Source organism: Callorhinus ursinus, unplaced genomic scaffold, assembly GCF_003265705.2.
Source record: "Callorhinus ursinus isolate GAN/ISIS: 27379988/994484 unplaced genomic scaffold, GSC_fseal_2.0 scaffold9, whole genome shotgun sequence".
Classification (NCBI taxonomy): domain Eukaryota; kingdom Metazoa; phylum Chordata; class Mammalia; order Carnivora; family Otariidae; genus Callorhinus; species Callorhinus ursinus.
The window spans coordinates 3,879,725-4,023,903 of record NW_027397071.1 but is presented as its reverse complement, the minus strand read 5'-3'; the positions used below and the strand labels follow the sequence as shown (position 1 = coordinate 4,023,903).

Below are 144,179 nucleotides of genomic sequence, written 5' to 3'. Positions count from 1 at the left end.
ACTCTGTTGTGTTAACCTTGCCCATCGAGGCGCCCTGTTTAAGTCAACAGCCAGCCAAGTGGGAAAAGTGAACAGAGGCCCGGTCTGTGAACTGGTTGATGGTGAAAGCCAAAATAATTTTTATAAGGATATATTTCTTTTGAATTCCCAAATACCTGAAAAATGCCAGAGGCATGTGTATGACTCTCCCCCCCAACCCCCACTTAAATGCTTTTGTGGAGAACCTGCTGTGCGACAGCACTTTCCTTTGCATCTCAAGGGAACACTTTGTAAAAATGTTTTTAGAACACTCATTTTTATAACACCCCAGGGGAAGAAGGAAAGGTGGGTCATTTACATAAAATTAAAGATTCCTGTAGAGCCCATTTCTGTCCCACCACCAAAGAAGAGAGCTGGAGAACAGCCTATGTCCTTGAAATGTCAGCAGCCATGTGAGGTTTGACTCAAGAAAGAAAATGCCTCTGAAGGCAGAAGATAGAGAAGCAGAGAATCTGACCGAGCCCCTCCATGGCTCAAGATACGCCAAAGTGCAGGTGAAACCAAACCACCTCATTAGGTACACCTCTGGGCGGAATCAAGGAAGCTTGGGTGTGTGTGGTAAGTCTACCCAGTAAAATCTCTCCAGGCTCTCCTTGGAAACTCTGGCAGTTAAAGCCTGTGGACTATTTTCAAAAAACTAAAATTCAACTCCTTTGACTAAAAATGAAATGTTTATTTTAGTCATGTATGTACTACACCCCACCTCATTCTCTTCAACAAAAGATACTGAACATAATGAACTTTTTCTACAGTCATCACCTGGCATGTCCAAGCCTGATCTTACTAACTGGAAACTGGAGGAGTAAGACCAGAAATTAACAAAATCTCACCAAGGCCACGAGCATGACATCCAAAATGGCAGGGCGGTGTTACCCTTTGCCCACAACTGTTCCTGTTCCTCCTTGCTGCTCGGAACTCTGGCGCTGTCTGGCATTTCCCTCTTTGCCAACGAGCCCCTGGGCCTCCAGGGAAGTGGATCCAAACCCAGTTCCTCACCTCCACTTGCTCCAGGGGAGGGTCTGATCTGGTCAAGGGCAATCTCAACCCACTGGCTGTGGTTGGTTCAGAAATGAGTGTGTAATCATTTGGGCCAATGAGGAAAAGAAGAGATTTTCTGAGAACCTCTAGGGAAAATATCCTTGTTCTTCAGAGACTGCCTTGGCGAGAGTTTCTCTGAACACGGTCATTCATTGGATGGGAGGTCTCTCTGCTGCAGCTGTCCTGTGGCCAGGCTGAGGATGAAGGGGCAAGTACAAGAGGGCAGAGTTATGAGAACGGCAAGAGAAGGGGCAGGAGCCACAAGACCCTGTCAACCCCAAAGCCTCAAGTACCTCTAGACTTTGGTTTTGTGAGCTGTACTTTATTTGAGCTTATAAGCCAGTCTGAGTTTCCTGTTGCTTGCAATAAAGGAATTGTAACTACTATGAGTTGTCAAAAACTAAAAACTTCTAAGTAGTACTAATGAGAAAGACAAAACATGTTGCTTGTGTAAAGAAAAAATGTAATATTGACTAATGGATAAAAAGAAGAGAAAATGTAATAGAACTGAGATAAGATGGCTGCCTCCTCCACACAAAGGGTTTAAACTATCATATAATTTAGCACTGAACCTAAAGCACTGTCATCACTCAGGATGGTTTGAATATGACCAGGTAAAGGGAAAAATCTTAGCTACCTACCAGGGTTGTACTCAGCCTCAGCATTAAGACCTGTTGTAGAGCATGAAGTAGATACAACCTAACGTACAATTTAAAATGGCCCTCAAACACCCTGGTCAAGAGACCAGAGACTGTTCTGGAGGCTCTGACAATAACCATACAGTTCCCAGTGGAAGGGCACAGGCTGGAGGAAAGTCATTTAACTATGTGGAAGCCAAAGTCCGTTTTGTGCATAAAAAAAAAAATGGAAGGCTTTAAGGAAGTGGAAAAAAAAATGGAAGGCTTCATGGACTTGGAAAAGTGTTCCCTCCCCATCTGAAATACACCCCCCAAATCCCTGCTGTTTGCAATTGTTACCTCGGGAGTAAAGACAGAGATAAAGGACCTCAAATGCAACCTTCCTGAGAGCATGAATATAGTACTAAAAACTTGGCCACCCGAAAGTCTGTCTCTCTAGCTCTAGAAAGGAAGCTTTTCGAGGCCAGAGATATTTTTGTCTTGTTCATTATTTTATCCCTTCTATCCCTTATAAAAGGGTGTCTAATCCACAACACATGCAAAATAAACAGTTGCGACTAAATGAATGACCGATATCTGAGTCTTACCAAGAGCAAACTTTTCTAGGAGAGGAGAAAATCTCCAAGAGGTGGATTTTTCACGCAACTGGTGTAAGGTAAGCATTGGTGACCCTCAGTTTGCTAGGAGGAACCCTACCAGTGCATTCACTTGTCACATGTTTTTGCAAAATTTGTAAAAGTTAGATATTTTAGTCTCAACAGGTCAGACTTCTGTATCTTTCTAATCCAACCTGATCTCCTAGCAGGTTGCATCCGTCACTGTGGGCATGGATTGGGGGAGGGGGGGCAGCTAAGGCAAGTGGATTTGGAAATACATTAGCTTTGGTGTAGCAGGATATATTTATGTGATTCCCAATCACTCGTACATATGATATTTCTAGCCTTCCTCTTGTGGGAGTGGATTTCAGGAATATTCCTACAGCCTACTGTGGAAACACAGCTGATGTCTTCACATAAAGTAGCAGATCTAAATGTTGTATCACAGTATGAATGTGTTCTATGACCTTCGTGGAGGAAAAGAAATGTTTGAAATGGAGTCAGAAGCAAGTCTGTGGAAAATTCTTTCCAATCAATTGTAAACAAAGCATTTGGTTTTCACTGACACCTAGTCAACATGAAGTTTTCTCTTATTGGGAATACACATGAAGATGCAGTGTATACTTTTGTGGTTTTGTCCATAGAATAAAATCATTTTTCATATATTTGCAAATGATGTTAATAGAAATTATTCTGACATTTAGACATGAATTGTAACAAACAACAACAAAAAAAGATGATTCCAAAAGTAGTAAATCATTAAGAGGAAGAGTTAAATTGCTGATAGAAATAATAAATAGGCTCTTAGATTATTTAATGATCCAATTAATGAAGAAGAGTGAGTTATGTGAACGTATTTGAAAAATATTTAAGTTTCTTTACGATTTGACAAGAATTTCATATTGACAAAGATAACGTAACTCATGATATATCACTACAGTGAAGACATTGAAAACAAATTTCTTCACAGTGAGCACCATTGACTCAAAACATTTAAGAATAAGCACCAAACAACAAAACCTGGAAATACCCTGAAATCTTATAACTTATATATGACAAAATGTTTCCCCAAATTGACTATAAGCCTGAACATTTCTGTGATGGTACCAATAATGAGATAAGGAGCTCACAAACTTTTCTAAATCATGAATGAAAGACAAATTTGATCGAACATGTACAGGAAAGATTGATTCACACTCTTTAGGTAATATCACAAAATCTTTGCCATATGAAGAGGTAATCCAGTGTACAGAGTTAAAAAAAAGAATGAAAAATCATACAGAGGTTTTAGATAGTCAAGTAACAAATATATCGTGGTAGAATAGTATATGTGTGTTGAGGTTGGAATTCAGGAACCCTCTTAGAGTTTCTAAAGTGGAAAAATAAAAATGAGGGTCACTGCCCTGAGCAATGGTATCTAGTGGAAAGAAAACTGACTTTGGACTTCAAGTGTCTTGGGCTTAAATCCCAATGCCTCCACTTAAATAGTTGTGTGACTGTGAGCCTTGATTTCTACATTTGTAAAAATAGGCAGAATATTAAGTGCCTTTTAGAGCTTTTGTGAAAATTAAATGCTACTACTGAAATTAAATGAAGCTATAAAAATTAAATGAATAGGGCTGTCCTAAAGTCAATGTGCTCAGTAAGAGGTGTTCTGTAAATGTTAGCTTCCTTCTGAAATATATAGAGGAGGATGTCAACTTATGCAAAGAATGTAAATTTGTTCTGGTCATAAATGTCAACGCATTTTCTGACAATGCCGGTGAATTTGTACAGACTTTATGGATTATGTTTCACCTTTTTGCCCTATCCTGAAGCTAATACCAAATAGGGCAATGACATGTATGGGCAATTTACGAAAGAAGAAATAAGAATGTCTGGTAACATAGCAAGAATTGTTTAACATTCCCAGTCATCAAACATGATGTAAACAATCAAATACCATTTAATCACTCAGATTGGCAAAGAGTAAGAAGAATGGAAAAGCCTACCCGCAGTTGGCAAAGGAGTGGCGCTCTCCATAACATTAAGTGGCTGGAGGTCAATTTAAAAGTACAGTTGACCCTAGAACAATGTGGGGGTTAGGGGCTCCAAGCCCCCACTTCCTGCACAGTTGAAAATCGTGTATAACTTTGGACTCCCCAAAAACCTAACTACTGGTAGCCTTCTATTGACCAGAAGCCTTACCCATCACCCAAGGAGTCGATTAACTCATCTTTTGTACGTTATTATGTATCATCTACTGTGTTCTTACAATAAAGTAAGCTAGAGAAAGAAAATTTTATTAAGAAAATTATAAGGAAGAGAAAGTACATTTACAGCGGACTCTACTGCAAAAAATCTGTACATATGTGCGTCCATGCAGTTCAAACCTGTGTTGTTCAAGTATCAACTGTAGAGCCAAACAACAACAAACAAAACTCCTTAAAAAATATTTACCCTGCATTTAAAGCTAAACAAGCCTACCCAATGATCTACTCATTCCACTTCTAGTTTGCTTTGAAATAATATGTACATATGTCCTCCAAAAGGCATGTACAGAAATATTCATGGCAACTTTATTCATAATGGTCAAAATGTCCATCAACAACAAAATAAATCAATTGTAGTATATCCAAAATATAAAATACTGCACAACAATATAAAGGGTGAATTACTGCTATACACTACAGCATGGATGACTGTCACAGACATTATGTTGAGTGAAAGAAGCCAGAAACAACAGAAGTACGCACCCTGTCATTCCATTTCAATGAAGCTCAAGGACACGGAGTAGGTACCGATTAGGAAGGGGAATGAAGGAGCAGTCTGGGGAGCCACAAATGTTTAATACATTGATCCTAGGTAGTGCTTACAGTTGTACACACATATGTAAAATTCAACCAGCTATATACCCAAGATTTATTCATTTGATGTATATATGTTATGCTTCCACTAAAAAGTTTTATGAAAACATACGCTTTGATTTAGCAATTATGTTTTTATCCTAAAGGAAAAATCAGAGGAATATTTTAAAAGGTTTACATGGAAGAACGATCACCACAGCATTTTTTATAGTACCAAAAACCTAGAAAGCAGTTAATAAGGAAGGAGTTAAATAAATTATGGTACCTTCCAACAGTAGAATGCTGTGTAGTCATTAAATAAGATGAAATAGAATAGTTAAAAATATGGAAAGATGTTCATAATATATTGTTGGGAAAGGGCAGGTTAACCAAACGTTATTTAAGGTTTAATACTATATTCGGTTAAAATATGTGAAGATAGACATATATCTATATCTCTCTATATAGAGATCTCTATATGTATATATACATGTATATATATAGAGAGAGATTCCTGTGGAGATGTATATACCCATAGAAAATGCTGTGTAGTATGCAAACCACATGCTTATCTCTAACGGGATTTTTTTCTTTCCCTTCCTTTAAACCATTTCCTACATTGAATATGTCTTATGTTTTGTAATCTGCAAAAAAGTTTAAAATTTAGAAAGGGAAAGGAAAAAGCAAGAGAAAGCAAACTGTTAACCTCTCCCTATACAAGTAAACTGTTGCACACATTCTGCCTTCTAGGTGTGCCCTTAATGAAGGTGAGTTAACCTCTCCAAACCCAGTTCCTATCTGTAAAATGTGGATAATAACAGCACCTGTCTTATAGCATTGTTATCTGATTACATTAAATAACCTACATAAAATAATCTCTCTACAGTGTGTGAGGGCCACAACGTCATAAACACGTTCTCAGTACTAGCCATTGCATTACTCTGGGCCGTTGGCCAAGATGCCCAAGTTACTGACACTGACTTAACTGTTCTGTTGATCTTGGGTATCTGCTGTCCTGATCATCACTTGCTCCTTTAAAGGGTAAGCAGAACACTGCTGGCGCTGGGGTGGCACGTCCCGTAGCATCCGACCATCTGACAGGCCCCAGGGAGACCCCATCTGATCAGGGGCGTGCATTCTGACAGCCAGGCCTCAGCATTCTTGGGCAGATGCATCAAATCCCAACTGATAGGAGAGCCTAGGGCCGGGAGCCCGAGCTTGTGAGTGCCCCTCAAAGAGGTGTGGGGGCCCAGGTGCCACAGCGTTCTGAGCCCTACAAACACAAGCAGAAAGTTAGGGAAGTGCTCATTGCTTTCTGTCTGGTTTTTCTCCCCCTGCCCCTGCCCCCGATCCCCTCCCCTTACCCCATCCCTAGGGACGGGGATTGCACGGTCAGGTTTAATTTCATTTTTTTCATCGTGTGTCCTCTTTCCCTTACTCCTGCTTTCCTTGTTTTCTGTTTCTGTTTCTACTTTTTTTTCTAAAACGCTCATTTCCTGGAGCTGTCCCTGTGTTTTCTTCTCCCCCCACCAATCCGCCCCCACCTTGTCTCCTTTCTCCCCTCCTTCCTTCCCTTTCTCTCTCTTCCTTTGCGTCTCTCTTGAGACAGGTCTAGTGGCCTGGTTGCCATCTGCTGTCTTTTTTTTATGAGGTTGAGATCAGATGGCATCTAATCGATCGTCATGGTCTCCATGGTTACCAGGGTGACAGAGCACTTGGGAGAGACACATTCTCCAGCCTAGGGCTGTCAGACCATTCCTGTGAGGGGGAAAGAAAATAAAACCTCTTCCATCATATTCACACATTTACATCTTTCTCAAAGGCACCGAAACACAGACCCCTCAGTATGTTTTACATGGCTACCTAGCGGCTTGAGGCCAGGGAATGCAGAGTGACTTTTTTCTATCAAAAAAACAAAAAACAATACACACAAGCACAGGACTTCACTTCCGGTAGATTTTTTTTTTTTTTTAAGCCTCAGAGTACCCCCTTACTTCCATATACACAGAGCTTCACCTTTTTTTCTTCCCTCTTTTAATGTTTGGACATTAACTTGCTAATTCTAATGAGTTGTTATTCTTACAATAAATCACAGAGTAGTTCTGCAACTAACCATTGACACCTATTTGCTTTAGAGAAAAGGAACAGCAGCTACTCCTTAGAAGGATCCACACGTACTTGAACCTTTGATTAGGATCAGTGGTAACGTTTCTCGAGACTTGTTCTTTGGCCAAGAACTATTTGTAGTACAGGAAGCCATTTTTCCCACGAAGAACAGTCACATATGATGAAATGTAAACAAAAATAACCCTTCCTAATGCAAAACAGTGCGGGGGCATGACGGTGGTCTGTAACGCTTTACTACTCTAGGGCGGTGGAGAGGCAGAGATGCTCCCGGGCCTTATTAGAATAGAATACGGTGGCGTCGACAGCCCAGGTCTGGTTGAAAAAGACAGGAGACATATCTTGGTCGTCAGGATATATATAACTAATGGAACACGTGCTAGATTTTTGAAAAAACTCAGAGAAAAGAAAACAAGCATGATCTGCATATCATTAAGTAATGGTAAAACCGCAAATAGAATCCTTTGATTTATTCACATACCTTGAATGTCAGGCACGGATGACTGGAGGCTATAGACTGTTTTACTTCCTCTCTTGGTAATATTTCATGCTTCATAATGATTCTTAGGAATTCTGTTCTTTTTCTGTCTTTGTCAGAAAAAAAAAACAAACTTAAAATTATGGCACAGGGAGAGGGCCTCTAATTCTTTGTCATTTAAGGAAATGTGTCACCCCAAAGATGGGCAGGGCCTCCCTTCTGCTTTCTTTCCTTTGTCTCTGACGTCCCCTCAGACCTCCTCCACCTCCTTCTGTACAGTATCTTAGTAAGATTCAGATATATTCATCCTCAGTGCCTTTGGCTGTTAAGCAAATATCACACTGATATTTGAAATAGAAATGATGCCATCAATTGGAGGAGAGACTTTAATATAAAGGGAAAATAATTTCTCATGAACATGAACCCTCTTACTCACTTTGCACCTCTGCATCTTCTCTGATGCTTGTCTCTCCCCTCCCTCCCTGCAGCTTTTCCACCCTCCCCTCTTTCCTGGCGGTCCACGGGTCTCAGGTCTCCGTAGCAGGGCCTCTGGGAATTGTTTTGACTGCAAGCCCCACCTCCTCAGAAAGGCTCCTGCCCACCCCCTACTCCCCATCGCACAGAGGCTTGAACTCCTCATATTCTTAAGGTCTACACCCCTTCAGAACTTAGTTCGGCTACCTGTACCCTTGCTGATATATTTGTTATGTGTATCTCTTGCCTCTCATTTCACTTGTAAGCTCCAGAGGAGGAGAGACTGCGTCCCCTACTTCTGGGGTCTTCCCTGACTTTCCACCTAGTCAGCCCTCACACCAAATGTTTGAGAGAGGCGGTAGCAGCCTGTGGTGCCTACAGTTTGCGGGCTTTCTTTCTTAAGGAGTTGGTTCTTAGCATGTCTTGACCCGCAGTGGTGTTGCTTTGTGTCAGCCAGGAAGCTTTCTCGACCTCCTTGCCTCGTCTCCCCTACTCTTGCATACAAACCTGCTTTTCAGAGAAGGTGGGTTCCACCTTGGAATGAAATGAGTCATTTGCTCCCATCAGGACAACTGCCACAGCATGGTGTCAACTCAGTCTTGCCTTTGGTAAATTGAGTTTGTCAGTGCTCAGCCACACAGCTGAGTGAAGTGTTGTGTGATGCGGGCTGTCTCCTGGGAGAGAGAAACTGGCATAAACCACATCCTAATGGGATCCAGAAACAAAGAAGCGTGAATGAAGTGTTAATTGCATTCATAAAGACATTAACAAAGGAATTAAAATGGCAGAAGCTTCCGTCCCCCTCTCAAGATTCACAGGAAAACATGTTATCCAAAGAATGTTTTAACAATAATCGTCGAAGTTTATTGCTTGCCCACAGCCAGAGCTAACTCTCAATAAATATTAACTTTTCAAAGGACAAACATTTTTTGTTCATTATCTCGAGGATATTACTAGCAGACAGTTTATTTTATCCCACCTCCAGTTCTTTTCTTGCTCCTTGCAGCCTTTGTATGATTTAAGTTTCCAGAGAATCAAGAGGCATTTTCAATGCTGCTTCATTAACCATAAGGATGTCTGTTAACAGTTTGAACCTAATCAATCCTACAGTTCGTATTAGGGCAAAATGCTCATTATCTGGAAGCTTTTTTGCTTTTTGAAGTAAAATTACAGGACTGGGGGTTTATTTTACAGTCCTTCTTAAATATTCCCGAGATAATCTGCAACGTGGGCAACCTGGGGCTCCCTCCCCCTGCCCTTTGGCAGGGCCCTCAGCTGCAGACAGGAGAGCTAAGCTGGTAAAAGGTCAGAAGGCTGCATTTGACTGAAGATGGGTCACAGTGATGAATATCGCGCCTGCCTAATGAAGTCAAGGCCACGGATTTGGGGCGTTTATGCTTCTTCTCATTTCACTCAATTTCACCTTCACAGACCGCACCACTAATCCCGGGCACTCATTTTGCATCTATGTGCAACCGGTGACAGAGGGACAAGAAAAAAAAAAGTCAATGAATCTCATCTGGAAAACGGTGACCAGAAATCTCTGTCCCTGAAGAATGGGAACTACAAAGTGCCTCATGTAATTCACACAGCAACTCCATGAGATAAACGGAGCAGACACTCATACCCTCATTCTGCAGATAAGAAAAGGAAAATTCCAATTTGGTCAAATGCCGGGATTAGAATTCGGGTATTTTTGATCATCCGACGGCTCTTTCTATGCAGCAGGAGTCTAACTCTCTCGGGATGTCATTTGATTCTCACACGAATCTTGTGAAGTTAGGCAGGCTGTATAAACAAGTGGGTTGATTTGCCAGGAGCCAAATTCACACACCCAGAGGAGTAGGTGCTCTCGAGCTTATGCCTGGAATTTGGCGGAAGCCCCTGGTGACCTAAAAAACTACATTTTTCAGTCTAGTCTAAACCATATTCATGGATAGTGGCAGATTTAAAAGTGACAAAATGCTGGCATGTTGTGTCTGGAGGGCTGACCAACATGGGTCAGTCAGAGGAAGGGGGCTCAGGAGTGCTTACTTCCTGTCTTCAGAATCAGACCCAGGGACTCGCCAGTGACATCTACTTCTGTTGCAGATATTGGGGGCACTTTGTCCCAGACGTGAGCTGTGTGTTAAATTTTGGGATATCATAAAACCTAAAATAAAAATGTTTGGATTCAATGCTGCTTTCTATTAGCTGTGCTTAGTGTCCTATCTATCACCATATACTCAAGAGCTGGTCATCTTTATTTCTTCTCATTAGAACACATCGTCAACAGTACTTGACTTCCATAATGTTCAAATAATGGCAGATTTAGCTCCAGTGTAGACGTGTCACCAAGTTGTTCAAGAGTGCAATCCAAACAAATATCTAGAAGTTATTAATATTACTTGTTTCTACTATATTTCTATTTTCATAATTTTTTTGTCCTGGTTAGAGGACCTTAATGTTGCTTCTAAGATGGGAGACTAGTAAATTGCAATCTTACTTGTCTGTGCCTAGGCATGGGAGGCCAAGATGCATGATGGGGGGGAAAAAAGCAAGTAGTTGGTCAGCTACATATTCAATATAGACAGCTGAGGTTAAAGCTTTACTTTTTCTTTTTAACAATAGCAGAAAGGCAGAATATCTTTCCTCTGAATTCCCTTGATCAGAATGCATAACTTTCAATTTTCTATAAATGCTGACTGAAGACATGAAGAAGCCTGATGTCGTAATTATCTACTGATATTCCAAGCACCTAGGTAATCATGGGATAAGAAATCTAGTCTTCTAAATTATTTTCTTTTTATCTTGATATTTGGGTATTGAAGAGACACAGCCTGAGATGCCACCTGAATACTGGGGACATAAACTCTTTCAGACACTTACTCATTCTGCTTATGTCAAAAATAAAAGAGTTAGTTCATGTTCCTAAGTCAAAACTGTGTCATTGTCATAGGGCGATCATTAATTCACTTCTATTCGTGGAAATCCAAGTGGATGAAGTCATTTCATAAGGGCCGTACTGGCCATTATGGTCACTACTAGCCATAGGTGGCTATTTCCATTAAAATTAATTAAAAATAAATAAAATTAAGAATTCAGTTCCACATTCCTGGTGCTCCATAGCCACAAGTGGTTAGCGGCTACTATATCAGAGGCTGAGATGTATAGACCATTTTTGTCCTGTAGAAAGTTCTGTTGAACAGAGCTGTTCTAGAGCGAGAGATCAGAATTCACACCGACCACAGAGATACATCCCATATCCAATCATATAGTTGTCTGTAAAACAATAAAGTTTCAGTGACAGTGACTTGTGGGACCAGGCTGCTGGAGCCTGGGCATCGGGGAGGGGGTGGCCTGCAGCTTTCTTTCCGAGTGTGCCCTGGCCTTCTGTGTCATGGGAGAAGATGAGCCAGATCTCTGGAGAAAGGGCAGGTGCGGATGAGCCATTTCCATTTTCCACTCCTGCACTCCCAGAACCTCGAGTCCAGACCTGCCGCCAAATCACACTTGCACAGAAGCCCAAACCAAAGCGCGTTTTGGATTAATTTTCTGGCGGTTATTTCCTTGCAAAATCTATCTCATGCCTTTGATTAAGGACTTTCTTTCTTTTTGCCATGAATTTCAATGAATCTGAACCTAGCAGTGTTTTCCACCAGCCATGACATTTAGCATAGGCATTGACCAAAAGAAATAAGGTTTCGGACAAGCCAGAATTATAACAGAGACTGAACTATACAATCCAGAACTCCTGGACTGACCATCTTTAGGTGGATGACATTCACTGGCTCATCATCATTGCTAGTCAGGGAGTAAACATATCCATAGACTGAAGAAAGGTCTCTTAGTAAGATGGAGAAAATGGGAACCATCTCTAGTGTTCACTGCATTAGCCACTGTAAATTTAGAAGTACTAAATCACCAATCGTATCATTGTCTCCCATGTATCTCATTATCTCTGCTGTATATATTCAGAGATCCAGTCATGGTGTTTCTATAAGATTGTTCGGTCATTTGCAGCAAGCACATGAGAAATACAACATTATTTTATCACATAATTCATCTGATTTGGCCTTATTAGGAACATGTTTTATTTTCTTAGTAGACTGTAAGCCCCTTGAGGCTGCTGATCATACATATTTGCATCCCACAAGCACCTGATACGGTGGGAGGTGCTCAGCACCTAGATTCAACCCCATCAATAAGTAAGTGTTGAACAAATTAATGAATGAAAGATTACTGGTAACAAATGTGCCCAGCCTGTGTTAGGGTAACTTTCAGCTGACAGCTATAGAAAAGGGGGCAGGGGTGCCTGGGTGGCTCAGTCAGTTAGGTGTCTGACTCTTGATATCAGCTCAGGGTGGTGAGTTCAAGCCCCACGTTGGGCTCCACCCTGGGTATGGAGCCTACTTAAAAAGGGGGGTGGGGCAGGAAGCAGAGATGCAAAATTTAAGAAACACAGAGTGTGAGCGGATTGAAAGTGTATCACTTCAAAGTTTTGAATCTCCATAGGGATGCTGTGGGACAGAAAACATCTTTTTATGGGCAACTGTGTGTTTCAGTTGTGCATTTGGTCTATCGTCTCCTTTACAGAACCTCTTTGCTGACATTCTGCCTGAAAGAAGGGAACTTAAAGGTATCCTATTAACTTGTATTGGATTGTTTTGTATTAATGGCTGAATGGCACAATAATGGAACTGGCAGACACTGAAAACATTGACAGAGTTGAGCCCAAACCCATGCACTTCCAGATAAACCAAAGGAAAATGAATCCTAAAATGGAAGTGACCACAGGAACATCTTGTAATCCACCCCCATATTTCAAATCATCCCTGAAAATCGAGGTCCAACTGAATCTTCAACATTTCCAAGAACAGAGAACCAGAGTAGTATGTGTCAGGCCATAAAGAGGAGTTTTTTAAAAAATGTGTGTTCAAACCTCTTTTGGGTTTTAACAATGCCGGTCCCTAGCAAATTTTGCGATGTAGCTTTTTAAGTCATGCATCTTTAAATCACGACGACTCCTATTTGTCTCTTGTTCCAACTGTTTTCTGGTGTCTCTCTTGCCGAAATGGTTTCAATTAGAGCCTGGAAAGGCTTGATATCAAACTCTTGCACAGTGCTTGCCAACATGGGAATTGGTTTTAAACATTGCTGTTTTTCATCCAAAAAAAAAAATCCCCCCTTCATGCTTTTGAGTTAGAAGAGATTATTCTCAGACAGGCATTTAGCTGATTTTTAATGTCAAAGAAACTTAATTTGCAAACTCGTTAGAAACTCTTTAGGAAAAGCTGCCTAGTAAAACAGATGATTAATATTGGTAAATCTTCATTTGCATATTAATTAGTCTCCATACTCAACTAATTAAAACTGCACTGCCTGTTGGAGGACTTTTCTCTAGACTGGTGGTCTTGTTTCCATGTACAAGCATGTCTTTTAACTAAAATAAGGGCACAAATTATGTCTGTTCTTTTCTAATGTACTCATTTCCCCCTCTGACATTTAGGTCTCCTTGAGAAGTCAGAACCTTCCAAAGCAGCCATTTCATTGGCCCAAAGATCACTTTTGTCCCAGAATTTGTGTGTTCCTTCAGGTTTTGTTGGGAAGAAAACAGTTGGATTATCCACGACTGGTAATAATTGAAGATAAGTAAGAAAGGCACTAAATTGTGTCTCAGTATTTCTTTCTTAAATCCTGTTCTATAAAGGTAGCTTTCCAGTTTTTGGCGTTTAATCTTAGCTACTCTAATAATTTATTCTACTTTTTAATTTTTAATAAACAATTATTGGGTGGGGCGGGGGGGCGGCGCCTGGGTGGCTCGGTAGGTTAAGTGTCTGACTTTCAGCTCAGGTCATGATCTCAGGGTCCTGAGATGGAGCCCAGCACTGGTTGGGTTCTCAGTTCAGAGGAGAGTTTGCTTGCTTTCTCCTTCTGCCCCTCCCCCCACTAGTGCTCTCTGTCTCTCTCTCTCTCTCTCTCTCTCTCTCAGATAAATAAATAACCTAAAAAAAAAAAAGAATTATTGGGTGGGAAAGTAGCCTAATCTGTTTTAGAAAATTATGCCTGCAGAAAGCTCAGTGATTGGAACCACAAGACTCTAGTTCTTATTGGGGAGAACATACTTCCATTGTAGGCAAAACAAAACCAACTAAACAAACAAAATACCTATGTAAATAAACAACCTTTGAGTAGAGTGCCCTCAAATGAGAGTCAGCAGAAATTGCATTAGTCCCAATAATCAAGTGACATCAGTCAAATAGCTGAACTTCTCTCTCATCTACTACAACCAAAAAATAAATATGCATTCAGTGTCTACATCAGGCATTTTCCTATGATGCTCTGTCCCCAAACTGAGTTATGTGTCACTGCTAGGATCTTAAATAGCACCCAGAGTTTACCCTTCAGATAGCCCATATCTTGTAGTACTATAATCATACCTTTATTTTTTTCATACCCTTTACTGGATGCTTCTCTATGGCAAGGCCTTTGTCTTGTTCATTTACATCTCCCAGTGTTTATCACAGAGTCTGTGATATATAGTATGTGCTAATTAAATCATTGCTGAATGAATGAGTAAACAAGTAGTACCTAGATACAATAATAAGTAAGTTATGGTTCAATATCTGTCACTACATAACAAGCAGCCCCAAGCCTTAGAGACCAAAAACAATAATTTATTATTTCTTACGATTCTGTGAGTTGACTGGACAGTTCTGCTTTTATGTGGGCCCATTCATGGTGCTGCCTTCAGTTGGGGGTCTCTAAGGGTTAGGCTCAGTTGGGATGGCAGAGGGTCTGGAATTCTCTCTCTTGCCCTCAAGTTGGCTCCTTGGATTTCCTAACATGGTGGTAGCAGTGTTCCCATGCACAAATTCTTACTGAGCTTGCATCAAGTGTGCTGACGTCTCGCTGGCCAAAGAAAATCATGTGGCCAAGCGCAACGTGGGTGTGGGAGGGGATTGCACAAGGGCATGACTATTTGGGAGGCCCTGAATGTAATGATCAACTACAACATGTCCCTACCTTAAGGGAGCTCCTAGTCAAGGGAAAGGAGTGAGTATATAACTTACCCAATGTGGTAAATGATGTACCAGAGATGCCAACATCCTGCTAAGGACATAAGCATTAGGGCTAGAAGATGTTAATTTGAATCTCTTCCCTTTTATGAACTGATATGCAACCTTCCGCAGGTAAGCTCATTAACCTCTCAAAATGCTGGCTTTACAAAAATGGGTATCGGCCTGCTTCACATTTGTTTCAACCTCCTTCCAGTATGGCTTCCTGATCTGCAAAGCCTTAAAAAGCTAAAAACTATATTCATTAGACACCTTGAAGCTAAAGATCTTGATGTGACTTGGCTGCATCCAATCAGGATGCAAGCCAACTTTGGGAATCGTGGGCAAACAGGCTTAAAGGGCATCAGCCGTCACTTCTGTGATCTAGCAGCTACAGCACAGCCCTGGGGCCAACAGTCCTTGTTGGAGTCACGTCCCAGATGCCCGGGTTTGATGGAAGGCTCTTAGAGTCTGCAGTAGGGGGGTAGCTTCCAGGTTCCTACTGCAGTCAAAAGAGCAGTTCCCATGGCAGGTTAGTTCGATGGTGGTGTTTGGGGAGCCATTATTCCTGGAGGTCTTGTCTGAAGCTTCCTCACTGAGGCCTTCCAGTACTTTTGTAGGTACTAAATTTCCTCTCTGTTTAAAATAGCCAGAGTAGTTTCTGTTTTCTGCACTGAATCCTGATGGGTATATCTCCTTCCAGGATTATTATGGAGTTCATGTGAGATTTTTTTTTTTTTATGTAAAAATGACTGGCACTTAGTGAGTACTTAGTAAATACTAATTTTCCTTCTCTTATAATCTGTATATAAAAAAACACAGATGAAACATCCGGATGCTTGAAAGATTCTGATAACTCTTTCTCTCTCTCTTAGTTTTCAGTTGTTGGGTCAATGCAATCTTTAATCAAAAGCCTAAAGTCGGGGCACCTGTGTGGCTCAGTTGGTTGGGCAACTGACTCTTGATTTCTGCTCAGGTGGTGATCTCGGGTTCGTGGGCTGGAGCCCCATGCATCAGGGCTCTGCCCTCAGCACAGAGTCTTCTTGAGAGTCTCTCTCCCTCTCCCCTTCTCCCTCCCCCCCCCCCCCCCCCCCCCCCCCAAAAAAAATCCCCCCCCCCCAAAAAAAACACCTAGAGTTGTGCCAATACACAAACATAGAAATAGGGCTGCAAACTACATCCGTCTTTTATACATTCTTCTAACCAAGTCTGATTGACTATGTATTAAAATTAAGTACCTGATCTTAACCTTGAGCAAATCATTTTATCTCCTTGGGCCTCGGTTTCCTCACTTAAAAAAATGAAAGATTTGGACTACATAATTTCTAATGTTTCTTTCTTCCTTTTTTCAATATTGTGTGTTCTTTGTATCATTAAGCAATCAACTCCCAGTTCTGAGCTATACACAGGGAGCCCCAGTTTGTCTCGGGACACAAGGTTTCTCTGAAGGTTTGGAATTGTGTGAGAAGAGTTGATATGTCTTTATATACTCATTATGTCTCAAATCGGTTAGGACAGCCACTCCCTTATCAATAATAATACATTTTCTTAACCAAATGGATTGTGGATCTGACCTTCCTAAACACAATTCCTCTTTCCCTCCCCCTTTTAAGAATGCACTACCATCATTATCATCACTGATAACATTTATTGAACAAGTATTATTTATCAGGCATTTTATATTTTCTTATACACATGATTTATTGCCCATGTAACATCCACAGTGCTCTATGTACTTCTTTGATATCATGAAACTGAGGCTAACAGCAGTGAAGCAAGTTGCCTCGAGTTGCAGAACTAGTAAGTGGCAGAGTTAGATCTTGACCAGGTTTATTTGAACTGAAATGTTCTTTCTTAACCACTGCATTAGATGGTGTCTCAGTAATAATAATAATAATAATAATAATAGCAGTAGTTTTGAAAGCAGTGTTATTTTAGCTCACTTTATTGAATATTTACTATATGCCAAGCACTCTACTCTTTTATTCATGTTCTGAATTAATTCTTATAATTTACAGCTGACATTTTTTATAATCTAAATAATTTACAATCCTATTATAACCCCCATTTTATAGATGAAGAATGGAGGCTTATTAATTTCAACAGTCTTGACTAAATTTGTTCAGCTTGTCCTTGGTGTAGCTCGGCTGAGAGCTTAGGGAGTATGGAACCAGAGTGTTCTCACATGTCATGCCTTATTGCCTAGCGATGGTATTGAGGAAAAACACCTCAATCTACCTTAATTTATGGAAAAAGAAAATTATCTACAAACTTAAAAGCCATAAGTAACAAGTAAACGTGTTGCTCCCCACAACCAACTCTGCCCAAAAGTGCGCCATGACTGACGCACCAACAGGGAGACTTGTGAGCACAGATGGAAGGAATGAATCAGTGATCTGTGTAAGTGAGAAGAGCTGTGGTCTGGACACATTCTCCTTTTCCTCACATTGGTATGGAAGAACCATAACAACCCTTTTCATTATCTTCCCAGAGCTGGAGTTTCTAACCCTGTTTCTATCAGGGTGGTGGTGACTGTAGGACACCACTTTATATTTCTGTTTTAAACATAATTTCTAATGTTATATAGATTGTGTGTTTAAAATTTATGTCGTTTGGGGAAAGAGTATGGTCATTTTAAAATCCAAATCAATCTTATAAGTGCCTATTAGATTTAATAAGGAGAAAAATTATAAATCCAAGTAGTTAATTATTAAACATCTAACAGCCAAATATAGTACCTGTGGGCAGAGAGGCCCTCTCTTTTGAGGAGGTAAAAACTAATTGCAAAAACAGAGTTGCTGAGAAGTCACACAGGGAAGCATGGGGTGCCCATAGTGTTTGTCACTTTCTGTGTGTTGAGCCACATTAGAAGAAAGGTGGAGGTCTAAGAAAAAAATATTTAAAACCCCTCTGGGAATTTATTCAGTGACTACACATGAAAAAGAATAGGTGATAATGAGAGCCAATGAGGAAGGCAGTAAAGGGATGTCTACTCTGGGTTGCAGGGAACTCTGTGAGTCCTGAGGCTTTCAATCCCTGAAAGATCAAAGGTCTGGCACTTAGTTGGTGCTCAAAAATAAAATTAAAATAACCAGGTAATCAATGAATGGATGGATGACTTTTTTCCCCCAAGTTTGAGAAAAAAAGAACAATGTGTATATTCTTAGACCCCCTACCCCCAGATTCTGTGTGGAAGCCCTAACCCCTATTGTGATGGTATTTGAAGATGTGGCCTTTGGGAGGTCATCAGGGTTAGAGATCATGAGCATGGGCCCCTGGTCTGACGGGATTAGTGCCCTTGTAAGAAGAGACACCGGAGTGTTTGGGCTCTCTCCCTTCAAGGACACAGCCCGAAATGGGTCATCTGCAAGCCAGGACAAGCGCTCTCACCAGGGGCCAGAAAGGCTATCACCTTGATTTTGGACTTCTCAGCCTCCAGAACTGTTGGAAGACATTGTTTAAACATTCAGTCTATGGTATTTTGTTATGGCAACCTTAACACCCAAGTCCTTATATATCTTTAAATCTTGCTCTACTTGGGAACACATACATAGACATACCTAGATAGATATACAGAGATATATACACATATAATATATATACACTATATATTGTATATTATGTTTTATTTTTCATTGTATTAATGTTTTATTTTTTAAATAAGTTGTAAACTTGGAATGTAAAATAACTTCCTAATTGAATGAAAACCACACTATTTTCTGACTTGGAGGTCCACGTCTGAGGAGAAGCTGGTATTTAAGTCATGGGGCCCAACATGTAGGCAGTATGTCAAGTAAGAAATTCAGATTTCTATAGTATGGGTGAGGCACAAATCCACGTTGCAACTCACTTTCTCTTGTTTTCTCTCTTTTTCTTTTCTCTTTGTATTGGGCCTTTGGGATACATAATAGATAGAAAAAAACAAAAAAACACAGACCAGGTAGTCCCAAGATGGAGTGTGCTGGATGCACTATGGGGCTGCCGTAACAAGAGCTTTCAGAGGAGGTTCAAAGCCCTTGGGGCCTGCTTCCTGAGGTCAGGTTTCTGGAGCTAGAGAACAGCAGGAGATATATTTCTCTCTCTCTCTCTCTCTCTCTCTCTCTCTCTCTCTCTCAGTCCTCCTCACAGCGAATACAAACCACTCCTGAACGTGACATAGACAGAGTACTAGCAAACCCCCAGTTAGGAGAGCTCTCCCTTCACCTGTGGGAGCAGCTCCTCCCTTGGGTGTGCATCACCAAGAGCTGATAGCTTTTTCCAAATTTTGTTGTAAAGGTGAATATCCACCTGGGAGCATGGGGAAAAAAAGAGGACCAGATTCTGGAGACTAGGGTCGGATCTTATCTGTAGTTCTTACTAACTGTGATCCATAGTACATTCCTCGGTCCTTCTGAGACTCCCCTTCTCCGTAAAATAGGGCAAATAATTTCTTCTCTACCTGCCTCAGTGGGTTGATCTCAGAAACAAGTGAGATACGTTTGGGTATATGAAATCCTTTTGTGAATTCCAATATCCCACACCAGTGGGTGGCAACCTCTGGCCCACAAGCCAAATCCCTCCTACGGTATGTTTTTGTATGACCTGCAAACTAAGAGTGATTTTTACATTTTCAAATGGCTGAGAAAGAGAATACTATTTATGATGTGAAAATTATATATGACTGAATTTTCAGTGTCCATTCAAATGAGCGTAAATGCATATTTAACACTATCATGTCAAAGTGGAGTATGGTCCACAAAGCCCCAAATATTTACTCTCTGGCCCTTAACAGGAAAAGATTGCCAACTCCTGCTGTATACAATTCAAGGGATTATTCTCTTTTTATGAAATGGATGCACCTTTCTTTACGAGGTTTTCCCAAGGAAACTGGCCTGCCCACCGTTGAAGGGTGAGAGCTGACCCTCTCCTAGCCATAAAGCTGGGCATACCCAGCAGCTCCATATCATCAGGAGAAGTGGTATCATGTAGAGGGCAGGCTGAAAGACCCTAAAGATACCATACTCACAGGAGCAGAACCTTCTCCATGGCAGGTCTTTTTCAATCCACTCCTATGGTCTTGGAAGAGTGGGGAAGAGAGAAAGTCTTGTTGAGAGATGGCTCTGCATGATACGATGAGCTCAGTGGAAGTAGATGGCACAGCATGATGGCCCTACTCTGGGTGGTCCTGAAGGACAACCAGAAAAGAAAATCACTCCAGAAGGCAGAACTGCAAGAGGGACACCGGTGCCCTTTTCTTAGACGGAGACATGGCCTGAGGTCAGGATCTGTTCTGTTTCATAGACAGTAGCCAGTGACATGGTTGGATGGTCAGGGACTAAGAAAGCACAAGATTGGAGGATTGATTGCAAGAAGGTTTAGAAGAACGGATGGTAGATCCCTGAGAATGGTCCGGAAATGTGAGGCTATCAGTGTCCCATGTAAATATTTACCCAGAAGTCCCTTCTGAAGAGGAAAATTTCAGGTGGCTGAAATTACTTGCTCTGTGACTTAGTCAGCCTACTCCCCCAGGTACCCTAGGACTTGTTCAACAGGCTCCTGAACAACCATCACCGGCTATGATAGTAGAATCAGAAATATTCCTAGGTTTAATATCATGAACTGCCCTTCTCTCCTGCTGTTGGCTTTTGCCATTTCTGAGTGCCCAACTTGCTCTCAGTGTTCACCAACATGGAGTCCTAATATGGTACCATATCCTCAGGAGCCCAACTGACACATCCCTGTTCTGCCCTGGTAACATTGGACTCCAGCCCCCAAGTGTCCTCTCTGGAGTAGATTTATGCTCTGAGTTCAGAAGTATGTTCCCTGCCCACCACGATTCTAACTCCCTTGTTAGACACAAATATGCCTGACATACTTCCATGGCATCCCAGAGAGCATTGGTTCTGACCAAAGATTTGCTGTTCTCTGAAAGATGTAAAGCAATGAGACTCATAGGATTTATTTCCCATTACCCAGAAGCAGCTGGCTTTATGGAATAGTAATGACAACTAACATTTACAGATCTTCCTTGACTTACAATGGGGTTATGTCCCAATAAACCCGTCGTAAGTCGAAACTATCGTAAATCAAAAGTGCATTTAGTACACATAACATTCAAAACATCACAGCTTAGCCTAGCCTACCTTAAGCATGCTCAGAACACTTATATTAGTCCTCACTTGGGCAAAATCAGCTAACGTACAGCTTATTTTATAGCAAAGTGCTGTGTATCTCATGTAATTTATTGGCTACCCTATTGAAAATGAGAAACAGAAGTGCTGTGTGGGACAGAATGGTTGTCAGTGTATCGGTGGTTCACCCTCAGGATCACGTGGATGACTGAGGGCTGTGGTTGCTCAGCATCACGAGAGGATCGTAGCGCACGTCCCCAGCCCAGAAAAAGATCAAAATTCAAATTTCAAAGTATGGTCTCTCCTGAATGCGTATCGCTTTTGCACCATTGTAAAGTCGAAAAATTGTTAAGGTGAATCATCATAAATCAGGGACCATCTGTGTATTCCGGGCACTGTTCTTAGAACCTCACATGTGCCAGCTCATTTAACCCTTACAACAGCCCTCCAAAGTAATTACATCATTACACCAGTTTCTAAAGATGGTTAATAAATTGCTTCTGGTCACCTGGTTAGTAAAGGGGGACTGAGATTTGAATCCATACAGTGTAGCTGCAGAGCCTGTGCTCATAACCACTACTATATACAGCCTACAACAGAGGAGTGGAACGGGGTTATGGAGCCTCACTAGAAACTAAAGCAGGTTAGGTTAGCGTGTGGCCTTGCGAGACCAAGTTTATTCTCTAAACCAGCAGCCAATATATGGTGCCATTTCAGCCATGGCGAGGATAAGCCTATCTGGGAATCAGGAAGGTAGGAGCAGGAGTTATACCTCACTACCACTTGTAAAATTCTGCTTATGTTCCCCATAACTTAGGGCCCCACTGATGTAGAGAACTGAGAATCCAAAGAAGGAACAGTCCTGGGGGAGAGAGCAATATCCCACTTGAATTAGAAGCTGAGACTGTCACCTGGCCATTTTGAGGTCCTCATGCCAATGGTGAACAGGCAAAAAAGGGAGCTCTGCTGTAGGTCAGGGTGCTTGAGCCCAACTATTTAAAGGGAATATATCAGGGTTCATTTGGCTCTAAATAGCAATGACAGCAAAGCACTTAAAAGTGATTTAAATCGTAACAACCTAAATCATGGGAAGGCTGGTGGGAGGCATCCAAGGGTGGATTCAGCCGCTCTACAGTGTCATCTGAGAACCAGGCTCTCCCCAGCTTGCCACTCCTCCATCCTCAGCTGCTTGGCAACGTCTCTCCGTATGGCGCCAAGATGGCTGCCACCCAGTCTGAGGGAGGAAATGAGGAAAGCAAAGCACCAGACACCAGTAGGCAGAGCACAGGGGATTTTTAGGGCAGTGAAAATACTCTGTACGATTCTGTAATGGGGGATACACATCATTATACATTTGTCCAAACCGGTAGAATGCACAACCCCAAGAGTGAGCCGTAGGGTAAACTAGGGACTCTGGGTGATAATGGTGTGTCACTGTAGGTCATCAAGGGCAACAAATGCACCACTCTGGTGTTGGGGGGGTGTTGATAACGGGGGAGGCTGTGGAGGTGTGTAGGTACAGGGTTGATGGGGAATCTTTGTACCTTCCTCTCAATTTTTCTGTAAACCTAAAACTTCTCTAAAAAAAAAAAAGTCTTAAAAAAAAAACAAACAAACAAACCAAGGGATAGCAGAGAATGTATTTTGCTGGCCCTCACAGTTTCCAGGCCAGCAGAGATTTGTGGCAGCATCAAGGTCCAGTGCTGGCGGGGTGCTGGCCCAGGCACCCCCATTCAGCTATGCAGGCGGTCCCGTGGGCCTCCATTCGTTCCCGGTCATGACCCTGACTCTCCAGCTTTCCCAGTGAGTCAGTGAGCTACCAGTACCTCTGTAGTGTACCTTCTTTCTGCTTCTACCTGCAAGAACCAACTTTTGTTGTTTGTAGCTAAGAAGTCTGATAATGTGGCTATTTAATCAGTTCATTGAAAATGAAGAGAGGTTTTCTCTTTTTGTTGTCGTTCTTTTTGGTGTTCTCAAGGGTTTTAAAAGATGGCCAGAGAATAAATATACTTTACTGAAGTGTAGACCACATAGACTTTACCAAATCTCTATTGTCATGGCCCCTCCTCAGTCCAATTCAGGCCAAATAGATGTCCTCGGGAAAGGGGTATAGCTGCTGACAAACAACATTTACTGAGCACTGAATATGAGCCAGGTACTATGAAAAGTACTTTAGTACATAAAAGTACTTTACTTGTTGGGCACCTGGGTGGCTCAGTCGGTTAAGTGTCTGCCTTTGACTCAGGTCATGATCCCAGAGTCCTGGGAACAAGTCCCAGGTCAAGCTCCCTGCTCAGCGAGGGAGTCTGCTTCTCTGCCCCTCCCCTGGCTGATGTGCATTCTCTCTCTCTCTCTCTCTCTCTTTCTCACCCTCTTTCTCTCTCAAATAAATAAAATCATTTTTTAAAAAAGTACTTGTAAAAAAGTACTTCTTAAGAAAAGTACTCCTAATAGCCCCATGAAGTTTACAAAATAGTACTGTGCTATCTATGCTTGCAGATAAGAAAGCTGGTTTGGAGACTGGTCTCACTTGGTGCACGAGACAAATGACCTGGTGTGCCTGACCGAAAAGGCCCCGGGCTCTCTCCAGTGTACCAGACCATTAATTTCATCTCTTTATGCTATCAGAGGGTAAGACTGCTCAGCCATAATACCAAAAGCATCTATCTTGGAGTCCATCCAAAGGATTTTGTTCTGGAAGGACCATAAAGACACTGATCACCGTTTAATGCGGAGGGAGGTCAGCGACATGGATACCGAGGTTACCGTGAAAGTGTGGCTGCAGGCAGTGTGCTCCTTTTAACTCACTTCACCTGCCTTGTCCTGCCTTGGCTCATGAAGCATGTCCGCCCACACACCCTGTAAGAGAAACTTCCCACCCCCATCCGTCCCTGCAGCCCAGGCAGACGCATTTAATAGTAATCGCCACCGCTGATGGACGATGGCCAACTGGCCCAAAGGCCACCAATTCTGAGACAGACTAGCCTGTGGCTTATGCAGCCTGTCTTGAAAAGATGGGTCTCTCAGAGAGCTCTCCTAGGAATTAAGAACTGGGAAAAGGGAAGAGTGAGTGAGTTAGCAGCGGAGATGAAGTGAAGGGGGCTTGATGCCAAACAGATGAGAAAAGTCACACAAAAGCTGATGTTATGAGGAGACAGAGTCTATGCTCTGGGAAATAAAGGGCAGAGGAGTTGGTTGGCGGAGAGAAGAGGACCAAGCAGATGGGCAGAGGACGCTCCAAGAGAGGACAAGGAAGGGGCAGAGAGGGGGGAAAGCAGATGATGTCAAAAGAGAGACCTGGCCCTGGGCTTCTGGGATTTTCGGCATCTCCCAGGAAACTTTGGAGGAGATCTGTTGCTTACAATCACATGATCCTGTTCAAAACTCTCATTCTATCTACTTTTAAAAAGGAAGCTCGCAAACGAATTTGTCTTTCTTCATTGTGGTTTTACCCCATCCTTCCCCCTGTGACCCGACTAATGGTTCCAAAGGCCGGAACCCCGAGAGATGCAAAATTGAAGCAAGTTGTGGGGATCCTCAGCAGATCTTAGAAGCAGACTCTGAGAGGAAGAACCTGATTATGTGGCTGAGACCGGGGCTTTGATAACCCTCTGCTCCCCTCGGGGGATAAAGGCAGAGCTAAGAGCATTTTTCATTCTAAATATTCTAAAAGCAGAAGCAAAATGGAATTCTCTCTTTCTCTTTCCATTTCAAGATGATGAACTCAACACATAGGTCCATTTCCTTATAAAAGGTATCTTTTTTCTGCTTCAACAACCTGCTGTACTCATACGAAGGTGGTCCAGACACGCACGTCTGGGTCGTACCTCTGCAATGCCAGGCAGGTGGTGGGTGAGAAAAGGTGCAGCAAGCATTTGCTATATTTGTTCCCTGAAAGACTAACATGTTCCTCTTTCACATGAATTTGCTTCAGCCCGGAGGTGTCAGCTAACAAAGACTGGGGGCCTCTCTCACTCTCGGCGCCCGCGATAGTGATCCTGGACCAGCTCAGGAGTTCACAGAGACACAGAAGGTAGTTCCATCTCAGGCTGTGTGTGGCTTCCAAAGTTTCTTCAACCAGTCCACAGAGCCAGGTCTCCTGGCTCCTCCCTGTTTCTATCCCCTTTTATATGCTGTTGTCTTACTTTGCCCACCATAGCACAGAACATGAGTTAGCAAAGAAGGAAATTGGTGCAGCGCTTAAGCCCCTGGACCCTGGACACAGACTTCTCGTGTTAAAATCTTGCCTGTGCCACTTACAAATAGATCTCTCTGAACCTCAGTCTCTTCATCTGGAAGATGTTGATGATATTATTAGTTTCCACTGTAAGAGAGAGTTCATATTTGTAAGGGGTCTGGATAGTGCCTAGTACATAGTACACCATAAGAAGCGCTTGCTAAATCAATCAACAAACCTGCTCAAAGGAAAGGAGACTCCTCCCCAACAGAAGAGCCAGGCTGGTAGAAACAGAACTTGGCTTCAAAAGAACTGAACTGTGTTTCTTATTATTGAGTGATTTTTTTTTTTCCCTTGCAGGAAATTTCCATTTGCTAATTAATCTTCACTAGGTCAGTGAATATTCTAAAGTAAGAGAGTGTTTCAAATTATTGGTGGTGACCTGTTTTTAGAAAAAAGGAAATTAAATACAGAAACGTACCATTTAGGTCGAGGTTAATTAATTGGCAATTTAGAGCATGGCAAGTCAGTGCCGATGCAAAAGAATGGAGGACTTGAGGGAGTTGTGCCAGAAGACCTGGGCTGAATCCCAGCTCTTCAACCTTTCAGGGGACTTTTGGCAAGGCCCTCTCCCTCCCCGAGCTTCAGCATCTGCAGAATGGGGACACTTTGACCCAACTCACAGCGTGGTCCTGAGGATGAAGTAAGAAACACAGCACAGGGCAGGCCACAGTGTATGGCGCTTACTGACTCAACCGTTTCAGGAATTAAATTTGAAAATGGCTTCCACCGAGCTCAGACACACAGCCCTTTGGTGTTTGGCTCAGGACCTGTCACTTCTTTAGGCTCTCTCCTAGCAAACCGGGCCATCTCATTCCCCAGCCACAACCGACTCATGAGGTGGACAGCTCAAGAAGACTGCCGGGGAGGAAAACACCCTGACAAGTGATAAAGGAGACAAGACTCAAAGATATGGTCAATACACAAAGAAGGAGAAGACAGAACATTTTATAAAAATAAGACAAAACAATTCCAAAGTAGAGTGATCTGGTTTCTAGTGTAGGCAAAAATAGCTTTCCAGACCCAAGTCACCTCTGAGGGCCTCACTGCCACACAGCCTGTTGGGATGATTGATGGTCACATTGTCTCAAGCCTGTCGGGGTACACAAAGATACATAAAGGATCTCTCTGGAAGATCCCATGAGGGCTGAATGTGCCCACACCCCAGGGCAGAGGGACCTAGAGGAGGCAATCGCCATATTGTCTCGGGTTATTTGAAAACGAACCTTGAGAAGACTAGGAAAGAGGCTGCTTGAGGTCCCAGCACCTCACCACAGGATCTTACAAATTTGAAAGGCCTAAGAGGATATGCTTTCCCTAATTAGGTAGAAGAATCACTCAGAAGCTAAAGTGTACTCCTATCTGCTAGACAGGAAACTGTTTCCCCTTGAAGAGGAAAAGAAGTCCCATAACAGAAAGGATGAGCTGGGAAGGGGGGGACGGTCAGCCTCACAGGTCAGGCAGCCCCTTATCACAAGTGGTTCAGTGCTCGGCTGCTGGAGCCAGATTCCTGGGTTGAAACCCAGCCCTGACTCTTATTGTTAGCATGACCTCTGGCTTGGTCCAACTCAACCTCTTCTGTGTAAAATAAACACTTTATAACATTGTTGTGAAGATCATTGTGTTAATACACTTGAGGCACTTAAAAGACGGCCCGGGACACTGCCACCATTTGGCCAGTGTTAGTTGTTGTCAAACACATTCCTCCCATACCCTTTACTTTCCTGTGCTTCTAGAAATGAATGATTGGGTTGCCTCGACTCCACTTACCAAAAACCATGTTGTGATGAACACCTTCAAACTTTCACTCAACATGCATTTATTGCTGAGCAATATTTCATCTTGGTCATGGGCAAGAGTTTCCCAGAGGCATATACCCAGGAATGGGTTGCTTACCTGAATGTTGACCCCCTGCGCACATGAGGGCGTTTGTTTCCTCACACTTTTGTCAACACTCAGTGCCAGCAGACTGAATTTTTGCCAGTCTAATAGGTGAAAAGTCATATCTTAATTTTCATCTCTGCGTAAAGTGAGCTTGAACGTGTCTTCATATACTTGTTAGCTATTCCAATGTCCTCTTCTGAGAATTGTCTAGACATATGTTTTGCCCATTTTTCTGTTGGGCTTCCTGTCTTTTGTTGGTGGTGGTGTTGATTCAAAGTTGTCTCTGGTCTATTTTAGATGTGGTGGACATTGGAAATACCTTCTCCCAATTTATTACCTTTTAATTACCTTTGCTTAGATTTTCTTTATTGAACAGAAATCCTGTGCTGTACTGAAGGTACCAAACTCAGCTCAACTCCTGGCTATATTGACTTAACCCTCCATCTCTAGGGACAGTCAGAAAAAAAGCATCTGTTTATCTCAGTTTTGACTGTGTTTTTAAATACAATGACCAGCATTCAACCAAAAATTATAAGACATACAAACATCAAAGGGTAATAATGTTATCAAGACAAAGCAATCAAAGATCCTGACTCAGAGATGACCCAGATGGTCCAATTATCAGGCAAGGATCCTAAAGAACTACAGTTAATACACAAGTTGGAAAGGAGAACAAGAAGCAGGAGGGAATTTCAGCAGAGGTAGACACCATAATAAAGAGTCAAAAGTCACAAACATTCTATCTTTATTCTTCTGGTTATTTTCTTAAATTATTAAGACTTTTTCTTACGTTTATTTTTTTTTCTCCTTTCTCAATATTTTTGTTTTGTTTCTCTCTTAATTTGTTTTGACAGTGTGGCCAGTTTGTCAACCTCTCTCTCACTTCTTTGGCTTCCCTAGGACTGAGACTGAGAGATGAAACAAAGTTTACCTTCTTGTCAGGAATCGGAAACCTCCCATGCCTCAGCTGTGGTCTTCAAGCTCTGAGAGAAGTGGTTTCAGTGAAAATATCAAGAAATTGCCCCAGAGCTTAAATGGAGGACCTGTATGATTTTATGAAAAGGGTTAATTTTTTTTTTATTCCAGTAGATTATCTCATTCTCCAATAGGGCCACAAAATGGAATATTGCCTACATTTAGAACGATATTACTAATAGGCAGATTATAAAACAAAACAATTAAAGCAGCTCATCAGCCAATGATTATTTGTCCTATATATAATTAGGTCCATTTTTTTTCTCTCAGTAATATCAAAGTCACTATTATGTCCACAGCCATGTACCCTGAAATATTCAGATTTGGATCAGATATTTTAATGTTTACTGAGCTTTGGTTCTATTGCAATTTTTACATAGCTCATATTTTCCTTCATTCATTCTCTGATGGTTTATATCCTAGATTAACTCTTTTTATATTCTAACTGCAAGGCAGGAATTCTTTGAGGCTAAAGAAAGATTGCCAGAGTAAATGGAGGGTTGGGCACATTGGCTAGTTCTGCTCCATCTTGTTTCATCGCCGGAAATCAAGAAAATTGGACCCTTGGGGACGGGACACTGAGACACCTTCCACTAGGTTATTTATCCATCAGGTACTGAAGGCATGGTGCCATTAGCCTCTGAGTTTTTAAGGACTTTCAGAAATGTTTGAGATCTGAAAAAAGACCAAGAGAAACTTGTATGTTTTATATGCTTTAGGATGGGGTACTTCCAAAGGAAAAGTGCTTAGACCCTTTGCAGGTCCCAAGGCAGCCTTGAACCTTCATCGGAATGAGCTCCCACCTACTTTGTTGTTTGTTTGCTTTGTTCTTTTTCTTGTTGGTTGAGAGCATTGGCTGATAGAGTACAATGGAGAATAACAGAGAATTCGAATGTTTAATGCTGAAAGCTATAGTGGAGACCCTCTAGCCAGAGTTTCAAACTGTGCCACAGATGCAAAGGGATGGTGGAGGCGGGGGGCTCTGGTCCGTGCTGCTCCTGTTTGCACCCCGTCTCCTTCTGCTCTCTGTTCTTCCTGCCATCAGACTAGCTCCCCTTGGATTGATTGATTGATTGATTGATTTTTAAGATTTTATTTATTTGACAGAGAGAGACACAGCGAGAGAGGAAACACAAGCAGGGGGAGTGGGAGAGGGAGAAGCAGGCTTCCCGCTGAGCAGGGAGCCTGATGTGGGGCTCGATCCCAGGACCCTGGGATCAGGACCTGAGCCGAAGGCAGACACTTAATGAGTGAGCCACCCAGGTGCCCCTACATTCAAAGTTATTATTGATAAAAGTGTATTTATTGCCATTTTATTGCTTGTTTTTTGGTTGTTTCTGAAGATTTTCTCTGATCCTTTCTTGTGTTTCTCCCTTTCACAGTTTGCTGGTTTTCTTTAGTGATATAGTGGGATTTCTTTCTATTTACTTTGCATGTTTATTAGTGGGTTTTTTTTTTAAGATTTTATTTATTTATTTAATTGGCAGAGAGAGACAGAGCGAGAGAGGGAACACAAGCAGGGGGAGTGGGAGAGGGAGAAGCAGACTCCCCGCTGAGCAGGGAGCCCGACGCAGGACTTGATCCCAGGACCCTGGGATCATGACCTGAGCCGAAGGCAGACACTTAACGACTGAGCCACCCAGGCGCCCTCCGCTTGGATATATTTAATGTATTGAGATTTTCCGTAAAGTTTTGTTTGGAAACAGAGTTCAGGGGCGCCTGGGTGGCTCAGTTGGTTAAGCGTCCGACTGTTGATTTCAGCTCAGGTCTTGACCTCAGGGTTGTGAGTTCAATCCCAACGTTGGGCCCCACCTGGGATGTAGAGCCTACTAAAAAAAAAAAAAAAAAAAAAAAATAGACTTCTGGAAACAGGGTTCACTGCTTAGCATGAAAAAACCACTGACCTATCTGACTTCATCATTTTACTGATGAGTGCTCTGAGGCTCAGAGAATTTAAGTAACTTACTCAAGGTCTCCCAACCAGCTATTAAAGCCAGGTTTCCTGAATCCCAGTTCAGGACTATTTCTTTAGGCAGAGCAAGTTTGTTCCAGAATCTGATCTGTTTTGAGAAGGTATGACTGCTGCCTTGGGAGGCATGTGGGTTTTGCTAGAGTCCTCGAGAGGTGGTTCTATCACACTCCCAGCACCCATGTGCTGTCTTTTGGGCCTAGATCACATTCTGGACATTTTATCTCTTTTTTAGTACATGGGTTATTCTCCAACTTTTGCCCCTTAGGGGAAAATTCCCACTTCCCCCCTGAAGAAAATAAAAACCAAGACTTACATCTAACAAGAAATCCAATAAGCAAATATACAACCAAACCAGAAAGCATAAAAGAGTAAAGGAGTGCATCTATAATGGTGAGGTGCAACTATTGACCAAGTAAAGTTTTATTAGTCACCCCAAAAGGCCAACACTGTAGCCACTAGCCACATGTGGCTTACCAAGCCCTCGAAACGTGGCTGGACCAAACTGAGATGCACTGGAGGCATAAAATAACACACCAGAATCACGACTTACTATGAAAACATTTAAAAAGAATGTACAAATCCCTCAATAATTATTTTATGGATTCATGTTGAAATGTTTTGGGTATATTCCATTAAACTACCATTAAATTTAATTTCACTTGTTCTTTTTACCCTTTTATTAAAGATTTTATTTATTTATTTATTTGTTTGTTAGAGAGCGAGCGAGAGAGAGCACAAGCATGAGTGGGAGGGCAGAGGAGAGGGAGAAGCAGGCTCCCCCCTGAGCAGGGAGCTCCATGCCGGACTCTATCCCAAGACCCTGGGATCATCACCTGAGTTTAACCAACTGAGCCACCCAGGAGTCCCTCTTTTTGCTTTTTTAATGTCGTTACAGGAAAAATTTAAATTCTGTATTTAAATATACCGCTTACGTCATACTCCTATTGCAAGGCACTGCACGTCCAGAACACCTGTCCATTGCAACTCAGCTGAGAAGCCTGGGGTTCTTTCTAGGAGCAGCTTCCTCTCTGTGGGCCTGAGACTAAGGTCTCCTTCGAAGATCAGCTCCAGGCTTCCCAACTCATGCTCTCTCGAATTATGTGCCCTCAGGGAGTGATCATTAAAGCTAGGAAAAGGGGCGCCTGGGTGGCTCAGTTGTTAAGTGTCTGCCTTCGGCTCAGGTCATGATCCCGGGGTCCTAGGATCAAGCCCCCGCATCGGGCTCCCCGCTCAGCGGGAAGCCTGCTTCTCCCTCTCCCACTCCCCCTGCTCGTGTTCCCTCTCTTGCTCTGCCTCTCTCTGTCAAATAAATAAATAAAATATTAAAAAAAAAATAAAGTTAAGAATAATTTGACTTTCACCTGGGGATGTGTAGTTTAGCAGGTTTCCAGGGTTTGGAGATAATGGCCTCAAGGGCCAACTCATTTCAGTTGATTTTCAAGCACCAGTTCCGTCAACTCAACAGTCAATGTAGAAAAGCACAAGACCCACAGCAGTGAATTTCTCCTTCACCTAGGAGGGACAGGCGGCACTGGGTCTGCTAAGATCAGAAACACGAAAATGTGTCACTCGGCACTTCGTTGAGTGACCAGAAATCTCTGGGTGTTTTATTTTCTGGGCGTTTTATTTTCTGACATCTCTAAAACAAATCTTTAATTAGATAAATATTTACTTAAGTTTAGTTTCACTTGAGGTGCTTTTCCAAAGAGATGCCTGATGTAAAACAAGACTCTTGTGTTGTTGGCTTATGATACATTTGCTCTTCCTTATAAGTATAAAGTTTTGGTCAATGAGAAATGAGAGGCACCACCACTTAGAACCAAATTTGATTAGCATTGAAAATTGCTGGAGCTCTGAAGAATAAAACAAGTAAAAAGCATGTGTTGAGTTCTAAAAATAAACCCCACGCCAAGCAAATAGAGCACCTGCTTTTTTAAAGAGGCAGTAGGCTAGAGATTCAAATTTGAGATGGACCTGCAGTAGCCTGAGTGATGGCCCTCAAAGATAAATATCCACACCCTAATCTCTGGAACCTGTGAATGCTTCCTTATATCAAAAAAGGCACTTCAGGGTGTCTGGGTGGCTCAGTCGGTTAAGCGTCTGCCTTCAGCTCAGGTCACGATCCCAGGGTCCTGGGATCGAGCCCCGCATCGGATTCCCGGCCCCGCGTTAAGCCTGCTTCTCCCTCTCCCACTCCCCCTGCTTGTGTTCCCTCTCTCGCTGTGTCTCTGTCAAATAAATAAAATCTTTAAAAAAAAAAAAAAAGGCGCTTTGCAGATGCGATTAAATTAAGGATCCTGAGAGAGAAAGATTATCTGTGGTATAGGAAGAGGATCCCGGTTTGTAGGCCCTAAATGTGACCACACATGTCCTGGCAAAAAGGAGGCCGAGGGAGACTTGACCACAGAAGAGAAGGCAAAGTGAACAGGAAGCAGAGATTGGAGTGATGTATCACAAGCCAAGTATTGTGGCAGCCACTGCGAGCCGGAAGGGCCAGGAACAGATTCTCCCCTGGAGCCTCCAAGGAGGTTGCTGACCCTTGAGTTTAGCCCCATAAGACTCTTCCAGGCTTCTGGCCTCTAAGACTGTAAGGGAGTAAATTGCTGTTGTTTTCAGCCACTACACTGGTAATTTGTATAGCAGCGATAGGAAACTAAAATAGGATCCCAGTGACTTCACAAAATTAACCCAGAGGCTGAATATTTTTTCCCTTCAATCACATTAGTTTTTGCAGGCCTAAAGCATGAAAAATAGAAATCTCTAAGGGAAAGGTCTTGGGACAACACAAATCAAAGGCTAAATGCTCCAAATGGCATTTGCTCCCTCAGTTTTCCTATCATCCCCATTCTCCAGCCCTGGGCTCTCCAGCCCTTGCCCTCCCCTTCCCAGTACCCTCCACCCCTACTTCCAGCAAACCATCCAGATGCAACCTCCGGGTTACTTTTATGTCTGACTTGCCAAACCTCCACAGTTTAACAAAAACATCCCGATTTTCCTCATGAAGCTATGTATGGCATGACAGTTAATAACTCTCTGTCAGCTCATGGTTTATTATCCATATCAGTTCTTTTATTCAACAAATACTTACCGAGTGCCCACTATGCCCGGGGCGCTATCCTAGATCCTGGCAGAACAACACCGAGCAAGGTCCACGTGCTCCCTGCCTTCACTCACAGATTATGGGTGGAAACAAGTAAATACACAAATGCGTAAAATTACCACCTGCGGTCAAATGCTATGGCAGAGACAGAGAACGCGGCGACAGGGACAGCAGAGCTGGGCTCTCTTTGGAAGCCACACTGGTGTATTCAAGGAGCTCCCCTCCTAAAGAGCGAGGTGGGGAAGAGCTTAGTGTGTTTCAGGAACAGAAATGAAACCCCTCTGGGCAGAGCACGGTTGGGGGGGCGGTTAGGGAGGCAGGTGGACGAGGACCTAGGGGTTCAGGGGTAATGGCAGTGTTCCGGTTGCCTTTTCTCCTAGTGAACAGCCGCCTGGAAGCGTCAGGAGCTGAGAAGTGGCTACCTAAGCAATATGCCAAGAGTCGAAGCTTTTCCAAGAGAGACAGGCTCCTTTAAATTCATCAGAATATCCTCTAGACCGGCTCTTGAACACATTATCCGTTAATGCTTTGGTGTGAATTAGCTTTCTGGACTCCTTTCCTTCATCCAGCATTTCTTGCAATCCTTCTTGTGCCAGACTGCCCCGCTTGGGGTGCAGTGTGTGCCCTGGGAATGGAGGGTCAGAGACCCCGGCCCTGCCCTCGTGGAGCAGAGTGGTGGTCAAGCACAATGAGGGAAAGTGGCAGGGAGCAAATGCGAGGGGCTCGAGGAGCCCCCAGCCTGAGCAGGGCAAAGGAAGAAGGCTTCCAGGAGGAGTGGCCCTGGAGCCAGGAACTGAAGGATGCGGTATGTGTGCAGGGGACCCAGGACACACGTTCCAGGCAGAGGGAGGCCTACGGAATTAGCGCCCTAGAGGAGCTGGGAGAAGTCCAGTGCTTGAGAAGGAAGGAGGGGCCCCCGAGGGGTAACTGGCAAGACAGTGCGAGGCCTCAAAGACCCCAGTAAATGGATACGGACTCCACTCTAAGAACAAAGAGAAGCTGTTAGGGTTCCAAGCAGAGGAGTGGTAGGATTGAGTTTGCATACCAAAAAGATCACTCCTATTTTGGGGAAAATGAGATCGGAGGAAAGCAAGAATTTAGGTGAGAGACTATTGAGAAGGTGATTATTGGCGTTCAGGCAAGAGATGACAACGGCTTAGGTGAGGATGGTGGCCATGAAGATTGCCTGATTGCAGAGCCTACTTCGTCTTTGCATTTATACCTATTCACAGTTTAAGGCAAACAGCAAGTCTTTATCCGTGTCATTGTTCATATACTGGGTATGATTTTTATTCCTTTGCAAAGAAGGAGAATATTCGTTGGCATATATGTGAAGTTAATTGCGGTGTCAAGCTGTCATTCTTCTGGAAGTTGGGAATCTGATTTCAGTCAGTTTGGGTGCTCTCAATACCACCTCCTTGGTATTGATCTGAATTTGGGGAGGAAGGTATGCTGAGATCTTGTACAAGGTGGGTATAGGGCATAGGGTGAACAATCTGGTCTCCTTGATCATGTCTTACTGGGAAGCCCTTGGTCCCATTTGACCTATGGTCAGAGGTTCACCCGGCCTTCCGCTGCTCCCTCTTTGTCCCATCTTGAAATCTCCTCTGGTCCCCTCTCCCTATACCATGCCTAATCTGTTCTCCACAGGTATTGAAGATGTTCTGCTTCTTCCAAAACAATCTGGCTGTGGACAACACTCTGAGGCCGTTTCAACCCTGCCATATTAACACTCCATGTGTCTCCCTCCTGCTCTAGAATCACACTTGGTGTGCAGGCCAACAGATTCTTGTTGGGTCTTGGAGACAGATTCAACAGATATCTAGAAGGAGAAAAAATGATTGTATTTCATAGTCATATACATCAAGGGCAAAGCTACAGGAATGACTCAGTTTTTTTTTTGTTTTTTTTTTTTTGCATGAGAAACTGGGTAGTGCCTTTTCATGAGAGAGAATGTTGGAAGAGAAGCAGGTGTAGGGCAGTGGGCTGGAATTATGAGGTCACTTTAGTACATGATGTGTTTGAAATGTTCAAGAAGAGAAGTACTGAAGATGGGGCTGGTAATGGGCAGTATGAAGGGTGGAAAAAGTCCAGGATTGAGAGCATACACCTACACACACACACACACACACACACACACACACACACACACACGCGCGCGGAGTTTTTTCCCTGTAAGTTAGATGGGTGTGGAGGCCATGGTGCAGCATGAGATTCCCCCAGAGAAAGAGTGAGTGTAGAATGAAATGGAAAAGGGGCTTCAGGGAAACACTGAGGAACATTGAAAGATTATATAGAAAGAGCACCAGCAAAATTGCCACAGAGGTAAGAGCAGAACAAGGAGAATGGCATGGAACCAAAGTCTCAAGAATAGAGTGTTTCAAGAAGGTGGGAGTGGTTAACAGCCTTCAGTGCCACTACTAAGAGATCGAGTAAGATGAAAACAGAAAAGTCTCCTTTGGACGTCAGAGTTATTGGTGTTCCCATAAAGAGCAATTCCAGGATAGAGAAAAGGCCAAAGCCAAATTGGTGTGAAGCGACTACAATGAACACCTGGGGTAGGACTAGACACTTCAGAGGAGTCATGCTTTTGTTGGAGGACTAAATTAGCCCTGCAGTAAAGGCTACTCCAAACCCACTCCAAGAAAGCTTAAGAAAAAGCTTCAAAAGGTCAAGCTGATGCACAAATAGATTAACTGCCGGCTAGAATAAAATCTAATACGCTTTAACTCAGACAAACTCCAGTGCTCAATGACCAAAATTCACAATTTTCAGCATTCAATAGAAAAAAAAAATTTATATATGAGAAGCAGGAAATTGGGACCTATAATCTGGAGAAAAATCAGTCGGTACAAACACACCCGCAAAGGAAGAGGTAACAGAATTGGCAGATTAGCAGACAAGGACTTCAAAAGTTATTATAAATATGCCCTTGTATTTAAAGGAAAACATACATATAATGAGAAGTGGAAGCTATAAAAAATGAGAATATAAGCAATCATATCAAGATTTGTTTTTCAGTGAACTTCCGTCTCCTGTACCCGCCGCCCCCCACCGCCAACAGCTATAACCAGCGGGCAGCTCCTTTCTATGAAAGATATTGTTTCATGTAAGTTTCTCCTTTTGGGGGCGCCTGGGTGGCTCAGTTGGTTAAGCGACTGCCTTCAGCTCAGGTCATGATCCTGGAGTCCCGGGATCGAGTCCCGCATCGGGCTCCCCGCTCGGCGGGGAGTCTGCTTCTCCCTCTGACCCTCTTCCCCCTCATGCTCTCTATCTCTCATTCTCTCTCTCTCAAATAAATAAATAAAATCTTAAAAAAAAAAAGTTTCTCCTTTTGTTTCCCTGTATGGAAGAATGCTTAAGTGATCCTGGGGGAACATATCGTATATAATCCTGAAGGAATAAAATGACCTTGCAGGTGCTGAGGAAGCCATAGAGTTCCAGTGCACTCCTGCCCAGAACTGACATTGTTTGCAGCAAATTCAGGACTTCCGGGCCTCTGAGCACAGAGCAGTTGGCTAGGGCGGAAGGCACCACCAGGTTGCTCAAGTCTCTGGTGCACCTGCCTCGTGGCCCATCTGAACCTGAGGTCTAACAGTCCTGAGCCTATTACAGAAAAGTTCTCTCTCTCTCTCTCTCTTTTTAAAGATTTATTTATATGAGAGAGAGGGGGGAAGGGACCGAGGAAGAGAGAGAGGAAGAGAAGAAGACTCTGCTGAGCATGGAGCCCGACTCGGGGCTTGATCTCAGGATCCTGAGATCATGACCTGAGCAGAAATCAAGAGTCCATCTCTTAACCGACTGAGCTACCCAGGCGCCTCCAGAGCTCTCTTTAATTGCTGGCTATATTATCTTCTTTTCCTTATTTGTTTTCCCTCCTTTTAACTCTCCTTTGAGAGATTTAAGGGCATTTTTTTAAGGTACCCTTAAAATTAAAAAAAAGAAATATTAATGAACGGGAAAGCGTTAACATTTAAGAGCTCATTTGAAATATTTGTGAGTCTTTAGCATGGCTGTGCTGATTCTAGTTCAAATCAGTCAATTTAGGGTAAAAGGGAGAAGGGCTGAATCTTCTTGCTTAGCTCTGCCTCCCCATCAAGGTGGTGTAGGTCTCCCAGAAAGATATTCATTGCATAAACACTGCCCTCAAAGCTGAATTTTCAAATGTGAAATTTCTCATATCATCAGCCTTTTCAAGTTTGTTCCTAGGGCGGAGAATGCGTGGGGCCCACATGACTTTGGTTCATAGATCACTCAGTTCCTAAAACACGACTACCAAGCGTCAACTTGAAAAATGTAACTGTTTGGACAATATTTTTATTTAGAATCTTCAACTGAAACCTCATTTATTTCTGTACTGCCCCATGCTAGTAAGGGAGTTAGAGATCGGGTTTTTAGCTATTCCCTGGTGCTATTTTCATTCACGAAAATAGAAACGTGGGTCTCAGTTGAGTGCACCAAGCTGTCATACTTATATTTGATGCCAGCTGGTCACCTGTTGGCAGGGCCAGAAGAGAGCCCCAGGACGAAATCCATCCTTGCCTTCTGCATCCAGCGTCCAATAGAACATCTCCATCAGAATGCCTCTTCCCTTTGCAAGCCACTCCACTGAAGAGGAAACCTCTCTGCCTAAGTGATGTCTAGTTATCAGCTTGTATTTTAATAGCCCACAAATTAAAAACTAAATGAGCTTTGAGGAATTATCTTTCCATTGTATGCTGTTCGAAGAGACACCCATCTCTTTGCAACTGAGCGCATTTTTTAATCTCACAGACATACAGCTAGAAAAAAGCAGGGATAAAAATAAAGACATAGACTCCAAAGGACTCAGGGATCTTTATTCAAATATCTTTGTTATCATTTGTGTTGGTTTATTTTATGCCCTAGCCATCGCGCTCCTAAAATCCCGCCTTCTTTCACCTTAGTTCTTCCTTTGACCCTCCACGGACAGGCGTGGGAGGAAGATGGAGAGGAGAGGGAAAGCGGGTCATCAGGACACTGTCGTGACAATGACACATCATTAGGAACACAGACATTTAACAGGCTGAGAAGACATCATTGACAACCCAGACGGAAGATCATTCTCCCCCGTCATCACCTGAAATTAAAAAGTACCTCCAAAAGAACCGGTTGCTGCTTTGTCTGCAAGAGGTGCCCCGAACAGTAAACCAAAGAGACAAACAGTCTTTAGTGGACTGTAGAGGGCTTAAGGAGGTGTGAATTGCAATTAACCATATGCTAGACATTCAGAGCCCAACAGGAAATATGCCTGATGGTGCAGGATCTCGGCGGCCCAGTTTTATCAGGTCAAAAAGCAGAATGGCTGTTGAGTGAGGAATAATCCACAAAGGAAAGCTACAACACGATTCCATTCTTTGGCTTCAGACACAACAGATGAGAGCTCGTCCTGTGTTTGTGATTGCAGTCGCGTGGCTGAGTTATTACATATGCCCAACTAGAGTCTCTGGCTTGGGAGACAGGCAGGGAAGGCCCTATTCAGCCCTCAAGCTCAACATCAGTGTGGATTTGGGGGCACGTTTACTCTGTTTACAAAGGAATCAGAGTGCAAATGTGTTACAAAAATAATATTGTTCTATATTCATATTTCCACGTGAGAAAAAATTGCTCAGAGATGGGGCCTATAATCTGAGAGTGGTCTCCGGTAGTTTTAAAAAACAAAAAGGCACAAACTTTTGAGAACTTGGGTTTTCTCGTACTTCTCTACCAACCGTGTGACTTTCTCGACGTTCCTTAATCATTCTAAATATATTATCTAACCTCCGATAGCCTGAAATTCATCATTTCTGTCATGTCGGGGTTGGACTTCATGATTTTTAAAAAATAGTATCCAAAATATGTGTGTGAGTGCGCCCTCTCCTGCACTCTCCTTTTCCTGAGAAAATCCATCCGTGTGCATTAGATTTGCAAAAGTCCACGTGACTAAAAAGAAAGGTGACAGAAGCATCTCAGCCCCGGTAGGAGTGGAAAATGAAACTGAGACTATTCAAAATCTTGTGCTAGAATAGAAAATTGACAGGAGGATCTGACTGGTTCTGTTTGGCTGTGACTAAGACACTCCTCTCATGCAAATGAAGACCGATGAAGAGGAGTGTATATTGTTTAAAATGCATTATGATCTTTTGGCTCAAATAGCGGTATGCTAGTAAACGAGGGATTCGTTTGGTTCTGAAGATCCTGCAGATTCTTTTTGTGAATTTGTGCATTACTGTAACTTTCTACTAAGTGACTTTCATTACCGGGAGATAACGATGTTTGGCTACATTCTTTGTAAGGCAGATGAACACAGAGACAAGAGCCGTTAGACTGAAGAAGGTTGACTGGATTGCAAAGCCCCCTTTATGATTTACTTGGTCCACATCATTAAGTTTGGATTTGGGGTTGATTTCATGATCAGATAATAGAGCAAGCGTGCAATTTACGTAGTCGTCGACTCCTCCTCCTCCACTCAGGCCATCCAGAATTGCAGCCAAGAAGGAAGTCTTCCCTGGAATGCAAGGGCCCAGGCAGAGGGAGAGGCTCTGCTGGCTTAATGCCATATTCCTCACACCCAGCACATCCCCCAGGATGGAGGCGTTGCTCAGCAAGGGTTTGTCGAATGAATTTAATACTTGCATTTGCAGAATGGTTTAGGATTGGCAACCTCTCCTTTCTGAGATTGAATAGATCACACTTGATTCTCTGAAATCTACTTTGGCTGCCTATTTTCTGAGAGCAATGTCAATTGTTGGTTTTAACTGGAAGGCCCAGTTGTGGTTAAAACTCTCGATATGCAGGTTATCATCAGCTTTGAGCAACACTCAACAGCTAAGGTGGTGGAGGCAGTTCCAACAGCGTCCGGATTTTAATCTGGGGCAACTTGGAAGCACTTGTCCTTGTACAGGGTTCATGTTCACCCATCCTACTGCACTGCAGTCCCAGTTTATTGACCCCATGAGTAAAGCAAATTCATCATTTTGGGCTGTATTCCCTTGTTGGATAACTCCCAGGTAAGAAATAGTAGCAGCAACCACAGGAACAACAACATGGACATTTCCATTAAAGTTGAGCTTGTTGAATTAAATGAATGTCCTATTATCTAAGCTCAGTGTCTCTTGGGACAGCATGTAAAATTGGACTCTCAGCAAGCAAAACACTCTACTATCTAAATTCAAGCACAATTAATGGCTGATTTCCCTCAGATTTCATATCCCTCTACCATAACCTCCTGAATTTTAGACTTAACTCTATTCATCCTTTTTTTTGTTTTCTGGTTTTGGGTTTTTTTTTTTAATTTAAATTCAGTTAGCCAACATATAGTACATCATTAGTTTCAGATGTAGAGTTCAGTAAATCATCAGTCGCATAGAACACCCAGTGCTCATCATATCACGTGTCCGCTTTAATGCCCATCCTCTTTTCTTTTATTGCTAAGGTTTAAGACATGGGAATGGTCAATTTCTCCCTATTAATTTAGATTTATTTTAGCATACGAATGACAGTTGTTGGTTTGGGAGGCTGGTTGATGGAGACACATTCATCTCCCTGCCAATTCCATCTGCTTTTTGCTTCTCCTCCCTCAGTCTTCTTGCTCCTTCCTCCCAGGAGGGACACTTCCTTGTGATCTGGTTACTCTCATCATATTTGCTTTGTTTATATCAACTTACTGTTCACAGAGGTATTTGTACTTCGGTTATATTTATTAAGGTATGTTGCTGTGAAGTATTAACAATGAAGGGTTATCACAGCATGGAGGTTTATGAAGAAGGAAAAATGTTCTTCAGATTTTTAAAGAAGATAGTAATTCTCAGTACATTCAGGTGGGTCTCTGACACTGATTTCTGAGGACTTGAAACAACACCTGACGTGTGTGAAGTCTTGTTATCTTCCACACCAAATTTCAGTAGCCTTCTGGGACACCAAATTACCAATAGAGCAGAAGACATGATACAGTGGTTAGGTGTGCAGCTTTTAGAATAATAATTTAGAAAGATGATAATGACTAAGTCTATTTGCCTCAAAGCCTTATATAATTTACCAGATAAAGTTTACCGTTTTTCTTCTCAGATCCCCAAAAGTATGTATTTGACAGACACCCTATTCTAAACATTATTTTAATTTTTTGTTTTAAAAAAAAAAAAAACCCGCAAAGCTCATTACTCCTGAGTGATAAAGGAAAGATTCAGGTACTATGAAATTATGGTAGGAAGGGGCTTAAGAAAAAGAAAAATAAGAAACGAATAGTCAGATGAGGAAAATACTCTCTCAAAATGGAACTCTTTGCTAAGAGCCACAGATGCAATACCTTGAACCTCAGGAGAGCTTTAATTAGTCCAGCTCTTTCTTCAGCGCATGCTCAGAAGCTCTGGCGCGGACTGTAAATTAGGGCAAGGAAATCCAGCAGGGGCCTGGGTGGGTTAAGGGGGAAGGGCAGGATCTTAAAGGGGCAATGACCATTTAAAAGAGCAATGCTGGTCTGTGCCACCATTCCTGTCCTAGGCCCGGCAACCCACCACTACCAACCCAGTTCCACCCTCCGTGTTCCCTACCTTAGTTAATAGTACCTCCATTTTCCCAGTCATCAAGGTCAGAAACATAGGAGTCATTCCTGATTTCTCTTTTGCCTGTGCAAAATGCAGTTATATCAATTTTTGAAATTTTACTTTAAATTTGACTTCACTTCTCCATCTTTATTATTACTGTTCTGGTTTAAGCTCTCAGGTTCTCATTGGTTCTTGCCTGGGCCATTAGAGCAGTGTTTCAACTGGTGTTACATGCTTTTAACACTGCTGCCAAGTCATCTTTTAAAAATCATACCAACTCTAGCTTAAAACTCTTCAGTGGTTCTCTATCACCTGTAGGAGATAGAGAGCTCCTTAGCACTGCATACCTGGCCTCCATCAACCCATCAGATCTCATTTCTGACAATCCACAGGTTGTACTTTCTGTTCTCACACTAGCCAACTTCTTTAAGCATATATGTCCATATATGTCTAATACAAGATGAATTAATATATAAACTTTTCAGAAGATGAAATAACCCAATTTCTACCTAACAGTTTATTAAGTTAGCTATATCATATGAATATTAATTTATAGTTTTTCCATTCCCCCTACATCATGATGTCAAAGAAAAATTTTCAAAAGTTAAAACTATGACTTTCTTACCAATAGTGAATGAACCCATGTCAAAGATTTTATTTTAACTGATGAAAGAACCAGTACTCTGGAAAAGCTGGTGCTAAGAACAGTTGAGGAGCTGGTAATTTCTAAAAAAAAAAAAAAAAAAAAAAGCATGTTAAAAGAGGATTTCTAGATCTGTACAAAACAAGTGAATGTTTTATACAGTAATGAAGTAATAGGTTATCTTTTCTATTGAACATAGTCGTTTACATCTCTACAAAAAAAAAATCTACAAATTTACATGGAACTGCACAGTATCTGGACTCTAATTTGTAGTAAATACAAAAGTTAAACACAGGTAAATTCTCTTAGAGAATTAAGTAATCCTAGGGTGGACCTGTTAAACGATGCTTCATTACTACATTGAAAGGACACACAGTCCTCTTCTTGCTTTCTTATTATTTCCAAGTGCAGGCTAATTTTTCTTAACAATAGAAGTTTTTTAATAAAACACTTCACATGAATCTTCTCCATCAATGTTTTAGCACCACAACAGTAACTTCTTGAGTCACCTAACAAAGTTTTCTGGAATATAACATCTTTATGCCCTCCAATATTTTCTCAGACAAATCGTTTTTGGAATTGTTGGGGAGAAAACATTTTCCTTTTACCATTCTAGGTTCTTTGGCTGGGCTAATAATAACCTAAAATGGATTAACAGGAGAAAAACATTTAATTTCATCCATACAGGGAATATGAATATGAGATCCAAGGACAAGCGGGGCACTTGAGTGTTATATGCTATCCTGAACTAAGGAATGGGATGGGGGCCTGGGGCTTCAAAGGGGTAAAGGGTGATTCATAGGACAGTAAGAAGAGCAGATGTTTGGTAATTAGATGTTTGTCCTGCCACACAGGTAAGTCTTTCAGATAAAAAAAGTTATCTCTTAGTAATCATTCTCTTTCTGGGAAAGGCCTCCTATCTAGATTCTTTTACGTAGTTTAAAGGAGAGGAAAATTTTTCTTGAGTCTGCTGTGCCTCCATTGCCTTCTGCTAAAAATAGTCAACATGATAAAGTGACAAATGTTGGGGAGACTTGTTCTGCATCCCTTCAGACTCTTGTGTAGGTTCCTGTGAGTTTTAAAAGAGAATAGATGTATTAAATAACTATGAGCATTATAGAAGAGTGTATGGTTCTATAGATGTTAAAAATATAAGCGTAACTACCAAAATAATAATAACAATAATTAATAATAATAATGCAATCTCTAGGTCCCCAAAAAGCAAAAAGAAAGAAGGGCAGGATGAAAATGGCTTTCAGACTCCAACAGATGGCAAAGAAGGGGGGAGAAAAGATGATGGCAAACAGAAAATGAAATGGTAGCAATCATCCCAAATATATTGCTTACAATAAATATAAATGGATTTAATTCACATGTTAAAAGACAAAGACTATCAAATTGGATGGACAAAAAGACCCTCCTTTCATAAACATGCGTAGAACATAATGAACACATAAGGATGAAAATAAAGATTACAAGGAAAATAAACCAAAAAAACCCCCTGATGCAGCAATATTAACATTAGACAAAATAAAAATCAAGACAAAAAGCATTAAAAAAGAGCTTTTTATCATGATAAAAGGAATTGAATAATTGGTACTTTTATGAACCTACAGAAATAAAAAGAACTTGATAAAAACTCAAAAATGATACACATTTGGGAAGATTTTGACACATTTATTAAAAATTGATATATCCAGTGGCAATACACGTTACTTGAATACAATTAACAAGCTTGATCTAATATATAGAGAAACTTACACCCAAACAAATGGAGAATATTTTCAATACACTCAGTCTATTTTTCTAAAATGACTGCATACTTGGTCACAAGAAACATCAAACAGTTTCCAAGATTTAATATCATCTCTGTTCAAAAAGCAGTTAAATACTTAAATTAGTAATCAACAATAAAAGGATGGTTTAAAAATAGCAATAACATTTACTTGTAAACTAAAAAAAAAAGCATTAACAAATAGTTCATTAGTTTAAAGAGCACATTACGATGTCATGGGATGGAATATTCCAAACTAAAGGCAAAAAAACCACATGACAAAACTTGTAGGTCAAAGAGAAATGCATAGCCTGAAATTATTCTTAAAAAAGTAAAATTAAAAGCAAATAAGCTAAACTTTCAAGTCATGTAGCTAATAAAAGAATTACACAGTAACAAAGGTAAGGGGGAAAAGAATTCACATAATCCACAAAATAGAAAACAAAGAAATACAGGAAGAAAAACCACAAAATAAAAATTGGGTCTTAAAAAAAAAAGAGAGAAACCTCTAGCATGACTGATAAGAATGAAAAATAAACAATAAACGAATTAACAATGAAAAACAGGGCACAAATAGAGCCAGAGCATGATTTTATAAAACCCTAAGGGAACAAGATGAACAAGTTTATTACAAAACCAACAAAAGTCGATAAAATAGAAACATTTTTAGAAAAAAAAGTAATTTAAAAACAGAAAGCCATAAAAATGTATGTAATCAATCAATCAATCTATCTAATAAAGGGGATCGCCCTGCAAAACAAGCCAATCCAGATGGTTTAAAGGAGAGTTTTACCAAACACTTCCAACTCCTTTTAGGAAGCTGCTGTGAGCTCACTGCCAAATGCAGACGGGGACAGTAGGAGGAAAACTACAGGCCTATCTCGTTCCCTTAGATGTGAAAGCCTAAATAAAACATTAGTTGGTCACCTCTTCCGTCCACATTGTATTGGGGGTCATGGCCCGGACAAGGGAACCGTAGGCAGCTGTTAAAGCTCAAGAGGTGAGGGAGTGGGGGGTCTCAAGGCCGGCGACCCCTCACTCTTTCCTGCCTCATCTTCCTCCGCACCCTTCCCGCCTGGCAAATGCTGCTGAGCCTTCGAACACTTTGGCATCCATCACCTCCTGTCCCGCACCTTCACCTTCGCTCTTCGGTATTTCCTTTCTACCTCCTGCATATTTCTGTTTGCGAAAGAAGCTCGCGGCTTTGCGAGAATTTGTTTACCTGTGACCCCTACAAAAGCTAGCACGGAGTAGGGCTGCAAAGCAAGCCTGAGCAGCACTCTGCTCCGAAGGCTCCACAACGCCCCCAACCCCCCAACCCGATTTGTGCAAAAGGACAAACAACGCTGAGCCGCCATCGGGTCACCCAGCTATCGCGCCCCCGCCCCAAGCAGGGCCCGGGCGCCGACCGGCCGCTGCTTCCGTGTTTCTCCATCCGCGAGGATGCCTCAGCCCGAGCCCACTTCCTCTTCCCTCGCCCCGCGAGCCGCGCGCTCAGCCAGCCCTCGCGGACCCAGAGCCGCAGCAGGAAGCCCCGCGGCCCCGGCGCCCCGCCCGCGCACACGCCCCGCCCCGCCCCCCGCCCCTCCCCCGTCTCGGCCCCCGCCCCCGCCCCCGCCCCCGCTCCCGCTCCGCGCCGCCGGCCGAGCGGGGGCTGCCGGGCCAGGCCCGCCATGGAGGTGGAAGAGGCGTTCCAGGCGGTGGGGGAGATGGGCATCTACCAGATGTACTTGTGCTTCCTGCTGGCCGTGCTGCTGCAGGTGAGTCCCCCGCCGCCCCCCGCTCCCGCGCCCTGCTTCCCCGCCTCCCGCGGACCCTTCCCGCCCCCCCCGGTCCCCCCCCCCCCGCCGCCGCGAAGCCCGGCCAGCCGCCGAGTCTCCGCAAACCCCGAGGGGCCGCGAGCCCCCAGCCCCGCGCGAGGGCCGGCCTGGGTGGGCCGCAGCACGCCGAGGTCGCCGGCGGGCCTGGCCTGCGGTGCCCGCCCAAGCCTCAGGGCCTGCCCCTTTGGGCGGTTCCCCCAGGCCCACCCACCCCGCCACCTCGAGTGGGAGAGGGAGTGGGAGAAGGGGGGGGTGTACTTCAGCCCTTGAGCTGGTGAATAAATGATGCCCAGTCCCGCGGTTACCTGGACTACACCGTGAAAGCACCAGGGAGTTGTTTCTCACCTGTGGCTACGTCACCTTGGAATCTGGAGCCCAGAGAGAGCCCTGATCGCCAGCTCACGAAAGGTCCGATCTGGAGCGGCCTCCTGCAGTTCTGGGCCTCCGCTTACCATCTTTTCCCGATTCGAGGGGCCTTCCTGGGCCGGATGCTTTCCGTGCAGAGGCTTTATTTCTCTCCGATTGAAGTTCTGCTGGGTCATTTCTGCCCAGAGGCCAGCGTCGGGCGGAGACTTGTATAAGTTGAATAATACCATCTACGACGTGTGGTTATACACTAGAATCGTTTCTTCCTTGTGCAGAACTCTCAAACTGCTTGCCCACCCAGCCTAAAAATGTGGATTTAGTATGCTCAAGGTCACTATAGATACACTTTGCCAGGCAAGAGTTACTCCTTTGCCCTTCTGAATGGCCCATTTGACATCAATTACTGCTCCCAATATTCTAAAGGCGGTTCATTCACAAATTCTTTATTAGTATTTACTGTGAGTGGGTCATTGTACTACTTCAGTCAACACATTTTTAGTGAGTGCCTACTATGTGCTTGGCAGGGGCTACAGTGGTGGAAAAATCAAAGCCCCTTTCCGGTGAAGTTTGCCTTCTAGTGGGGGTGGGGTGAGGCAGGCAGACAGGTAAATAAGGACAGTGACCATGACCATGTGATGATAATTATCCTAAGGAAAGTACAGGGAAGTCCTGAGTCTAACCACCACTCCGCCAGTTGCTTAAACCTGGCATAATGCAGCTGCTCAGCCGGCAGAAAGGGGTGTGGGGGAAGGTAGGGGTTGTCTTACTGATTCTGTTTTCCATTAAAATGTTTGCAAGTTCAGTTGATTATATCACCAGCCAGAAGAGCTGTTGAAATGATGGACAGATAGATGATGTCAGTCCTTTTTCTGGCAAAGCAAGTTCTCAGTACACAAATAGGCAGTATTCTGAGGTTCCTTTAAGTTCGTTCTTTCAGCTTTAAATGTAATTTTCCTGTGGAGGAAAAAGTATTTCCTAAATCACAAAAGAGTATTTAATACAGAGAAAATAGAATTGTGTCCATGTTGCCTGATGTTCATTTATAATACTTTTTCTTTGAGAAAATTCTTTTTCTTTCCTGGTCTAACCAAGAATTCCAGGCACGTGACTCCTCTTCTGAAAAATGCCACCCTGCCCTCCCCCCCGCCCCTATACTCCACCTGCTGTCATCTGCTTGCAGGCCTAGCCAGGTATCCACCCACAGAGGAGAAGTTTATCTTGAGGGTGTGCAGCACTAAAAAGCCCACTGATCTGGGTTCAGGACCTGTTGTTTCCCTCACTTAACTTTTCTTTATGGCTGACCCCGCTGGTTAGAGTTTAGTACCAAAGAGCTCTCAGCCTGGGACCATGACTGTTGACTGATGCCTGCCTGACATGTGGTCAGTATTTGCCATCAAAGAACCAGGTCTTAAGAGTGTTGGGAATGAGTGACTTTATCTTTAGGTGTGGGCTGGGAGGTGCCTGTGCAGTGGGAGCCCTGGGAGCTCCATTACACTGTTGTAACACGACACTTCCATCATCTTGTGGGGTTTGCTTTTCCAACAGAGGAAAAAGTTAAGAAGCCCTTTTCAGAATAGGCTTAGATGGGAGGTTGTTTGCTTTAAAACCCGAAGCCCTGGGGTGCCTGACTGGCTCAGTTGGTGGAATGTTGATCTTGGTGTTGTTTGAGCCCCATGTTGGGTGTCGAGATGACTTCAAAAAATAAAATCTCAAGAAAAAATAAATAAAAATAAAAACCAAAGCCCTGGTCTCCCGTTGCCCAAGGAACGTAGAGACCACCTGCGCAGCAGCCCTGCCAGGGAGAGGGAGCCCTGCCAGAGAGCACTGCACATTGTGAATGGGACTGCCAGGGAGAGGGACAGCCAGACAGGGAGCCTCTGCTACGGCAGGAGCCTTTTCTGCATCTGCGGTTTGGTAATGGCCATCCCCAGCTGAGAAACACAGCACTAGGGGGACAGAGATAGGAAGTTTATATCCTTTTGCGTTTTCTTTCTTCTTGGGGCCATTAGTATTATTTCTAATGGTTTTTACTCCCTCTTCGAACACATCCAAGTTCAAACTGAAAGGACAAAACCACATTACAAAACCAACTCTCAGGGTCTTTAGGTTAACTGTTTTCTTGGATTATTGATATCATCACGTAGCTCATCAAAAAGCTACCTCAACATCCAGTTTCCTTTAGCTAGGAGACTTCACACGCTTTGCAAACACAATCTTTGGAATCTCTATAGTGGTCACCTTTCAGGTATGGAAAGAACAGATGCAGATTTTGTAAATTTCTCTTCACATGATAAGATACAGATGCCCCTCATAATAGTGCTATGTGGTTTGAAAGTACATAAGCCAAAAGCTTAAAGGAAAAAAATATTTGCCTTATGTAAAAATAGTTGTCTTATGAACAAGCAGTAATATTTCATTTTGCAGTTAGAGAAATTCTTACTCTCCAGGTATATGTGCTCTCCCTTGGGTAAGAGCTATTTGTGGTATGTAAATATGAATAATTCTGTGTACTTTATTTCTGTTTCTATTTCCTGACAGTGATTCAGACTTGACGCCATCGTCATTATTTGGTGTTTGCATCTGTGTATGTTTGTTGGCCAGGCTGTCTGGAGGAGGAGTGTTGGAATACAAGTCTTTGTTTTTGGATCCCTTTAGACACAAAGTGAAAATGGATCCTACTTCTTTGTTCTAAGCCATAGACTCCAGCTCCTTCATTTTCCTGGGGATCACGGATCACAGATTGTAGTATAATTTGCACAGGATTTAAAACATCCATTAGCCAATGTGTAACCTGTAACAAGCATTAGTTTCACCAGCAAAACTGTGATGACATTGTGGGCCCGAGCTTGAGGTACGGTCCTCTGGTGTTCTGGAATGCATTATTTTAATGTAAACTCTTAATAACCCCGACTTTATTTATCAGCTCCTAGAACTACCAGTGCATTCAAATCATTCACGCAATAAATGTCTTTTCGTGGTGCCTTGGAAAGTGGAATGACTGACCAGGCAGTGTTGCAGAAGAGGAAAGTGCATCAGTCAACTCATGAAAAGATGTTTACCTTCAGTGGTCATTTGGGACAGGCGTATTAAAATGACTATGAAATATCATTTCACACTTATTAGATTAGCAAACATTAAATGGTCTAACGTACAGGTGTGATGAAAATGAGACGTGGGAGATACCGGTTTAGAAAACTATGTGGCCCTGTCTAGTACAATTAAAACCTAGCATTGGACTCCTAGGTGTGTGTCCTCCCAATTCCTCTTGAACATGTGCACGAGGAGGTATGTCTAGGATGTTTATTGCAGCACTGTTTGTAATAATAAAAATGAGTAGCCACCTAAATGACTCGTAAAGAGGGACCAGATAATTAAAATGCGGTACAAATTTGATAGAATATAACAGTTGAAGTGCTGGACCGGATCTATAAACAGCTACAGGAATGAAGTTCTAAAACACAATGTTAAATGAAAAAAATAGCCAGCATGATGTATACAGTGTGACACATAACTTCAGAAAAATTTGTAAAAAGTGGGGCGCCTGGGTGGCTCAGTCGGTTAAGCGTCTGCCTTCGGCTCAGGTCATGATCCCGGGGTCCTGGGATCGAGCCCCGCATCGGGCTCCCTGCTCGGCGGGGAGCCTGCTTCTCCCTCTCCCCCCACCGACCCCCTGCTTGTGCTCCTGCTCTTGCTGTCTCTCTGTCTGTCAAATAAATAAATAAAATCTTTAAAAAAAATTTGTGAAAACAGGAAACAATACCATATTTGGCTTATGAATATGGACAATGTAAAAGTATAAACATAAAGAGTAGAAGGCTCCACACCCAATTTAGGAGATTGATTACCTCCAGGGGGTGAAGGGATGAGTGGGCAAGGGAGGGCTACAAAAGGAGATTTGCTCTGTATTCATAATACTGTAGTTTTGAAATCTGAAGCAAATATAATAAAATGAAACTAGTTAGTTGTGATGGTGGGTTCATGAATTTTGTTTTGCTTCTCTGTGTTAAATTTTGAAAAAAATACAAATGTGGTGTAGATAAGATGGGCGTACTTAGAAGAAAATGCTACAGTTCACTGTATGAGACTAACCGTCCACTTTCCCTATTGCTGCTGTTCCTTCAACCAGTTAGCGCTGTGAGTCGTGGTCTGTGAAGTTAACATTTAGGAGCGTGAGGTAGAGGGAGTTTTGCTCAGGGTGCTTTTTTAAACTCTGTATAGAACACTGTCACAACGAACGTCTCCCACCTGCTTGCATTTGCCTCCATGTCTTAATCTCCCCAGGAGATTCATGGAAAGGCTTCTTTTGGTGAGGTATCTCTGAGGTGGTTCTAACCTCTCAACCATCAGCAAGTAATGAAGTTCCTACCGTACGTATTAGTGAAGACCTCACTGGGTTAGTCGTTAAGACCAGCCCTTGTGCCTCAGGGGCTTGTCACCACCACCAGGGGTTCAGGCATGATGAGAACATAGGGCATTAGTAAGAGCTACTCTGTCACGACTCCAGAACACAGGAGCATCTACCAGCGTTCTCTGCTCGTTTGAGCAAGTGTTATGCTGCCTTAGTAACCCTCAGATTGAGTTCGGCTGCCCTCAGACAGTGGCCGTGAGTTTGGGTGATAATCTGGGGAACCTTGGCTGGTGTTCTTCCATCACTTTAGGTGAGTGGGGCACCATAGTTCAGAGAGACCAGAGCTACACTGCCCCCAAGTCTGGCCTCAGGAAAGCTGTTGTCTATAGACAGACACTGCCCCCTGGCGTAAAGCAGATGAAGTTGCAAATTGATCAGACCAGATTTCCATCCAGGGCGGTTATGGACATACAGGGAGTCCCCGGGAGATTTAGAGAGCTCCTCTGAGCCTCGGGCATCTCAAGAATTGGAATGTGCCTTGGAAAGCAATCAGCTCAACACCTCTACAGCACCCAGATCCCCAGCAGCATGCCTGCCAGGGCCTTCCACAGCACAGCTGCTTAGCATGTGCTCTGACAGAGAAGGTATTCCCTTAATAAGACAGTACACACACACACACACACACACACACACACACACACGTCATTAAAAGTGTGAAGACAAACAATGTGTGACAGAAAGAATGCTAGACTTGAGTGCTGTGACCCTTTGCTGCGAGATGGCTGAGTGAGTTTATGCAGGTGACCCCTTGGTCGTTACTGTGCTCTGGGAAATGGCTGGATCATGAAAGTTTAATTAATTTGTTTTGCAAGTTCAGAATTTCTTAAAGTTGCCCAACACCCGGCAGTTGGTTGGCGTTGTGTCCATGTCACCTTGAGGTTTGCAGAGTAAGGAGCTTGGTTCATCACCACGGTCAGAGGCTGCCTTAGGAGGGAGAGCTAGCAAATCCCAAGACACACGCAGCTCAGAAATCTCACCTCTGGTTTCCTTAACCAAATGCTCAGACAGAAATAGACATCTGCACTTAAGGGAGTCATATGATGCTCATCAAGTAGTATATGGTGATTGTACAAAAAAGAAAATATAGAAAAAATAAAAACACCAGAACTCTGACCACCCAGACATGATACATGCTCACATTTCGGTGGATTGCCTTCCAGGCTTTTTATTACACAAATGTGTACATTTGCCTTTTTTGCATAAATTTGAATCCACCTGATTTTTGCCTTTCAACAGTATCATGAATGCCTTCCTGTGCTCATAAGTGAACAATCACCTATTTTCTAATGGCTAGAGCATAGTGTTCCAACGTTATGGCTGTACCGTAATTTGCCTGTTCCGTGCTCTCTGGTTGCAAATGTAGGCTGGTTGGTTCCTGTTTTCCACGGTTCTGAAACCCATGCTCCTGGACCATTGTCTGGCTCTGGCCTGCACTTCTCCTACTTGGCTGTTGACCACGCTTCCTAAGCTCCAATTTCTCCTGACTCCATTGCTCGCTTTCTCCCCAGACGTTCTTTGTTCCAACTTTATGGGTGGACTAGAAGTGTAAACTTCCTAAACATCCCTTGCTTTTACTTCAGAATTAATTTTGATCCTCACCTATCATTATATTTCTCCACAGTGTCCAAGAGGAAGACATCTCTCCCCTCCTTCCAGAGATATCCACTCACCTTTGTTCTTGATTCTCTGTTACTCCATCAGTCATTTCTAATCTTTTTAACCTATTTTGTTAGTGAACATACAGTGCAGTATTGGTTTCTGGAGTAGAATTCACTGATTCTTCACTTTAAAAATGCAACACCTGCTTATCACAACAAGTGCTCTCTCGTCGTTTCTGATCTTCAATCTTTCTGCATTCTCTGATGTCCCAAAGAATGGCTTGCATGGTAGGTTTAGGTGGTATATGGAAATAGTATTAAGTAGCATTGGCTTATAAAGTGAGAGGGTTATTTCCTCTTCCGTTCTTCCTTAATCTGTCTTTTATCTAAGAAGAAAATCTCGTGTCGTGCTAGCACTTCCCAAAACATTTGCAAATATTTCTGTTTTAACAAAGGGAATGAGCTAGAAGAACGAACTATAGAAGGGCCAGACTTCGGCAGAAAACATTGCCTAGTTGGAATGTAGTGACATTTTTCTGTTTTCATTGTATTTATTATTCCTTTTCTTTTAAAACTTCTTTTTAAATTATGAAACCCTTCCAGTGAAATACAGGAAATAATGTCACAAACACACGTGTACTTACTTCCAGATTTGGTAAGTGCTAATATTGTGCCATATTTGTTCAAGGTAGAGTCAGTCACAGTTCAACCAGAGAGGCAGGAAGCAGAACTCCTGGGATGGAGACCCACGTATGTGTGTATATGTGTGTGTATAGCATATATATTTATATGTGTATGATTATACATGTAGTCAGTGAGTAATTTATTACAGAGATTTGACCGTATACAATTGTGGGAGCTGGCTAAGCAGTCCCTGTAAGGCTGTTGTCTTTGTGTCTGCTGTTGGAGCTTGAAGTCTGCAGGAAGGGCAGTCTGGAAGGGAAACTATGACATGGAAGCCATCAGAATTGACTGGAATCTGTCATTCTCACTGCCTCCAGCCTTGATGAAGCAACTGCCTTCCATCACGGAACTAAATGCACACCTGGCCCAGGAGTCAGAGATGCTGAGGGAGGGTCCTGGGGAACATGGCTCAGTTGCAGGCCCAGCTGCCCTGCTGCACCAACAAAGTGGGCCAGCAAAGAAGTGGCGATGTATGTGAGGCACCAAAGCGCCTGCCCCAGGCTTCTGAGCATAAAAAACAAGATGGCTGCTCCTTTGCTTTCATCCCTCCCCGCCTCCAAATCTTGCTTGAAAATCTCTCTTGTGGCCCACCTTAAGTAAAAACATGCTAGCCAACACTTGGCATTATGACATGCCGTTTATTTTTATAGTTCTGTCTGGCTGGCCATATCTCTACTGATGTAAAATTGTATTTCTCTGCAAATTTACTTAAGTTAAAAATTTTGAATCGAATTTGCAAATGACATATCTGATAAAGGGCTTAAGTATCCAAAATATATAAAGAACTAAAACTCGACACCCCCAAAAATGAATAATCCAATTAAAAAATGGGCAGAAGACATGAATAGACGTTTTTCCAAAGAAGACATACACATGGCCAACAGACACATGAAAAGATGCTCAGCATCACTCATCATCAGGGAAATGCAAATCAAAACCACAATGAGATACCACCTCTCGCCTGTCAGAATGGCTAAAATCAACAACACAAGAAATAACAGGTGTTGGCGAGGATATGGAGAAAGGGCAACCTCTTGCACTATTGATGGGAATACAAACCGGTGCAGCCACTCTCGAAAACAGTATGGACCTTCCTCAAAGAGTTAAAAATAGAACTACCCTATGATACAGCAGTTGCACTAGTAGGTGTTTACCTGAAGAATAAAAAAATGCTAATTCAAAGGGATACGTGGACCTCGGTGTTTATAGCAGCATTATCTACATTAGCCAAACGTGGAAACAGCCCAAGTGTCCATCAGTTGATGAATGGATAAAGAAGATGTGGTATATCTATACAACAGAATATTACTCAGCCATAAAAAGAATGGAATCTTGCCATTTGCAATGACATGGATGGAGCTAGAGAGTATTAAGTGAAATAAATCAGAGGAAGACAAGTACCATATAAGTTCACTCATATGTGAAATTTAAGAAACAAAACCATTGAGCAAAAGGAAAAAAACAAGGGAAACCAAACAACAGACTCTTAACTCTGGGGAACATACTGATGGTTACTAGAGGGAAGGTGGGTGGGGGGATGGGTGAAATAGCTGATGGGGATTAAGGAGGGCACCTGTGATGAGCACCCGGTGATAGATGGAAGTGTTGAATCACTATATTGTACACCTGAAACTAATTTTACGCTGTGTTAACTGGAATTTAAACAAAAAAGAAAAAATTTGAATCGATTTAAAAGACTATTAATAGTAGAAAACAGAAAATGAGCACATAGGGCGCCTGGGTGGCTCAGTTGGTTAAGCGACTGCCTTCGGCTCAGGTCATGATCCTGGAGTCCCAGGATCGAGTCCCACATCGGGCTCCCTGCTCAGCAGGGAGTCTGCTTCTCCCTCTGACCCTCTTCCCTCTCGTGCTTTCTATCTCTCGTTCTCTCTCTCTCTCAAATAAATAAAAATCTTTAAAAAAATTAAATGGAAAATCAAAATAATTAGTCTTAAAAAAAAAAAGAAAATGAGCACATAAAACTAGCAGGGGGTATCCAGGTGACCAAAATTTGGGAAAAGCTGAGCTGGTCCTGTAATACTTCTTCCGAGAACACTAAAAATATGTTCTTTGCATTCCTGACTCCGATTGGCCTGGGTTTTTTTTTTTTGGCCTAAAAATTTTGGTTTTGATTAACCCACTACCAACCTCTCACTACGTTGCTCAGGTGTCCCATTTGCAACCTTTTTCCTAGTCTCCCTGTTGGAATTCCCATCCACTTTCTTTGTGTTCTCATTAATCTCATTGTCTACCCTGGCTAATACCACATTTGTCAAAATCAGCCTTGTGTTTGTAGCTTGGTGTATATTTGTTGTCCTCACTTGAATATATTTGCCTAGAAGGAAGTAACTGTTTCTTACCTATCCTTGTTATCGCCTGAGGCTCATAATACAATGTGTTGCAAAGTGTTGGTCTTGCTCAAATTTTTTGAGAATGAAGCTGAAGTAACAGAAGGAAATGGTCAGGTGGCGGTATTCCCATTTGATTCGGGAGAAAGATTGAGAGAAGGGGGGAAACAGATGCCGGTTAAATCACTGTTTACCCAAATGCTTAATTTGTCCAAAGTCTTACTTAGTGGTTGGAACCAGGATTAGGTCCTGGAATTACTGGGTTGTCATCCATCATCATCTTTTTTTCTCCCCCCTCCACGCCATTCTGCAAGGAATTGGTTAACAAAATGTATCATAGGCTGTTACATATACAGTGGTGTGTTGGGTTTACTTGGAAGGATATAGAAATGTAAATTCGGGTGTCTTTCCTTCAGGAGAGACTCATTAACAAATTAGAATTTCGTTATATCTACCCTGTTAAATAATTATACAGAATAGCATTTTCGCATTAATAGTATAGCCACCGACTGGATGCGCTGGAAGTTAAGGGAGCCCTCAGTGTGGTCTGGAGTGGTTCGTTGAAGACTTCAGAAGGGCTGAGCTTGAGCTGAACTTGGGAGCTTGGGTTTAAAGAGAAGTGGGAAGGTCATTTCACAGGGAAAACCATAAAGTTGGGAAAAAACATGTAGAAAAGAGAACAGCCTGTACCCTTGCTACACAAGTGTGACCCAGAGCAGTAGCCTTGAGCTCACGACAGCTTGCTAGAGATGAGTGGGGCCAGGTCTCCCCCGGGCTGTAGGATCAGACCCTGCTCAGTGACGTTTGGGAAGCGCCGATAGATACCATTTGCATGGGGCTTTACAGTTTAGGGTTGGCTAAAGAAGCATCCTATTTGACCCTCAGAATAGGTTAATTAGATACAAATGAATTAGATAAAGAGGTGGACTACTAGTGTCCAGTCTCGCTGAAAGAAAACGTGAAGTTTGGAGAGGTTTTGATTTGCTGAGAGTTTAACTTAGAGCTGAGGTTCTAACTCAGACGTAGAGATTTCATATGCTTTTTCACACCATGTGCTGAGAAGTCACGTTTGGGGATTTAAGTAGGCTAGTACAGAAAGCTTGAATGTGGATTAGGTAGCAGTTGGGCCATACAGTGGAGATCTGGAATGCTAGGACATTTATTACTTATCCACTAATATGTTTTGGCCAGAATAGCTTCATGAGGAGCGTCTCAGGGGAGACCTATCTGGCGGCATTATGCGGATGAATTAGAGTTGGGAAGAAACAGGACTCGAGACACCAGTTATTCAGGGTACAATAACTAAATATTTTAAATAAATAAAATAAGTGGTATCCGTAAGTCAACCAACAAATAGTTATTGAATCCCTAATTTGTGCTGGGCGCTGGGCATTTGGTCCTGTCGTCCATGGTGTGCTTGCTTATGTCATGCTACTGGTTGAGTCAATTACATAACTGAGTCCTAAATGCAGAAAAGACTAACAGTAATGACAACAATAAAGTCATCTTTGAATTTTCCTGGTTTGTTTTTTCCTCTGAGGAGCTCTGGCCTCAAAGTCAGGTGACTCCCATTCTCATCCTGGTTTCGCTATTAGTGTCATACGTGACCTTGAACGATTCACTTAATTGCTCTGTTGCCCATTTTTCCTACTTAAAACATCAGCGTCATACTTACCATGACTTCACAGCACAAGATATTGTGATGAGATCATTAATGGTGGACGTTTTTGGTTTCCGGAGTATTATAAAAGCTTATAATGCTGTTGATAAAAAATCATTTTTAAAACCTTCACTTTTTGCAGCTTCAAAAATTTCAGTCCCCTGGTGCATGTTGGTCACTTTTCTAATTATAATGACATTGCAAGGGGGGAAAAGGTGCAGCCATCTGGGGCACTCGTTCTTCCCTAGAGGTAGCGTTGGAGAAGATAATGGTCTATTTGCGATGTGGTGGGCCCCATTCCGAAGGCACGTGGATGGTGGTTTCTGAATGTGGCTTTAAGGCCCATCTGCTGATGGGTGCCATCATTAGACAAGAAGATGTGGGTGAATGTGTGCGCGGTTGTTGTGGAGTAATAGACACAATCGAGAGAATATTTGGACTCTGGGGGAGAGAAGTAGGTGGCACCGTCCTAGAGTTCTGAGCTGCATACGGCTGACCCTTCTGGTGTCATAAAGCCATGGTGCTGGGTGTGCAGTTGAGGTCCCTGGGTATACGTGTGTGTGTTCAGGGGCAGGGTGGGCACTGGAAACATTGTGAGGGGTGGGAGGAGGACAGAGAAGATGAGAAGTTTAAAGTGCTTATTGAGGTGGCAGGTTGCTAGGGATAATACTGATGAACTGTATCAGCCCCAGCTCTTTGTATCTGAACTGCTTTCTTTTTTTAATGTTTAAATTTAAAGGTTTAATTCCACTATAGTTCACATACAGTGTAATACTAGTTTCAGGTGTACAATAGAGTGATTCAGCACTTCCGTACATCACCCGATGCTCATCACAAGTGCCCTCCTTAATCCCCATCACCTGTTTCACCCATCCCCCGCCTCGTAACCGCCAGTGTGTTCTCTGCAGTTAGAGTCTGTTTCTTGGTTTGTCTCCCTCTCTTTTTTTTTTCTTTACTCGTTTGTTTTCTTTCTTAAATTCCACATGTGAGCGACATATGGTATTTGTCTTTCTGATTTATTTTGCTTAGCATTATACTCTCTAGCTCCAGCCATGTTACTGCAAATGGCCAGATTTCATTCTTTTTTATGGCTGAGTAATACTCCAGTGTGTGTGTGTGTGTGTGTGTACGTGTACGTGTACACATACCACATCTTCTTTATCCATTCATCTGTCAGTGGACACTTGGGCTGCTTCCACAGTTTGGCCAATGTAGATAATGCTGCTATAAATATTGGGGTGCATGTAGTTTCTGAACTACTTTCTACACATCGTAGCTATTTTTTTTTTAAGATTTTATTTATTTATTTGACAGAGAGACACAGTGAGAGAGGGAACACAAGCAGGGGGAGTGGGAGAGGGAGAAGCAGGCTTCTCGCTGAGCAGGGAGCCCTATGTGGGACTCGATCCCAGGATGCTTGGGATCATGACCTGAGCCGAAGGCAGACGCTTAACGACTGAGCCACCCAGGCGCCCTGCACATCGTAGCTATTGCTGAGAATGGTGGTTTCCATGAGAAAACACACCTCGGATTAGAGAACCCTTTGAGCATTTCCTCTCTTACCTAGAATAAGAAATATGATGTGTGAACGTATTTCCGGCAAGCCCTTAGAACAGTTCCTGGCACCTAATTAGCATTAGAGAAGTGTCTGCTGTTACTAGCGTTCCATCCTGGTCATTTATTCATTTCATTCACTTGAGTGTGTGCTATCACGTATCAAGGCCCTGAGGTGTTTGCTGTGGAAGCCCAGGGCTGGATCACACAAAGATCCTGTCCTCAGAGATGGAATGGTCCAGTAGGAAAAATAAGATGAGCAAACACATAAATATAATGGAGTGAAGAAAGGAATACATCTATAACAAAGGTCTAGGTTGGAGCTTTTGGGGGGGTAGGCAGAAGCTGGAGAGGACTTCCAGCGGGTTGGAGAGGAAAGCGAGGTGGGCGGAGGTGGTACCTGAGTTGCATCTGGGAGGATGGGAAACGGCTGAACCTCGTGAAGTACTTTCCAGGTGAAGGGAATGGTAGGACCGAAAGCAGAAAATAGCGTATTTAGAGAGAAAATATAGTTTGCCCGATTGAAGGCTGTGTTTTGAACATGTGTTCTGCCTCATCTCCAGAGTTCCCTTGCCCCATATTTTTTCATTTCTTTACCCACCAATTAAGTCCAGCAGATTGTAATAAGGAGGGGCAGTTACTAAAACGACGCAAGCGGGTTTGGTAATTATAACGGCTGCTAAATGTGTAATCTATCTGTTCTTGTAATTATTAAGGTTTTTATTTTTATAAACTGATTGTCTCTTGTTCTAAAACGTCCTTAGTAGTATGCAAATAGGGGCCAGGAAGCAATAGAAATCTAGAAACATGATTTCCTTTGCATTCCACAATAAATCACCCACACAGACTGACCGGTGGTGGCTTGGTACATCTCGAGAGGCCCACTGTCACCTGCCTCAAAATAGACTGGGGCTGCCTTCTGTCCTCGCAGCCTTTCCCAGAGTGCAGAAATCACTCCTTGGGTTTTACATTAGCTTTCTGCTATGACACACACAATGTCATGACTTCTTTTCTCTTTCCTTGACAGTAATTCCATCATCTGCTTGTGATAGATCACTCCGCCTTTGGCGGTTTAGCTTCTCCACTTAACAGCTGAATATGCCCCTACAGAGTGGTGTGGAAGAAGCTCCAGGGTTCCCTGGTGGATGGAGCTGAAGCTGTCGGCAAGTCTCCACCTGTCTGGGCCTCAGTCAGCGCATCCATCCAGTGGGGGTGTTACTGTAGGCTGTGGAGAAATCACAGCCTTGTATTGCGTGAACACTTGTTCTGCTTAAAGGTATTTCGAGATACCAGGTTCTAAGTTAATAGGGGTAATTTCTTAAAATAAGATTGTCTCACTTGGGGAGATCTCACTGGAACAGACAAATTCTGTTTTCTTAATTTATTTGAAGCTTGTATAATCATCCAACAACGAGAACTAATATAAATGGAAATTCATAGCATAAAAAGGCTGCATAGGGCTCAACAGCTTATAAACCCAATTGTGAATAGCTATAAGGCCCAGAACAATCAGAGACAAATGGCTTATGTGCTCAATAAATATTTCTAGAATGATTTTTTTTTTCCTTGGGAGAACAACTATGTTTAGATGAAACAATGATTTAAGTAGGGCTAAGGGGTATAAAGTGAGCATCTCTTACTGGGATTTTGAATTTCTTTACATCTTATAAGTTGTGTACTATGTCTTAAAATAGTACCTATTCAAGTACATACTGTGATTACCTGTTTGAATAAAGTATTTTTGCTGGTGCTCATTCTCTATATCATATACATTGTACATAATCTATATGATTATATGCTTTACGTGTATATACTCTGTATATTCCCTCACTATGTATATAAATATATTCTCTCTCTTTATATGCCGTTTTCTGAGACATTTGACTAATGCCACAGAGGGTTTAGTTTAGATTGTGAATCCAAGGCCGAGATACCCTGGGGCCCTGATGCCTGCTTGTCTGAACAGAGGGTGTAGTGTGGAGGGAAAACAGCTGGAACGTCAGTCTTCCCAGCCAGAGCCGGTAGTGTCCCCCCCTCGCTTTCGCCAGCGTTGAACCATTGGTGTGCAGTTTCCCGAGCATCAGCCGTATCGCAAATGTGGAAGGAGATATCCCTGGAAAAAGCCCTAGGGGTGCTTTACAAGGGGGATCGCTGACGACTCTGTCGGTGGTAGATCGGGAGGAAGCTTCCTTTTCACGTTCCTCTCCTTTGCTTTGATGTGCCTCGTTTTCCGAAAAGCAGGACACCGATCTTGTGAGGCTTGTAAGCCTGCCGATTGCGATTCCAACACAGACGGGTTTGTGTGTTTGCTCCTTCAGCTCTACGTGGCCACGGAGGCCATCCTCATCGCCCTGGTGGGGGCCACGCCCGCGTACCGCTGGGACCTGGCGGGGCTCCTGCCCAATCAGAGCCTCGGCAACCGGTCAGCAGGTGACGAGCGCGCGCTCGGGGACTGGCTGCGGACAGCCAACGGCAGCGAGGTCCGCAAGCACGTGCACTTCAGCGGCAGCTTCACCTCCATCGCGTCTGAGGTAAGGCCCGCCGCGGGGCGGGGGCGGAGGCGGCCGGTTCTGACCGCTGGATGAGCGTTTCTCCCGGTGCACGTGGACCCGCTTGCCTGTCTGGTTGATTGCACTGTCAGCCCCATCTGCAGAGAGCTGCCTAGTCGATTTGAGAGTTAAAGGGGACTATCCTAGGAAAACACATTCTTTTTCCTTCTTGCTACAAACGGGAAGAGCGTGAGCCTTCCCAAACTGGTTAGTCGAAGTAAGATATGAACTCCGGAAGAGCCGCATTTCACTTAGAGTGTCCTTTGAAAAAGTGAATGAAAACTTTCATTTTTTTTTTCTTTATATACTGCTGAATTCTATTTGCTAATGTTTTGTTAAGGATTTTTGCTTCTGTATACATGAGGGGTATTGATCTGTCGTGTTCTTTTTTTTTTTTTTTTTTTGGTCTGGCTTTGGTATCAGGGTGATACTAGCTTCATAAACTGAACTGGGAAGTATTCCATCCTTTTCTATTTTCTGCACGTGATTGGGTAAAATTGGTGTTCTTTAAATATTTGGTAGAACTCTCCAGTAAAATCATCTGGGCTTTTTTGTTTTTTGTTTTAGATTTCTTTTTGGGGAGTTTTAAATTTTTGAAGTCAATTTTCTTAAAGGTTATAGGGATATTTAAATGATTGTGAGTTGTGACTTAAGTGATTTTGAATGGTGAGTTGTGGCAGTTTGTGCTTTTCAAGGAATCAGTCCATTTCATCTAAGATTTATGTGTGTAGAGTCGCTCACTGTATTACCTTATTATCCCTTTTGATGTCTGCAGAGTCTGAAATGAAATCCCCTCTCTTATGTCCTGATATGGGTAATTTGTGTTTTCTATCTGATTTAATTACTTGTCAGTCATACAGGTTTGTCAATTTTACTGATCTTTTTAAAGAACCAGCATTTTGTTCATTGATTTTTTTCCCTATTATTTTTCTATTTTAAATTGTATTAATTTCTGCTCTTACCTTTATGATTTCCTTTCTTCTGCTTGCTTTGGGTTTCTTTTTCTTTTTTTCTTTTTTAGGTTATAGACTTGATAGCCTGTATTTTTAATGAGTCTTCCTCTTTACAAATGTATTTTAGTGCTATAAATTTTCCTCTCAGGACTGCTTTAGCTGTGACCCACAAATTTTGATCTGCTGTATTTTTATTTTCATTTAGCTCAGTGTATTTTTTTTCTCCTTACGAATTCCTCTTTGACCCAGTGATTACTTAGAAGCCTCCTGTTTAATTATCTAGTATTTAGAGATTTTCCTGTTAGCTTTCTGTTTTTGCTTTCTAGTTTGATTTCGTTATGGTCAGAGGACACTCTGTATGATTTCAGTTCTTTTAGATTTGTTGAGGTTTCTTTTATGACTCAGGATGTGGTCTCTCTCCGTGTATGTTCCATTGACACTTGAACCAACTACTGCTGTTGGGTGGAGTGTTTAATAAATATTGTTTAGATCCTGTTGGTTGATGGTATTGTTGACTTCTTCTGTATCCTTGCTGATTTTCTCCCTAGTTATTCTAGGGATTGTTGAGATAGGAGTGTTTATGTCTTCAATTCCAAGTTTATAGATTCTTTCATCTGTCCGTTTCATTGTGCCATTGAACCTACTCATTGTATTTTTTTTTAGTTCTAAATTTTTCATTTAGTTCTTCATATATTTTATAGCTCTGTTGTTTAGTCTATACATATTGGTGATTGCTATGTCTTCTTGGTGGATTTGCTTTTTTTAAAATCATCTTATAGGGGCACCTGGGTGGCTCAGTTGGTTGGGCAGCTGCCTTCAGCTCAGGTCATGATCCCAGGGTCCTGGGATCGAGCACTGCATCGGGCTCCCTGCTTTGTGGGAGGCCTGGTTCTCCCTCTCGCACTCCTCCTGCTTGTGTTCTTTCTCTAGCTGTCTGTCTCTCTCTGTCAGTTAAATAAATAAATAAAATTTTAAAAAATAAAATAAAATCATCTTATAATATACCTCTATGTCCCTGGTAATTTTCTATGTTCTGAAATGTGGTTTGACACTAATCTAGCCACTCCTGCTTTCTTCAGTTAATGGTAGCATGATATATATTTTTGCCCTTTTTACTTTCAACTTGCCTGTATCATTATGTGTGAAGTTAGTTTCCTATAGACAGCATAGAATTGGGTCAAATTTTTTTTTTTAAAGATTTTATTTATTTGAGAGAGAGAGAGAGAGCACAAAGGGAGACTGAGAGGGAGAAGCAGACTCCCCGCTGAGCAGAGAGCCCAACGTGGGACTCGATCCCGGGATCCTGAGATCATGACCTGAGCCAAAGGCAGAAGCTCAACCGACTGAGCCACCCAGGTGCCTGAATTGGGTTAAACTTTTTTAAATCCACACCATCAATGTCTGTCTGTATTTTTGTTTTTAGATAATTTACATTTAATATAATTATTTATATGCTAGAACTTACCTCTTCCAGTTTATTATTTTTTGTTGTTTTCTATTCTCTGTTTTTTTTCTCTTTAATTTTTCCTGTTTTTCTCTAGGTTACTTGAACATTTTATAGTATTTTATTCTGACTTATAGTATTTTTTGAGTGTATCTCTTTGTATAGCTTTTTTAGTGATTGCTCTTGGCATTGCATTATATATACATAACTTACCACAGTCTACTGGTGTTGTCAGATCTCCAGTTTGAGTGACATACAGAAATTCTACCTCACTTTACATTCCTTTGCCCTCTTCTGTTTATAATATAATTGTCCTAAATATGGTCCCACATACTCTTGGAATCACATTACACAGTGTTCTGTTTGCTTCAACCATCAAACATCATTTAGAAAACTCAAGAGAAGCAAAGTTTGTTGTATTTACCCCAGCTTTTTCTTACAGTGTTCTTTTTCCCTTCCTGATGTTGCAAGATCCCTTTTTTATGTTTTCTTTCTTTTTTAGAGAACTTCTGTTAGCCACTGTTTTAGGGTAGTTGTGATGGTGACAAATTTTCTTGGTTTTCCTTCATCTGAGAATATCTTGACTTCTCCTTCCTTTCTTGTTTTCACTGGTAATAAAATTCTTGGTTGACAGTTCATTTCCTTCAGCATTTAAAAACTCCTGTGCCACTTTCTTCTGGCCTCCATGGTTTCTGATGAGAAATATGCTGTTATTTGAATTGTCTTTTTCCTATAGGGAAGGTGTCATTTCCTTCTTGCTACTTCCAAGATTTTTTAGTGTTTTAGTTGCTACTGTTTAGAAGTTGGACTATGATGTTTCTTGGTGTGGATTTCTTCAAGTTTATCTTCTTTGGGATTTACTGAGCTGCTTGGATCTGTAGGTTTATGGCTCTTGACAAATTGAGAAATTTTCAGCTATTATTTATTCAAGTACTCTTTTTTTAGCCTATGCCCCTTTCTCCTTTCTTTCCAGAACTCCAAGACAGAAATATTAGTTCTTTTGTTATAGCCCCATAGATCTCTGAAGCTTTGTTCATTTTCTTCTGTCTAATTTATCTTTGTCTTCATATTGGATATTTTCTGTTGTTTTATTTCCAAGTTTATTGATTCTTTCATCTGTCCCTTTCATTCTGCTGTTGAACCTATTCATTGTATTTTTTTTTTTTTTGGTTCTAAATTTTTCATTTTGTTCTTTTTAAAATACATTCTCTTTATTTGGTGAGACTTTCTGTATTTTCACCGAGTCTATTTTGTCATCAGTTTTGAGCATGTTTGCAGGTGCTCACTGAAGCACGGTTGTTATGGCAGCTTTAACATCTTTCTCAGATAGTTCTAACATCTCTATCATCTCAGCAGTGTCTTTTTTTCATTCTACTTTGAGATTTTCCGGTTGTTAGCATCACGAATTATTTTTGTTTGAAACCTGAAGTTTCGGGGATTATGTTAAGAGGTTCTGGGTCTTAGTTAAATCTTCTGTATTAGCTGACTTTCTTGGACTCAGCTCTGACACAGAAAGAGGGGAGGGGTGCCTCATTATTACCTCGTGGTGGTGGAAAGCCAGTCTCCCCATGTGCTCGCACTGACTCCGGTGGTGGTGGTGGTGGTGGTGGTGGTGGTGGTGGTATGGAGGGTTCCTCAGTGCAGGCGCCCTTGCTTGTCTTTTTCTGACATATCCAAATGGAGTGAAGTGGGATGACTTCTGACTGCCCAGCCAGGGAGGGGGAGATATTTAGGTTCCCCACTTAGCCTTTGTTCCTGTGAATGGGGTTAGAACCATAGCTTTTGTTTTTGTTTTTGTTTTGTGGTGGTGAATGGCTGGAATAAAGCAGTTTTTGTCTAAAAATGTCCTGTCCTGCTGGGCTGCCCCCTTCCTGGGCCTCTGGCTGGAGAGAGCAGGCTTGGTTGGGGCTTCTTTTGTCATTCCTCTTGGCATCTCTGAGTTGCTCCCTGCTCCAGCACCCACTCTCGGGTATGTGAGGCAAAGAGAAACCCAGGGACTCACCACCAGGTCATTCCTTGGGTCCCAGGGTCCTCGCTGGTCTTCTCTCCACCTTTCAGAGTTGTCTTATGTTTGTTTCATACGTGATGCCCAGGGTTTTTAGTGGCACATAGTTGGAAAGACAGGGAAAAGTACATTTATTCCATTTTCCTGGAGCTGAAAGTCCTCCTGTGTCCTTTTGATGTTCCCATCTCTCTGGGTTTTTTTTTTTTGAGCACTTAAAAAAGTTTTGGCATAACAAGATATTCCAGATTCATCTTTCACCTCCCTCTATCCCAACTGTGAAATTAGCCATTTCTCCAAAAGGCCTTTGTTTGGTTTATTGCCCCCATAGGATTTTGCAGTGGGTGAGAACCGTAAGTCTGCACTCCAACAAATCCATTACCACATTACAATGAAAGTGGATCTCAGACCAAATTCTGCCACATGTCAAAACATTTATTAACTCGGGGCGCCTGGGTGGCTCAGACGGTTAAGCGTCTGCCTTCGGCTCGGGTCATGATCTCAGGGTCCTGGGATCGAGCCCCGCATCGGGCTCCCTGCTCAGCGGAGAGCCTGCTTCTCCCTCTGCCTCTGCCTGCTGCTTCCTCTGCTTGTGCTCTCTCTCTGTCAAAAATAAATAAAATTTAAAAAACAAACACAAAAAAACATTTATTAACTCAATTCTTACTATCAGAGAAACACAGAATAAAATATCTTGCAGGCTTGAGAAGTCCTAGCTCTCTGGTTTTATTGGTGTTCTGAATAGTGTTTACACAAAGGGTCACTACAGAAAAACTCCCCATTTTCCATAGGAAGGGTACTGACACTTCCCCTCCCCACCAGCCTCAAGCAGGCAGAATCTTCCAGAATTCATACTGTCTCAGGACCAAGGAGGGATTTTAGCCTAGGACATCACTCCTGTATAAAGAATACAGAGCACCCTGGATTATCTCACAAATTCACGGAAGGGCAGTGAATGTCTCTAAAATATATTGAGCTAATTCATGTATCTTGGGTGTCTTTAATTTCACCAGAGATAGCCCATTTTTTTAATAGTCATCGTTGCTAGTCAGCAGGCCACTATTTTAATCAGATAGAAGCAAAGCAAGCATTGCTGATAGAGACGTGATGACTGAGGTCCTTGTAGGAGCTCCCTCTGGAGAATGGGCTTTCTGAAGAGAAGGCCAGCTGACCAGCGCTGGACAGCGCAGCCTCGACTAGAATGCTCGTATACCAGCCTGGGAGCTAAGTAATGTTTATGCTGAATATCCCACAGTATGTGCTTCGTACCAGAAGGTAAATCGGATCCCATAGCAACACTGTGCTTCAGCACAGCAGACTTCAATGCATTTCAGTGGAATTGAATTAAATTAATACTAATGAAATCTATAATTGGGAGCCCTTTTACATATCACCAGAGGGACACCGTTATTAGCAAATATTCCTTAAGAAACTACTGCTCGCCTGATGCTGGAGAAAGCCTTGCTAGCCAGCCAAGGAGGGAGAGTGCCAGCAGACCCTACTCTCCAGGACAGCGGGAAGGGGCACCCTGGTCACCAGCGCACCTCCTGTGCTGGCACCCCGGGGGCTCACCCTTCACAGGGCTCGACTGGAGGCTGAATATGGACACAAGCGAGCGCAGAGAGCTCCTGCCCCCCAGATGAAGAGTTGGTAGATGCAGGAGAAATGGGATGGAATAGCTTCCCCAACAAGCGCTGGCGATGTTTAAAGCAGCTCTGAGAAGAAAAAGACGGTGGGCTAAGATGGCCTCACCTCACCCGCCTGTCATGTCTCCCTGGCCACGGCTGGGGTGCATCTGTGAGTCACTGTCCCTCTTGCCATCTGCTTTTGCCGTCACACCGTGACTGTGTGTCTGTCCCCCTCCCTCCTCTCCTCTCCCGTGCTCTCTCTTTTTTCTCTTTCTTTCTCCCGGCCCCTGTCATTTTGTCTTTCGGCACCTGTGTCTCTCTCTCCGCGCCTCTCCCCATCTGGATCTCTCTGCCTTTCTCTTCTGCCTCCCATTTCTTTCTGTCTGCCTTTGTCCGTGTCTCCGTCTCACTGGCTGTCTCTGTCTTGCCTTTCTCTCTCTCTCTCTCCCACGTTTTTGCCTCATTCTCTCTGCCTGTGTCTCCCTGGTTTTCCCTTTGTGGCTCACTCTTTCTTCCCCACCCCCTCTCCCTCCTGTTACTCACCTGTCCTTTCCCATTCCCGGGATGCATGTAGACTTGGATGTATATGCTGCTATCCGTCTGGGTTCTACATATATCATTATAGATTTATAGATGCCTGCTACGTTCCTCCCCTGGTGGAGAGGCACACATCAGGTTCCCATCCCATCGGGAGGTCAGGCGGTTATCTACCTCAGGGGTGGATCTCGAGGCAGATGTTCTCTGTGCAGACAATGATCCTCAGCCTCCAGCAGGTGCTCCAAGATGTGTCCAGAATGGCGGGTGGGGGTGGGGCCGTCCAGCTGCACAGTTGGGGATATCAATGCACCACTGCTCTGTGGGAGCTCCAGGGGATGTTTCACAGGGACGCCGGTGTCATGATTTGGGATGAATTATCTTTGGAGCATCCCGGATGCTGCACCAGCTGCTTCCGGCCTGAGTGGGTTCATAATGCTCTGCAACGGTGGCCGTGGCCTGCCCACTCTGTGGATGGGGGAGCACGGACAGAAGCCCACAGTCCCCGGGGGATCCTCAGCTGCAATGAGACCGTTCCATACCAAGAGCTTGTGGCTGCAGATGAGTTTCATAAGGTTTGGTAGGTAGAGGTCAGTGAAGAGGCCGATAACTGTGACTACCTTTTCATTGGTTCTTGTGTGAGCGGCTCTCTCCCAGAGACCTTCCCCATGTGCCACTTAGTTAGTCCTGCCAGTAGCCCTGAGCTATAGATGGAACAACTGGCATGCAGAGAATTTCAAGAATTTGCCCTAAATCACATATTTAATAAGTTGCTGGTCGGGTTCAGTGAGCTCATATTCTTTCCACTACCCCAGTGATTTTCAAACTTTTTTTTTTTTTTTTTTTTTTTTGGTAGCTAACAGAAGCCTTTAGGTTTAATGGTATCTCAGGTGGCACTTCACTATTTAGAAGAGCTAGGTGTTTTGCTACTGTCAGTGAAGAGGAGCGGGCTCCAGGGCTCCAGGGTCCCAGTGCCTCCCCAGCCATTGCCAGCCATCCTCGGCAGCTCAGAGCACTTCCGTGCAGAACAGGGGGAGGAGCTGGGCTCCACCTGGGAAGAGTGGATGCAAGTATGGGTCAGTGGATTGGTGGGAACGAAGGTTGGCCAAGTGACCGTAGCACAATGGCACATGAGCGAAATATAGACCTATCCCGGGCTGCCCCTCACCAGCTTGGATTTGCCTCTGACAGTGAATTCTAAGGAGGAAGGGCAAACAGTCATAGTGTTTGTACTGTGGCTAGTAAATGAAAAATACCAGAATGTGTGGGCTCAGAGTAGCTGGCGACTTACTCAATGTCACACAGTAAATGGTGGAGCCTGGCCACAGATTCCTGTGGCATGTGACCGAAGCAGAAGGAAAGAGGGAATCAGCCTGCCTGCGAATCTGTCACTCCGCAGGTAGCGTGCCTTCCCCAAGGTGGTCATGCAACTCTCAGGGTATTTGTATCCATCTCGTGGGGATCCTGGCTAGTGGTTCCCCCCACCCCAACCCTCCAAAAAAACCCAAAAAACAAAAAATACCCAAGTACTACCAAAGTAGTAATGATTCAGTTAAGCTTTAGTAATTGTCAAGCCCAAAGAAACTTAGTGGTTTACTGATAGAACCAAAAGTAGCCAGGGAGGGTGAGGTCCAACAAGCAGCAGACCCCGAGCTCCACGGCGGTTTGCCTGCATCAGGCCCTGCAACCAGCTGCCCTCGGTGACAGGGCCACCCACGTCCCTCCTCCGAATATATTCAGGCAGACCCAAGAGGACGCTCGTCTGCTTTACATTTTTAGTGCAGATCTCATGTTTTCCCTGAAGTCCTTTCATTTTATTTCAGGGTACAAATAAAGGGTCCAGCTCATGTACCCTCATGCCTGGCACGCAGGGTGTGCCAGTCCCGTGTGAATTCCCGCACTCTCCTTCCGCCTTGGACATCGGAGCCCCGTGTGGGTGGTGTTCCAGGTCCTGGAGTGGTTCGACGCAGGTGGTATGGGTGGCTTCCAAGTTTCCTGCTGCCGCTACCAAGATGACAAGAGTCAGCGGAGAAGCCGCGGAGGAGGGAAGAATAACTAGAATGAGAATCAAGGAGCTGCCCCCGGGGCCAGCGATGCTGGGCAGGATGGGAACCGCGGTCGCTCCTTAGCCAACCCCTTTCTAAGGGCTGCTCGTCTCCGCGCCCCCAGTTGAGCTCATCTTTGTTTCAGTGCATGCGGTCCCCAACCAAACCCTTCATGAATTTCTCAGCATTAATTCAATTTTAATTACCTCTGTAGTTTCTCGGTTGCTCCTCCAAATCTACAAAGTGGTGGCATTGAAACTGGCCCCAGAACTTGTCAGGTAACTTATCCATTAGTTGGTAAATATCCTTAATATATAGATTTGTGGTATATAGATACAATATACCAAATAATTTGGTATAAAATGAGAGTTAAAAAAAAAAAAAGCAAGTATAAAGCCCGTTGACCTCTCACATAAAACCCTGAAAATAAGTATCAAGATGGAACCCGTAGAATCCTATAGTTTAAGGAGATTATATTAAAAATGCATATTTTAAACCCCCCGCCCCCTGCACCTTATTACATTCAGGTCAGGGCTTGCTGAAGTTATTCATGGAGGGTTTGGGGAAGGGTGAATAAAAGGTTATGTAGATGTGATTAACTTGGTATTAATGTAAAAAAGAACCCCTCTGATCTAGAAGTATTGACTATTTTAAAATGAGCTAATAGCCATTGGGGTGAATTTATGTAGCAAATTGCTGTCTGCTGTATTCAAATTATTCCCCGAGCTCTGACTCATTCAGAAAGTACCAAATATCACGGAGGCACACAATTATCATGCTTATTTAATGTTTGCAACCAAAAAGAGTAAGGTTGGAATATTTAATATCATCGTCGATATTGAAGAACTGAAATTGATTATTATCTTGAGATTAATATATTTTCCCCAAGACATACCCTGGGGTCAAAAGACTGAGTATTAAAACTATGTGAAAAATTCACTGCAATAATTGCTTTAGGGGCTAATTTTTTTTTAATGTCTTGCTTCCTTATGCCGGTACCGCTGATTGTTATAGCCTGCACACTTCACCCATTAAGTGGTAATTCAGAGTGACAAGTACATTGAAACGAAGCAAGTTAGTTAATCACCATGAAACCATCGCTGAAATACCCTGTCCGAGTACTCCTGAGTCACTGGAGGCCTCTGCTTACCTGATTTTCTCCGGAAGTGAGATCTTCCTGTACAAAGCAGTGAACATGTTTATGGGGCTACGGGACGGTGGAGGGCTACAGCTTGGTTGGGGTGGTTACCGGAGCACCGAAAATCTTTCAGGGAGCCGAACCCGGCTTGCTGCTTGCACTGTGTGGATTCCCTCAGGATCGTCCAGCAGGTGCGTGGGGGCCACCATTGCTGTTCCAGTCCTGCAGCCTCGAAATACAGACACACGGAGGGTCTGGGTCAGGCTCTGGCCCTTGTCATATGACCTGGTTTTCACCAGAACAGGACTGGGGGTGACCAAGAGCTCTGTCAGTAAGCACGTGCCCAGTGCTGTCTGCCCATTTTGGCTGGCCTGTCTGGACTGCTGGGGGAAGCTTCCTTTGTCCTCCTTTTTCTTGATGATCAAGTAGGCTGCACCACGGGGTCTGTTCCCCCACTGCAGGGAGGTCCGAGTTGGGACTAGTGGTGTACCCCGGGCTCGTGAACAAGTTCACCTTTAGAAGAGACACGGCAGCCGTGCGAGGGGCTTGGGTGCCCCTCAGAGACCTGCCATGGCCCCCGCCTGGCTTGCCCCCACCCCAATGCTCTGTGGGCTGTTCACAGCAGTGTTCCCCCTCCTCCTTGCTTCTCCCAGTGGGGCTCTCTGTGGCCCAGTGAAAGTGCTTTCAGGGGCCACACTGCTTCTATCACCCAGGCTTTGGGAAGTATGTTTCAGTGGCACAGATTTTGCCTCTCTGGCCAAAAAACTGCCATGGTTTTGTTGGGGGGGGGTGTGGTTTTCTCCATAGTTTTCTTTCTCATTAATGTAGAGGCTAAAGATAAAGCCAAAGGATTCTACACGTCATATGGAAGACAGAAACCCCTCTGATTCCAGATCTGCCTCATTCTTCCTGTTAGGAGAACACCCCTCAGTGGCTCCTGGGTGATGAAGAAGGCAGTTTCTGCCCTGCCTATCCATAAGCTCACAACTTGATCCTTGAGGTCATGACATTGAGATGTTGTGTGTGAAGATGCCTATAAACCATGGCACTCACTCTTGTTACATAAAGAATTCAGCAAATATTTCATTAAGTGCTGGCCCTGTCACATAAGCACTTAGACACGAGTATATCCTTAAGAAGCTCACAGCACTGTATGCGAGAGACAAGTCAACGTGTAGTTCACCGAACATTTTTGAAGCAAAAATAGGGAGAGAGCAGAATGGAGAACGTGGTCAGCTCCAGCGGATCAGGCTGGGCCGTGGAGGGTGAACAGGAGCTCACTGGGGACGAGGTGGGGCTGGAGTGAGCGTGGCAGGAGAGGGCACCGCCTGAGCTGAGGGCAGTCAGTTCCTAGAGGTGCCAGGCTTCACACGAAAGTGGGGTGATGGATGTTTGCTTTCCGTGGGGAGCCACGCCCTCCCCCGGGCTCTGCATGCCAGTGGCCCTCTGTTATTCACTTGTGAGTGAGGCGTTACTCACATTCACCCGCTGTGGGCCCAAACAAGGAGGACAGGCCCGCACAGCCTCCTCAGAGAAGGGAGAGGACCCACTGCTTGGATAGCTTAAGGGGCATGGCTTTAATTTACCAGGCACTGTCTCTTCCGTTACGTGGTCTGTGGCTACAGCATGTTTCTCAACTCTTATTCCATGAAATGTCACCATACATGGGGGGGGAGCGGGGGTGGGGGAATGGACAGTTCAGGTCACAGGGAAAAACTGAAGCAGAGACAGACAAATTTGTGACATTGACAGCTGGTGAGAAGTTGCGCAGGGCAGAGACTGGATATGTGTCTGAATTCTCAGAGTTCATTCAGGAAGGGTCCCTCTTGCTTTTTCACCTTATTCACGACCAATTTAAGAAGCCTCTTATAATCTGTGTTCCAGTGCCATAGGGAAGGGATAGCACCATGCTGTTCAGCAGAGGGGAAAAAAAGGCAAACAAGCTGGGGGTGCGTTTTTGTGTCATGTGGGTATATAAGGATATCAATAGTACATAAAAGTTCAATTAAAAGTACAGAAATTTTAGGGGCACTTGGGTAGCTCAGTCAGTTGAATGTCTGATTCAGTTTCGGCTCAGGTCATGATCTTACGGGTCATGGGCTGGAGCCTGGCATCTGGCTCTGTGCTCAGTGGGGAGTCTGCTTGAGATTCTCTCCCTCTGCCCCTCCCACCAACTCGGGTGTGTGCACGCACATGATCCCTCTCTCTCTAAAATAAATAAATCCTAAAAAAAGATACAGAAATTTTAGGTGTTTGTATTTAAAACATATACTGTGGAATGTGATAAATCCCTCCTCCCCCCAAATAAAACACTTTGGAAGTTGATTTTTAAGTACATTATTCTCTTCTCTGCACCCCCAGCCTTCTCGTGTTCCCAAGCACAAGGCCTACATGACTTAACTAATTCAGGCATACAGTACTCAGAGAAGGTGGTTTTGAGACCAGTGTCAGCATCGGGTGCAGGCTCCATGGTTTACTCTACGGTGATCGTGTCTGAGCTACAGCTGCATCATCTATAAAATGGGAATAATAATAATAATACCTGTTATAAAAGGTGTTTGTTGGGATTAGGGGAGAATATTATGTGAGGGTTGGTTTTTAGCTATCTGGTTGTAAGGTGCTGAGCCTTCCCATTTGGTATGTCTTTGATACGTAGTTTTCATCACTTGGACATTAATTTTGTTTTTAGGATTGTATAAGCACGCAGTCCACTTTAAAGTAATAATTAATTTTTTTAGATTATCCTATTTCTGCCATGTCAGACAAGTGACTGTTTTGACTTGTGACATTTCCATAAAGCTGAAGGTTTGATGATTTCAGGGGAGATGCTAAAAACACATTTTGTTATTGCCTTTAAAACTTACCTTTAAGCTTCACTGAAACTGTGATTAATCTATTTGGCATCAAATAATAGCTATTCATGGGTGTTCTGTCCAGAGGTAGCTTCAGATCCCACCCGTGTCAGGGCTCCAGCCCACGAGGCTGACCCCGCCCTCACCTTCAGATGACAGTTGCAAGTCCACATTGCTTCCTGTGCTTGTGAGCAACCAAGGATCAGAGGTTCCTGCAGTCTCCTCCTCGGGATAGATTAATTTGCTAGAGCCGCTCACAGAACTCAGGGAAACCTCTTACTTACGAGATCACCGGTTTATCATGAAGGATAACCAGGAACAGCCAGATGTGTGTGTCTACACAGTACAAGGCATGTGGGAAGGGGCACAGGCTTCCAGGCCCTCCCTGGGCCCCACTCTCCTAGCACCTCCACGTGTTCACCAACTGGGAAGCTTCTCGAACCCCTGTCCCTTTGTGTTTTTAGGGAGGCTTCGTTACATAGGCGTCATCGATTAAATAATTGGCCATTGACAGTTAGTTCAACTTCCAGTCCCTCTTCCCCTCCCCGAAGGGTGGGGCAGGTGGGAGGGAGGGACTGAAAGTTATAACCCTCTAATCGTGAGGGTTGGTGCCCCTGGCAACCAGCCTCCATCTAAGGGGCTTTCCAGAAGTCATTAAATAAACTCAGGTGGGGTTGAAAGAGGCTTGTTGTAAATAACGAAGGACACCCATTTCTCCTTTATTGCTCTGAAGTTTTTTTCAGGAACTGGGATCAAAACTAAGTATCATAACCAAAGATGCCCCTATGGCTCTTCTGTAGGAAATTACAAGGGTTTCGGGAACTACGCACCAGGAACAGTGGATAGACACCGAATACAGATTTCTTAGTATAAATCACAATATCCCCATCATAAATAGATTCATACCATATTTGTCTTTTTTTGTCTGCTTATTTCTCTCAGCATAAGGTTAAGGTTTTCTGTGATCTAGCTTGTCAAAAATCTCATTCCTTTTCAAGGCTGCATAGTATTCTACTGCGTGTATCTACCACATTTTGGTTCTCCTTCATTTGACTTTGGTGAATAGTGCTGCTGTGAATGCTAGGGTGCAAATATCTGTTTGAATCTCTGTTTTCAGTTCTTTTGTGCATATACCCACAAGTGGAATTGCTGGATCATATGGTAATTCTGTGATCAGTTTTTTAAGAAAAATGCTAAAGGGGCTTAAAACCCATTAACTTATTGGAGAAAAGGACTGTTTGTTGATTGCTTCACATATGTCTTATAGTATATTAGGTGGCAGAGCAATGGGAATGGGTGGGTCACGGCTCCTTCTCTCAAGAAATACGGGGGCTTTGGAGGAGGGACCTATTTTATGCATCAAAGATGCATGAATAAAAGTAGCTATTATATACTGTATTTACTGCTGTAATAAGATGTGTATAGAGTATTATGGGAGCACATAATAATAGTAATGATTTCTAGTGTTTCTGAAGACAAAACCTCCTTGGATGTTATCCAAGATAGATGATCTCTACCACATTTTGGTTAGTAGTGGGTAATGCGGTAGAGAATTTCCAGTGTACAAGTTTTGGTTGTACATTTGTTTTTTTTAATAGCTAACAGTCCATCCACCTTTTCTGTGATCTAAATGTCTCTTCTGCTTTTTTCTTTTTTTAGTGGTTTTTAATTGCCAACAGATCTTACAAAGTCAGTGCAGCAAGCTCTTTCTTCTTCAGTGGTGTGTTTGTGGGAGTTATTTCCTTTGGTCAGCTTTCAGATCGCTTCGGAAGGAAAAAAGTCTATCTCACAGGTAATCAGTTACGAGTGTTCATGAACTGAATAGGAGGACTTACTTCCTTAGGGTTCTTAGGGAATTGCCATGTGGATACAGAACTGATTTTTACTACACTGGCAAGAGGCCACACTGCAGCCAGAGTTGATTCTGGCCAAGCGTTTTAAACGGACCAGCAGCATACCTGGTGAAGGCCATGTATTTGCATCTAAGCTTTTCATGATGACGGTGCTTTTGGCAACCCCCGAATTCTAACTTATGCCACGTTTCTAAAGAGAGCAGAGACTGAGTCAGAATCTTAGATCCATTTCCTTGTATCTTGTTCCTTTGTTCATTTCAAATATGCTTTGTAAGACCCAGCCATAGTTCTTTTGACAAACTGAGCATGAGCTGGGATTTTTCCATTTCCCATACTGTTGTGAATAATTGAAAACTGTGCATGATTGACAAATATCAACTTGTAACAAAGAAAGAGAACCCTTAGTTTTTCTTTATAGTTTTTAAGAGAAAAGTTTTTTAAAAAGCATAGCTTAGAAAACTTAACTTTACAAAGATGTATCTTTACAAATGTAAAATAAGTATAATTTATTACTTTGATCAAATGCTGTTTTACATCCGGATTATTGACTGCTGTTCCTGTAATTCTAGGTTTTGCTCTTGACATCTTATTTGCTGTTGCAAATGGGTTTTCCCCCTCCTATGAGTTCTTCGCCGTAACTCGCTTCCTGGTAGGCGTGATGAACGGAGGAATGTCGCTGGTGGCCTTCGTCCTGCTGAACGAATGTGTGGGCACCGCCTACTGGGCACTCGCAGGTACTGCTCACTCCGTGCCGATGACAGACATGGTGAGCTGCCCCAGAAAACCTCGCAGGGAACCAGCCGAACCCCAGAGTCTAAAAATGCACTTGGACTTGAGGCGCTCTATCTCACCATTAGATTTGCTTTCCGGGGTTTGTTCTGTATGACCTTGAATAAGTCATTCATATCCCTCTGTAGAAAGTCTCCCTAGGGCCTGCCTCATAGATGGTGAGCTTGCCTCCAGATTATTCCAAGAGTGTCAGTTTCCTCAGAAGGGCATTAACCGTTTACACCTTAAACTGAGAAACAGGGCAGACATAAGAAAGCCTAGACGCTCCTTTCCCAGCGCTTTCTTACTGTATTTTTATTAAATATTTATCTCCCAGGCAGGGGAGGGACAAGTTGGAGGGACCAGATGATTTAGAGCCTGTGCTAGGCCAAATGAGAAATTTGTTTTTATTTGAAGTGCAGTAAGAAGCCAGCGGGCAAATTAAATAGTGGAGCGATAGGATCAGATAGGATACAGAAAGACGACGGTGGCAGAGGTGTGGAGAATGGACCATGGAAGGGGAAGAGAAATTGGAGGAGAAATTGAGGGGTCATTCAGGAGGGGTTGTGGTTAGCCCGTGAAACATGACGGGGGCTTGCTTAGACACAGTGGGAGGAGAGGAGCAAGGAAGACGGCCATGGGAGGTGGCTTTGGGTGGGACAGTGACTTGCCGAAGGATCAGAGTGGGAAGAACTGTTCTGAGCAGTGACAGAGTGTTATTCCCGGAAGCCAGGTGCTATCTGATGCACCGTAATGAAACCGTAATAGCCATTGATTATCTTAAATTTCCAGGGAAATTATAGTGTCCCCACTCCCTTACTTATCGGACCCCATGTTCGGATTTGGTGTCCTGAACATGCTGCCACTTCAGCTGTCCCTTCTGCTCCCCCCCTTTTCCTCACTAGGGCACAGAGTAGACATGTCATTACATGGCTAGAGAACTGATCATCTCTGGGCAAGAAAACAACGCAGTTCTCTTATAGAATTCTTGTAGAAAGTTCTTGTAGCAAGATCAACAAGGTCGTGTCGCTGTGTGTTGCCCACAGAAGCCTGCCTTTCCCTAGGAGGGTGGAGAGCGGACTGGGACAGCACGCAGGCTCCACAGTCAGGCAGACAGGGTAGGGTCCCAGCCATCCTGCTCACAGCTCCGTGTCCTAGACAGCGGCCCCTGACCTCTCTGCAGTTTCCTCTTTGTGTATGGCTCTAATGGCACCTGCTTTATAGGACAATGTATGCTGCGCAATAAATAGTACTGAGTACTCCTATTCGTTGTGATGGTAGCAGTTATAGGAAGTGTGTCAGAGGTATAAATTCACACGTATATTGGGCAAGCCAGTGGACTTAATACCCATCTCAGCATTTATTTTGAAAAGCATAGTCTTTTTCACAATCCCATGGTTGATTTTTTTTCCTATCAGCATGCTGGCAAAAATCCACGCTTCATAGAGACAGACAAGAAACATCTGGGGTGCCTGGGTGGCTCGGTCGTTAAGCATCTGCCTTCGGCTCAGGTCATGATCCCAGGGTCCTGGGATGGAGCCCCGCATCGGGCTCCCTGCTCCGCGGGAAGCCTGCTTCTCCCGCTCCCCCTGCTTGTGTTCCCTCTCTTGCTGTGTCTCTCTCTGTCAAATAAAATAAGTAAAATCTTTTAAAAAAAGAAAAAAAGAAAGGAACAGAGAGCTATAAAATGCCCTGGTATCCGGTGCTGATACACCAAATGGGGAAGGGCAAGAGGGAGAACTGAAGAGTAGCCTGCGATTTAAGGTGAGGATTTGAGGCACAACCTTTGTGATAAGATGAGGTCTCAGTATTGCGATAATCTCATGACCTAAAACCCGTATCGCCAGCCAGCAAGGCGTCCTTCCAAGCTTCAGCTGACGTGCGGGCGGATGTCAGCACAGCCTTCAGCGCAAAAAGCACTATGGCAAACCCTTAAAATTCTTCTTGATCACATGTGGTTTGTATTTTTCACCTGTGCTTCCTCCTTTTCCGCCCACTCACTCGCCTCTCTCCACTTTTCTCATCTGTCAGTACTTGTGTAGGCTTTTCTTTCCTGCTGACACCTCCGAAGGAAGGCATTGGCTCTGTGACTCAGGTTGGAAAGGGTGGCGTGGACGGTGCTTTCTCCAGTAACAGGTGTCTTTTCCCTGAATTAGGATCGATCGGTGGCCTCTTCTTCGCAGTTGGCATTGCCCAGTATGCCCTGTTGGGATACTTCATCCGCTCCTGGAGGACCCTCGCCGTTCTGGTTAACCTACAGGGAACGGTGGTCTTTCTCCTGTCGTTGTGAGTAGTTTTTCCTCTTAGAGGTTTAATTTAATATGCAGAAGGAATGTCTTAAGAGGATGCGGGTCAATGAGCGGCGTTATTCCCTTTCAGGAGTTTGCCTGAACTGACTTTGGTGAAGAGCTAAATCCCGCAAGCGGTCCAATGCTTGGCAGCTGCTGGGAAGAGAGATGCTTAATTAATTCAGAATGCAGGTATCCCTTGTTTCAAGTAACATCTCCATAGATTGCATTTTAACTTTCAAGTTGTTGACCCAGGGTGCCAGTTTCTATTGTAACCTACTGCCTCAAGCCTGGAGATCTTCAGGCTGGATCAGGTCAGGTGCTTGGCATCTGACTCAGGTACAATGGTGCAAATATCACAGTCCATTCATACCCAATATGTAGTGGCAACTGTCCATCCTACAGGTGACCCTTATTTCAGGGCCTCTAAATGTGGACGTGGGGAGACTCTCAGATATGGGAGAAATCCTTAGGGTAGATGGCTCATAGCAGCAAAACGGTGATTCCCTGGTCAGGGCAGGATGCTCCCAACAACTCGCTCAGATGTCACACCGTGGTGCTCTTGAATGCTGTAAGGCGAGCCACCAACTTAGAGCCCTTTTACCAGTTCTTTCTTCCCATAGCAAATACTTTATAGATAATGTCATTAATAGTGTTAATAGTGCTTGTTATATAATACATATTACATAATATATAATAGAAGAATATTATTTATTAATATTCTTCCCTAAATAGCCTCAGACTCCGGTAACAGTAAAACAAATATTTAAGAGACATTTACAGAGTTCTCCATAAAATTAACATTACTGACCATCTTGTTGGGGCTTAGAAACCCAGTTTCACTCGTAAATACTGTGTCACAAAGAAGTAATACTATTCCGTTTCTTATTTCATCATTTTAATGATGTGCTTAAGAACTTTGACATTTGAGGGGTGTCTGGGTTGCTCAGTCAGTTAAGCATCTGCCTCCGGCTCAGGTCATGATCCCAGAGTCCTGGGATCGAGTCCCGGGTCGGGCTCCCTGCTCAGCAGGGAATCTGCTTCTCCCTCTGCCTCTGCCCCCACTCATGCTCTCTTTCTCTCTCTCAAATAAATGAAATCTGGGGAAAAAAAAAAGTTTGAGTTTTTAGTTTTATTTCACCAAAAGTTTTAATGTGCTTGTGAAAGGCTTTCTCCTGAGGTATCCGACCTCTAACTTTAATCATTAAAATCTTTGGAATAAATAAAATTTTCAGCCAGTGGAGTGAAGGATATCTGTGGCAGAATTTTCCTTCAGATGCATCTTTAATGTAGTCGTTCTTTGTTCAAGGTCTACTAATTGAGTTTTGGTGGATTGAGGATTGAACTGAAATCTGTTTTTGTATTCCCTCTGAAATAAGAGAATTAAGCGCAAAAATGAATATAATAGTGGGGCGCCTGGCTGGCTCAGTTGGAAGAGCATGGGACTCTTGATCTCAGGGTTGTGAGTTCGAGCCCCACATTGGGTGTAGAGATGACTTGAAAATAAATAGATAAACTTTAAAGAATGAATATAATAGAAATAGTTTACCTATACTTAAACAAGCAAAATGTATTAAACGTACTTAGTTATGTGAATTGGAATGAGATAATCCTACCAGAAAGGGAAACTAACAACATTTTATTAGTTCGTGTATTATACATTTTGGGAATAAATGGGTACCTAGTGTCATCCTTGAATTAATAAGCAGTCATGTAAATGTGGGTAGATAAATGAATTTTCTTTTTAAATAGCTAATAAGTCTTCTTTAGAGCAACTTTGACGGATGGCATGAGCTGTTCTGCCTGTCTCGTCTGAATGTGGTCTGAGTTTGTTACGGCCCTAGTGCTAGGTGAGGCCATCCACACCCTGGGAGATGAATTCAGGTCAGGAAACAATAGGAAACAGAGAAAAGAGCATGTAAACCCAATATATATATTTATTCCATTAGGCCTTCCCACGGTCAGCCTGCAGTTTATCTTTTCTGATCGTCTCCCAGCCCGTTTCCCATATCCTGTGTGCCGGGCACAGCGAACCGCTTGTAGTTTCTGGCATCATCTTGTGCGGTCCTGCTTCCGTGCCCCCTGCTCGATGCTGCCCCTGCCCTTCCGACACCCTGCTCTCCAGTTCTTCCTAGTTAACTCCTGGCCTCCCGGGTTTGCTCAAATGCTACCCCCTCCCTAACTTCTCCCCATCACACCTCCAGCTACCAGTCATTTGCTTTGGCTTCTGAATTCTCCAGCACTTACCCCGTGCCCTACGAGTGCTCTATTTCCACCTCACACTGGAGCCCGTCTCTTTCTGCACCAGGAGCTTCCTCCCGGGTAGCTGCAGGTGCTGGGCTCGGTCACGTGTCCCCCAGCACCAAAGCCCAGGGCCTTCCGCACAGATGACCCTTCAGATCCATTGGACAGGTGTGGGCACAAAAATATGTGGAAGTAGCCTTCAAAATTAGCTGTCAGCAATGTAAGAAAAAGTCACATTATTTTAGAGTCATACCTTGTTTTTTTTGTTTTACTGGAAACATTAGTGTGTAGTTTAAAAATTCCTCATTTTCACAGTACATGGATTTGAACGGTTTTACTCTAAAAATCAGTGCCTCCATAATTTGCAAGGATTTTCCACCTTCTAAGAAATTCACAGGACATGTTTTGAGCAGAGACAACATTGTTAAATTAGCACTGTAGCTTCTGAAGGTGGCCCCAGCACTGAGCAGAGGGCAGCATGTTGAAAGGCTGCTTTTTCTTTCAAAAACACGTCTTGCTGTTTGATATGCAAAATCTGCATGTGTTGGAATTTATATTCCCGAGTCCATCCGTCGGCAGCGAGGTGAGCCTTTGTGTGAGTAAGCTTCCTGGCTTCTCCAAGTGGGAGGACAGTCAGGTCCTCGGTTTGTGTACAAGACAGACCCGTCCCCACGCAGGAATAGCTTAGTGTTCCAAAGCTTGACTATCTCTCGAGTATAAAAAGGATTTATAAACATTTAGCAGTAATGTAAACATTTGTGTAACAGTAATTTACAGACATTTTAACAGTGACTAATGCTTATCAACCATTCTGAACACAGGGAAGTTTGAGGGAAAGGGGACAGTGACCTAAATGACACAAAGACAGTGACTGTTAGTATTCCAGCTGTTCCCTTGTCTCCTCTCCCTCACCTCCCTGTCCCTGTTGGTTTTGATTTAATTACGACAGACTTCTGGTGTCTCACTTACTTTTCCCTCCCAGCAGCACTCTCCACCTTCATCGTAGGCTTCGTTTATGTTCTTTGTATTTGCATTTAGAGGCAATCAGGTAATGCGTGGTAGCTCGTAAGCCACCTGGTTGTTAGGGCCAGTGGGTCCGCTTGCTGATCGGCCGACCTAACTCCCAGCAGCACAATATTTTGCTTGATTATCTGCTTGTGTATTAGTGATAATAATCGAATGGTAATGACGCTGTAAATCAAGGGATTTTTCAGGCTGTTGTAGAAGGCCTGCGTCCCTGCTTTTGTTGACGATCAAATGTGCACAAATAGTCTCTCCCCAGTAGCAAAGCTCTGCGAGAATTCCTGCTTTCTTGTTTCCTCTGAGCACCTGCTACATCGCCTGGTACAAAATGAATGTGCTCAACAAGTGGTTATTGAAGGACTGCTGTCCACGAAGTTCCAAATTCCGTGGTGTTTGTTGCCACTTCACTATCCTTACGGAAAGACACAGAGAATTCTAAAAGGCATCTTCAGTAGCCAGTGGTACTTATAGGTAGAAGTTTCATTTTAAGCAAATCATGTCACATTAGACCAAAAGGTACTGGATGCTGTATTTAGTAAACAAGGTGTCCCTGTTCCTGTCCCAGTTTGTCTTTGACAAGTCCTCTAGCTGTGCACACAGAAGGGTGAAGAGGAAAAAGGACACATCAGAGAGCTAAGTCTTAAAACTACTGGAAAATATCAATGGCAATATAACTGTTCAATACTTTGTAGTTACAGCAGAAAATAATTTGGTACCTGGAAGTTAACCAGAAAATGACTTTTATTCTTTAAGGTCTTGGGGGGCAGGAAATATCCTGAGGACATAGTAAAGCGAGTGTGTCAACTGATTGGAGTATTTTGTTTTTTTGTTTTTGTTTTTTTTTTTATTTTTTTTATTGTTATGTTAATCACCATGATTGGAGTATTTTGAAGCAGGAAATCCTCGAAAGTAGTTGAGATGTGATGACCCCTGTTTGATTTTTATGTAGTCTTAATCTCTGCCTTCTTAATAACATATCACCATGTTAAAAACGTGTTTTAAAAATTTATTTTTTCTGATGAGACAATAAAAATTACCTTCTCTGTGAGGCTTTGTCAGAACTTAAACACCTGCTATCTCTGTAGTATTATTCTCACACTTGGCCAGGGTTTAGAATGCTCTCTCTGACTTGGGCTTTATGAAAAATTTGTATCACTCAGTATTCTAGGCTTAATTTACCATTATCTATTAAAATTTGTTTAAAAGTAAATGCATACTGCTTACCTTTTCTTTTTTTTAACTGCTGTTTTCGAAGTATGTTCTTGGTTTCCATTCATAAAGCCACCACCTTTTAACCCTGGCATGCTGTTGAAAGTGGCCCCCTCTCTCTTTCACCTGTCATTGGGAGAGATAGTTTTAACCCTCACACGGAATCCGGTTGTGGTGAGGGAATCCACATACTCCTAGGTGAATTGTCTCCTTCGTGTGCCCATGTACCTATATGAATATACAGCCTTTAATGACGTCTCTTTCAGATTCATTCCTGAATCACCTCGTTGGTTATACTCCCAGGGTCGACTGAGTGAGGCTGAAGCGGCTCTGTACCTCATTGCCAAAAGGAACCGCAAGCTCAAGTGCACGTTCTCCCTAACATATCGGGCTAGCAGGAGCCACAGGGAGACCGGAAGTTTCCTGGATCTGTTCCGTTACCGGATCCTCTTGGGGCACACGCTGACCCTGATGTTCATCTGGTAATTATACCTAAGGGGTGTTGTCTTGATCCTCAACTCAGGTTGCTAACGGGCTGTTGATAATGTGTTCCTTCTGCAGGGTTACAGAGACTTTTACCTGATTTGTCAGCTTGAAGTGGTTTTCACAAGAACAGGTCCTCTGTTTCTTAATGCCCATGTTGTGCTCAGCTCGGCTTTCGCAGTACCCTCCGGTCAAGGAGGAACCCACAGTTTATGGATGGCAGGTTTAGCGAACTTGAGTAAACAGACAGCAGAAACACATCTTTGCTCCTGAGCTCTTTCCTGTAAATACTTAAGTACCCCCAACAACCTCCAAAAAAAAGGGGGGGGAAGCAAGCATATTAGAAGAGTTTCTAAGTAGGAGTTTAAAGTCCCTACCTTTGGTGTTAGCATCAAATTGTTCAGATAGCACGCTCTAGTTGTAGCACCTTGTCCTGTACTTTATGTGACATGCTCGCTCGCTCACTCCCGGGGGGTGGGCAGTGTTGTTCCTTGCACAAATGGAGTCCTGGGAGTGTGAAATGAAAGACTCAAAGCCACATGTGCAAATCAGTGCATGAACAGATAGGCATTCTCTGAATCTGATTTTCTCGCTTAGCTTATTCCTACCCGCCTCCCAACATACTCTCAGCATTCATGAGAATCGCACCAAATGATTCAAGATGGCTCCGCTTAAAGAATGAAGCAGAAAGGGGAGAAGTGGACAGGCAGTGCATACAGGGTGTGAATGGCACACGTGTTGTAGTACTGTATAGACGCTCCACGTTTTACTGTGCTTCTCAGAGATTGTGTGTTTTATGGTTGAAGGTTTGTGGGCAACCCTGCATCAAGCAAGTCTACTGGCACCATTTTCCAGTAGTGTTTCCTCACTGCGTAAATTTGTCACATTTTGTTAATTCTCGCAATATTTCAAATTTTTTCGTTAGTATTAGATTTGTCATGGTGATCTGTGATCGGTGATCCTTGGTGTTACTGTTATAATTGTTTGGGGGCACCACGAACCACATCTGTATATGACAGTGAACTTAATAAATGTTGTCTGTGTTCTGGCTGTTCCACTGACTGGCCATTCCCCCATGTCTCTCCCTCTTTTGGGCCTCTATTCCTGGAGACACAACAATATTGGAATTAGGCCAGTTAATTAGGCCTACCATGGTCTCTATGTTTTCGAGTGAAGAGTCACATGTCTCTCACTTCAAATCAAAAGCTAGAAATGACTCAGCTTAGCAAGGAAGTCATGTTGAAAGCCAAAGATAGGCTGAAAGCTAGGCTTCTCCACCAAACAGTTGGCCAAGTTGTGAATAAAGGAAGAGTTCTTAAAGGAAATCAGAAGTGCTACTCCAGTGAACACATGGATGATTAAAAGCAAAACAGTCTTATTGCTGATATGGAGAAAGTTCTAGTGTTCTGGACAAACGATCAAACCAGCCACAGCATTCCCTTAAGCCAGAGCCTGATCCAGAGCAAGGCCCTAACTCTCTTCAATTCTCTGAAGGCTGGGAGAGGTGAGGGAGCTGCAGAAGGAAAGTCTGAAGCTAACAGAGGTTGGTCCATGAGGTTTAAGGAGAGCAACCGTCTCCACAATATAAAAGCACAAGATGAAGCAGCAAGTGCTGATGTAGAAGCTGCAGCAAGTTCTCCAGAAGATCTAGCTAAGACAACTCATGAAGGTGGCTACACTAAACAATAGATTTCCACATAGATGAAACAGCTTTCTTTTGGAAGAAGATGCCATTTAGGACTTTTATAGCGAGAGAAGGGAAGTCAGTACCTGGACATGCTGACTCTTGATAGGGGGATACTGCAGCCGGTGACTTAAAGTGAAACACAGTGCTCACTGACCATTCTGAGAATCCTAGGGCCCTTAAGAACTATGCTAAATCTACTCTGCCTGTCTCTAAAGGGAGCAACAAAGCCTTGTAAACAGATGACAGCACATTTGTTTACAAATATTTTCAGCCCACTGTTGAGACCTACTGCTCAGAGAAAAAAAAAAAAAAGATTCCTTTCAAAATATTACTGCTCACTCACAATACACCTGGGTGCCCAAGAGCTCTGATGGAGACAGACAATGAGATCAATATTGTTTTCATGCCTGCCAACACATCTATTCTGCAGCCCATGGATCAAGGAGTCATTTCAACTTCCAAATCTTATTATTTAAGACATACGTTTCATAACAATATTGGTGCTGTGGATAGTGATTCCTTTGATGGAGCTGGGGAGAGTTCATTGGAAACCTTCTGGAAAAGATTCATCATTCTAGAAGACATTAAGAACATTCATGATTCATAGGAAGAGGTCAAAATATTACCATTAACAAGGGTTTGGAAGAAGCGAATTCCAACGCTCATAGATGACCTTGAGGGGTTCAAGACTTCAGTGGAGACAGTAACTGCAGGTGTGGTGGAAACAGCAAGAGAATGAGAATGAGAAGTAGAGCCTGAAGATGGGACTGCATTGCTGCTATCTCATGATCGAACTTGAACGGATGAAGAGTCGCTTTCTTACGGATGAGCAGAGAAAGTGGTTTCTTGAGATGGACTCGACTCCTGGTGAAGATGCTATGAAGACTGTTGAAATGGCAACGAAGGATTTAGAATATTTTTTAATTTTTTTTTAATTTTTTTATTGTTGTGTTAATCACCATACAAGGATTTAGAATATTACATAAACTTTGTTGATACAGCAGCAGCAGGGTTTGAGAGAATTGACTCCCAATTCTGAAAGAAGTCCTACTGTGGATAGAATGCTGTCAAACAGCATCACATGCTACAGAGGAAATGCTCATGAAAGGAAGAGTCGATTGATGCGGCAAACTTCAATGTTGTATTATTTTAAGAAATTGCCTCAACCACCCCAGCCTTCAGCAATCACCACCCTGTTCCATCAGCAGCCATCAACATCAAGGCAAGACCCTCCACCAGCAAAAAGATGATGACTCACTGAAAGGTCAGATGATGGTTAGCATTTTTTAGCAATAAAATATTTTAAATTAAGATACCTACATTGTTTTTTTAGACGCAATGCTTTTGCACACTTAACAGACTACAAGATAGTGTAAACATAACTTTCCTGTGCACTGGGAAACCAAAAAATTCATCTGACTTGCTTTACTGCAATGCTCACTTTATTGCAGTGGTCTAGAACCCGCAGTATCTCCTAGGAATGCCTGTCCGTTCTGCTAGGGTGCCGTAGACTGGGTCCAGGATTGGGTGTGAACAGCGTATTTACTGACTCGAAGGACTTTTGTGCTGTGGTTGGAATGTATTTGCCATGAAGGCTGCATAGAAATCTACATTTTCATGTGGGGATTAAGGAGAATAATTTTATATGAAAGTGATCTTAGATACAAAGCTGTAAAGAACAGCAGATTGAGGGGAAGAAGCTGTGCATAGAGTTTTCTATCTCATGATTCTCTTTTTCTACCCAGCCAAGCACTGGCTGCCACCTGTATGGTTAGGGGCCAGGGCATATCCACTGCCGCCTTCCCCACAGACCCAGCACCGTGCGGGAATATGACAGACGCAGAGTAAATGTGGAACAGGGGACGCAAGCTTGGAGACATGGAGATTAAGGGAACTTTGAAAAGCCAGACCTGACGACCCAGCCCAGGAGCTACTCATCTGGGTTCTGCCTATTGCAGACATTTACAAAATATGTTCAGGTGCTTCAGGCTCCATTAAAATCCGCATTTGCATGTCATAGAGACAGTCAAACCCTCTGCCTACTTCTTGAGGATGATTTACTTCTTGTGTTTAGGTTTTTTGGGGGGGTTTTTTTGAGGCAGATTAACTTTAGATTCTGGCCTTCAGGGGTTAAAAAACAGACGAACAAACAAAGTAGCCTGGGAGCCAGGGAGAATGCCCCTTATTTTCTTATCTTACACAGCCAAAGGAGTTCTTCTCGAATAAACCTCTTCCCCCTGGGCTCCGAATGCTAAAATACGCAATAATAGAGACACTGTCATTCCACATAACTGCTGTTTTTGAAGATGCCGTAAAATTCTGAAGTCTTTTCTGTGGATCTGTCTTTGAAGAAAGCCCTTACCTGGGAGCAAAACGATACCTCTGTGGTTCACATCTGTTCCTTTGGTTATTTCCCACAGTAGTTTCTTTTTAAATAGTTCTTTGATGCCCTAAATATACTGTTAAATATTATGCAAGCATTCTAAATTTTGCTTGGGGCCCATAAAAAGGATTGAAATGATTTTAATAGCTGTAATTACGCATCCCAACGACCAACTTGCCATTAAGGAACCTCGCAAGCAGAGTCCCCGCCGTGGGACCATAAGCCGTCCTTGCCTACGCTCTCCCCATGTTCACCCACCACCAGCGGCTTCTGCACGCCTCTCGCATCCTGAACTGGCCTTGTTTATTTATGCCTGACTTGCTACCATCCCGACTGGGTTTAAATATGTGTGTTTCCACGGCTGGAATGACTTCACTGGGATTTCTATTTGATTGATTGATCGAGTGTGTGCGAGAGTGAGCTTGGAAGGGGGGTGGATGGAGGGGCAGAGAGAGAGAGAGAATCCCAAGATGCAGGGCTCGATCTCACAACCCTGCAGTCATGAACTGAGCTGAAATCAAGAGTTGGACGCTTAACCAACTGAGCCCCCCAGGCACCCCGGGATTTCTGTTTTAAGTGCAGAGTAGACACACACTGATGCATACAGCACATGGCAGAGGAGGCTGTCTCCTGCAGGTAGAAAGAATTTTTAAAATACTTTAGAAAGCTGCATGGGTTTAAATTTGTTTCGCTTCCTCCTTGCAGACAAGGTGCTAGGGGACAGGGAAAACAGGCAGCTCAGTGTCACTTTGCATCCTTACACATGATGTCCTGGCTCCGACACTGCTCATCATCCTTAGTACATGAGTGACAGCTCCACCCAGTGAGCTGTAATAGGAAGTAGCTGCTGCCGCTGGCTCATTTGCCAGGGAGGGATGCCCCACTAAGCATCCAGCTCTAGACGTCTCTCTCCCCTCCTCCCATCCCTCTCCTGTTCACTGCAGCCCCTTCTTAATAGCCCAGGGCACTTGGCCCACTTCGCTGTTTTGGCAGAGATGGAGAGAAAGCTTTCCTTCTGCTGTTTGATCTCATCATAGTCACAGCTTATTGGACCTTTTCCAAGGAAAACTAAAGGGAAACAAACAGAAACTTTCCTGTAATAAACACCGTCAAAGCAAATTGCAAAAACGTAAAAACTGATGGACTTCCAAAGCCTGTAGTACATTTTATAGAAATGTTTGGTTTCCAAAATATATCCATAGACTAGTAAAGCCTAGTTTTAGGGTTTTGTTTCTGTTTGCGTTCTGTTCTGTTTCGTTTTGTTTTTAATAATTCAGTTACCTAGGCACAGGAAACTTCACTCTGAGAAAACCCCAACTTGGAGCTTCAGGATGGCACTTTGGGCTCCTCCGTTCCTGGCCCATAGGAGGTGAGCTCAGTGCCTGGCCCAGTGCCTGCCACCCAGGAGCCTCTCCCCAAGTACAGAAAGAAACCGATGGCTTCTCAAAGGGTCCTTCCTCAGCTGACCCTCCTGGAGGATCCTGCCTCCGCTGGGCTCCTGGTCTTCTCTTTCCTGTCCGGGTGGGTCGAGAACCTGGTCAGGGGGTTGGAGGGCCAGTCACTTCTGGCCTGCAGATGACCCACCGATCATCCAGCCACTTCTCGGCGCGCCTTCTCAGCACCATCCCCTGTTGGCTTTCCCCTCGGGAGCTCTTTCCTAGAGTCGTTTATCACCTACAGCAAGTATTCGTAAACTGCTGGATTAAATAAAGCAAGACTAGTCGTGGTCTTCTTCTAAATGCAGATATGCTTGATGAAAGGACAGAGGATGTCTTTGCTCTTTCAGGAGCTGACCACTCATCTGCTTTAGAGAGCATCTCCGCGTAGCTCGGTAACTTCCAAGGCCCCTTTCATTTGTATTTTTTCCTTGTATACATTTAGATTGGGATAGAAACACTCCGTGGGAATGTCATGCTGATTGCTTCAGACAGATAACGTTATACGGAACCAGTGATTGCATCTTCTCTGGCAGATTCTCATGTGCTTTTTCTTTTGGCCCTTCTTGTCTTTTACCCCAATTGCAGGTTTGTGTGCAGCTTGGTGTACTATGGCCTCACTCTGAGCGCAGGTGATCTAGGCGGAAATATTTATGCCAACCTGGCCCTGTCTGGCCTCATAGAGATTCCATCCTACCCTATCTGCATCTACTTGATTAACCAAAAATGGTGAGTATAGTTGAATCTGAAATGCCCCACATAGGATCACGCTCTTGTATACATAAATACTTAAATATTGTTGTCTTTGCCCATAGGCAGTATCTGTTCAGTACTCCAGGGTGATTAGAATTCTTTTTAGACCAAATACAGTTGGAATTCATTTTTTAGTGTGGTATTGCTTGGGTTTCATGTTTATGAGTTTTTCCGTAGGTTTTCAATCCAGTATTAAAATGCACTACCACCGGAAGGGTTTTGGATAGTCTGTGTGTAGTTTGTTAGCCCCAAGAGATAGGATTATTGGCTCTGTGTAGATAGAAGTCCTTCGACCCAGCCCCTATCATGTAGAGGTTCTTACACAGAATTGGAGTAACCTGGAAGGACTTTTCTTACCTCTTTAAGACCCACTCGACTTTGTGGAGGGGAGGAATACACCCTGCTTTTGCTACTTGTTAGTGAGGAGTTTTACAGTACTTTTTAAACAGAGCACCATTTCCTCAGTTTCTCTATGAGATCGCTTCTGTTACTGAGCCCTGACCAGAGCAACTGAAAATCCCATTCAGTGTGAACCAACCAGATTGTGCCATTTCCCATTATCCAGAAATCATCATTTTAACCCAAACAGCATTCCTTTTGCACTATACTTGGTGCTGTTGTTGTGGATGGTGGGTTGGTTCAGTGCATCTTGAAGGGCAGGTTTGGATTCTGTTCAGTTGAAAGGCTTTTCTCTGGGGGTGGTCCCGATTGTCCCCAGTGACCCCTCTGTTAGGACTGAGCTTGTTGTCACCGTGGTCCAAGAGCTGAGTCAGGCTGTATATCCAGAAATCGGTCCCCATCACCTCCAGTGAGCCAGACACCCCTCCCTTGTGCTGTCATAGCTTCCATGCTCACCTCGGGTGACCACCTACGGTTTTAGAAGGATGCCGTCCCAGGGAGTAGCCTGTATGGCTTTGTGTCCCCACTGCCTGCCTAGCGTGGCACCTGTCCATTGAAAGGCACTCAGTACTGATGTTAAGTGCGGCACAATGACCTGGAGACCCACGTGTCATCCTGTCTTCCAGCCACTTACAACTGAGTGCAAATCTAGTCTCAGGCACATGTTACTTTTATGGCTTTGACAGGTGACGGCTTTGACAAGTAAGCTTCCATGTACTTATCCTTAAACTAGGGCTTATAAAATTCCCCGGCAGAATTGTTAATAAAGGTTACAAGCGCTATGGAAGTTCCTGCAGGGGACCTAGCAATTCATAGGCCCCTAGTGGAAGGGAGGCTTGTCGATGCCAGTGCCTTTCACCCAAGCCTCCAGCAATTCTTTGAAAATTAGTTCCCTTAATAAAGTGTGCAATACATGTCACTTAATTCTGACATACTAACAAGAAATTTTTTTCAGTTTGTATTTTTAAGAGAGAGAGCCTTGTTTTACAGTGTTTAAAATTTGCAACGACGTGGATGGAACTAGAGGGTATTATACGAAATGAAGTAAGTCGGAGAAAGACAGTTATCATATGATTTCACTCATATGTGGAATTTAAGAAACAAAACAGATGAACATAGGGGGAGAGAAGGAAAAATGAAACAAGACGAAATCAGAGAGGGAGACAAACCATAAAAGACCCTTAATCATAGGAAACAAACTGAGGGTTGCTGGAGGGGTGGGGGGTGGGGGGACGGGGTAACTGGGTGATGGACATTGAGGAGGGCACGTGATGGGATGAGCAGTGGGTGTTATTTGTAACTTATAAATCACTGACCTCTACCTCTGAAACTATTAATACACTATATGTGAATTAATTGATTTTAAATAAAGTTTAAAAAATGAACTGCTAAAGATTCATGTAATGAGAAGAGGAAGTGAGCTGAAGACTCCGTTCTCCATAGTTCATTTCCATTCTCTGGAAGAGGGAGAGCATAGCGCATGCCTTACAGGTTTATTGTGAGGACTAAGTAAGATACTCGATGGACAGCATTCAGCACTGCCTGGAACATAGTGAACCCTCACAGAAATCAATAGAATGATTCTCTGTTCTTTTCCTGCACACGTCATTCAGTCCTGACATCGGCCAGTTTTCTCTTGTTTTGTGATGGTTACGTATTTTATGTCCTGGTCAGTCACATCTGCCACCCATTCCTTAAGCAACGATGAACATATATAATGAAACTGGGGACATTTCAGAAAGAAAGTTCGGGAGACGAAGCAGATGAATTTATAAGATCCTCAAGAGAAATGTGTGATGTCTTTCTGTTGTTTAGGTTTGGTCGGAAGCGGACATTAGCGGCATTTCTGTGCCTAGGAGGACTGGCTTGTCTTATTATAATGTTTCTTCCAGAAAAGAAAGGTATGCCTTTCAGATTTCTACACATAAGGGTTTTGAACAGCACTTTTATTACAATGAATCTCAATATAGTAGAGAGATTACCATATGCCATGCTTCATTTCTGTGATTGCATATTATTTAGCGATTGTGTGGGGTATAATGGGCCAGATTCTTCCCATTGCCTAAACTATTCTCTGGGTGAATAATGGGCTTAGAGGTGCACTATTAATTCTTTCAGGCGATTAAGCTACCATCTGGGGTGTCTGGGCTGCAGTACTGGTGACATTAGAGTTGTTTATTTGATGATGGGGAGGACCATTTAGCTCTGCAGAGAGAGAAACTCCACCCAGGGCTACGGATCTGTACTCCCCACTCCAGACAATCACAGATCAGAGTCACCGGTTCCCAAAGGCAGCTTTGGTGCCCTCTGCATGACCACCATCCATACTTCCAGGGCCTCCTGATCATAACGGCACCACAGGAAGAGGGGCTGTTCACTGTTGGTGACAACGGATGTTTTCCCAGTCTTATATAAAGTGTGAACAAATCATCTTTAGGAAACTTTGGTATTTTTATATATTTGTAGCTTTGCTGTGCATCCTTATCTAACTTGATTTCTGCCCTTCTATAGAATTTATGTTAGAGAGTGATGGTTCTCAGCCTTTTTTTTTTTTTTCTTTTTGGCACTAGCACACCTGACACATGCTAGCTATCTTGTCAAAAACTGATTCGGGCAGTGCTTTCCAACAATGCGGGTGGGTCATAACTAACACTGGACTGCTAGGGCAGATGGTAGCACAAAAGCCCTGTTTGGGGGGCTTTGGGATCTTAATAGGTCTCCATCCTGGAGCTTTTACTTCAGGTGGGAATCATTGTGAAGTGGCTTAACATAAGGTTTGACAGTGCTCGAAACAGCTGAAGAATTTACTTGCTGACCTGACATATCACGTAGGAAACCCTCCTTTGGTCGTTGCTTCTCCTTGAGATTCGGGTGTAGCAGTGTCTCACCCAAGACCCCAAGGCCACGTGTTCTAGTTCTGTAACCCCCAGGACACCTGCTGTGCTGCTGGTCACCACCTCAAGTCCTGTGCCTTCAATCCAGGGGGCGGTTCGTTCACTACTGTGGATGTGACCTGTATGTAGCACAACCTTGTAGTGATTTTCATGGAATCACGGAAACTAGACGTTTCAATGAGTTTACCTATTTCATACTCTCTAAGGAAATTGTTACCTCTACTAGTGCCAGAAAAGGGAGAGTCCTCAGCTCTTGCCTTGCTGTGGGCTTGTAGAACCAAGCACCTGGTTCTGTTTGTCTGGGGTGTCTGGGCTGCAGTACTGGTGACATTAGAGTTGTTTATTTGATGATGGAGCGGACCATTTGACGATGGGAAGCCCACCTCTAGGCAGTAGGGGGCTTCAAATCATCATAGCTTTATTTTTTTTTTTGAAGATTTATTTATTTGAGAGAGCGAGAATGAGAGAGAGAGACAGTACATGAGAGGGGGGAGGGTCAGAGGGAGAAGCAGGCTCCTCGCCGAGCAGGGAGCCCGATGCGGGACTCGATCCCGGGACTCCAGGATCATGACCTGAGCCCAAGGCAGTCGCTTAACCGACTGAGCCACCCAGGCGCCCCATAGCTTTATTTTTTTTAATATTTGTATTTATTTATTTGGTAGACAGAGAGAGCACAAGAGGGGGTAGGGGGGAAGGTCAGAGGCAGAGGGAGAAGCAGACTCCCCACTGAGCAGGGAGCCCAATGCAGGGCTCAATCCCAGGACCCCAGGATCATGACCTGAGCCGAAGGCAGATGCTCAACCCAGGCGCCCCAAGATCATCATAGCTTTAGATTCAGATTTTGTTTTTCATAGACAGCTTGGAAATCCCATTGTTTTCTATCATAGGCCAGTGTTCTAGTTGTCGCCTTGTAAAGAAAACTTTCTCCTTGTTGCCATAAGCACCCCTGTAACCTGTCACACCTCTCCCAGCCAGGCCTCCTTCCACTTAGCTGTGCACTCCGGGGTACAGCCCGCAGCCCAGCACTCTGCATGTGGCTCTTTCAAAGTGAAAGCAGATGTGTGGTCTCCAGCCAGACCTGGCCTCACTCTCTGCTCACTTGTGGTTGGTTTTAAGAAAGAAGCTTGAGCCCTTTGTCGTTGGTGCCCCTGGGTGGACACAGAGTAAGGAGTACTCCAAGAGTGCGCCTCAGCAATGTGGTACCTCTGTTATACTTAGAAAAGTGCACATCTAGTCTGTTTTTGAAGATTTCCAGGAAAAGAAATCTCACTACATCCCTTAGAAAATTGTTTAGCCATGAGAACTGGCCTCTTCCACTACAACTGAGCCTATTCCCTTTCATTTTATTCATCACTAGAGATAGAGAAGAGATGACCACCCCTCCCTTCCTTTTTTTTTTTGCATAATCCTTTCTATATTTGCTGGGAGTCACCTACTCCTGAATCTTCACTTCCTTAAGCTGAAAAAATTTGTTCCTTAAACTTTCTTTGAACCTTTCATATTTACTCCTTAAAGCATTTTGATGGCTCTCTTTTATTTACTTTTTTTAGATTTTATTTATTTTTTTGACAGAGAGACACAGCAAGAGAGGGAACACAAGCAGGGGGAGTGGGAGAGGGAGAAGCAGGCTTCCCGCTGAGCAGAGAGCTCGATGCAGGCTTGATGCGGGGCTCGATCCCAGGACCCTGGGATCATGACCTGAGCCGAAGGCAGACGGTTAATGACTGAGCCACCCAGGCGCCCCTCGATGGCTCTCTTTTAAATCTCAGTTTGTTCAGGGGCACCTGGGTGGCTCAGTCATTAAGTGTCTGCTTTCGGCTCAGGTCATGATCCCAGGGTCCTGGGATCGAGCCCTGCATCGGGCTCCCTGCTCCGCGGGAAGCCTGCTTCTCCCTCTCCCACTCCCTCTGCTTGTGTTCCCTCTCTCGCTGTCTCTCTCTCTGTCAAATAAATAAAATAAAAGTCTTTAAAAATAAACAAGTAAATCTCAGTTTGTTCAAAGTTCTGAGCCTTAAGCTACTTCTTACAAAAGTTCTGATAAGTATATGTTGAGAAAGAGACCTAGTAGTTTGGTGAAAAATTCTATTAGCATCTTGTGTGAGCTTGGAGACCACTCATCTTCTCATGCTCTTTGTGCCCATTTTCCCTCACTTTTCCCCACCAAACACACCTTCACTCTCTTCTTTCTGCCAACAAAGGTGTCCCAGTACCTACCAACTTTTTTTGTGGTACCTGCGTGTGATTGTGGTTCTCTGTGTGACAGACAGACATATATACGGGTACACCTCTAGAAGAAACCACCTGTCTGCTAGAAAACAGATTGTTTGGCATTCCTCAGCCTGCGGTTTATAATTATTAGGCAAAGCATCCTGCCCAGTGCATTTTCGCACATTGGTTGGCCTCCAAGTAAATGTTCTCCCTGGAGGTAGTGTTACCAGGTGGCCACTAATATTTTTGTACAGATTTCTCATCATTCATTTTAGCTGATTTTTATCCTTGCTTAAAGGATCCTAATTAAACCTACAATACTGATTATCATTTATGAAGGGATGACTATATACTGGGTTCTCTTCATATATAGAAGATACTATATATTATCCCCATTTGATAAGGAAACTAAAGTTCAGATAGGTCAAGCACCTTGTCTAAGTTGGCACAGCAAGGAAGCAGCACACTTAGGATTCAGATTTCAGGTCTTTCGGACTCTAAAATCAATGCTGTTTGGGGAATGCTGTTTTGCTCTCTTAAGAGTTTTATAGCCAAAGTATTCATTACACATGGTGAGGTTGTTGTCTTAGAGAATTAATGCTGCCTAATTAGAGCCAGTTCTTAACTCTTTAGTAGACAGGTCTGATGGGAAGTGGCCAGGGTTCAAGAACTTGGGTTGCCAGAGTGACACTGGGCTCTTGTTGGCAAGGATGTTCCTGGTAGTTGTGGTCCAGCCAGAGTCTGAATACTAGGGAATCACAGCCCACGACCAGTTAAACAAGTTTCACAGTTGAAAGAGTGTCCTCAGACTACTCTGAGCACCTTTATATCTCATTTCTTTTATCAACCTTTGTCTGCCCATTCTTTAGTCACTTGACTTCTCTAGTGCTTGCTATATACCGGATATTATTCATAAACAAGACCTAGTCCCTGGACTCAAAGAGCTTACAATCTGGTGAAGAAAATGAGTGATTAGAGAAAAATAACAACAATAAAGTCAGAAGGTACCGTATGAGGATTGACAACAAAATGCTATGGGGACTTTAACTTCGGACCACAATCATAATAGAGACCCGCTATTCTCCTGCGTTAAACAACTCTAAAACCAGACAAAATATAAGAAGCACGGATTTTCAGACCCTGGACAATAGGCTGCACAGGACAGGCAGTAATCCCCGAGTGGAAGGAAACAAAGTGCTTCCTAACTGTGACCTAGCTCAGGGTCTCTAAGCCACGGTGCAAGGATGGGGAGCCCAGCAAATCCTGGTACTTTACTGAATTCAGAAGACAGTAGCATTAAAACTTGGGGAGGGCAAGATTTCTAGAATGTGCTAGAAAATATACCGGAGAGGGATAAGATACACAGAGGAAGAATTCCAGAGATCTGCAGAACAGGCCTCAAAGTCGTTGGCTGCTTACTGATCTTTGCGTGTGTTTGAGGAAGCTACTGAGGCCAGAGAGAGGACCACCAGGAAGCAGCGTTCGGGTCAATTCTTGGAACCCAAGGCCGTGCCCAGTCTGTGTTCTTTTCAGCCAGATGTGCGGTGCTGGGTAGAGACCTCCTGGGTCAGAGAAGCCCTACGTTCAAGGCTGTTCTCTGCTTGCCCTCAGAGTGCTTTAAAAATCTCAGAAGGATGAAGTGATTTCAAGTAACTTAACTGTATCCCAGAATAAAGAGCAACAGTATTTAAAGGAATACAGTAAAATCCAGCACCTAACAAGGTAACATCCACAGTATATGGCATCCAGCCAATATCACGAGGCAGGAAAATACCACTGATAACCAACCAGGAGATATATCAATAGAAACAAAACCAGAAATGACCCAGATGACAGAAGGAGGAGAAAAGAACTTTAATAAAACAGCTATTATCAATTTGTTCCACATGTTTAAGAAGATAGAGGAAAGCATGATCATCATGAACACAGTAACGGAGGCTATAAAAGACGTATGTGTAACATCTAGAGTTGAAGCATACATTATATGAAAAAGAAAATGCAGTGAATAAGATTAACTACAGAAGGTCAGTGAAAGACATAACAAAAGAAAGTATGTAAGGGGCACCTGGGTGGCTCAGATGGTTAAGGATCTGCCTTTAGCTCAGGTCATGATCTCCTGGTCCTGGGATTGAGCCCCACATCGGGCTCCCAGCTTAGCAGGGAGTCTGCTTCTCCCTCTCTCTCTGCCTCTCCCCTTGCTTGTGCTCTCTGTCTCTCTCTCTTTCTCAAATGAATAAAGTCTTTAAGGAAAAAAAAAAGTGTGCAAAATGAAGCAGAAAAAAATAATTGAATGAAAAGTTAACAAAGCATCAATGAGTTGTAGTACAACACCAAGCCTAAGGTATTTGTACTTGGAGTCAAAGAAGGGGGAAGTAAAGAAAAAATTATTTGCAGAAAAGGTGGTCAGATCCTTTCCATGTTTGATGAAAGCTATAAACACATAACAAGAAAGTCCTGTTCATCAAGAGGATATAACAGTACTGATTGTGTAGCATCTCGTAACAGATTCAAAATACATGAAAATTGGATAGAACTGAAAGAATAAATACATAAATCCAGAATTACAGTTGGATACTTCAATACCTCTCAACGATTAATAGCAAAATCAGACAGCAAGTAACTACAGATATGAAGACTTGAACATAACCTAACTGCCATTTGTCAGACGCTCTCCCCTAACACAGCAGAACGTGCACTCCATCTAAAGCACCCATGAAACATTTACCAAGAAGGGCCACATTTGAGCCATAAAACAAGTTTCAGTAAATTGAAGAGGATTGAAATCTGCCAAAAATAGTTGTTTGATGAGAATGGAATTAAGCTAGAAATCAGCTGAAAAACATCAGGAAAATCCTCAGATATTTAGATTTTAAAAACCACTCTTCTAAAAACCCATGGGTCAAAGAAGAAAGGAAATTAGAAAAAATATATATTCTTTTAAAGATTTTATTTGGCAGAGAGAGTACGAGCAGAGGGAGTAGCTGAGGGAGAGGGAAAAGTAGGCTCCCCGCTGAGCAGAGAGCCCAACGTAGAGCTTGATCCCAGGACCCCAGGATCATGACCTGAGCCAAAGGTAGCCGCTTAACTGACTGAGCCACCCAGGTGCACCGAAAATATTTTTAATTAAACAATAATTAAAGTATAACATATCAAAGTTTGTGGGATGCAATAAAGCAGTGCTTAGAGAAAAATTTAATTGAAAATGTGTCAGAAAAAGGTGTTTTCAAGTTGATCTCAGCTTCTTTCCTAAGAAAATAGAAGACAAACTTAAGAAAAATGACAAACACAAAGCAAGGACAAGGAAGCAAATAATAAGAGCAAAAATCAATGAAATAAAATAGCAAAATACTGGGGGAAAAACCAGTGAAACCAAAAGCTGACTGTTGAGATCAATAAAATCAATAAAGCACTCGCCAAACTAATATAGGAAAAAGAGAAAAGACACACATTACCAATATCAGGAATGAAAGAGGGGAACCTATAGAAACTGTTGGCATTTAAAAGGGAATATTGTGAACATTTTTATGCCAGTAAATTCAACTTGGGCAAAATGGATCAATTCCTTGAAAGATACAAGCTGCCAAAGTATACTCAAAAATGCAGATAACCTGGCCTTGCAGACGCCACTGCGCCAGAGTCGCCCTTGCCGCCCAGCCATGGTCAAACCCACTGTGTTCTTTGACATCGCCGTGGACGGTGAGCCCTTGGGCCGTGTCTCCTTCGAGCTGTTTGCAGACAAAGTTCCAAAGACTGCAGAGAACTTCTGTGCCCTGAGCACTGGGGAGAAAGGATTTGGTTATAAAGGTTCCTGCTTTCACAGGATCATTCCAGGATTTATGTGGGGGGGGGGGGGTACTTCACACGCCATAACGGCGCTGGAGGCAAGTCCATCTGTGGGGAGAAGTTTGATGATGAGAATTTCATCTGAAGCACATGGGTCCTGGCATCCTGTCCATGGCCAACGCTGGACCTAACACGAACGGTTCCCGGTTCTTCATCTGCACTGCCAAGACTGAGTGGTTGGATGGCAAGCATGTGGTCTTCGGCAAGGTCAAAGAAGGCATGAACATTGTGGAGGCCACGGAGCGCTTTGGGTCCAGGAACGGCAAGACTAGCAAGAAGATCACCATTGCTGACTGTGGACAGATCTAATAAATCTGACTTGTGTTTTATCTTAACTACCAGACCATCCCTTCTGTAGCTCGGGAGAGCACCCCTCCACCCCCACCTGCTTGAAATATCCCAGAATCTCTGTGCTCTCGCTGCAGTTCTGCGGGCTCTGTGGTTCCTTATCCCCAGGTCTAGCTGGATTGCAGAGTTCAGTTTATGATGATGAAATAAAACCTAAACCTAAAAAAAAAAAAAAAATGCAGATGACCTGAATAGACCTATACATTCAAGAAATTTAATCTGTCGGTAAAAACATTCTTACAAGAGAATTCCAGGCCCAGATGGCTTCACTGGTGAATTCCCCCAAAAACTTAAGGAAGAAATAACAGCCATTCTATACATTCTTCCAGAAAACACAAGAAGATGGAATACTCTCCCAACCTTATTTGTGAGGCCAGCAATTACCCTGATACTAAAACCAAACAAAGACTTTACACGAAAACTACAGATCAGTATAGATGCAAAAATCCTCAACTAAATATTAGCAAATTGACCAAGCAGGGTGTATGCTACCAATGTAGGGTTAGTCTGACATTCAAAAGCTAATCGGTGTTATTCACCATCTTAAAAAGCCGAAAGGAAAAAAAATCATAGGATCATTTCAATACAAGTCAAAAAAAGCACTTGTGAGAGTTCAATACCTCTTCATTACAAAAACCATCAGCAACTAGAAGTAGTTGATAAAGGGCATCAAGGGGAAACCGACTGCTAACATCACATTTAATGGTAAAAAATTAAATACTTGCTCCCTAAGATCAGGACAAAGGCAAGGATGTCCATTCTTACCACTTCCTATGGAGCAGTGTACTGAAATTACTAGTGAAAAGGATAAGGCAATACAAAGAAATTAAAGGGATCCAAATTGGAAAGGAAGAAGTAAAACTGTCTTTATTCACAAGACTACTTGCTTGTGTCCATAGAAAACCCTAGGGAATCTACAAAAAAAAATCTACTAAATTAATAAATGAGTTTCACAGAGTCATATGACACAATTTTATTTCTATATATTAGCAACAATTTAAAATTGAAAGGAAATAATACCATTTATAATAAAATTAAAATGTGATATATTTAGGGGTAAATTTTACAAAATATGTTTAAGACCTGTAGAAAACTATAAAATATAAAACATTGATGAGAGAAAGAAAATCAAAGAAGAGACTAAATAAAGGAATTGGTGGTGATAATAATAATAAAATAAATGAAGAGGTTACCATGCTCAGGGTAGAAGATCTTGTTTAAGGTATCAGTTCTCCCCTAAATCAGTCTCCCTTCAGCACGCTCAATCCCAGTAAAATTTCCAACAGACTTTTTTTTTGTGGACAGATATTGACAAGTTAACACCAAAATTTTTATGGAGATGTAAAGGGTCTAGAATATCCAAAATAACTTTTATCAAGAAAAATAAAGTTGGAGGACTTACCTGATTTTAAAACTTACTACAAAGTTACATTAATCAGGATAGTATGATATTGGCAGATAGGAATGGATATATAGATAATAGAATATAGTATGAAATAAACCCACGCATATGGTCAGTTGATTTTTATTTTTTGAGGGGGCCTGAGGTTTTGATCACCTTTTAAAAATGTTTTCTATTATACATAGAGAAAAATGGACACAGTCAGTTGATTTTTAGAAAAGATAACAAGTCAGCTCAATGAGGAAAAGATAATCTTTCAACATTTGGTGCTGGGATAATCAGATGTCCGTGTGCAAACAATTTAACTTCAACTTGCATGTCATGTCATATGTAGTAATTAGCTCTAAATGAGTGGGAGACTCAGTTGTAAAGGCTAAAACTGTAGAAGCTCTATAGGAGAATGTTAGAGAAAAATCTTAGTGACTTTGGTTTAGGCAAAGATTTCTTAAATAGGACACAAAAAAGCACAAAGCGAAAAACATTCATTACTTAGGCTTCAAAATTAAAAACTTTTGCTTTTTGAAAGACATAATTAAAGAAATGAAAAGCAAGGCATAGACAGAAAAATAATTGCAAAACATATACCTGATAAAGGACTTGTACCCTGAATATAGAATGGACTCTTGCAGCTTAATAATGAGAAAAAAAACATGGGCAGAAGATTTGAACAGACACTTCTCCAAAGGGATAAGAAAATGGTCAATAAGCATGGGAAAAGATGTTCAACTATTTAACATTAGGGAAATGGAAATCAAAACCACAGTGGAGATATACCACCGTGCACCTATTCGAATGTCTAAAATTAGGGTGCCTGGGTGGCTCAGTCAGTTAAGTGTCTGCCTTGGGTTCAGGTCATGTTCCCAGGGTCCTGGGATCAAGTCCCATGTCAGGCTCCCTGCTCAGTGGGGAGTCTGCTTCCTCCTCTGTCCTTTCTCCCTGCTCGTGCTTTCTGTGTCTCAGATACATAAATAAAGTCTAAAAAAAAAAAAATAGAATGGCTAAAATTAAAAAGACCAACCATACCATCATTGGCAATGGTAAGGAAGAACTGGAACTCTTATATCCCACTGATAGAAATGTAAAATGGTACAGACCCTTTGAAAAACATTAGCAGCTTATTTAAAAGGGAGACATACACTTGCCATATGACTCACCTTTACCCAAGGGAAGCAGGAACACAGATGTACACAAAGACTTTGATGCAAATGTTCATAGTAGCTTTATTAATAATAGCCCAAAACTGGAAGGAACCCAAATATCCATCGGCTGAGGAATAGATAAACAAATTGTGACATATTCGTACAATGAAATATTGCTCAACAACAACAAAAGGATTGAACTGTGACCTGCTGATACACGCAATAAATGGATAAATTTCAAAAGCATTCATGCTAACTAAAAGAAGCTAGACACAAAAGTCTACAAACTGAATTATATCATTCATGTGAAATTTTAGAAATGGTGAAACTATAGTGACAGAACTTTGTGCATATATGGTATTTTTCTTTAAAAAAATGGGGGGGAATGGGGCGCCTGGGTGGCTCAGTCGTTAACCGTCTGCCTTCGGCTCAGGTCGTGATCCCAGGGTCCTGGGATCGAGCCCCACATTGGGCTCCCTGTTCCGCGGGGAAGCCTGCTTCTCCCTCTCCTACTCCCCCTGCTTGTGTTCCCCCTCTCGCTATGTCTCTCTCTGTCAAATAAATAAATAAAATCTTAAAAAAAATTAAAATTAAAATTAAAAAAGGGGGGGAAGCAAATGAATTGTAGGGGTTTTTTTTTTGCCCACCTGTGTATCACAGCAGAGGGCATACTGCTGTATTAAATATGCATGAGAAATCAAAAATTTGCCATAATCACCCAGTGAATGAAGTAGTTGATTAAGTTGAAGTTTTACTATTTGGGGTCAGTGAAATGTGACTATAACATACTGAGATTTTTTGTTCTGGCACCCTCAGATGGGCTCTGAGAAAACTTCCAGATAGCTAGTTCCAAAAATGGTGTCCTTACAGCTTCATCATTGGAATAAACTTATAACCTCTTGAATTTAGTGCTTTGAAGGATACAAGATACAAGTGTTTGGAGAATTATCTTTTTTTCCCCTCAAAGATAATTGAGTTTAGTTTTCCTTTTTTTTTTTTTTTAAAGATTTTATTTATTTAATTGACAGAGAGAGAGAGACAGAGAAAGAGGGAACACAAGCAGGGGGAGTGGGAGAGGGAGAAGCAGGCTTCCCGCCGAGCAGGGAGCCCGATGCGGGGCTCGATCCCAGGACCCTGGAATCATGACCTGAGCCGAAGGCAGTTGCTTAACCAACTGAGCCACCCAGGCGCCCCCTTTTTTTTTTTTTTTTTTAAGATTTTAGTTATATTTATTATTCATTCATTCATTCATTTGACGGGGGGCAGAGCACAAGAAGGCAGAGCGGCAGGCAGAGGAAGACAGCACAAATTGGTGAGGTGGGGGGGGTGCAGAGGGAGAAGCAGACTCCCCACTGAGCAGAGAACCTGAAACAGGGCTGAATCCCAGGACCCTGGGATTATGACCTGAGCCAAAGGCAGACCCTCAACCCAATGAGCCACCCAGGCGCCCCTAGTTTTCCTTTTTAAATTACTTTTTTTTTTTGTAAACAGTCCCTTTGGACTTTTGCTGGTAATAGCCAGTAGTATCTGATTTTATTTTCAGATAAAGAGCCAAAGTCAGGAATCAAAGGAACCAGCCCAGTGGCTGCAAAGCACTCCTGAACATTGACTCAGAATGACCAACAGCCCAACAGCTCCCGAGGCAGGAGCCCCAGAAAGGATAAGAAATAATTTTCTAATAAACAGAACTGTCTGAATTGACATGGACTACCTGGGGATAGGTGAATTCCCCGAGGTTCAAGTGGTGACTGCAGACACCATTGTCAGGAACGCAGGGGAGAAGTTTCAAGCATCTGATGAGGTGTTAGGCCGGTGGGAGTGCTCTGTGGGTACACGGCTGGAGCCTCGCTCCCCAAAGGGCTTCCATCTGGAACCGTCCTGAGCTTCACGTGAAAGGCTTCTTCCAGCTTTGGATCTTGTGGGTGTTTGGATCAAAGCCTTCTGTGGCGTGCCATTTGAATTCAATTTTCAGGACAGCAATCCCCTAACCTGTTGTTAAAGATGTTACAGAGCGTCACTGTACAGTTCTGAAAGATGCCATCCTGTACAGGTTGAAAACAGCCCCAGAGATCATTTGCAGTAAAGCAAATGTGCATATTCCTGTTTGCTCCAAGGCTACCGAATACCTTTTCCTGACACACTGAGTTTTCTGGAAAATAATTGAAGAATTGCCCTTGTTATTGGTTTAATGGAAAAGATTGTTAGATCTCAAGTGCAGACATATATCTTGGGGTAAACGCCAAAAGGCAGAGTTCTTTTTCCAGAAGCACTCATGGCTTAAAATAATATATTCAGTACTTAAAAGAGCTAGCATCTTCTTCCAAATAGCCTGGCAGAAGAGGAGAAAGCCCCAGATGGTTGGGTTTGGCAGTGCGTGGGCCACTGTGTTCGGGACACCATCTTTAAAGTAGAAGAAGATTTATTTCATAGTCAAGCAGGGAAGGTGAAGCATAGTTTAGGATGGAGTATTTAAATGCCCCCCTCCTTAGAAGTTGAGAGAGCATTAACACCGATTCTTTTCACTAAATTAATCCCTACTGTAGTCCTTCTACTTATTTGTTCAACAAATATTTAGCAAGCACCGTGGAGGATTGTCCTATGGGAGATGGTGTGAGGGGCACAGATACAAACAGGATACCAGCCTTAGCCTGAAGTAACTCGAAATGTATTGGGGGCAGACAAGACAGAAAAGGAAGCAGCTCCAGGAGTGTGTCTGAAGCGTGCCGGTTGAATGGATTAGGGAATAGGCACAGTGGAGGTCAAAGGAAGGAGAGGATATTGCTTTTGAGTTATTTAAGGGAAGAGTGGTTTCTATGAGCCAAGCAAGCAGCCGCAAGGAAGGGGACAAGCGAATTCTATTTGGCAGAAATGTCAAGGAGAATGAGAGGCAATTACTTTGGCGATTAGGACCTCGCTGTTGACCTTCAAGAGTAGGACTTTGGAGGAGAACATGCTATCGGAAGCCAGATTGTAGTGAGCTACAGGGCAGGTGTATTTGGGGAAATGGAGGCTTGGTCCCTCATTGAAGATGTCTGCTAGTCAAGGGGGAAAGTACCACAGAGTCAATGAGATTTTTTTCCTTAGAAGGAGAAATTGTTATTTTGAAAGCAGAGTCTAGTGGGTTATTGAAGGGAGAGGTTAAATATGTTTGAAAGGGAGTAATTGCATTGCAAGATCCCAGGGAGAAAAATGTTAATAAAGGAAAGAACCACGGGATAATTGATAGTATTTTTGATAGGGAAATGAGCTGCCATAATCTGTATTTTTGTATTTTATGTAAAGACGTAACATTAAGAAACTGAAATATCATTAGTGATTAGTAATTCAAGTAAGAAGTTGGGCAGGAAGAAAGATTAAAAGTAGTTCCATATTTAGAGTCTTGTTCTTTAAAGAACATTAATTTATACCCTCTGGTAGTCTTTTAGCGGGATTATTCCTTATCTTCCAATGGAACACCAAGAAACGCCCACTGAAGAGAGTCGTTCTCCTGGACCGGCCCTCTGCCTCTTACATCCGTCAGACTTACGGCCCGAACGCGCCAGAGCTTGTCATGCTAACCACCATTTCACATCACTGGTTGTTGAACGAGGTTGGGAAGGAGAGGCCATCCCATGGTGGATGAGACTTACCATCCCCATGAAGCTTGCTTTACTACAGGACAGTTTTCCAAGAGCTCTGTCACTGAGGAGGAAGCGAGTTTAATCACCCACAATGACCACCACTGTGGAAGGTGTCGGAGAGCTAGCCAAGACACTGGGAGAATATTTGTGTGGGTGTGTTATGTGTGCTCACTGAACCTTCTGAATGTGTATTCCATGACACTACCTCCTTACCGTTTGAGATCACTATTCATGCCTCTGGCTCCTTCAGAATTCAGTGAGTCATTTAAAGGTGTTTTTCTCCCTGAAGGACCTCACGGTGTTACCCTTGTCCTCCTCAGACACAGGTGTGTTTGCCGTGGTGAACAGCCATTCCTTGTCTCTGCTCGGGAAGCTGACGATCAGCGCGGCCTTTAACGTGGTGTACATCTACACCTCTGAGCTGTACCCCACAGTCATCAGGTGAGCCTCACACGTCCTGCATGTTTTGCTGTAGACCCTTGCAGCGGCAGAGGGATGGTTCTCGTTCCACCAGGACCAGAGTTAGTGTGGGCCAGCAACGATCCAGCAAGCAGGCCTAAGCCCAGAAGTTGCCTGTGTAGACTGCACTCAGCCCACTTGGCTGAGGAAAACGTAGCTGTATGTTGGGCTGAACTCCCTCGTGTAAATCATGAGGGAAGTCCTCTACAATGAACACATCCCATCACCCAAAGAGTGCTCGGATGCCGTCTTGATTTCATTGGATTGAATTTATTCAGTCACCCATCCTGTGTCAGGCACATGTCAGGCAAGGGGACTAGGTCCCTGTTCTCACAGGACCTACATTTTCACTCAGAATATACACATTGTTAAAAAGATAATTCCACTTAGAAGTGATGATGAGGTTTTCATATTAGTTGTTAAATGTGGTTTCTAATGAGTAGGACATGCTCCTATCAAAAAGAACATACTCTGAGGTTTCCCCCTCATAAAATAAGTCTGAAAACAAGATGGGAAGGGCAGGGATGTAGCTCAGTCTTCTTAGAACTGCCTCTGAGGGCCGGGCAGGAGCTCCCTAGCTCAGCACTTCCCCAGGCTTTTCAGAGATCATTCCAAATGTTTCCCTTATCCGTGCAAACTGAATGATTCTTTCTGCCTATTAATTTAAGTCCCTTTTCCTCCAGTTTTTCCCAGGCTGTCTGTGATTGGCTGGTCATTTCCTAATTATTCCTCTGACCTGATTTCTCTGGCTCCTGGCTGTGATGCTAGGATGACCATTTTGCCATTGCTAACAATTAGGCTGGGGTGAGAGGGTGCTGCCTGGCCACCCCACCTGTAACTGCTCTCATTCCCACCCCCTCCCACCTCTTGCATGTCCGTACTCCTCACAAAGGTCACGTTCCTGGTCTCCTGATAATATGTGCTCAATTCATAGTCATATGCCTGACCCTTGAATCGTCAATTTGTTGAATTTAAATAAATGGGCAGACTTCTCAGGTCATAAAGGCCTGGCTCTCCACGGGTATATCAATTCAGAGGAAACCTCACACAAAAACCCGTAAGAACATTTGACAAGAAACATTCTCATGGTCGTTTCTACAACTGTTCTCTGTAATAACTGCACTGTCCAGTATGGGAGTTACTAGCCTCATGTGGCTATTTAAATTTAAACTAATTAAAATAAAGCAAATGAAAAACCCAGTTCCTCGTTCTCACTAGCCCCATTTCTAGTGCTAATAGCTGTCTAGCGGCTTCCATATTGGACAGTGCGGTTGTAGGACATTTCCAGCGGCTCAGAATGTTCTAGCAGGCAGCACTGCTTGTGCTTCCTCCACCTTGGGATTTATTATTACAGGCCCATTGTCCCACAGGGTCTTTACACTCCCCCCGCCCCCGCCGCCCCTGCCAGAACTTACTGATTTTTCCCCCCCTTTTTATGCCTTTCAGGAACGTTGGGCTTGGAACTTGTTCTATGTTCTCCCGAGTTGGTGGGATTATTGCCCCCTTCATCCCCTCACTGGTTGGTTTGTACCTCCTAGTTTTGTTTTTCTGGATTCTCTGCTTTGGAAATGCTTGTGCCTTTGAGTAGAAGGTGGTAATGAACAGTTGCCACTTAAGATCAGCCTGCCGGGCATGGGAACCTTGTATCTTTTAGATTACGTATCCCTCAGGGCAGATGGGCTCGGACCCAGGATGCTCTTAGCCCCGAGGCTCCGCGTGTTTGCTTATCTGCATTTACTGGAGAGTTAGCTAATGCCAGTGTGCTCCTTCCTATCTCCATTCATAAGTTAGCCAGCCAGTGAATATTTATTAAGCTTCTGCGATGTGCTGGGCTCCATGTTGAGCACTTCAACACATATCATCTCAAGTAAGCTTCACAAGAACCATGTGAGGCAGGCATGGTTGTTGCCCTCTATTAAAGATGAGAAATCAGAAGCAGGTTAGGTAACTTGCCCAAAGGCACACCACTTACACAAGAAAATTAGAAGAGAAACATGCCTAGCAGTGTGTCTATTAAGAGTTTTTAGTGTTTCCTAAATGTCATAGTCAAAAGAAAGGGGATAGACCTAATGGCAGCCCTGAAAATCCTTCCAGTCTTGAAATGTTCCAGTTCTGTGACAGATTAATCCCCGGAGCCCCTGCGGATGTCTCTGCTGGGCCGAACTATTGCCCTCCCAGCCAGCACTCAACAAGGGGTGCCTGGATGTGCTGTGTAGACAACTGTTCTGCCCACTAGCGATACACCCAGGGGGTTCCCGCAGGACCAGCCAGGAGGGTCCTTGGCTTCACGCAGCATGGAAATCAAATGTGAGCCAGCAGGAGGTGAAAGAGTTTATTGAAGATCTGGAGAAAGCAGATACAGATGGAGTGACTGTCTGGGAGGCTCAGAAAGGAAAGGAAGGAGTCTCATCTTTGTCCATGGGGCTGGGAGTGGTCTGGTGTACGTGTCCTCTCAGGCATCCAGGCATCCAGGAACCGCTTAGAACAAAGACAAGGGCCCCCGTGTTATTCCTTGGAGCCAAGGTGTCTTGCCATGGAGATGTCTAGAATGTCTCCAGTGGTCTGGAATGCTCATATGATAGCTTCACCTGGTTATTGTCACCTGGTCCTTCCTTAGATATTATCTGTTCTAGAGAAATCACTAAGTCCTGACCTCTTATAAGAAGGACCTATGCGATTTGCTTTACAAGGCGTGTGTAAAGTGGGCTGGGAGTGCGGGTCCTAGCAAGAGGAGAAGCGGGAAAAGCAGCAAAGGGAAAACCAGCTTTTTCTCTCATAGCGTCCCTTTGGTGTCCCTGCCTCACTAGCACGGGAGAATGTCTCTGAAATGCCACTGTGGCCTCTTTTTCTTTCTTTCTCTCTCTCTCTCTTTCTGTCTTTCTTTCTTTCTTTCTCTCTCTCTCTCTTTCCTTCCTTCCTTCCTTCCTTCCTTCCATCTTTCTGTCTTTGACTTGCAGTATACTTCCTTTTCATGGGTATCTCTTTCCATGTTTCATGCTTAATTTTACAGTATAAGACCATTTCTCTAATATAAATTAGTTCCATTCTGCAAAGTGTGTGGACATTAGGGGTTTATCTCTAAAGATCTCTGACTCTGGATGGCTCTCCTAGAACATTAGAATACCTAGCACTGTACCTCTATTCCTGCTCAGTTGAGAAGAGATGAGAGTGTTGTGTCCCCCTTGATTCAGCAGCACACCCACAGTGTTGGACCTGTGTTTGCATGTGGGCTCCAGAAGTGAGATTCCCCCCTCCCACCTCCACCCCTCGCCCCACTTTGTCCATCATCTTTTTACTTCTGAAAAATCAGGCAGAGGATATCCTAACTAGTAGTGGTCCTATCCACGTAATTTGGAAGCCCAAAAGAGAAAAGCATAAAGCTAAGCAACTCCTATACAGGAATTCAAGAATGTTGATCAGCTCAGAAAGGCCCCAGAGTAACACCCCAGTGGCTCTAGAGCAACATAGTTTTCTGTGTCATTATCTTTGAGCCAGTTTGTGTTTCAAGAAACTAAATTTTCCTAAGAATGTCTGTTGGATCTCTGAAGCAAAGCTGTATCACTGTGTTCAGGTAGTTTCTAAATCACACGGGTTCCTTAGGGTTTTCTTTTTCTTTTTGGGGTGTTCGTAACTTTAACCCCGTCCTCCAGGCATGTTGCTGAAGCGGGAGAGCGAGGTTCTTGTCCCATGGAGTTGAAGAATGAATCTCGCAGACAAAGGAGAGGAAAGGGATAGAGTTTTTATTAAGCAAGGATACAATAAAAAAGCTCTCAGCAGGGAAAGGGGCCCCCACAGGATTGCCCCTGAGGGCTTTTAGGATTGGTCTTTTATTGAAAGCTAACCAGGGAACTTAAATCTTTTTAATTTCTCTACTGATAGCACTTTTGTGTAAGAACTAGTGACAACATCTTTAATGGCTTACTTTTTTTTAGGGTCTGGTTAATCTCTGTTGGTCCCAGGTGACTGTCATAAAAAGAGACCCCCCTCCGATGACACCTAGGGCAGGGCGATCTGGTGTGTTCCTTATCTCTGGTTTCCTTACACCTCCTCATTTTGGGGATTTCTGTGAGCCTGATCACGGGAGCCCCCTCCCTATCTCTCCCTACTAGCCTGGCCTGTCCCTCACTCAGTGCTAAGTGAATCAGCGAGCATACTGATTGGCTGATTCCAGGGTGGAGAACTTTAAACTTTATGGTGAGCGAGTATTTGAGGTGTCTCCCAAGCAAAGAGTATGTGGAAATCCCTGTGTTCTAAGCGAGTTGCCTGCAGTGAAAGCAGTACCCACCCCCCTGCTTCCGATCCTATGCACATACCTCTGCCGCCTCTCTGTGTACTCACTCCCACTTCTGCGTGCCTGAGCAAGCACTCCATGATTTCCCAGGGTAACTCTCCATGGGGAAGGAAGTGGCTTATTGTGTATTCTAGTAGGAATAGTAAACATGGCCATGCCTCGGTCATAAAACTGCTGATGTCACATGCTGGGAAATGGATACTGAGTTTTTGTATGTTTTTGTTCTACTCCCTGCCCCCACAGAGATATGTGCAGTGGTCTTTACCCTTCATTGTCTTTGGAGCCACCGGCCTGACTTCGGGCCTCCTGAGTTTATTATTGCCGGAAACCCTTAACAGCCCATTGCTAGAGACGTTTTCCGACCTTCAGGTGTATTCATATCGGAGGCTAGGGGATGAAGCATTATCTTTACAGACCTTGGATCCGCCACAGGTATGGCATAGTCTTCATAGTCTTCTTTTTTTTTTTTTTAAAGATTTTATTTATTTATTTGACAGAGAGACACAGCCAGAGAGGGAACATAAGCAGGGGGAGCGGGAGAAGAAGCAAGCCTCCCGCAGAGCAGGGAGCCCGATGTGGGACTCGATCCCAGGATGCTGGGATCATGACCTGAGCCGAAGGCAGACGCTTAACAACTGAGCCACCCAGTTGCCCCAGTCTTCATAGTCTTCTTAATCTTTCAGGTATACCTCTTGGGATGATGATAGTTTGGGGGGGCAGCAGAAGAATGTTCTGGTTAGATTTAATAGAACCAAGCAAAACTGTTGGAAAACAGGTGTGAGATTAATAGCAACTGGTTTTTTAGAGAAATGAAGGTGGCCGGTGATTCATTCACTTTCGTAGAACACTTTAGGGTGAAATCTTAGGGGAGATGTCATAAAAATGCATTTGTCAGTTGAGTGCTAGATAATAATGTGCATTTTAGAAATGTCATGGCATCATGTGACCATTCTGGTTCTCCTTTCCCCTTTCAGTCTGTGGACAAGGACAACACTTTAGGCAGTGAGAGTGAGGAAGAGGAGGAGTTTTTCGATGCAGATGAAGAAACCCAGATGATTAAGTGAAGAGCCCCGGCTCCCCCCTCACAAGCAGATGATCTCCTTGCCTCTGGCGAAGGCAGGCTTTTCCAGGAAACCTAAGAGTTGTAGAAGCACAGGCTTGAACATGCATGGAAGGTCCTCAGCATGGGCTCATTTTTTTTCAGGCACAAAGGACAATGGAGAAGAGATTTCATGAGCGAGGACATCACAATACTGAAGGAACAGTCGTTCGTTAGTCCACAATTCAGGTTTATTTCCGAACCATGACTTCTGGCCAGATAGCTCAACTCCGCACACCAGAGTGGAAAGCTAATTTGTTTCTAGAAGTCTGACTGTGTTGCTTATCCTTGATCATGACCTAAAGGCAGACATGTAAAATTCCTTCTCACCACGTTAGTGGAATAAGATAAACCATCCTTAAGATTTCATCCTAATACCATATTTGACATCTACCCCCATCATCTGTGCCTCACCAGGAATCTCTTGAGGCCGACTGTTGTTCACATTCCAGTTTTTTGCCAGAGGAATAGCACTGAGAGGTAACTGTATGTGGCCCAAGGCCTCCAGCTTTACCCTAACTGTCCACCCCTTGCTTTCCAAGCTTAGGGTTGGCTTGAGCTCCTCGTGCCTTGAGTCCTACAGACGATTGCCTAGGAAAAGCCAACTGTACTGAAGCGGTTTTCCGAGAGCCCGAGGTGTGGCTGCAGTTCCCTGTCCATTCCCTTTGACAGTTCAGACCTGTGCGCATCTCCAGAAACTGGTCCATCTCAGATTCCAGTACCAGCACTCACTTCAGAACCGTGCTCGGTAACAGATGAAGCTTTGTGAGGGCGGAGAGCACTTGCAGAGTGACAGACATGTTGGGCACTTGAAAAGGGGCAGCTTTTATAAGGAAGAAAAGAAAATGATCTGTCACGGGTTTTTGTTTGTCTGTTTTCGGCATTGTGCAACAAGGCACTTGGGCAACCGTTAAGAACTTGAACGCTTCTGATCCCAGATCAGTCCCTGCCTCTGTAGTCAGAGTAAAAAGCAAGTAATTTCATAGGAAATGTGGTTTTTTTCATGAAGTACTGCCAACTTTAAAATAAGTCTGTCGCACTTAGTTTTCTAAAATCATATGCTGGAAATACCTGTTTCCCTTGAAACTTGAATGCTATCTCAAGTAGGAGTATTAACCTGGAATCAACAAGTTTGTGCAATATGGCCTTAGGCTGCTTTCCCAACAAGGAACATTCCAGTGTTTCAGAATTTCCATTTTACTAACTTTGGGAGAAAGAGAAGTTGCATTGGAGGTAAAGAGAAGACGTCATGGGGCCTGCTTCTGGAAATCTTGGAGGCATCACCCCCAGTTGGCTCTGACACTTTCCCGTCCCCTTCCACACTAACCTCTTGGTTTGCACTCTTATTAGTCTGTACCTTTGTATTTGTTAAAGTATTTTTATGTCCTTTATGCCCTTGATGATATTTTGAGCTCTTCATAAATAGGGACCATCTCTCCTGCTGTTTGTTTCTCTCTGCTATTTGCCGAAGAATATGGGCCTAGACACAATCAGTATCTAATAAATATTACTGTTTCTAACCATCAAGAAAACTGTGGAACTCCTTGCAGTATCATTTTTATAAATCCCAGGCAAATGTGACCCAAACCCCCAAACTGTGGAATCCTGCTTTTCTATCTCTGGCAGATTGGAGACGCTGCCCACCACCAGGAGAGGAAGAGAGGAGGAACTTACAAGGACACTTAGAAGGTCTTCTTAGTGGTTGGGCATTAAAAATAAAACACTGAACTAGCATATATGTGCTCTTCGGTCAGTTAGAGCGCTCTTTGCATTATGAGAATAATACGTCCCCTTATAGAAAATTTGGAAACTAGAAGTTAAAAAATCTATCACCCATAGGCCCAACACCCAGGGGCAACCAGTGTGATGGCTTGGTTCTAACTGAAGACCAGTTGGGAATCCATCTCTCTGTTGGCACTGGGGTTCCCTCTGCCTCTGGCTAAATAAGTGAGGATTCCATTAGTTCTATCCCTGGGTCTCCTGCTTCCCCAACTGTGGGGTAGAAAAAGGGAAGGGTGTTATACATGTTGCCTAATAAGAAGGCCAGGCAGGCTGCCAACTGCTCGAGTCAGTTGTATCACTGATAAGGTCGTTGTTTCTTTCTAGATGGTCCTTTGGTGAAGTTTAATATTTACTGTTTTTTCATTCTACCACGTTTTATAAAGAGATTTTTTTCCTTTTGTTATTAAATGTTGAAGAATAGTGATTGTAGAGAATGTGTACCTGTGTATATTTGCACTGATTAAATGATTGGAAAGCTTTTAATTTACAGGGAACATAATTTGTACAAGTGATTTGTAAAAAGCATCTTTTTTTATTCAAATTTAAATTTCTTTTCTCCTCAAAAACAGCAAGAAAAATGTAAGACACGTAAGAAACCCCCAGTTTCTAGGGTCAAAGGTCTTAGAACAGCTTGTCCAGAACTTTGGTACCGATGTGTTAAAAGAAACAGTGTTATAGTTTCCTGATGTGGTGAGTTAAAACCAGTGCCCATTGAAAATGCAATATTTGTCATTTGGCTGCTTTCAAGCAATATAAACATTCTTTAGTATTTAAAAATAAGCAAATAAAATACAACAAATAAGAAGCCAATGAAAGTTTCTGAGGCACTGCTTAAGTGAATATAATCTGGGCAGGTATTTCTGTGGAGGTCAAATTGATGAAGGTACTGTTAGTAGATTTATATTCTTTTTTTTTTCTAAGATTTTATTTATTTATTTGACAGAGAGAAAGCACAAGCAGGGGGAGCAGCAGAGGGAGAGGGAGAGGCAGGCTCCCCACTGAACCGGGAGCCTGACGTGGGACTCAATCCTGGGACCCGGGATCATGACCTGAACCGAAGGCAGACACTTAACCGACTGAGCCACCCGGGCACCCAGTAGTTTTATATTCTTAACAAAAACATTGAAATAATTGTCACTAGCATATCAGAATTATTATTTTTTTTCAAGATTTTATTTACTTGAGAAAGAGAGCACACACAAGTGAGCGGTGGGTGGGGGGATAGAGGAGGGGCAGAGGGAGAGGGAGAAGCAGACTCCCTGCTGAGCATGGAACCCAGTGGGGGCTCGATCCCATGACCTGAGCTGAAGGGAGACACTTAATCAATTGAGCCACCCAGGCACCTGCATATCAGAATTAAAATACAGCTTTCCGGGGCGCCTGGGTGGCTCAGATGGTTAAGCGTCTGCCTTCAGCTTGGGTCATGATCCCAGGGTCCTGGGATCGAGCCCCATGTCGGGCTCCTGGCTCAGTGGGAAGCCTGCTTCTCTTTCTCCCTCTGCCTCTCTCCCTGCTCATGCTCTCTCTCTCTCTCTATCTCTGTGTCTCAAATGAATAAATAAAAAATCTTAAAAAAAAAAAAAAAGTAACTGAAAACTTTAAAAAAAAAAAATACAGCTTTCCTATAGGACTTACTCTTCCATTACAAATTCTTACTAGATCATTGGTTCTGAGATTGGAAAGTTATCTACAGAGAATTTTTTAATTAAATAAAGTGCAGATATTTTGGCTTCTTATTAATTTAATAAGAATCACAAAGCATAGACATTTTTTGTTCTTAAAGAATGTGTCAGGATGTATAGAAGCATCTTTGACAAACTGGGCAAATATAGAATCTGCTAGAAATTATGGATGGTATGTGGGACAGGGGCCGTAACAAAGTTAGGGAGTCATGGCACAATAGGTAATTATAAAAATATTTTTAGAGAAAAATGCAAAGATGATGCATTGTTGGAAATTCATTTGTGTATTTAATTAAAGGAGAAAGAACTTACAATTACCTCTCTCTATATATATAAATATTATTTGGCAAAAGTCACCTATTCAAAATAAAAGCTATTAGCAGATGAAACTTCCTTAGCAAAATAAGGGATATTGTACTACATGTGGTGAATTAGCACATAGTGTCTCGGCACCTTCCTAGGACCTTGGCCTTCAAACTTTCTTGATCATGACCCATAATAAGAAATGTTTTCTTTTTTTTTATATATATATTCTCTCTCCTTCTTATTCTCACTTTCTCTTTCTCTCAACCCTTATTTATATAATGTTTAAAATATTTTATGTGTATAAATATGTATGTATATATATAAGAATAAGTATTGTTTTGGGGTCCCTGGCTGGCTTAGTCAGTAGGGCACACAACTCTTGATCTCAGGGTTGCAGGTTCAAGTCGCACTTTGGTATTTTTGTTTGTTTTTGTTTTTTAAGATTTTTATTTATTTGACAGAGAGAGACACAGCGAGAGAGAGAACACCAGCAGGGGGAGTGGGAGAGGGAGAGGGAGAGGCAGGCTTCCTGCCAAGGCCCCAATGCAGGGCTCGATCCCAGGACCCCAGGATCATGACCTGAGCTGAAGGCAGATGCTTAACGACTGAGCCACCCAGGCGCCCCTCAAGTTGCACTTTGGGTGGAAAGACTACTTAAAAAAAAAAGAATAAGTATTGTTTCATCGAAGTTTTATATATATAAATAAGGATTTATGAATATATATAAATATAAACAAAATTTTACAAATATATAAAACTATATTATATATATATAAAAAACTTCTTTGAAACAATACTTATTCTTGCTAGGCACACTGATAACTTATATTCTGTTCTATTTCATTTTTTTAAATACCATTTGTGACCCGCTAATTGATTTCATAACCCACTAATACCCATACTGTGAAGTCCATTGTTCACTACTCTGTACTGCAAAGTCTTTAAAGCTAAAATGTACATTTCCCAAAGTCTCTTGCAGCTAGGCTTCTAGGTGTGATTTAGTGTCCTATCAGTCAGATACAGCTGGAATTTGGGAGGGGGGAGTGATGTGGATGCCATACTTGTGATGTGTTGGGTTTTTTTAGCTGGGGTCCACGCTGACGGAGGCATTTGGTTTTGCTGAGGCAGTTTCAGCAGCAACATTGACAGGGGCAACATCGATTAAAATCTTAACAAGATTTTAGGTAGAGTGTAGATTGAACAAGATAGAACCTAGATAGAACAAGATTTTAACATAGAACCTAGCAAAATAATTCTAGTATTCGTATGGAAAAATAAAGATCCAAAAAATTTCAAGACAATCCTGAAAATTAAGAGCAAGCAGAGGGACTTGACTTTCCAGATATTGAAACTTATAAAGAATCTATAGTACGGGTGCAGCAATAGACAAGTAGAACAAAGTGAACATAATAGAGATCCCAGAACAAGACCAAGCATATAAGCAATTTGGCATTTTTCAAAGATGGCATCACAAATGAGTGGGAAAAGAACGATCTATTCAATTACTGATGTGAAAACTACTGGGTTTCCTTCTCAAAGAAAATAAAATTAGGTCCTTTCTTTTCACCATAACAAAAATTCCAAGTGAATTAAAGACCTAAATGGAAAAAAGTAAAACTTTAAAACTATTAGAAAGTGATATAGGAGAGGGGTGCCTGGGTGGCTCAGTCAGTTGAGCGTCCAACTCTTGGTTTCAGCTGGGGTCGTGGTCTCCAGATCAGGGAATCAAACCCCACATTGGGCCCTGTGCTCAGCATGGAGTTTGCTTGAGATTTTTTCCTCCTCTGCTCTCCTCCCCACACACACGTGTGCACATGTTTTCTCTCTCTAAAATAAATAAAATCTTAAAAAAAAAAGTGATACAGAAGAATATTCTTATGACTGACTTTGTGGGATAGATGGATTTCTCAGACAAAAAGTGAAAATCACCAGTCATTAAAAAATTGATATGTTTGATTATATCTAAATTTAAAATTTCCTTCTGTATGACTAAACATACTACAAAGTTCAAAGAAAAGCAGTAAGTTAGGAAAAAGCATTTGCAACTTCTCTAAGAGATAAGGATTAATACTCAGATCTGTAAGAGATAAGGATTAATAGTCAGAATGTATCAAAACTAAGTGCAACAATGATCCATGAGAGACGATGGACTCTGAGAAACAGACTGAGGATTCTAGAGGGGAGGGGGGGTGGGGGGATGGGCTAGCCCGGTGATGGGTGTTAAGGAGGGCACGTTCTGCATGGAGCACTGGGTGTTACATGCAAACAATGAATCATGGAACACTACATCAAAAACTAATGATGTAATGTATGGTGATTAACATAACAATAAAAAATTTAAAAAAAATAAGTGCAACAAATTACCAACATCAAGAATAAAAGCATAGACATCACTAAGATCCTATAGGTGATAAAACATTATTATGAACAACTTTATTCCAGTAAATTTTACAATTTAGATGAAATGGAGAAATGTTTTGGAAGACACAAACTATGAGCTCACCCAAGGAGAAATATGTAATCTAAATAGCCTTTATCTTTGAAAAAAATTGAAGTCATAGTTACAAACCTTTTCACAGAGAAAGCTCCAGGCCCAGGTGGCTTTACTTGTGAATTCTACCAAGTATTCAAGGGAGTAATGTTACCAATTCTACACAGTCTTTCAGAAAATAGAGGAGAGGGAACATCTCCCACCTCATAGAAAGATCTAAAAAATTTACAAAAACACTACTATAGCTAAAAAGTTGTACAAGGTGGGTATCTGGATGGCTCAGTTGGTTAAGCGTCCGACTCTTGATTTTGGCTCAGGTCATGATCTCAGGGTTGTGAGATCAAGCCCCATGTCCAGCTCTGCACTCAGCAGGGAATCTGCTGGAAATTCTCTCCCTCTCTCTCTCTCTCTCTCCCTCTGCTCCCCCCCCACTCCCTCACTCTCTTTCCAAAATAAATAAATCTAAAAAAAAAAAAGTTGTACAGGTGTAGAAAGTTAAGCAAGGTGACAGGTTATAGTCCATACGTAAAAATCAATTGTATTTCTATGTCCTAGCAACAAATAATTGGAAATTAAAATGAAAATGTACCTCATTTAGTGGATTACAAGCAAAACAGAAAGTACTTTATAATTAGATTGCCTGGGTATAAATCAGAACCCTGTCATTTACTAGATGTGTGACCTTTAATAACATTTAAGATTTTTCTTAAAAAGTGCAAATCAGAAAGGAAAGTAATAGGAAGTTTACAAAAATATTGTTAGGCAATTCACAGATGAAAAGATGCTCCATGGCGCGCCTGGATGTCTCAGTCGGTTAAGCGCCTGCCTTCAGCTCAGGTCATGATCCTGGGGTCCTGGGATTAGGTCCTGCATTGGGCTCCCTGCTCGTTGGGAAGCCTGCTTCTCTCTCACCCTCTCCCACTGCCTGCCACTTCCCTTGCTTCTGCTTGCACGCTCTCTCTCTCTCTCAAATAAATAAAATCTTTAAAAAAAAAAAAAAAGATGCTCCACTTCACTGGAGGTTCAGAGAAATGTAAATTGAAACAACATTAAGATATAATTTAAAATACATTAGATTGAGGGGGAAGTTATAAAATCGAATTTTGAAGATATGAAGAAAAAGGAATTCGCTTACATAGTCATAGAGGCAGAAGTTTATTCATCAACTGGCTTGTTAATAGGTTGAAAGTGTGCATATTCTGTGACACAGAAACTGCTTCTATGTATTTATCACAGAATAGTTTTCAGATATTTTGACTCTAACCCATTCTAAGTAAAATGTTTTACACTGTGACACACATGGTACACACATCTGCATACATACCCATTAATATCAAAAAACAGGTTTTTTTTAAAAGATTTTATTTATTTTATTTATTTGAGAGTGAGAGAGATCACAACAGGGAGGAGAGGGAGAAACAAGCTCCTACCGAGCAGGGAGCCTGATGCGGGACTTGATCCCAGGACCCTGGCATCATGACCTGAGCCAAAGGCAGATGCTCAACCAACTGAGCCACCCAGGTGCCCCAAAAAACAAAGTTTTGTAAGATAATCCTTACCCTCTGTATATACACTGCTTTGTATTTTCTATCTTATTTCACTTGAAAATGAAAAGAATGCTGGTAAAGACACAAAAAAGTGATTTCACAATTCATAAGCAGGTCAAAACATGGAACTGGTAAGAGTGAAACTTGGTAAGCTTAGTTTTGGCCTTAATACTTGCCAAGTGCATGTGTGCAAGGAGATGTGTATAAAATGTCCATTGTAGTTATAGTAAAACAATGAAATTAAATACCTTTACTAGGGGAATGTATAGGTACAATTTTATACTCAGTCAATGGAACGAAACAGGAGTTTTATGTATTGAGGTAGGCAGAGCTCCACATTCTTGAACAAAATCGTGTTGGCAAGTTTTTGCTAGATCAGAGTCATTTCATGGTTAAATTCTTTAGTGAGCGACTGGAGTACTTGCTAATTATAGAGATTCAAATGGTTTTTATGCCATATTTACAGTCAAGACTATTGATATTCTGTGGCAAAAAAAAATAGTTGTTATTCTCATTTATCCCTCCTCACTATAGGGTGAAATTTCTTTTGAAAATAAGCTTTGCCTCTGTGCAAACATTTAGACAACTTCTCAGCTGAGACCCTAGAGCTCTGTCGTATAAAGCTTAGAAGAGATTACTTACTTATTGAGAAATGTCAAAGGCAGATGTAGCCAAATTAGTATTAAAATAACTTCAGTCTAGACCCCACAGAACAATTGATTTTGAAGAGAATAGATTCTGATGGAATTGCTTTCCTTCAAAATGTTACTTCAAGAAATTGAATGAAATGATTGTGTAAGATGGGCAAAAAATACACACTCAACTCAGAGGAGAGTTTAATAAATGAATGATTTACCAAGATGTGATCAGAGCTTCCAGAAACCACAGAAGAGGAGTCAGAAAGAAAGCCCGTTGATAACAAGGGGTTATCACATCAGATCATTAGGGTTTTAAAATCGTGGAAGCTAAGCTTTTCTTGCAGGTGGTAATACAACAGATTCATTTGCTTCCTAGAGCCACTTTAATGATTATAGATGCATTTCATATTACAGGATGTTTGCTTTCCTATTTGCTATTGCAGGCCGCATGCATCCATTTAATTGTGCAGCACAATCGAGTTATATGTTTATGGATATAAATGTTTATTTAAAAGAAGAGACTGGAACATGTCTTACACTGTCTACAACTGGAGTGTGATCTGCCTCTCTTACCTCCCCTCCCCCCACTAATTCTTTCAGTGGGCACTGAAGAAATACCGGTAACATCAAGGACGGCATTTCACCACATTTCTGATTCTTTTTGAGGCAATAAAGATTGTCATCAGCAAATAATTTAAGGCCTCATGTCTTCCCCCCCATACACACACACACACTAATCTCGATAATAACAAATAGAAAAACAATGATGTGAAATGAACTATTATGTGTATAATATGCCTGCCTCTAACGCAGCATAGACTGGAAAGTGTAATTCTCAAGTTTATAAGGAAGACAATTGGCAGAGAGCAGTAGTTCACTTTCAAGTAATCTTCCCGTATTACTTATTGTAATTAATCCTTCCATTATGGTTTCCTCTGAATGGACACTATAATGAAGGGAGAGGAGGAGAATGAAGAGTATTTTGCTTTTATGGGAAAAAATGGCAACAGAAAAGACCAGTGGTAAGGAAATGCCAGTCGCATTAACTTTTCCGTAAAGACTCCCAAGGTCCTGGGCGCCTGGGTTGGTTAAGCGACTGCCTTCGGCTCAGGTCACGATCCTGGAGTCCCAGGATGGAGTCCCGCATCGGGCTCCCTGCTCAGCAGGGAGTCTGCTTCTCCCTCTGACCTTCTTCCCTCTCATGCTCTCTCTCTACCATTCTCTCTCTCTCTCAATAAATAAATAAAAATCTTTAAAAAAAAAAAAAAGACTCCCAAGGTCCTTTTTTGTTGATGTAAGTAATAAGGCGTTGTATTAGTTTCCTGTTGCTCTAACAAGTTCTCACAAACTTCGTGGCTTTAGATAACACAAGTTTATGCTATTATAGTTCTGGAGGTCAGATTACAAAATGAGTCTTCAGGGGCTGAAGTGAAGATGTCGGCAGGGCTGGTTTCTTCTGAATTCTCCAGGGACAACTCCATGCTTTGTCTCTTGCAGCTTGCAGAGGCCATGGCATGCCTTGGTCCTGGCCTCATCACTCCATTGTCTGCTTCTGTGGCCACATAGCCTTCTACTTCTGATCTTCTGCTTCTGTCTTATGAGGACCTTGGGCCCACCTAGATAATTCAGACTAATTTCTCCATGTCAAGATCCTTACCTTAATCGCATCATAGAGTCTCTTTTGCCATGAAGGGTAACATTCACAGGTTCTGGGGATTAGAATGTGGATGTCTGGGGGCAATTATGTAGCTTATCACAGGTGTTTTAAGTGTGCGTTGTCAAGGAATCCCAAGTAGTAAGACAGGACCTGCTGGCTCATTAGTGTATAATTGTAAGTTTTATGGAATAACCTCATCATCGTTGAAGAAGCCAGACCCAGACCATGGGTAACAGCTTCAAATGTATATTTATTGTTGATCTTATTGACTCAGTTGGCTAAGCCTGGAGTCTTTAACTTAGTGTTTGAAAGAATGGACTGCTAACAACAGAATTTAGAGCTACTAAAACTTTGTTTCTTTTATTTGTTGCTGTGTCTTCACAGTTTCCAGCAGTATCTTATCAAAATCAGTTCTATTATTACCTCTACCTTGGTTATGTGCTCTTGGGCATCCTATACTTTTCCATTATAGTACTTATTGTATAATTTAATAAATGATGATGTCTTCCCTTGGCCGCTCATGGGCCATAAGCTCTATGAAAACCAGGTACATGGCTTTCTTTCGTTTTTACTAAATGCTAGCTCATTGCACTGGACCCCATCCTAGGCATTCAAATACATGTGGAATCTAGAAAATGAACAAAAAGCAAAAACAGACCCTGTAATACAGAGAACAAATTGATGGTTGACAAAGGGGAGGGAGTAGAGGGATGGGTAAAATGGGGGAAGGAGAATGGGAGTTACAGGCTTCTAGTTATGGAATGAATAAGTCATGGGGATATAAAGTACAGCATAGAGAATATAGTCAATGGTATTGTAAAAAAAATAATAATCTTGTCCATGTATTTATAGACTTATTACTGAAATACCATTCATCCTACTGAGTTACAGAATAAATGAGTTTGGTGATTTTTTTTAAACTGGGACATTCCCCTGCCCCCACAGAGAGGCAATGTATTATCTTAATTCCTAAATTAAGGAATTTTTGGTAAAACCATCAGTGTTGTAACATTCAAGTCTCCTAAAATAATTCATCTAATGGAAATGTAAAAAATTTAGAAATGGTGTCAGTTTGATTCCTGGCATTTGAAGGATCAGTACATTCAGAAAAAAAATCATTAGGAGTTGAATCAACGTCTAGATTTTTCTGTTTGCTAGGTAACTGAGAAGCTGGCTCTAATATGTTGACTAATATATAGGTCACCCTTGATTTATCAGAGGAATGCTTTGTCAGAGGAATGAATACATACCTGAAAACAACTGGGAGTAAAGCCTAAAGGGGAAGTTGGACAATAAATAGTTGTCTTTATTTCTCCAGTCTGCCACATCCCAGAAGGAGCTATTCATTAATTTGTAAATAGCTTCCCAAACATCTTCAAGCAGAGACAAATTTCTTACAGTGAAAGAATTTATAATCTTCCCAATCCAGTCCATCTGGAGAGGGATGAGGCTTGATAAGGAGTCGGCTGATAAGGAGAAGGGGGATAGATCTAGGGAGGCAGCTGAGAATTTGGGGGAAAATTTTTTCAAGGAGTGAAGTTTGTTTTGGTTTGGTCTTGTGGAACAAAGTATTTGAGTTCAGTATAAGAATAGAATCAAGTTTAGTTGACAAGGTGTCATAAAATGGCATCCAGTGAGAAACAGAGTGGCCACCCAAGCTTTGTGTGTCTCACTTTCCTTTCAAGCATTTCAAACCACCCCAGAGAGCTTCAAGTTTATCCTAGGAAGATGTGCACAAAACATCAAAAGATTTCCTTAACTAGTTTCTAGAATTCCAGAGATTATTTCAGGAGGAAAAAAAAATAGCACATTTATTTATTCATCAAATATTTTGAGTATCTACTACCTGCTGCATTCTATTCTAGGTTCTAAGTTAAAAAGAGATAACACGTATTGGGCATTGTTCTAAAAATTTATATTCCTTGGCAAATCTAATCCTCAGAAGAAAACTATGGAGTGTATGCTATTGATTCCATTTTATGGATGAGAAAACTGAGGCTCCAGTCAGTAACTTTCCCAAGTCATGCAGCTAATAATTGGCAAAGCCTGGATCATCTGACTTCACTTATTAAGGGGCTACTGTACTGCCATGATTCTTACAGGTTCTTGATTTCAGCCAGGCCTTGTGTTTCCGTGGACTCTTTGCTGATAATGTTGGCAGTGCGGATGGCAACCTTCATGCATCAAGTGCCATGCGCCATGTCACCATGTTAAATATATTCTATGGTTATCTCAGAACAACTCTCTTGGGGAGGTTTATCATCCCTCCTCTGTTGATGAAGATAATGTACTTGGAGTCATTCAGTAAGTTTCTCAAGGGCACAGCTAGTTGGTGGCTGTGCTAGGGCTAGATCTCCTTTTGTCTCTTGCCAAGACCCAAGCACTTAATTACCCCTTCTGGCCTGCCTCCTATAAAAGAGTTAATTCAAGGGAAAGGGGACACTTCTCTTTCAAAGACTGTTTCAGGACAAGCTTCAGGGCAAGAACAGTAAGTTGAGAACAGACTCTGGCGGAATCTTTATGAAACCAAGACTCAGACTTTTGTGTGTGTGGGTGAGTGTAGTTGACATACAATGTTACATGAGTTTCAGGTGTAAAATTTAGCGATTTGACGGGTTTGGACATTGTGCTGTGTTCATCACAAGTACAGCTCCCATCTGTCCCATTACATCGCTATTACAGCATCACTGACTGTATTCCTTAGACTCTGCTTTTTATTCCTGTGACTTCTCGTTCCGTAACTGGGGGCCTATATCTCCCTTTTCCTTTCCCCCATTTGGCCCAACCCTCTGACAATCATCAGTTTGTTCTGTGTATTTATAGTTCTGATTCTGCTTTTTGTTTTTTTATTCATTATTTTTACTTTTTTTATTTTATTTTATTTTATTTTTGAGAGAGAGAGAGCACAAGCAGAGAAGGACAGAGAGGGGAAGAGAGAGAATCCCAAGGAGGCTTCACCCTCGGCGCAGAGCTGGACAAGGGGCTCAATCTCAAGATCCTGAGATCATGACCTGAGCCGAAATCAAGAGTCTGATGCTTAACCAACTAAGCCACCTAGGCACCCCTATTCATTATTTTTTTAGATTACATTTATGAGTGAATCATATGGTATTTGTCTTTCTAGTCTGATTTATTTCATGTAACATAATACCCTCTAGGTCCATCCATGTCTCAAATGGACACTTAGGTTGCTTCCGTGTCTTAGCTATTGTAAATAATGCTGCAGTGAACATACGGGTGCATAATTCTTTTTGCATTAGTGTTTTGTTTTCCCTGGGTAAATACCAATAGTGGAATTATTGGAGTAGATAGTATTTCTATTTTTTAGTTTTTTTGAGGAAGCTCCTTACTACTTTCCATAGTGGCTGTACCAGTATACATTTCCACCAACAGTGCACAAGGGTTCCCTTTCTCCACATCCTCACCAACACCTGTTGTTTCTTGTCTTCTTGATTTTAGACAAAGACTCGGACATTTTGATTGGGCTCCTTCTGCAGGCAGACCATTTTAAGAAAGATTCTAATTAGTTATTGTATTTTAGAACCACTGAGATTTTTTTCTCCAGAATTAAATGAGTAGAGGAATACATTTGTCAGTCAATAATATGGATTGAGAAGCTTGTCAAGATTCAGACTCCTCATTAATGGGCCAAATCCAGGTATGATCTCAGAGAAGAGATGGAAAAGTTTTCCTTGTCTCTAGGGTGTCCTTTGGGATTACTTTTGTTATTCGCTCTAGGGCTGCTATTAACCTGCCATCCTACCAAGTACATTCAAGAAAGATTTACTGTGGCCTACTGTGTGCCTATAATAGGCTTGACATTATCAAAAATCAGTGAGGGAGCACCTGGGTGCCTCAGTCGGTTAAGTGTCTGCCTTCAGCTCAGGTCATGATCCCAGGGTCCTGGGATCAAGCCCCACATTAGGTTCCTTGCTCAGCCGGGAGCCTGCTTTTCCCTCTCCCTCTGCCTGCAGCTCTGCCTGCTTGTGCTGTCTCTGCCGAATAAATAAAATCTTAAAAAAAAAAAAAAGATCAGTGAGGGTTGCTGAAGCAGTGAGCCTTCCCAGAATCTTTGATCTACATGGGATGTGGGAGGGGTTGAAGTACGGCAAAGGTGAAAAGGCCTGGGTGGGGGAGGGCGGGAAGGAGGATTAGAATCTCTGGGATCCAAGTTTGGGAAACCGGTTAGTAATAGAAATGGATTTCTTTTTCAAGGAAGAATTTCTTGAGAAGTGAGATCTGAGGCTGAGACTTCTACTAGTGATTTCAAGGGAAGTCTAAGTCATATAGCTTCTAAGCTATCCCTCAACTCATGCCTTTAATTATGCCAATAATTAAAATTAATTAACAGGCTAACACCTGACATCTGGGGAGAAGAAGCTTGCTGCTAACAGCAAAAGGAAACATAAACATTTCTATTACAAATACTCTCTCCCCTTATCAGATTAGCCACAATTCAAAGCCCAGAGCAAACCAACCAGGCCTTCCCAGCTGCCACCACTTCCCCCCCCACATTTGTCATTAAACATTTTTATTTAGTGTTTAATAAATTTTAGCTTTGGAGTAATTCAAAATATTCCCAAAAGCTATTTCAAGTACATTTTATAGTCTTCACAATATCACATGAATATGGTTTTATAATCAGGGAGACTTATTCTCATTGTCTTCTTCTTTAACACGAAATGTTAATAATATGATCTCCCTGATACGAGGAATTCCTAATCTCAGGAAACAAACTGAGGGTTGCTAGAATGATGGGGGGTGGGAGGGATGGGGTGGTTGGGTGATGGGCATTGGGGAGGGTATGTGCTATGGTGAGTGCTGTGAATTGTGCAAGACTGATGAATCACAGACCTGTACCCCTGAAACAAATAATACGTTATATGTTAAAAAAAAAAAAGTAGGAAGGGAAAAATGAAGGGGGAGAATTGGAGGGGGAGATGAAAAGTTTCAGTGGAGTTTTGACAACTAAAACCATATGTCAGTGAATTGAGAAATAATTATTAATCAGGAAAAGAGAGTTGACATGTATCATCTATATTTGGCTGAGAAAGAGGTACTGACTCAAGGTCAGAAGAGGATTATTTGTTAATCGTGTGTGTGTGTGTGTGTGTGTGTGTGTGTGTGTGTGTGTGTGTGTGTAAGGAAGGAAAGAGACTAGAACAAGCTTATAGTATAAGGGCAAAGATCCAATGGGGAGAGAGAGAGAAAAAGGAAGTAATTTGTGAAGGAGATCAAATCCAAAGCATTGGCCTTGAGCAGGGGGAGGGCTCTTTTTCTCCAAAGACAGAGAAAAAGATGGGTACTCTTATAAATACCTGTATGAGGTGGTAAATCCATTTGGACACTGATTACTTTTATTTTCTTGATAAACTAGGAGACACAAGCAACATTTGGTAAGGGTTAGGGATCGACCTTGAAGAGAGAGGTGAAGACCAGACATGTTTGCTACATTGAGGGAAAGTTTTATAAAGGCCAAAGAAGAATTGGGGAAAACAGGTGCTGAGGTGGATAAATCTGTTGTGAAATCTGAGGTAATTAAAATGAACAAACTACTGCAAGGTTAAAAAAATGAAGGGGAGGAAATCAGAGGGGGAGACGAACCATGAGAGACGATGGACTCTGAGAAACAAACTGAGGGTTCTAGAGGGGAGGGGGGTGGGGGGATGGGTCAGCCTGGTGGTGGGTATTAAAGAGGGCACGTATTGAATGGGGCACTGGGTGTTATAGGCAAACAATGAATCATGGAACACTACATCAAATACATACATACATACATACATAAATTACATCTTTATTATAAGTCTGTTGTGCTGATTACTACACACTATGTATGTAAAATTCCAAATGCCAAGTAGGAGGGCTTCAATAAATGGTACCACTTAGAAACTGCCAAAGACTTTAAAACAAGGACTTAATACACACATTTTAAAAAGCTATGAAAAAAAGTGAACTCTGATGGTGCCAGACTTTCTCCAAAAATGTAGCTGATACAGAACATTCCAAGAAAACATATCTTCATCTGATCTACTTTATTTGCCAACTAATCACTTAGCTGAGGAGATAAGACTTTTGTAAAACTACTTCCCTCTTCCTTACTGAAGATCTGCATTGCCCAATGAGGAATGCCTGGAAGCTACCTCCCTTTTTTCTCTCTCCCACTTTTCTGAGGAGTCCTGGGTTGTGAGGAGGGGGTAGCCTCCGGGTGGGGTGGGAGGGGTAGAAGGTTTATAAAAAAAAAATCATTTCCTCTAGCCCTGCTCAATAGATCTTCTCTCTTCCCCTTTTGGAACAAGCTTGGAGGGATAAATGTGAGAGAGGTCATTGGGAAGGGTGTGTGTGTGTGTGTCTGTGTGTGTGTGTGTGTTTTGTTTCATCTAGACTTCTACAAGGGAACTGGAGAGAGGAAGCCAGGAGCCCTGGCCATACCAGGATCTGGGCCACGAAAAAGAGAATGATCCTTGACGATTCTTTGGGTGTGTTCAGGAAAAGAGTTTGCTCTGCCCTGGGTATGATCTTCATTTAAATCATAAAAACCCAAGAAAGCCTTAGATAATCGACCAGGAAAGCAAATTCAATTACATATTATGTGCACCACCCTTCAGGTGGATCGACAGGTCTCACAGTTGTAAGGACCAAACAATACTACCGGACTCACTCTTACCTAGTTGTTCCCCTGGGTCCTATCCTTTGCCCTTTGCCCTTTCCACTTGATAGACTTTCCCTGAGCTATCTCAATATCATCTGCTCTGAATACTGAGTTTGATCATCTGCATATTTTATCTTTTTTTCTGGTTAAAAAATAGCAATGTGTTAATTATAAAAAAGGTCATACAATGAAAAAAGCTAATATGAAAATAATAATTAGTTATAATCCCATCACCAGGAGAAAATGATTCCTAACCTCCACATATGGGTAGTGTTTCATGACCTGCTTCTTTCCCATTTGTCAATACATTACTAACATTTTTATGTTACTAAATATTCTTCTACTATGTAATTTTTAAAGGTTGCCAAGTCTTCCATCAGATGTATCATAACTTACAGCCAATGTCCAATTACTAGATCTCTAGTTTATGTTCATTTTTCCTATTATAAATGAGGCATACAGAGAGTTAACATACCTGTCATATTTCCTTCAGATAAATTTTAAGATGTAAACTCATTGGGTTAGTGGCCATGATTTTTTTTTTTTTTGTAAAGATTTTATTTATTTATTTGAGAGAGAGAGAGAATGAGAGATAGAGAGCACGAGAGGGAAGAGGGTCAGAGGGAGAAGCAGACTCCCCGCCGAGCAGGGAGCCCGATGTGGGACTCGATCCAGGGACTCCAGGATCATGACCTGAGCCGAAGGCAGTCGCTTAACCAACTGAGCCACTCAGGCGCCCGTGGCCATGATTTTTAAATAATGAAAATTGCCGTATCGGTTTGATGTGGTTTGGAATATAGGTGAGGTGTCTATGGCCACACCACCCTGAACGCCCCTGATCTCGTCTGATCTCGGAAGCTAAGCAGGGTCGGGCCTGGTTAATACCTGGGTGGAATATAGGTGAGTTTGGTGGGGTGAGTTCTGGAGTCCACGACCAAGAAAGAATTCTTGAGCTGTCTTTGGTGCAAAATGGTGGTTTTATTAAAGCACTGGGGCAGGACCAATGGGCAGAAATACCAGCTGCACCAGTTTGTGAGGTGTGGCTGATTATATACTATGGGGCTGGGGGAGGTAAGGAAAAAAGGAGGTTTCGAAAGAACTTTCATATGCTAAAGAGGACCCACAAGATAATGGAGGCCTTGCCATTGTCAAGTTAAGTTTGTTTACCTCTCTGGTAAGGCATTAACAGGAAGATAGTTGGGAACTTCCTGGAGGAACATTACTCTGCCTGCTTCAATTATCTGTCAATGGGCTGCAGGTTATAAGGACATTTACTTGTATCTACATTTCCTTCTGGAAGCTAGGTTATTGATAGAAATGCTTTGTTCTTGTAGATTGCTAAGACATTTGTAAACTGAGGGAGACTCACGCCTTGCAGGATTGTGATCTCTACAAGTTAACTATTTGTTTTTCCTTTCCTTAGCTTTAGGGCAGCCAGGAGTGCCTGAGGAATGTCACAGATATTCCATGGCGGGGGGTGGGGAGTTGTGGTGCGTCAGCTTCTGCTTTGTCCTCAGTTCCCTCATCAAGTTTACGCTGCAATTGTTAATATATGAGGGCAGACTCCCCACAGCCTCTAAAGCACTATTATCTTTTTCTGATTTTTGCCAAATTATCAAATTGGTGGGGAGATGAAGGGTTTATCTCGCTGTTCGCATTGAATTTGCATGTTTTGGGTAACTAGAGATATAGTAGTTTTTGTGTTTATTAATCATGTCTTTTGTGGATTGACTGTAGGTTCTCTGTTTATTCTATACTGCGAAATTATGTTTTCTAATTTTGAAGTTTTGAAACTTCAGTTAAAATTTTCTACACCTTCAGCATGTATTCCTCATACACACAAGCTTAGATAAATGTTCATCTCCTTTTTTCTCTGCTTCCTTTTATGATTTGCTTTTATAAATTAACTCCTTCATTTACTTGGAATTTGTTTTGGTGTATGGAGGAATATAAAGACCTGGCTTTATTTTTCTCTGAAGAGGTGAGCATGTTCCTTTCCATCATTTGCTCAGTAGTTTATCTTGTCTTCGCTGATTAAAAATGCAACCTTGATCTCAGAGCCTGTAAGCATCCAGAGCTCCGGAGCGGACAAGGATGTTTGGGTGGAAGAAGGGAAGTGGGTGGGAGGGAATGGGGCTTGGGAAAGGCAGTAAGGAAGGAGACATCAACCTTAATGAGTAGCATTTTGTCAATTATATATTTTTTAAAAGATAGCAGCAAAAATGACAAGTGTTTTTTTTTTTTTTTTGTAAAGGCTGGATGTATGCCAAGGAGTATTTTCTGTTTTTCTCGTGCTCTATAAAAAAATTTATGGGAACTCTATATTCCCTGGAAGTTTAAAAGAATTACCAGAAAATTGAGCCCTGGACCTTCTTAACAATGTTATCATTTCCCTTGAAATGTTCTTACTTCTTTTGAGTCAATTTTCCTAATTAATTTTTTTCTAAAACATCATCCACTTTATTCAGATTTTAAATTGATTAGCTTATGGTTTAGCAAAGTAATCTCTCCATATTCTGTGCCTATATCTTTCTGATTCCTATTTTGTATGTTGTAATTTTCTTTTTGCTTCATGAGATTAAAGTGTCTTGTGAGTGTCTCTGTTGTTTTTAATTATTTAAAAAATATTTCCAAGTGGTTGGAATTGTTTTGTATATAATCACTATTTTTTTTCGTTGTTTTTCAGTGGTAAAAGATGTAGCCATACAATTTCTTTTCAGAATATTTAAGATTCTTTTCGCCATGATTTTACACAATTTTTTTAAACATTTTATTTTTAAGTAATCTCTTCACCCAACTTGGGACTCGAACTCACAACCCTGAGATCAAGAGTCACACCTCTATGGACTGAGCCAGCCAGGTGCCCTTACACAATTTTTATGAGCATTTGATAAAATTGCCCATGTTTCTGTTTTGTTTTTTGCCTTGTTGATTTGCCAAAGACTGAAAGAAGCGTGTTAAAACTTCTACCACCATTGTGTTTTTGCCAACATTTTTTTTGTACTTCTTAGTAGTATAAATTTCATATGATTATTCTTAATGTTAGTACTGGTACATCAGGATTCTTGTTTGGCTATTACATCTTCATAGTGTCTACTAAAAAGAGCAGAAAATTGAGATCCTTGCATTCCAAGTGGAAGTCTTTAAGGGAGTTTAACCCGCTAACATTTATTGTCATAATTGATATTTTGAGCTTCTGTCATCTTATTTTTCTGGCTTGTATATGTCCTTGCTATGTTATGTATATTCTGTATTTTTCTATACGGACTATGCTTTTTATGTGATAAAATATACATAACATAAAATCCACCATTTTAACCATTTTTAGATGTACAGTTGTGTGACATTAAGTACATTGACATCGTTATACAACAATCACCACCCATCCATCTCAAGAACTTTTTTATCTTCCCAAACTGAAACTCTATTCATTGAACACTAAATCCCCATTCTTTTTCGCCCTAGCCTCTGGGAACTACTGTTCTACTTTTTGACTCTATGATTTTGACTACCTTAGGTACCTCATAGAAGTGGAATCATACAATATTTGTGCTTTTGTGACTGGCTTATTTCATTCAACATAATGTCCTAAAGATTCATCCCTTTCGTAGCATTAGCACGTTGTCAGAATTTTCTTCCTTTTAAGACTGCATCCTGTTCCATTGTATTGTACATGACATTTTGTTGATTAATTCATATGTTTATAAACACTTGGATTACTTCTACTTTTTGGCAATTGTGAATAATGCTTTTATGAATATAAGTTTATAATATCTGTTTGAGTTTCTGCTTTGATTTCTTTGGAGTATTCAGAAGTGAATTGCTATCTCATGGTAATTATATGTGTAACTTTTTGAAGAATTGCTATTTTATGTAAAATGTAAAATTGCTTCACTATTTTACATTTCTAGCAGCAATGCACAAAGTTCTTATTTCTCCGCATCCTCACCAACATCACTGTCATTTTCCAATTTCTCAAATGATAGCCATTCTAATGGATGTGCAGTGGTATCTCATTGGGTATCTTGTTGTGGGTTTTGATTTGCATTCCTAATGATTAGCGATGCAGAACATCTTTTCATGTGCTTATTGGCTACTTGAAGATCTTCGGCTAAAGAATTATTCAAGTCCTTTGCCCATTTTTAAACTGAGTTGCTTTTTTGTTGAGTTGTAAGAGTTCTTCATATATTCTGTATATCAATCTCCTATCAGATATATATATGATTTGCAAATATTTTCTCCCATTCTGTATGTTTTCTTTCAATCTTTTGATAATGTCCTTTCATGCACAAGGTTTGAGTTTTGATATAGTCTAATTTGTTTTTACATTTGTCAGCTATGCTTTTCGTGTCCTAGCCAAGAAATTACTACCAACTCCAATGTCGTGAAGATTTTCCGCTATGTTTTCTGCTAAGAGTGTTATGGTTTCAGTGTTTACACGTTAGGTCATTGATCCATTTTGAGTTAATTTTTCTATATTTGTAAGGTAGAGATCCAACTTCATTCTTTTGTCTGTGAAATCCAGTTGTCCTCATGAATTTGAGTAAATTTTTCCGGATGGCTGTGTAGTTGTATGCTTTCTAAATTCTTAGTTATCTGAGAATATTTTTGCTGTCTTCATGATGAATAAGAACATTTTCTTTCAAAACTTTGTCAGCTTGCTTGTAGTCTGTGACTTATTGCTATAGAGAAGTCTGAGGCCATCTCACTTTTTCCTCTTTTTTAGGTTGTTTTTCTGTATCCTGGATGTTGGTAGAATTCTTTGCTTATCATTTTATTAAAAAGATTTGCTTGGGCGTGCCTAAATAATCTTGACTCTTCATTTATGTTGTAGGAAACACATGAGTCCTTTATTCCCTAGAGAAAAGTTGTTATGCCTTCAGGTTTTATTTTTTGATTGAGATATAATTCACGTACCATAAAATCCACTCTTTTAAAATGTGCGGTTCAGTGTGGTGTAGGGTAAGTGGCAGGCAGAGGGAGAAGCAGGCTCCCCACTGAGCAGGGAGCCTGATGTGGGACTTAATCCCAGGACCCTGGGATCATGACCTGAGCCGAAGGCAGATGCTTAACCTACTGAGCCACCCAGGCATCCCAATTCTGTGGTTTTTTTAAAAAGCCTATTCACAAAATGTGTAATCATTACCACTATCTAATTCCAGAATATTTTCATCCCCCCAAAAAGAAACCTTGTACCCATTAGCAGCCACTCCCCATTCCCACTTGCCTCAGCCACTGCCAATTACTAATTTACTTTCTGTCTATATGGATTTACTTAATTATAGATACTCCATGTGACTCCTTTTTTTGTCTGGCTTCTTTCACTTAGCATGGTTTCAAGGGTCATTCATATTGGAGCATGTATGTAACAGCATTTCATTCCTTTTTATTGTCAAATAATATTCCACTTTGCCATTGCAAATTAATATCCATTACAAATAATATACCACATTTTATTTATTCATCCATCACACAGTAGATAACTGGGTTGTTTGTCCTTTTTGGCTATTATGAATAATACTGCTATGAACCTTCATGTCCAGATTTTTGTGTGGATATAAGTTTTCATTTATCTTGGGATATATGTAGGAGTGGAGTTGCTGGGTCATATGATAACTCAATTTTGAAGTACTGCCTGCATGGCTTAGTCAAAAGAGCATGTGACTCTTGATCTCAGGATTGTGAGTTCAAGCCCCATGTTGGGTGTAGACTTTACTAAAAAATAAATTTTAAAAACAAATAAATAAATTTTTGAGGTACTGCAAAATTGTTTCCCAGTGTGGCTGCACCATGTCACACTTCCACCAGCAATATATGAGATTTCTATCTTCACATCCTCCCAATATTTGTTATTGTCTGTCTTTTTGATTATAGCCATCCTAGTGGATGTAAAGAGGCATCACATTGTGGTCTTGAGTTGCATTTTCCTATTGACTAATAATGTTGAGCATCTTTTCATGTGCTTATTTGCTTATTTGTTTATCTTCTTTATTGAAATGTATATTCATATCCTTTGCCCATTTCTTAATTGTCTTGTCTTTTCATTGTTGAATTTTAAAAATTCTTTATATACTCTGGATACCAGACCCTATCAGAAATATAATTTGCAATTATTCTCTCCCATTCTGTGGATTGTCTTGATAGTGATCTTTAAAGCATAATCATTTTTAATTTTTGTGAAGTCTAATTTATCTATTTTTCTTTAGTTGCTTATGCTTTAAAGTGTCATATCTAAGAAATCAGTGCTATTCTTAGGTCATGAAAATTTATACCTAAATTTCTTCTAAGAGATTTATAGTTTTAGCTCTTATGTTTAGGTCAGAGTTCCATTTTTAGTTAATTTGTATATAGTATGAGGTAAGGATCCAAATGCTTTCTTTTGTGTATGGCCATCCATTGTCCCAGCACCATTTTTGAAAGGACTATTCTTTTTCATCTAATTGTCTTGACACTCTTGGTCAAAATCAATTAGCCATAGATGTATGGGATTTTTTTCCCCCTGAGCTCTGAATTTTATTCTATTGTTCTATATGTCTATAGGTATGCCAGTATCACACAGTCATGATTACAGTTGCTTTGCAGTAAGTTTTGATGAGGAAGCATGAATTCTTCAATTTTGTTTTTCTTTCTCAAGATTTCTTTGGCTATTTTTATCCTTTGCATTTGCATATAAATTTTAGAATCAGCTGGTCAATTTAAAATAAATTTGTCCCAAAAGGTAGCTGGAATTTTTATAGAGATTGTGTTGAATTTGTAGATAAATTTGGGGACTATTGCCATCTTAATAGTAGTAAGTCTGCCATTCAACGAAAGTGAAATATCTTTTCACTTATTTAAATCATATTTAATTTCTGTCAGTGTTTTATAATTTTCAGTGTACAAGCCTTACACTTCCTATATTAAATTTATTCCTAAGTATTTTTAAAATTTTTGATGCTACTATATATGGAATTGTTTTCTTAATTTCATTTTCAGGTTGCTCATTGCTAGTGTATAGTAATGAAAATGACTTTACTGATTTTTGTGAATTGATCTTGATCATGTATATACCAACTTTGCTGAACTTGTTTATCAGCACTACTATGTTCTTGTGTGTGGATTCCTTATGATTTTCTATATATAAAATCATATCATCTGCAAATAGAGATTATTCCTTTCCAATCTGGATGCCTTTTATGTTTTTTCTTGCCTAATTACCCCGGCTAGACCCACCAGAACAATGTTGAATAGAAATGGTGAGAGTGAACATCCTTGTCTTGTTCCTAATCCTAGGGAGAAAGTTTTCAGTCTTCACCATCAGGTATGATGTTAGTTATGGGTTTTTAGTAGATGGCCATTTACACAGATGACCTAACAAACTTTGTAATTTGTTGATTATCTTCTTTTTTTTTTATCATGAAAGGTGTTGGATTTTGTGAAATGCTTTTTCTGCCTCTACTGAGCTTATCATGTGGACTTTGTTCTTTATACTATTAATATGATGTGTTACATTATTTGGTTTTTATATGTTAAACAGCCTTGCATTCTTGCAATAAATACCATTTGGTCATCATGTGTGTATGGTCCTTATATATGTTGCTGGATTTGGTTTGCTAGTATTTTGAGGATTTTTCAAGCTATACTCATAACGGATATTGGTCTATAGTTTTCTTTGCTTATGATGTCTTTGTCAGGTTTTCGTATTAGGTTAATAATAAGTTGGATAGTGTTTCCCCCCTTCTACATTTTTGGAAGAGTTTATAAATAATTTGTGTAAATTCTTTTTTAATTGTTTGGTAGAATTCCTGTGAAGCCATCTGGTCTGAGGTGTTTTTTTTCTAGGAAGTTTTTTGATTACTAATTAAAACTCTTTAATTGTTTTAGGTCTATTCAAATGTTCTCTTTCTTCTGGGATTGGTTTTGGCAGTTTGTGTCTTTTACAAAAATTTGCTCATTTAGGTTATCTAATTTTTGGCATACAAATGGTCATAGCTTTCTCTTATTATTTCCTTTGTACTTCTGTAGGATCATTAGTGATGTCACCTCTTTCATTCTTGATTTTGGTATTTTGAGACTCTTCCCTTTTTTCCTTGGTCATTCTAACTAAAGGTTTGTCAGTTTCATTGATCTTTTCAAACAACCAACTTTTGGTTTCATTGATTTTTCTCTATTTTCTGTTTCATTTAATTATATTCTCATCTTTATTACTTACTATTTATAGCTTTCCTTGAGTTTAGTTTGCTCTTCTGTTTTTAGTTTCTTCAGGTAGAAGTTGAAGTCATTGACTTCAGATTTTTCTATGTTTTTAATGTAGGCGTTTCCAGCTATAAATTTCCTGCTAAACACTGTTTTACCTGCATCCCATAAGTCCCATAAGTCTATTTTCTGTTTCATTTAATTACATTCTCATCTTTATTACTTACTATTTATAGCTTTCCTTGAGTTTAGTTTGCTCTTCTGTTTTTAGTTTCTTCAGGTAGAAGTTGAAGTTATTGACTTCAGATTTTTCTATGTTTTTAACGTAGGCGTTTCCAGCTATAAATTTCCTGCTAAACACTGTTCTACCTGCATCCCATTTGTATGTTGTGTTTTCATTTCTATTCATTTCAAAGTATTTGAAAACTTCCCTTGTGATTTCATTTTTGGCCTGTTTGTTATTCAGGAGTGTGTGGCTTAATTTTTACTATTTTTAAAAAAATATTTTATTTATTTATTTAAGAGAGAGAGAGAGCATGAGTCATGGGGGAGGGGCAGAGGGAGAGGGAGAAGCAGACTCCCCACCGAGCAGGGAGCCTGACATGGGGCTTGATCCCAGGACCCTGAGATCATGACTTGAGCGGAAGGCAGATGGTTAACTGATGGAGACACCCAGGTGTCCCTTTACTATTTTTGAATTTCCCAAATTTCTTACTGTTTAAGATTTCCCTTTCTTTCTTTCTTTCTTTCTTTCTTTCTTTCTTTCTTTCTTTCTTCCTTCCTTCCTTTCTTTCTTTCTTTCTTTCTTTCTGGCTCCACACCTAGCATGGAGCCCAAGGTGGGGCTTGAACTCAAAACCCTGAGACCAAGACCTGAGCTGAGATCAAGTCAGATGCTTAACTGACCGAGCCACCCAGGTGCCAACTGTTATAGATTTCTAATGTAATTCTTTTGTGATTGAAGAACATATTTCATATGATTTCTGTCCTTCAAAAAATATTGATGCTTGCTTTATGGCCATACATATGGTCTCTCCTGGAGAATGTTCCATGTGCACTTGTGAAGAAAGTATATGCTGCTGTGGATAGGTGAGTGTCCTTTAGCTGTCTATCAGATCTAGTTACTTTATAGTGTTGTCCAAGTCTTCTGTCTGCTTTTTGATCTTCTGTCTAGTTCTTCTACCCATTATTGAAAGTGGGGTATTGGAGTTTTCAACTATTATTGTTTAATTGTCTTTTTCTCTCTTTAATGCTGTCAGTTATTGCTTTATTTACATTAGGTCTTTGTCGTTAGGTTTATGAATATGTTTATAATTGTTATATCTTCTTGATGAATTGACTCCTTTATCACTTAAAACTATCCTTCTTTGTCTCTAGTAATAATTTTTATATTGAAGTGTATTTTGCCTGAGATTGATATAACCACTCCAGCTCTATTTTGGTTACTGTTTTTTGTTTTGTCTTTGCATTCTTTTACTTTCAGCCTATTTATGGCTTTGAATTAAAGGTATGTCTCTTATAAACACCATGGAGCTGGATTATATTGGTTTTTATGAGTTGTTTTTTTTTTAAAGATTTTATTTATTTATTTGACAGAGACAGAGACAGCGAGAGCAGGAACACAAGTAGGGGGAGTGGGAGAGGGAGAAGTGGGCTTCCCCCCGAGGAGGGAGCCCGATGTGGGACTCGATCCCAGGACCCTGGGATCATGGCCCGAGCCGAAGGCAGACGCTTAACGACTGAGCCACCCAGGCGCCCTATGAGTTGGTTTTTTAAAAGTCTATTCTTCATTCTCTGCCTTTTCATTAGTGTACTTAAGCCATTTACATTTAATGTAATTACTGATAAGTTAGGATTTACATTTGCCATTTTGCTATTTGTTGCTGTACATTTTGTCCTTTTTGTTCCTCTTTTCCTCCATTACTGCCTTCTTTATGTTAAGTAGGTATTTTCTAGTATGCCATTTTAATTTTTTTGTCATTTCATTTACTATATGCTTTTGACTTATTTTCTCTGTGATTTCCTTGAGGATTACACATAACATCTTAGCTTATAATAATCTAATACAGATTGATGCCCATTTAACTTGAATAGTATACAAAAACTTTGCTTCTGTATAGTTCTATTCCTTACCCTCCCCCTTCATGCTCTTATTGATGTATAAATTACACCTTTATAGTTTATGTACCCACCAATACAGATTTATAATTATTGCTTTATGGAGTTATCTTCTAAATCAGATAGGAGAAAAGAGAGTTAGAAACTAAAATACATATTTATATTTTATTTTTATCTACCTGTGTAGGTACCTTTACCAATGCTCCTTATTTTTAATATGGATTCAACCTACTATCTAATGTCCTTTCATTTTAGCTTGGAGGACTACTTTTAGTATTTCTGTGGGGTCGGTCTGCTAATGATAACTTCTCTCGGTTGTTGATTATCTGTGAATATCTTCAATTTTGAAGGATAACATTACTTATTGTTAGAATTCTTGGTCGACGGGTTATTTTTTTCTTTTCCTTTTAGCACCTCACATATGTCATTCCACTACTGCCTGGATTCCATGGCTTCTTTTTTTTTTTTTTTTAAGATTTTATTTATTTATTTGACAGAGTGAGAGAGAGAGAGAGAGCACAAGTAGGCAGGCAGGCAGGCAGAGGCAGAGGGAGAAGCAGGCTCCCCGCTGAGCAGGGAGCCCGATGCGGGGCTCGATCCCAGGACCCTGGGATCATGACCTGAGCCGAAGGCAGACGCTTAACCGACTGAGCCACCCAGGCGCCCCTGGATTCCATGGCTTCTGATGAGAAGTCAGTAGTTAATCTTATTGAGAATCCTTTGTACATGATTTATCACTTCTCTCTTGAGGTTTTCAAGATTCTTTGTCTTTCAACAGTTTATGATGTGTCTAGTTGTGAGTATCTGAGTTTTTCCTACTTGGAATTTATTGGGCTTCTTGGATATCTAGAATAATGTTTTTCATCAAATTTAGGAATTCAAATATTCTCAAATATTCTTTTTTTTTTTTAAAGATTTTATTTACTCATTTGACAGAGAGATACACAGTGAGAGAAGGAACACAAGCAAGGGGAGTGAGAGAGGGAGAAGCAGGTTTCCTGCTGAGCAGGGAGCCTGATGCGGGGCTCGATCCCAGGACCCTGGAATCATGACCTGAGCCTAAGGCAGACACTTAATGCCTGAGCCACCCAAGTGCCCCTCTCAAATATTCCTCTGCCCTCTTTTCTCTCCTCTTCTTTTGGAATTCCTATAATGCATTTGTTGGTATATTTGATTATTTCCCACACAGGTCTCTGAGGCTCTGCTGATTTTTATTCTTTTTTCATTTCCATTCATCCAACTTGAAAATTGCAATTGACCTATCTTCAAGTTTGCTGATTCTTTCTTCTTCCTGTTCAGATCTGATTTTGATCTTGTCTAGTGACTTTTTCATTTTAGTTATTTTACATTTAAACTCCAGAATTTCCACTTGGTTCCTTTTCCTAAAGTCTCTTTACTGATATTTTCTATTTGATGAGTCATTGTTTGTCTACTTTCCTTTAGTTCTTTAGACATGGTTCCTTTAGTTCTCTGAACATATTTAAGATCATGGACTTAAAGTCTTTGTCTAATAAATCCAATGTCTGGGTTTCCTCAGGGACAGTTTCTATTGGTTGCCTTTTTTTTCTTGGGTATGTGCCATGATTTCTTCTTTCTTTGAATGTTTCATATTTTTTGTTGTTGTTGAAAACTAGACATCTTAAATATATAACATGACAACTGTGGATATCAGCTTCCTCCCCTCCCCAGTGTTTCTTGTTCTTTCTACTTGTTATGAATATTGTTGTTTGTTTAGTGATCTTTCTGGACTAATTCTGTAGTCTGTGTTCTATATTGTATGTGGCCACTGAAGTCTCTGCTCATTTAGCTCAGTGGTCAGCTAATGATTGGACAGAGATTTCCTTAACCACCTGGAACGAATGTGATTCCCATTCTTTGCCAAGGGACTCTGTTGTGTGTTGGGGGTATGCCTTCAGCAAACAGCCAGGCAGTTTACAACTTTGCCTTAGCACTCATTTCCTGCTTGTACAGAGCCTCAAGTCAGCCAGAGGTGAGAGCATAGGGCCTTCACAGGTCTTTTCTGAGCATTTTTACAGCCATGGGAATATGCACAACCCCGTGTATAGGCAAAGACTTTTAGATTCCCAGAAATACACAGGAGCTTTCCAAAGGTTCTATGAACATCTCATTCCCCAGCTCTTCTTTTAAGTTCTTGGTTAGTCCATTGTTTGCCCCAACTATTATTCACCTCTTCAGGCAGCCATGAAGTTAAACAATTGATTATAATCGTTTTGACGAATGTCCTGAGGGAAAAGTCTGTTTGTACTGGAAGAACCCAGAGTCAGGTCAAATATAGACAGCAAGTGAGGTCAGATATAGACAGCAAGGACAAGAACTACTAGCCAGATGAAATAATGATAATTCTCTAGGAATGAGGCTTTGGAGGAACTCCATCCCTGTCTGTTTCCTCTGGTGGCTGCCAGCCTGCTAGTTTTCACCATGAGTATAGACTATTAATTTTCAAGGCTACTATAGAGTTGGTAAGTGAAATACAGGAAAAGTTAAAACATCACAAAATTCTTTCTTTGTTCCAAAATTCTGCAGGTGTTCTCGTATAAATCCTGCCCAGAATCCTGCAAGGCTTTGGTTAATTTACTGCTTTCTGAAAAAGTCGCTTTTGCCCATTGTTGCCAATTTTCTCATTATTTTTATGGAGGGGAGAACTTTTGAAGGTTTCTACTCTGCCATTTTCACTGGCATCACTTGCTTCCATGCCTTTGCAGCTGTTATTTTCTTTTCATGAGCACCCTTCCCTTCCTAAACACCCTCAGGAATCCTTTTCACCTTTAAGGCTCAGTTTAAATGTTCCTTCTTCAGGGAAGTTTTTCCCTAACCCTGCCAGGCAACATTGCTTTTACTTGCTTTAACACCGTCAGTGGTCTTGTGCATATTTGTCTGTTGTACTTATTACACCCTGTGTTACAATTAGTTGTCTATATTTCTCTCATCATTAAAATAGGGCATTTTCATTTGTCTTCAATGAGTTTGCAACTTTTCAGTGTGGCACCATGTTTAATGTAATGAAAAGCGTTATCGGTGTTCTACAGTGTAACTTAAATGTACACTGCTCTTCTACAGATTTTACTTAAGACTTTAAGTTAGGAAATGCAAAAGTCACTTATCAAGAGATTAAAACCAAGTTATTGATAGACCCTCAAATCGCAGACAGATTTGTCATTATGTATTTTTCTGTCTACTTTACATAGCAGTCTTCTAGAAGTAGTTGGCTTTTACCCAATTCAGGGTTACAAACTATATGAAGAATAATTACTGTGTCCCCAGCTTGTGGAGAAAAACTGTTATAATTCCCCAGTAATTACAGACATGGTTTGTTATATCTTTAACTGGATCATCTCAATGAACCTGAAATATTTATAACAGATATTTTGGTTTAGGAAGCTTCTAGAGATTGTTAATCAAAAGAAGTTATGGTGAACTGTACTAGGCTTTCAAGCTGGGGTACAAAAAACTGCAGATGTGGTGGTTCACCTCTATGCTGTTTCTTTCATGTCCTTTTTTGATAGGGCTTTTATATGATATATGTGTTGCATGGTGTCATTCAACATTGCCATTTATCTTAGATCACTTAAGTTTCATTTAATGATTGAGGTATCATTAGATTGAGCTGGAAAGCTGAGGATTTATATAACCTTGCTCTCAATTGGATATTGAAGAGCAGAACCTAAGCAGTTCTTGGTGCCAGGAGCCCAAGAATCCTTGGATATCTCCAGTGCTAAAGACTGACTGCTCAATGTTATAATAAGGCAAGAATTTACAGAGAAACAAGATTATTTGAAATAAAGCCACATGAGCTGGAGATAAAGGCTTAGTCTTTACTTCCTGGTTGTTCTGGCTGCTTATGACTGATGGGGGTTGTCATGGTAATGGGAGAGAATGAATTGGGAGGTGGCTGTGATAGGCATTACAATGCAGAAGGGGATTTAATGTACATATCCCTTGTTAATAGGACTTTGTCATAGTCTTCTTCTTCATAGGGCTTAAAATATCATGTCGCCTTTTCTGATGCTAGAGTGCAAAATTAAGACGGTAAAAATACACTAAGTTCTGCAAATCAGACTTGTCTCCATATTTACTCCATTATCCCATGACCCCAAGGAAGCTTAGATATGAGGCAGAGACTTGGTAATGAAAAATTTTTAGTGTTTATATGATGAATTAAGGAACTATCGCCAAATATAAAAGAGTTATTTCAATTGGTACCGGTCATTTGGCACTCTGTTCCACAAGGTTTTTTTAATTAAATGTTTAATAATTAAAGACTCATTGATGTTTAGGTATCAGACTTCATTAATTTTTTTCTATTTTTATTGTTGTTTTGTTTCTTCTGGATGGTTTGACCTTGATCATTTTTATTTTTAGGGGCCCAAAAGGCCAAATTTTATTTTCTCAATATTGACTGTAGATTATAAACTGCCATAAACCTATGGTAAAAAGCCACATTTTCCTTGACATTTGGTTTCCTTAATCATGTTTCAATAACAAATACTGTGGTTTCTGAGTAGTGAAACAGAAGTGGGGTCTGAGTGTTCCTTTTGGAGATGATGCCTCCAGCGTGTGCTTTGAGAGGTTTTTCCTTTCTCAGAGGAAGGTTAGGGTGTTATATATAATGTAGCCTTTGTGGACTTTGTGGACTTTTCTAAAGTCCTGAGGGAGAGCTCAGAAGAAAGATTTTACTTTAATAGATTCTTGATTTGGATGCCTACATCAAGAACTCTATATTACCAAGACAGATCATCAGGAGACTTATTTGAAGAGTACTCGCTAGGCCTCCTATAGATAAATAATAAAGGGGTAATAAGGGTGGTGGTAATAGTGAGCTTCCTGTGATCCTAAGATTTGAACTCCTGAGTAAAGAGGAATGATAATGCTGTCTCCAGCCTCGGGGAGAGGTGGGAAGAACATCAGAAACCTGTCCCAGAAAAGCAAAGAACTCACCCTTCAGAAGACATCAGCTGAAAGGTTGTTCCACCTTCCTGGGGCAACTGGTTGACTGGTGGGAGAGAGGACAACAAAGGGTGGTTGCCACTAAGATGTCTCTCTCCAGCCCCGGAAAACCCACGTGAGTGTGCTAGTCTGCTAGAGCCGCCATAACAAAATGCCACTGACTGGGTGGTTTAAACAAAAAATTAATTTTCTCACAGCTCTTCTTTTTAATTTAAAAAAATTTTTAAAGATTTTATTTATCTGTATGACACAGAGAGAGAGCACAAGCAGGGGG

The 144,179-nt window shown here is 42.1% G+C and overlaps 1 protein-coding gene and 1 pseudogene across 7 annotated transcripts; both read left to right on the top strand.

The window, feature by feature from the left end:
* Positions 1–46,108: 46,108 nt before the first annotated feature.
* SLC22A15 (solute carrier family 22 member 15) lies at positions 46,109–113,428 on the top strand. 7 transcript variants are annotated; one of them, XR_012379307.1, is made up of 12 exons: positions 46,109–46,244; positions 61,241–61,453; positions 75,727–75,859; positions 76,490–76,654; positions 78,845–78,974; positions 83,719–83,934; positions 90,030–90,170; positions 92,409–92,494; positions 106,368–106,488; positions 107,953–108,029; positions 111,295–111,480; positions 111,772–113,428. XR_012379307.1 is itself a non-coding variant. In XM_025872510.2 (12 exons), exons 1-12 carry the CDS (start codon positions 46,158–46,160, stop codon positions 111,859–111,861), a joined length of 1,644 nt encoding a protein of 547 aa, XP_025728295.1. In that variant the 5' UTR covers positions 46,109–46,157; the 3' UTR covers positions 111,862–113,428. The 7 variants fall into 7 exon arrangements, 5 of the variants coding, with proteins under 5 accessions (XP_025728295.1, XP_073752179.1, XP_073752178.1 ...); XR_012379308.1 differs by lacking the exon at positions 111,295–111,480 and adding an exon at positions 111,041–111,229; XM_025872510.2 differs by lacking the exon at positions 111,295–111,480 and adding an exon at positions 111,041–111,229 and having other exon boundaries at positions 107,953–108,025.
* Positions 98,570–100,063, top strand: LOC112824552 (peptidyl-prolyl cis-trans isomerase A pseudogene; annotated as a pseudogene).
* Positions 113,429–144,179: the final 30,751 nt, after the last annotated feature.

What these genes read in the sequence shown, in the direction of transcription:
- SLC22A15 (XM_025872510.2), top strand. Translation starts at nt 46,158, where the DNA reads ATGGAGGTGGAAGAGGCGTTCCAGGCGGTGGGGGAGATGGGCATCTAC. An exon ending in CGCCTACTGGGCACTCGCAG is followed by an intron (nt 76,655 to 78,844) that starts GTACTGCTCACT and finishes TCCCTGAATTAG; the next exon opens with GATCGATCGGTGGCCTCTTC. An exon ending in TACTTGATTAACCAAAAATG is followed by an intron (nt 90,171 to 92,408) that starts GTGAGTATAGTT and finishes TCTGTTGTTTAG; the next exon opens with GTTTGGTCGGAAGCGGACAT.